General features: G+C 33.2%; 9 protein-coding genes and 6 long non-coding RNA genes across 24 annotated transcripts in view; 6 read left to right on the top strand and 9 right to left on the bottom strand.

Moving 5' to 3' along the window:
• The window catches only part of LOC122513297 (eye-specific diacylglycerol kinase), a 17,302-nt gene extending 1,386 nt beyond the window's left edge, over positions 1 to 15,916 (bottom strand). The window contains exons 1-9 of one of the 4 annotated variants that reach the window (XM_043629580.1): positions 15,768 to 15,916; positions 12,484 to 14,980; positions 6,236 to 6,377; positions 3,533 to 4,233; positions 2,283 to 2,677; positions 1,419 to 1,801; positions 918 to 1,233; positions 653 to 836; positions 1 to 360 (exon numbers count right to left, since the gene is read on the bottom strand). The exon at positions 1 to 360 is cut by the window's left edge and continues 81 nt beyond it. In XM_043629580.1, the coding sequence (XP_043485515.1) occupies positions 1 to 360; positions 653 to 836; positions 918 to 1,233; positions 1,419 to 1,801; positions 2,283 to 2,677; positions 3,533 to 4,233; positions 6,236 to 6,377; positions 12,484 to 13,850 (3,848 nt within the window). In that variant the 5' untranslated portion in view covers positions 13,851 to 14,980; positions 15,768 to 15,916. The other 3 variants (XM_043629581.1, XM_043629583.1, XM_043629584.1) reach the window with 3 other exon arrangements.
• Positions 15,917 to 32,496: 16,580 nt separating this feature from the next.
• On the top strand, positions 32,497 to 69,123 carry LOC122513358. The gene is made up of 2 exons (XR_006302733.1): positions 32,497 to 32,889; positions 69,039 to 69,123. It is a non-coding gene; the product is annotated as an uncharacterized LOC122513358 (long non-coding RNA).
• On the top strand, positions 45,365 to 46,880 carry LOC122513345. Its single transcript, XR_006302721.1, has 2 exons — positions 45,365 to 45,694; positions 46,556 to 46,880. It is a non-coding gene; the product is annotated as an uncharacterized LOC122513345 (long non-coding RNA).
• LOC122513325 (troponin T) lies at positions 50,131 to 59,637 on the bottom strand. Of its 3 annotated transcripts, none has more exons than XM_043629644.1 (11): positions 59,583 to 59,637; positions 56,737 to 56,754; positions 54,294 to 54,324; positions 54,122 to 54,226; positions 53,931 to 54,027; positions 53,595 to 53,737; positions 52,788 to 53,006; positions 52,268 to 52,360; positions 52,090 to 52,170; positions 51,709 to 51,787; positions 50,131 to 50,378 (listed from the first exon to the last, which is right to left on the bottom strand). In XM_043629644.1, exons 3-11 carry the CDS (start codon positions 54,297 to 54,299, stop codon positions 50,131 to 50,133), a joined length of 1,071 nt encoding a protein of 356 aa, XP_043485579.1. In that variant the 5' UTR covers positions 54,300 to 54,324; positions 56,737 to 56,754; positions 59,583 to 59,637. The 3 variants fall into 3 exon arrangements, with proteins under 3 accessions (XP_043485579.1, XP_043485578.1, XP_043485581.1); XM_043629643.1 differs by lacking the exon at positions 51,709 to 51,787 and adding an exon at positions 50,762 to 50,840 and having other exon boundaries at positions 59,583 to 59,636; XM_043629646.1 differs by lacking the exons at positions 51,709 to 51,787; positions 56,737 to 56,754 and adding an exon at positions 50,762 to 50,840 and having other exon boundaries at positions 59,583 to 59,636.
• On the bottom strand, positions 61,471 to 64,948 carry LOC122513341. Its single transcript, XR_006302716.1, has 3 exons — positions 64,911 to 64,948; positions 63,282 to 63,327; positions 61,471 to 61,495 (listed from the first exon to the last, which is right to left on the bottom strand). It is a non-coding gene; the product is annotated as an uncharacterized LOC122513341 (long non-coding RNA).
• On the bottom strand, positions 64,965 to 65,367 carry LOC122513340. The gene is made up of 2 exons (XR_006302715.1): positions 65,269 to 65,367; positions 64,965 to 65,061 (listed from the first exon to the last, which is right to left on the bottom strand). It is a non-coding gene; the product is annotated as an uncharacterized LOC122513340 (long non-coding RNA).
• Positions 67,150 to 68,170, bottom strand: LOC122513336 (U11/U12 small nuclear ribonucleoprotein 35 kDa protein-like). The gene is made up of 4 exons (XM_043629665.1): positions 68,074 to 68,170; positions 67,649 to 67,864; positions 67,369 to 67,582; positions 67,150 to 67,279 (listed from the first exon to the last, which is right to left on the bottom strand). The coding sequence occupies exons 1-4, from the start codon at positions 68,074 to 68,076 to the stop codon at positions 67,179 to 67,181; spliced, it is 534 nt and encodes a 177-aa protein (XP_043485600.1). The 5' UTR covers positions 68,077 to 68,170; the 3' UTR covers positions 67,150 to 67,178.
• A 3,918-nt stretch (positions 69,124 to 73,041) lies between the features above and the next one.
• LOC122513304 (CBL-interacting protein kinase 9-like) lies at positions 73,042 to 81,347 on the bottom strand. The gene is made up of 7 exons (XM_043629598.1): positions 81,123 to 81,347; positions 80,878 to 80,968; positions 76,467 to 76,670; positions 76,073 to 76,214; positions 75,791 to 75,990; positions 75,534 to 75,686; positions 73,042 to 74,405 (listed from the first exon to the last, which is right to left on the bottom strand). Exons 1-7 carry the CDS (start codon positions 81,154 to 81,156, stop codon positions 73,067 to 73,069), a joined length of 2,163 nt encoding a protein of 720 aa, XP_043485533.1. The 5' UTR covers positions 81,157 to 81,347; the 3' UTR covers positions 73,042 to 73,066.
• A 1,643-nt stretch (positions 81,348 to 82,990) lies between these two features.
• LOC122513303 (anaphase-promoting complex subunit 4) lies at positions 82,991 to 86,004 on the top strand. The gene is made up of 7 exons (XM_043629597.1): positions 82,991 to 83,311; positions 83,398 to 83,777; positions 83,990 to 84,190; positions 84,273 to 84,554; positions 84,626 to 84,849; positions 84,933 to 85,510; positions 85,594 to 86,004. The coding sequence occupies exons 1-7, from the start codon at positions 83,206 to 83,208 to the stop codon at positions 85,992 to 85,994; spliced, it is 2,172 nt and encodes a 723-aa protein (XP_043485532.1). The 5' UTR covers positions 82,991 to 83,205; the 3' UTR covers positions 85,995 to 86,004.
• Positions 86,005 to 86,166: 162 nt separating this feature from the next.
• On the bottom strand, positions 86,167 to 88,265 carry LOC122513328. 2 transcript variants are annotated; one of them, XM_043629653.1, is made up of 6 exons: positions 87,888 to 88,258; positions 87,184 to 87,435; positions 86,975 to 87,109; positions 86,782 to 86,887; positions 86,600 to 86,691; positions 86,167 to 86,498 (listed from the first exon to the last, which is right to left on the bottom strand). In XM_043629653.1, the coding sequence occupies exons 1-6, from the start codon at positions 87,888 to 87,890 to the stop codon at positions 86,406 to 86,408; spliced, it is 681 nt and encodes a 226-aa protein (XP_043485588.1). In that variant the 5' UTR covers positions 87,891 to 88,258; the 3' UTR covers positions 86,167 to 86,405. The 2 variants fall into 2 exon arrangements, with proteins under 2 accessions (XP_043485588.1, XP_043485587.1); XM_043629652.1 differs by having other exon boundaries at positions 86,445 to 86,691; positions 87,888 to 88,265.
• Positions 88,266 to 88,447: 182 nt separating this feature from the next.
• Positions 88,448 to 89,129, bottom strand: LOC122513353. Its single transcript, XR_006302729.1, has 3 exons — positions 88,977 to 89,129; positions 88,783 to 88,825; positions 88,448 to 88,541 (listed from the first exon to the last, which is right to left on the bottom strand). It is a non-coding gene; the product is annotated as an uncharacterized LOC122513353 (long non-coding RNA).
• Positions 89,130 to 89,488: 359 nt separating this feature from the next.
• On the top strand, positions 89,489 to 93,965 carry LOC122513326 (NADH-cytochrome b5 reductase 3). Of its 4 annotated transcripts, none has more exons than XM_043629650.1 (5): positions 90,254 to 90,547; positions 91,311 to 91,373; positions 91,932 to 92,270; positions 92,345 to 92,533; positions 92,617 to 93,965. In XM_043629650.1, exons 2-5 carry the CDS (start codon positions 91,353 to 91,355, stop codon positions 92,998 to 93,000), a joined length of 933 nt encoding a protein of 310 aa, XP_043485585.1. In that variant the 5' UTR covers positions 90,254 to 90,547; positions 91,311 to 91,352; the 3' UTR covers positions 93,001 to 93,965. The 4 variants fall into 4 exon arrangements, with proteins under 4 accessions (XP_043485583.1, XP_043485582.1, XP_043485585.1 ...); XM_043629649.1 differs by having other exon boundaries at positions 90,254 to 90,754; XM_043629648.1 differs by lacking the exons at positions 90,254 to 90,547; positions 91,311 to 91,373 and adding an exon at positions 89,489 to 89,718.
• Positions 93,966 to 103,265: 9,300 nt separating this feature from the next.
• On the top strand, positions 103,266 to 118,945 carry LOC122513217. Its single transcript, XM_043629481.1, has 5 exons — positions 103,266 to 103,811; positions 103,953 to 104,252; positions 104,334 to 104,721; positions 108,907 to 108,913; positions 118,855 to 118,945. Exons 1-5 carry the CDS (start codon positions 103,266 to 103,268, stop codon positions 118,943 to 118,945), a joined length of 1,332 nt encoding a protein of 443 aa, XP_043485416.1.
• A 3,994-nt stretch (positions 118,946 to 122,939) lies between these two features.
• On the bottom strand, positions 122,940 to 126,600 carry LOC122513393. Its single transcript, XR_006302744.1, has 2 exons — positions 126,402 to 126,600; positions 122,940 to 123,105 (listed from the first exon to the last, which is right to left on the bottom strand). It is a non-coding gene; the product is annotated as an uncharacterized LOC122513393 (long non-coding RNA).
• Positions 126,601 to 128,039: 1,439 nt separating this feature from the next.
• LOC122513392 (fork head domain transcription factor slp1-like) lies at positions 128,040 to 129,805 on the top strand. Its single transcript, XM_043629720.1, has one exon. The coding sequence runs from the start codon at positions 128,394 to 128,396 to the stop codon at positions 129,726 to 129,728; it is 1,335 nt and encodes a 444-aa protein (XP_043485655.1). The 5' UTR covers positions 128,040 to 128,393; the 3' UTR covers positions 129,729 to 129,805.
• Positions 129,806 to 144,179: the final 14,374 nt, after the last annotated feature.

The raw sequence follows: 144,179 nt of genomic DNA, 5'->3' as shown, positions 1-144,179 counted from the left end.
TTAGAAGTAGTTTGTTTCCTCTCGTCGTCATTTTCTTTCATTTCTTCCTTGGTCTTCTTACGCGTTCCTACATTAACAGATTTCTGCGATAGGTTGTCCACCTCTTTGCCCAAGTTAACACTCGCTGCTGGTGGCGGTGGTGGTGGTGACAGTTGTTCAGTTTCGGATCGAGAATTGGCTTCGGCATTGGTCGAAGATGCTTGTTGTTGTTGTTGTTGTTGCTGACCAGTCGGTTGTTCGTTCTCTCGTTGAGTCTTCGGCAGATGATTCGTTTCTTCTTGTTGCTTCGCCGAGGGCTGATCACTCGTTGGAGGGGGGCCTGCTTTTGTCATGGCTGGCTTTTCTCTTGGACGTTCTTCGCTATATCACACGTTCTTTCTATTAATCTAATGATAGGACATCATTACCATCGAATTGTCGTTAGATTATCGACGAGAACAACAACAAAAACAGATAATATAATACAATTTGAAGGGTGTATAATTATTGTCAGGCGTGCGTTTGCGATTGCATTGTTTCTTTTTTTTTTGATCTATATCAACGTAACATTTAACACAGCAACGCGATGCAACTGCGATATATTTCATGACATTTGAATAAATTCGATGAACGTTACGAAACCCAATGAAATTGACGAACATTTAGAATTTACCTAGGCGAAGGATGAGCCGTCTCGGGTTCCTGACAAGCCGTTGTTATTTCGGTCTCTACGGTTGGCACACCTTGACCAGGACTACTTTCTTCAAGAATGTAAACAACTTCGGCTGCGACGTCGGTAACGTAATGCAATTGTTCTTGGGCACGATCGATCCTGAAGAATCTTTCGGCTGTGCAGGCTGCACACAACGCAGTTTTATTAATTATTACATTTGTTCTCTCTTACCAGTGTTTCAAACAATTCGAAGAATATTACTTACAATCTAGGAAACAACACGTGTCCATGTTATAATTCTTCGCTAAAATATTTCTCAATGATACCAAATCAGTGGTAGCATCCAAATCCAATGGTTCGGGTATCAACAATTTTGCTGCTTTCTTCAATCTATCCTTGTCGTGATAATAAGTTTCGTAATCCGACATCTTGATCCTCATCACGGGCAAATTGAGTCTCTCCAATTTGGCCACGTCGGGTTGCGATTGGCCAGTGTTTCTTCTTTTAGCGAGCATCGTTGCTTTGTTTAACAAACTCATATTTATGATCGATGGTAACAATCTACAGGCTTCTCCGTCGACCTTGAGAAAGGAAAAAAAAAAAGCCGAAGCCAAGATTGATGATCAATTTTAAACGATCCGATAACTTAATCGTCCCTTTCGTATTATAATTTCGATAATTTAATCGCAAGATTTTTCTACCAATCGGTAGGTAGTTAATTAATAAACGAAAGGGTGTCGAAACGTGTGTTTTTAAAAAATTCTACCTGCATCGGAATGGTCCTCGTAGTAACGAGCTTGGCTTTGCTGCATTGTGCAATGCAAGTACCATGACCACCAGCTTGCAGTAATGGTAATTGATAAGTCGTTAGACCGACTATTTCGATCAAACCATCTTCGGTGGAAGGTTCCTTCGTTGTACTACCGGCACACCATGGATGCGTTCCACCACCGTAAGATGCGATATTCAAAAATACTATTGCGTGTACGCGGTGTTCCTTCAACTTTGACGTTAAATCTTGACCGTCGCATTCCAAGCTCACAAATTCCGACAAATCCTTCCATTTTCTTCTGACCAAATCCTTGCCACCCATTTGTCCGTAAAACATTTTGTTTCTCAATCTCGAATTGAATTTCTCCGGGTGTGCCTCTGTTGAGAGAGATTAACAGAGAGAAAGAGAGAGAGAGAGAGAGAGAGGTGAGGGTTTGCGGTTGACACACACACACACACACACACACACACACACACACACACACACACACACACACACACACACACCACACACACACACATACAGAGTAAGTTATTTCTCGTTGCTAAAGTTTACTACTATATATGCAACTGTGTACGCGTTTGCGGTTATTGCGGTTTATAACTTGAGGGTAAATGCATTTAGAGACGCGTTTAGACATTATTCCCAGATGTGACGGGATTAAAAACACCCGACAACTATTGCTAGAGAATCCTTTCATTCGTATCTCGCGATTAATATGATTATTAATTAACGATATTATTAAAAGGAATTAACGCGTGTCCCGTTAATGAATATATTATATTTATAAAATTTCAATTGGTACCGCGTACACACGTTGTCATCGTGAATAAATAATAAATAAATTAGAAAAATTACCTCGTGCCTCGTGAAATTCTAACGCAATGTGGGCGTCAACCCCGAGCGAGAAATAATTATTGACAACGTTCAATGGAAGATTTTCTTTCGCCTTTCCACTTTCATCGTCGTTTTGAATATCCGGATTCCTTTCTACCACCAATTGCCATCTGTCCAATAAAGTGGTTTCACTTTCCCCGATGCTGGTTAATATTTTGCCGATTGGTTCGTCCGTGTAACCACCGCCCCAACCGAGTGCCCGTGCCAAATCGTTTCCCGTACCAAGTGGAAGAACACCCACTGCAGGTGGCGAGGGTGCACCAATTTGATCCAATACCGAGAGAACCCAACCGACCGTACCGTCACCCCCGCAGGCTAATACTCGTAAATTTGGTACTCTCTTAAATAATTCCAATCTAAATAACAGATAATTCAGTTCAACTAAAGTATTCGTTTGCGAGAGGATAATAAAGTTCAAATTATTTTACAATCAAATCGAATCAAATCGAATCGAACGGTGACCGAGAATAAACAACACTTGCAAAGGGTTGTTAATACATTTCGATCGGAAACTTCGATAATTTTTTTATTGCAATACTAATAATATAAAAAATATTATACGGGTAATTTTTTGTTATTATTGCAATATCGTTTTAGCAAAAGTTGTTTATAATTCGATTACATTTTTGAGTTGCCTTCTCCTTGATAGTAGACCACAGGGTTATGCATACGTGTAACACGTGTTGCCTATCGTCAAGGGGCAGGCGAACACCATTTTCCCTATCTACGACGAAGTACGACGTGTTGCTAACCTCCAGGCACATTAATTAATATTCGTATGAATGAAATTACGCGAAATCACAAGAATTGGTTAAATATTAACTAAAATTCAAGCCATTTTGTTTATTAAATTAAATTACGCTCTCGAGTTACATATAGGGACGATATTAATTTTCATTTTTTGTTTCGTAGAACGTTTAATTATAAAGAAAAGAAAATAATTGTGTAAATGAATAAATAAAGGAGGATAGAAAAATGAGTGAGAAACGATAAAACAATGTTGCGTGTTACGATTCGTAAACAATATATCGTACTTTGTTTCGTTATATTTTGCAAATAATAATAATAATAATCGATCGAGCGCGTACGGGTAATTGTTATAGATAAAATTTAATTAACGTATAATTAATATTCGAAAAATCAGATACACGAGAATCGGGGAATGATAAATAAACGAATTGGAATTGTATTAAGAGAGAAAATATTCTTACCCCATTCTGGGTCCACCTTGAGTCAGATCAAAAACCTGTCGTGGATTTAATAACCATTGAAATTTCTGCAACAATTTGGCACCCTGATTTCCTCCGGATTTTGGATTGATGAAAACTAGAACTGGCCTAACGGTTGCCGTTGGAATCGGTTTGACTACCCAAAATTTGCTTTGATCTTCCTTCTGTTGTTGCTGTTGTTGTTGTTGTTGTTCCTTTTCCTTTTCCTTGTCTCTGGATTTTCTACGAGTCGTCGAAGAAGTAGACGGACCCGTACCACTTTTCCTTCTTTTCGGTGACTTTCTCAAACTACTTTTGAAACTTCCCCTTCGCGGTAATTTAACGATCCAAGATGGTGGGACGATGATAGACGAATGCGAACCCAATTCGCAATTCTCACCGATTTTGTCTACGTTGAAACACGCTTCCTTGTTGTGATAAGCGGCTTTGCACCAACTACAGTTAACCGCTACTATTTCCTTAGAGGTAAAACTCAGCTTAGATTGAAAGCTCTTACTGCAATTGGCGCATTTGCCTTTCTGCGAACGTCTGTGCACCCAATGATGATTCGTCGTAGTTTGTTCGCGATATTGTCTAACCCCAACGTCGCGAAAACTCGTCTTGCAGGCAAAATTTAAACTCGGGGCGCATACCGCGTGGACGACCACCCGACAGGCCGAACACTTCATCCGTTGTCCATGTTTCTGCAACAATTCAGTGCACTTTTTGTTTTTTTGTTTTTCTTAAGCTCACAATTTATCATAATTACAACGTTACGATATTTTTACCAGTGCATCGAGTCAAATCTTAATGGAAACGTTTCAATTTCCACGAGATAAGTTGTTTCAAATGAGAAAACTTTAATATGAGTAAATGAGTAAACTCCTAGTTACTATTTTTAATTATTTAAATATTTTTTTTTAGTATCACGTGATTCGCGAATAAATTATCGATAAATTAAACCCATCGAATAATAATACTTTTAACAAGAGAGATGATCCTTTTAATGAAAGTTTATTATGTTTCGTTTCTTTTTTTTTTTACAACCTATTAAAGAAAACAGGAGTGGAAGGAAGGGGGGTGTCGTTAAGGGGGATGAAATAGGCTGAAGTTTCGATCGTATCCTTGATATCGATTTTAAAGGAGACTCGTGTAATTAGTCGAGCCTGATTAGTCTCTCGAAATGACCTATTACTAGTCGTTTCATTATACATGGATGAAATGCTCCTTCCCCTCCCCCTCGTTCTCCTTCAATCCCCTTTGTTGATCACTCTAACGTAGAATAATTAAAAGCAATTGAAAGATAAATCATCTTAAATGTGATCTCTCTCTCTCTTAGTCTCGATTTTCTATTCCTTTTTTCTCTTTCTTCTTCTTCTTCTTCTTTTTATAAATAAAAGTGGTTGCATTCTGATGTCACGAGAACGATGCTAACAAAATTCTTGGAAAGATATTTCAAATATTCATACATATGTACATTATATATATATATATATATAATATATACATTGGACTTCAAAGGGGAAAGGATGCTACTCGAAAATTGTGACAATTTTAGTTGGAAATGCGGTCGAGTGGACAACCACCGGTTTTATCATTTTTTTTTTCTTCTTCTTCTTTTTCTTCAACCGGAGGGTCAAGGTTATCTCAAGAGAAGAAACGCCTGTATCGTCATCGTCGTAGAAATTTTACGTTACACCCTATATATTTCGAGCACATCAATTCTTCCCGAATTATGTTATCTTCGAATTTGTTCACCACTCTTTTATCTCTCTCTTCAAAGAAACCGTCTTTCGATAAAATCTTTCGATTAAAATCATTCGTTATATTATTCCGCGATGAAATGTGAAAAATTACGAGTCAGAGTTTGATTTTTTCTAATATTTTCACCATCGTTTAATTCATTTCATTTTTAATCTGATTTTGTAATCAATCATTTTCATCTTAAAATTTTTCAAAGGTTTTTTACGATATTTTACGATCTTTTTTCTTTTCCTTTTTTTCTATCTATCTCTCTCTCTCTCTCTTTCTCTTAGTCATCTATTCTCTAGATAGTTTATTGAAACGTGGCAGCAAGTTACGTGATGACATTACTCGATGAACAGAAACGACGATCGGGTAAAGAGAAGCGTACGACTTCAATTATGTTTTCCTAGCTGATTCATTAACGTTAGAACATCGAACGTGCAAACGAGTTTTTAATAGCTAAAGTCTTTCCCATATAACCTTTCCATATATATATATATATAAACTCGTGAAAGGAAAAGAAGATAATAAAAAATATGAAATTACTTATATTAATATAATAGATATTCCTATATAAAATATTAAAAGAAAAATTATTTAATTGATCATGAGTAACATGGACCGTTTATTTTGAAAGTGGTGTAAGTCAATTTTTGAAAAAAATGAGATATCACGTAATTCATCCTTAATTTAATGTAAATTTTGTACGTATAACTAGTCTGTGTTGAATTTTTTGAAAAATTTCCATGTTTTGTACAATTTAAAATTGTTCGGTAAATGAAATTAACAGACGACAGATATATTAATCTTTTATTTTCTCGAAACAAAAGAAAATGGACTTACACCACTTTCAAAATAAACGGTCCATATGATTATTCGAATAAAAATAAAATATATATGTGGTTTATTTCTAATATTGTATAATATTGAAAAATATTATTTATATGAAAAAAATCTTACCGAGCAATCATTGACGTAACAAAAGTCACCAGAGGCAGCAGTAGGTACCCAAAAATGTTCACCATTGAATGCACTACCACCCCAATCAGGGGTCGATCGTAGCTCACGTTGACCACCACTCGAGGCACCCTCTTCTCTTCCTCTGAAAACCACAATACACTTTGTTCCTGAGTGCTTCATATTCCTCTTCACCTTTACTTCATCCTCTACATCCTTTCGCATTTTCAGTCTCCACAAATATTTGTTTATTATCATCATCGTCATATCGATTCGTTAATTATAATTCAATGGCGTGAAAAGAATTTTCTTTTTTTCGTTCTATGATTTTTCCAAAAACATATTACGAATTTATTTCATCGACAAAAAGCTAATGTTTCGTGGACACCAAATAATCGTAGCAACATTGTAATTGGCATAATTGTTAATACAATCCTTCATCGCATTTCCACGCAAGGATATTAAAAAGATATCGCAAACGTTTAGATTTTATCGTAGAAATAAGCCAGTTAAAAGCGACGACGAGACAACGAGAAGTATGCGATTAGCTTTCGTATTAGAAAAAGAGATAGATAAAGATAGAGAGGGAGAATCAAGAAAATAAAATAAAATAAAATAAAATAAAATAAAAGAAAGAACGATATAAATCGTTTGTCCGATCAATCGTGCAAAAAAAACATTTCACAAAAGCCATAATATATATATATTATCCCATTCGTATAGTAATTTTAATCGAAAAGATATTTTCCTTGTTCTGATTTGATAAAATAATATCATTTTCATATGTTTTAATTGTAACAACATTAAAAATAGGAACACACGCACACGCACACAAGAAGCAACACGCGTAGAAAGAAAGGAAATGTTCGAGATAAATTATATCACTTTATTTCCTATTTTTGTTATTACTATTACTATTATTTCTATTATTTTTCTTTTGGTTTTTTTCCTCCCTCTCTCTCTCTCTCTATTTTTTCTCCTTTTCTTTTATTTTCTTTTCTCTAGTCCTGGGGGTAAGTTGACTCGTTGAAAGGATCCAATATCGGATTGCAGGATCTCCCCGTAGTACGGTAACATAAAGAATTTACGGATGCTTGAAATTTCCGAGCTTGGTTGTCGTGGTAACGCCATCATAGAGAAAAAGAGAGAGAGAGAGAGAGGATACGTTACGACTAATATGCAATTTTAATCATCAAACATTATTTATTTATATATTTTTTTCCTTAGTAGGAATTTGATGAACAATTTTATCTTGGTCACTCGTTACAATGATATTTTTAATAAGAACAATTTTCTATTAATATATTCTCGTGTTTTTTTGGTTGAATATGTTATTGGATATTTGTTTCAGTCGTCATTCTTCATTGATAATATTTTTATTAGATTTTTTAACGCGTACGAATTGGTTCATCAATGTGATTCGCGTCTCTATGATAGAATTTTATTTTTTGTTTCTTTCTCTCTCTTTTTTTTTAAATAATTTTATTCTCAATAATTGTTAACATTCGTCTCTCCTCTCTCTCTCTCTCTCTCTCTCTTTTTCTATTTATTTAGAAGACTTTTAGTTGAACAAATCGCGACAGTATTATTCTTTCAAATACTTTTAAAACGTTTTACTCTGTTTCCAAAACTTTAACAACGTTCCTTTTAAGAATGTATAAAAATCTTCTCTTAGAGAACACATACACTTTCTTACGAAAAGAAAAAGAAAAAGAAAAAGAGAAAGAGAGAGAAAGAGAAAGAAAGAGAGAGAGTTAACAAGCTGTGGTAACATCAACGACCATTGAATTTTTCCTACTTTTCTTCCACTTTACGTAAAGAGTTTTTGAAAGACTATGTTGCTGTGTGGTAAAACAGAGAGAAAAATAGGCTAAGGGAATAGGGATTTAGTTGGGTAGAGGAATTGAGAGAGTTAGAATAGGGTGGAAGAAGGGTGGAAGAAGGGTAAAGGGGTTTGAGGGTTTGGCAAAGGTGATAGAGTTGTGTGTTGTACCTGAAGCTTTTCGTGTTTCGTAAAAGTTTCAAATGAAATTCGGAATGGGTCGGTAAAGAGAAGAAGAGTCCTTCCTTCCCCCACCCCCGCGTCCCTCACCCTTTCCAACCCCCTTGTGCGTAGAATTGGATCTTTAATAATGGATGCCAAGCGAGCCTCTGAAAAATTCACGAGTTATACTACGGGGAGGAGGGGGATATACGGGGGGTGTATACGAAGGAATGCGTTGCGTGGTCCCCGTAACCCCATCCCCCAAACCCCCATGCTCCCCGCGTCGACCCAATGAATTTCATTCTCTTGATTGCTTTCCTAAGAATTCCTCCTCCTCTCTTCCCCCTTTCCTTCATTTTTTTATTATTTCCAGTATTTTATTAATTATCCTTACGATTATTCATTTTTTATTCGTAATTTTTTGTTTTTTCATTTCCTCCCCCCCACTACCATGTGTTGTTGTTACAGAAAGAGGGAAGGAACGTATATAGTTATATAATATATTTATAACGATTCTATTTCAAGAGAGATAAAAGTTTGGAATTTACGTTTCCGGTATTTCTTTTCGCAAGTTTTTATTTTTGTTCATCGATTCGGAAAAAGAGTTTTCTTGAAAAATGTCGGGTTCGGTAAATCGTTAGAAAAATGCAACAGAAAAGTGCAACGTTGAACGAAGTCAGATGTATATCGTATCCGGTCTCTTTACACTTTTTCGATACGGTTAAAGATTTTTCCGATAGTCGAGCGTACAGTTTGAAGAACGTATCGAAAGAAAAAGAAGGAATGATAGATAGATAGATAGATAGATAGATAAATAGATTAATGGGGATAAATGGATAAAAATTGGTGACGTGTAAAGGAAGAAAAATAAAAGGAAAGTATTTAGGAGAGGAAAGAGAAGAAAGAACAAAAAAAAGGTAGAAAAGTAACGCTTGTTTTTCTTCACCCGAATAAAAAAATAAAAAGAAGAGAACGGAGAGATAAGGAAGAAAGGATAGATAGATAAATAAAATAATACGAAAGAAATAATATGAAGAAATAAAGATGAAAGAAAGTATAAAAAGTTATAGGGGATTGTTGAATGGGGGTGGTGGGTGGCCTGTCTTTAACAGATTTAATCGAATCCTTTCGAAATGGGGGCATTCGAAGTTTCCTTTCAAAAGATTCCCCATATCTAAAATCGAATACTATAGTTTTTATCTTCCCATTGCATATGAAATTCTTTTTTCATAAATTTGGTTTACTTTCTTCGAACAAATTGCGATATATTTTGACGACACTTGCTAATGCAATTTCAATTGAAATTTATTCCTCGAGTTCATTTTATTCGTAATTTTATGATCATCATTTTTATCTACCCCGTACTATAAAACAAATTATTATTATTATTATTATTATTATTATTATTATTTATATCCATTTAAAGTTTGTCCGATAGAAATAATTACTTTTTTATGGGAGTCAACGAGGTGTCCCGAACAGAAAAGAATAGGTGAAGTGTAAGGGGGTGTAAGGGGGTGTAAGGGGGTGTTAGGGGATAGCGAATCGGATCGATAAAGCTCGTTAATTGAATGCCGATGAACAAGCGAGAAAAAAAAAATTAACGATATGCTTTTCGATCGGACGATCCAATTGTTAACTGTTATTTTCTCTCTCTCTCTCTTTCTTTACGTTCAACCCTTTACATATAAAAAAACAAAAAAAACAAAGAAAAATAAAGTATACATTATATTCCATAGAAATATTTTCAATAATATATTATACTTTGTCGCGTAACATTTTTCATGTATTTTCTTTTCTCAACGATACCCGAATTTAATTGACAAACCATAAGTCGTTGTTACTATTCCTATCGTAAAAATTTAATATATTGTATTTATATATGCAATTTAAAGAAAGAATATTAAAACGCGTTTCGCGATGAATTATTAAATATTCCAATTGGAATAAAGTATTTAAACAAAATTCATTACACGACGTACAGTTCCCTCGATGAACTTTAACGCGTGTACGTAATTTGTTTTACGAATTAATCGTAATTTACTTTTACGATCACTGAAATGGAAATTAACGCGATCTCTGCGAAGAGGTGAACGAAAAATTCGAATGTTCCGTTGTTGAATGAATGAAAATAATCAAAAGGGAAAAAATTCGTCCGAAGGAATGCAGGATGATTTTTAATGAAATTTATGCACGGTCAGAATCGAAATACGAATTTTTTACAACTATCCCATAAAAGTTTGTTGGAATAGGAGAGAGAGAGAGAGAGAGAGAAAAGAAAGAAGGTAAAAAAAATTCCGAAAGAAATAATACGCAAACGAACGCGATGATCTTTGCGAGATGAAAATAAATTCGAATATTCCGCGTTGGATAAAATAATCGAAAAAAAAGAAAAAAAAAAGAATTTAATCGAATGGAATACGTAAAATTTTGCGATGAAAATTTGTGCACGTCAGAACGAAATTACGAATTTTACAACTAAACCCGTAAGTTTGTATTACGATCATCGGTATAGAGAACAAAAAAACAAGAAGAAGAAGAAGAAAAAGAAGAAGGAAAAAAAAGATTCCAAAAGAAATAACACGCGAACGTGATCTTTCTTTCTCTCTCTCTCTCTCTTTCTCTAGGATATGAAAATATTCGAATTGGATAAAATAATCAAAAACTTGATCGGAAAAGGTAAAAATGAAAAAAAAACAAGAAAGTAAAATTTTCCACGAACTTTTTGCATGTCGGAAACGTATATGAAATTTTATAGGCAAACCGTGAGTTACCTTTTTACGATCGTACAAATTTAATAAAGAAACAAACAAAATACAAATATAATATAATAAAATAAAATCAAATAAAAAAGTAAAGAAGTTGTTTCGAGGTAAAAAATAAAATACGCGAGATGCGCGTTTACTGCGATCATTTAACGGTATCGTAGATTTTGATTGGATCTAATAAAACAAAAAGAACAAAAAATATAAAACAAGGGGTAGAAAATATCGATGAAGCAATACGTTTAGAAGCAATCGTATGGGTGACCATAAAGTTTCTCCTGTCACTCCGTTCGTTTCTTATGACCCTACCATATCCCTTTTTGCTATGTAATAAAATATGTAACAGATTTTTCTTCTCTCTCTCTCTCTCTCTCTATCACGCACACCCCCCCCCCATTCCACCCTTTCTCCTTCTCTTTCCATTTTCTCAAAAAATAAAAAAATAAAAAAGGGAGAAAGGGGCGCGACGAGTAATGCGACGTCGAGTGCGTCGAGAAAAGAAAAGAAGAAGAAAAAAAAAAGAAGAAGACACCAAGGGGTTGATAAGAGCCCTCGCGGTATGTCTCATTACTTTGAAAAGTCAAATCAATGAATGGAATGGAAAAGAAAAAAATGAAAAAAAGCAAAAAAAGAAAACAATCCTGCTCGCGTGACATTAATCATTTTCATTCCATAATTTTGAATACGTAATAATACTTAGACTCGTGTTTTAATCAAATGTCAATACACCATGCACGTTAGAGAATGCATTTAGAATCTTTTCAAATGATTATTATGCGTTAGATCAGAAATTTCGTTGTTTTGTTTTATTATTTAATTTATCGTTGACGTTTCGATTAGATATTCAAATCGAAAGATATAGAATTATTTGAATTGGTAATTGAAATAACGTTGGAATTTGTATGCATAATTAATATTAGGACACTTTATATATCAAATATTTTGTCGTCGAACAGAAAGTAATAATAAATTCGTTTTATATCAAATAAAACGCAAAATATTCATTCTCAAACGATCTAATTTTTTAAACGAATATTCGAATGTATTAATATTATTAAATATCATTATAGAACAAATTCCAACGTTATTCTCGTAGAGAGTATATACCAATAATTAATTAATTAAACAAAACAAAACAAAGGAATCAAAACTTTCAGATAGATGAGAAAAGAGTTAGAATAGCAAACAGCAATACCATCGCCATCAACAACAACAACACCTATATATAAAAAGAACAAAAAATGAAGAAAATAACAGAAACAACAAGGAAAAACACTATACGACAAAGATACGCACAGAGAGAACAAACTCCCATGAAAGAATAAACGAAAACAAAAATATATATATATCGAGTTAAAGGGAGAGAGAAAAGAAGAAAAAGTAGTAGAAGTAGAAAAGAAAAGAAAAGAAGAGAAAAGAAAAGAAGAGAAAGGAAAGGAAAGAAAAATCAACAACATCGAGATAGAAGGAAGAGACTTGTCCCATTCGGCAGACGTACCCACCCTCTTGTAGGTCTAGGCTCGTTTCCAGGTAGCAAAGCAGTGTACCGAGTTTGTACTTCGGTTGGTAGAACGATGTCAACGCTCTTCGACCTGATGTTTTGTTGGGGTACATCGAGCGAATGAGAATCCTCGGAGTTGTTATTTTTATTATTGTTAAAACAGGAATCGACCGATGCGGCGCGGTCTCTTTTAAGTTCCGGCACGGTCAGAAATATTTCTCTCACTACGAGTTTGTCTTTGGCGGCAGCCTTGCCAACCGATTTCTTCGCGCGGTCCTCGAGATTATCGCGATCCGATTCCTTGTCGACGTCGTCGTCATCTTTGTCGTCGTCCTCGCGAGAACCGGACGGGGAGGAGGGTAAATCGGGCGGGCAACAAGTCAATGCCTCTTGCCGGGACAATTTTGGAAACGCGATCGACCTTCTGCGAGGTAGCAAATCGGGACAAAGTTCGGGCTTCAGTTCGGAAATGCTGCTACTGCTGCTGGTGGTTATGCTGCTAGCAATGGTATTGCTCGCAGAAGGATTCGCGATAAACTCGTTGGTAATGATCGTGGACGGGGACGAAGAGGATGGCGGCGGAACCGAGTCAGGTTTGTCGGTCGTACAGGCGGTGAAAGTAACTCGGATCTCGGGACTGCCGTCCCTTTTCGATTCCAATTTGAAATCGAGTTCATCGTCGGTCGGGAGGTATCGTTCGTCCTGTTCCTCGTCCTCGACGTCGACGTCGTCGACGACGTCGTCGTCGTCGTCCCCGTAGTCGTCGTCGTCGTTGTCCTCGTCGTCGTTGTTCTCGTTGTCCGAGTAATCGTAATCGTCGTCCCTAGACGAGGAAGCCGTCGTCGTCCCGGTGGTAGTGGTCGTTTCATCGTCGTCTCTGCTAAGAAAGAGACTCTTGTATTCCTCGACGCAAGCACAATGATAACAACCGGAAACCTGTATCGTCGGGGGGGTGTTCACCCTTCGAATCGCACCCAGCGACCTTTGCGAAGGCGGCAACCCAACGTTCCTCTCGTAGACGTCGAAACTCTTGGACCGTTGACCGGTTTGCAACGGGGGCACCCTCAACGTGGAAAATCTTCTTCCCCTTCCCGAGGAATCCTGCGATCTCGCCGGGGAACAGGACGAGGAAGAGGACGAAGTGTTTCTCGGTGATCTCGATGCTTCCCCGTGGCCCGGGGAACAACCGCCAGCCCCGCCCCCGACCCCCCTCGAACAAGAAGAATCCTCCTGACGTTGAGCCTCCAATTGGATCTCGTCGAAGGACGCCGATCTCACCTGTTTCGGCACTTCCAGGCTCGATTGCGACTTCATTTCCGCGCCCGTAGGTGTGCGCGACCTTTTGAAGGTCGAACGAAATCTCTGCATTATCACTTGGCAGCTATCTCCCTAACGAGGATAATTCCCCCTCCAGTTTAGTTCTTAATTCGTAGGGCAACAATTTGATCGAATCCGACCAATAACTTTTTCCTTCTTCTTCTTCTTCTCGGTGTTCTTCCTTATGACGATGGTGGTGGTGGTGGTGGTGGTGGTGGTGGTGTTGGCGGTGTCGTCGTTCGCGTTCTTGGCTCGGTCTCGTCCTTGTCCTTTTCCCTTCCACCTCCTCCTGCCCTTCTTCTTCTTCTTCTTGTTCTTCTTCACTGGCACGCTTCTCGCCAAGCTGCCTCAGCAGCAGGCGTTTAGCCTGCTCGGTGTTGAAGAGGTCAATGACCTCGGTGCACCTCACCGACGACGAGGTCGTCGTCTCGAGCTGCCCTCGATCGCACCCTTCCTCCACCGTGAACTTAGCTGCCGATCTGCAGCCCATCCTAAGTCTCTTCCCTGATACCTACCCTCAGCTTCCTCTTCCACCACCACCTCCTCCTCCTCCTCCTCCCCCTCCCTCTCCTCCTCCTCTTCCTTTTCCTTTTCCTCCTCTTCTTCTTCTTCTTCTTCTTCTGCTACTTCCACCTCTTGTTTCCTCGCTTTCCGACCCTCCTCCTACCACCACTCCGAGATACACCAGCTGATCGTTACGATTTCAACCCTAATCGTCGTCCAGCAAACATCTCGCCGATAAATCCGTCAGCTTTTTTAACCTTCTTCGACGATTTTTCATACCGATGATCACTTTTGAAATTTCTTTTTTCTTTAAATCAAATACACCGAACAAATTTGATCGTTCAATTATAGTCAATTGAGATACGTTTCACCGTTGATATCTTATTTCACTCGGTATTCGTTTAATTCGATCGAACGCGGTTCGAGTTTTCGTTTTGTTTTATATAGATCTCACTTAACTTTGTCTTTGATACACTGACCCGAACTGTTTGTTCATCGCGATTGTCCACGAGGGTGTTTCTTTTTTTCTTTTCTTTTGTTTCGTTTCGCTCGTACTTTATTGTTAATTAAAAAGTACGGCCGTGTGTACTCCCGTGTTTCGTCAAATTAATTCGAAAATTCTTTTTCCTCTTCTTCTTCCTCCCGTTCCTCTTCTTCTTCTTCTTCATTAACAGGTTCTATTTTTATTTGATCAACACGTATTTTAGAAACGTAATACTATTAAAGTGAAAACGGTCATTGAGCGTTAACGATCAACGACGAGAATAAAGCAAACATTAAACTCGTGGTTCTTTAACACCGCATTGAGATAACCACTATCAACACGTTGATCACAAGGCTAGGAAAATATTTCTACGTGTGCGTGTGCGCGTGTATGTGTGTGTGTGTGTGTAAGATTATCAGAAATAACGTAGCGATTTAGCCTGTTATCGTCAGCGGTTCGGTTTTAGAACACGTGACAACTTTTCTCGCGAAACATTTTCAAACGTTAACAACTAACGCACGCACTCGATCAAATTATTTTCTAATCGTATTTCCTTATTGTTCATCCATATTTTTAATACCTCGTTTCAATCGACAACAAATTGGACACCCAGAAACCAATCATTTTTCACAACGATCATTGATCGATCTTAAACAAAAAGACAAAAAAATGAAAAAAAAAAGAACCTTCAAAGTATTCTCCGCAATAATATCCCTCGTTAAAATCAAACGCGAACGTATACGTTTATGGGAAAATAAAAATTGAATCCAATAAAAAGAAAAAACAAACGTGTTCTTTCATGGATCCAACGTGAAAAATTCCTCTATACACTGGCCGAACCAACCAACCAACCAACTGTCCAATCGAGTAAGCGAACTAATCACAATTGTCGGATACCATGCCGGTTAGGTACGTTTCAGTTAAGCGTGTGTATCGGTAGACACGTAGATGGAGAATGAGAGAATGAATAGACGACCGACCGACTGACAGACCGGCTGGATCTAATCGTTAACAGCACCAGCACCAGCACCAGCACCAGCACCAACAGCAGCAGCAGTATAGTGCTGCTGGTAGCTGTTTTAACCAACCACCCTCCTCAACCGGCCTAACGCGCGCGTGCGAAAAAGGAACTATTGGCTGCCGGTAGAAGATAGACAAATAGAAAGACAGGCGGACAGAGTGAGATAGATAGATAGATAGATAGATAGATAGATAGGATAAGGGTTAGGTAGTTGGGGGTAGAAAAAGGGAAGGTGTTGGGTAGATAAAAAAAAGAAAAAGAAAAGTAGAAAGAAGGAATAGATCCCTGAACTTATGTAGGTGTATCTATCTATCTATCCATCTATCTATCCATGTGTGTATAGGGTGTATGGTGTTGAATATTAGTATTAGTTAAAAGGGGAAATAGATAGAAGAAAACAGGAACGTGCCGTGACAGGGTAGAACTCTGTGCTCGGACTAGTGACCAGGGCTCAGCAATGCCGGTTGCTTCGAAACTTTCTCTCTCTCTCTCTCTCTCTATACTCTGTTAGGGGTGACTAGAGGGAGACAGAGAGATATAGGAGAGAAAGAGAGGGAGCAAGTGAGGTGAATGAGGATTGGGTGAGGAAAATACTTGGAGGGAGAGAGAAAGAGAAATAACGACAGTATACCTCTCACTCCCCCTACTTCTATTCCTCGGTCAGACATGCGCCCTTTTATCATTCCATCTACCCTCCCCCACTACCACCACCATCACCACCACTCTACCACACTCTCTCTCTGTCTCTTATTCGCTCGCTTTTACCTTTATCCTCTTTGTGTACGACATACGTGCATGGCCCCGTGTACGCTTGTACGTGTGCACTCTTTCATATTAACGTTGTATATGTATTCGATATACTAATACTCGCCAACTATTTTACCGAGTTTTCGTATGGGTGTTCTCTATGGGGTGTAGTATTCGTGTTATATATTATATTTGTTACTCTCTAAGTGTAGATACCTTCTATAGACTAATACAAGTATATTATCTTATTCTAACATAGGTATATATGTATCTCCTGCGTCTTTATATACGTGATTTCTATATTTGTGTGTGTGAGGTGATTTATGTTAGTGTGTATTTAATATACTAATACCTATATGCACTCGTAGTTGTCTCTCTGCGTGTATAGTTGGATATACCAATACTAATACCGTTTCTCTACACCTGTAATCACGCATCGGTGTGCGTTAAGAGTTCAGGGGGATCGAGAGTTTGGATGCTGAGGGTTTCGGAGTTCGAGGGCTGGTTTGGGAGAGGTTGGGTTGAAGGGGAGAGACCTCATGTGTACTTCGGGCTTTTTTCTTTCTTTTTTTTTTTTTTTGCTTATACGTGTACAAGTATGTATGTGTGTATTACATCGTCGTGTTAGGCAAGGGCAAACACGTGCGAATTTTTTCTTTCTTTCTTTCTTTCTTTCTTTCTTCTTCTTCCACCGATTTTATTATACAAAGCAAGCACCCTCTCTCCCTCAAACTTCTCTATCCCTTTCTTTTTCTTTTCTCCTATTTCTTGTTAGTTTTTTTATCTACCTGTCGTATCTTCGCTAAGGGATGTAGAAATCGTCCCAGATAAAAGATACCTCTCTCATTCATCTTATCTCTTTTCTTAAGATATTCTTTATCCCTAGTTTCCTATCTTCTTCTTCTTTCTTATAAATTCTTATATGTGCGTTTGCGTGCGTGTTTATTTTTTGCTTTTCTTTAATCTCTCTCGCTCTCATTAAGTATTAGATGAGTTAGAAATATTTGCGAAGAAAAAGAAAAAAGAGGAGTATGGAAAAAGGGGATGGTGGATTTAAAAGAGAAATGAATCGACGAAAAGACAAAGAAGGGGGTGGGGTGGGGTGGGATGGGCGAAGACAAGGGGTAAAAAGAGTAGGTGGAAAAATCGACGTTCCACGTTTTTCTTATTGAGAACGAGAAAGGAACTGGTGGAAAAGGAACTCTGGTAATATCGGTGTACTTCTGCTACTGCTGCTGCTGCTGCTACTGCAACTGGAGAGAGAAAGAAAGAGAGAGAAAACCTTTCAAGTGGGTTTAAAGTTCCCTTTTTTAATCTCCGACACGGGTGCATAGTGGATGATATCGTTTCTTGCGAATGATCCTCGGAAGTATAGAAAAATATAGGAAAATCATAGAAAATGTTAGAGAATGGGGCCACTGTGAATTTTCCAAAATAAAAAATAAAATAGAAAAAGGATAGTAATTTACTTTTTTTTTTCTTTTATACGTTACTCAAAGTTTCATTTCTTTTCTCTCTCTTTCTATATGTATATATATATTTATTTTATTTATTTTTTTAACTTTGTAAAAATATTGTTTTTAATCAAATTAAATTAACCGAATGAGATGCAACGCGTATAGCGAATCTTCAAAATTCACTGTGCACTCTTGATCAGATAATAAAAGAAAGTAAGAGAGAGAGAGAGAGAAAGATATAAAACGAGAAGATAAAATTAAACAAAAAAAAAAGAAACGGGAGAAAATACGAAGAAACTTATTTCCGTATGCACCACTCTAACTTTTATTTCTATCTATCTCTCTCTCTCTCTCTCTCTCTCTCTATTTTTCTCCATTTCTGCCGCGTTTATTTTTTAATATTTTTTCGACCACCTATATAATTTTTAATTATTTTTTATTTTGTCTTTAAAATATAAAAAAAGTTATCGTAAAAATTAACGAATACATTCGACGCGATAATCTTTCGCGTTTATTTATTATTATTTTTCGTGTATATTGTTTTTTAATCCATGGGTCATAGATTTTATGAAATTTTTTTGTTTTGTAAAAATATCGCGAAAATGGATTAATAATAATAATAATAATTCGTGTTATTATATAGGTGAACGATGCGCGATGAAAATCGTCCTTTGAAATTCGCGATGAATGGAAGAGAGATCAAAAAAAAAAAAATGTAAGAGAGAAAGGTAGAGGTGGATAGATAAATAGATTGAACGTGAAGATAAAATAGAAAGAGGGAAGCTTATTTTTATACGCCACTTAAAATCTTATCTTTTTTTTTTCTCTCTTTCTCTCTCTCTCTCGCATACACACAGACACATTCTTTCTATCTATTTTTTTGCAGCTTTATTTTCTTTTATCTCCCCATTCTTGTTTTCCTCTTTTCGCGCTCGAATTTGTGTATGTGCGTGTGTGTATGTGTATGTGTATAGAAAATATCCTAAAAACGGATTAATAATCTTTACCGAAACGACCCAGTGACGTTATCTTTCTCTCTCAATTTCTTTCAATTTGATTTACTTTATCTACCCCCCGTTAAAATGTTCTTCTATATAATTTGTTCGTTTTTTGTTTGTTTGTTTGTTTGTTTGTTTGTTGTAAAATATTGCAAAAGATAGAATTATAATTTAATTCTAATTACTCGCAATTTATCTCTCTCTTTCTCTTTCTCACTCTTGTAGAAAATTTCAATTTAATTATACAACGTTGTCTTTGTCATAAAGTTTCCATCAGTCCTTCCATATTCGTTCGTTATAGATCATACAATTTAGTTTCTTCGTTTAATCATTATTATATTTTACTTTTTTCTATCTTACCTATTCATTTGATTTCACATAATGTCATCGTAAAAAAAAAAAAGAAAAAACGAAACTATGGCAAAACTAAACAAGTATAACAAGTATGGAACGAACTGAGCAACCAACCAACAAACCAACCAACCAACCAACGAACAAACAAACAAACAACCGAGCAAACAAGTAGGTAAGAAATTTCAAGAAAAGACGAGGAAAAACCGTTCTTGCGAATATAAATTCAGCTTACTTTAGAAAGCTCTTTTCCTACGCGTTGCGTTACTCTCGATATCGATTACTATTTTGCTTGACTTTCACATAAACGACAACCCCCTAACAACCCCTTTCGTCTACCTCCCCCTCCAGTCCCTTCATCCATTTTCTCATCTACTTGCCCTTCCTTCTCTTCGTACGTATAATCATCCCACCCCATACCCCATACCCCATACCCCTTCTTTCTTCACGTACACATTTCTATTTATATATATATATATTCGTTTTCTTTACATATACATTCATACCCACACATATACACACACACATGTCTATTAGATCATTAAATATGAAACGTCTGATTACTGGGATTATTTTCACCTCGAAATCAGACGTTTCGTACTTAATAACCTAATACGTAAACTTCTTCTATCTTTGTCGCACTCTATTTCGGGTCCCTTCTTTATATCTTTATTTTCTTTCCAAACGGACAAATTTTTCTCTTTTATCTTCCTTATAGCAGCGTGCGTGTGCGCGTGTGTCTTTGTCCTTTGATAATTTAATAGGAATATTCAGTAGGCAACTAAAATCATTTATCATCTTATCTAAGATAATTAGACTTTCTAATATAGTCTAACATACTGACTGACATTATCGATTTCTTGTATATAAACCAACTCCCCTTTGTATACGGGGTGTCTTGCAAAAATTTCGACCAATGTTATATTACGCATTTGCAATAATTCGTGTTAAACATACGACACGGGAGAATATTTTTCTATTTAAAAAGATACAAATCATTCGTATAGATTCGCGAACAAAATTCGTATGTAAAACTTTGAAAATTTAAATCCAATTTTACATAGGGAACAATTCTTTCATATATTTGTTTATTTGAAATAATTTTCTCCGATATAAATTTATACGAACGTTCGTTGATTTATTTCAATTAGTCATGCAAGTAATACTCGAGTATAAGTTTGATTAGAAATTTTGCGAGCACCTTATATAATACTACCAATCTATCTATCTATCTATCCATTTATCTATCTATCTATCCATCTATCTGTGTGTATATACGTAGATATGCATTTATGTATATTTATGCGAAAATATACAAGAAGAACGGCACAGATGTTTGTTTTAAAGAACCAAAACGTTTTTCATGCTAGACAGTATTTTCCTCTTTATAAACAAGATTAAATCTTCTTCTTCTTCTTCTTCCTCTTCTTCTTCTTCTTCTTCTTCTTTTTGGTTTCCCTTGGCGAAACAAGTTGTTAGCTTTCTGAATGAACAACCTTCTTTGAAATTGAAAAAAAGATCGGGGTGTCCTTTCGATTATGAGCGAACCCTTCCTCCTATTTTTTTCTTTTTCTTTTTGTTTAAAAGCCATATCGTTTACGTAGATTATTCGTTAGACTATCATCTATCATCTTTCATTTAATCTCTCGTCGGGGGTTAAAAAAGCTGCCACGAACAGTAACGCGCAGTCACCGTTTTCCAAGATGAAACGAATCATTTTTATCTTGAAAGAGAGAGACTCGTTCGACCAATGATAACAAGAGATTAATTGGTAGAAGAGTAGAGAAGAATGCATTCAACGTTTTTGAAAAGAAAAAAAAAAGAAAAAGAAAGAAGAAAAGAACGAATAAAAATAATTCAAAATCGATGTAATCAATTTTTTTAAAGAAACATTTTCCAATGGAAAATAATGAACGCATTGAAAGTTTTAAAAATGTGTAATTTAAACGAACCATACGTCATTCTTTTTTTCTAAGCTCTATAATAAATAATGATTATTTCAATAATTTGTTATAACATTGATATAAAGAAAAGATACAACGTAACAAATAAAAAAATGAAATAAAGTAGTCGAAGATTTTATATTTCGCGGTTATCGGTCGGTGGCTTTTCAAATATTCCAAAAACTTTATCTACTATGTTATGATTATTTAAAAAAAAAAAGAAAATAGAAAAAAAAAGTAGCTCGAGTTCGTATCGAAAGTTTCGAAACTATTCGAATAGTAGAAAACTTTTATTTCGATATTAGGATTATTTTTATAACGGGAAATCACTTTTTCCTTTTTTTTTTTTTTTTAAGGAAAAGTTTTAGTCTTTTCTCTCTCTCTCTCATAGATACACTGCGTATAAAGGAGTTTTATTTAATGTCTATAGGGAAAGTAAGAAAAGTTGAAGGGTTTCGTCAAATGGTCTATTACATGATTGCTATCTTACGAGTTGTAGAATTCTAACAAGGTTCTACTAGTTCATAGAAACCAATTTGCAAATTACCAAGTTTAGTTTCAATAGGATCATTTTTCTTAGAGTTTTGTTCGAGAGAAATAGAGAAAGATATATAACGCGTATTATAGAATCAATCAAATTATAAATGTTAATATATATGTGTATTAATTCAATTAATAAAATAAATATAAATATAATTAAAAATATAATTAAATAAATATATATTATAATATATTATATAATTATTATATTATTTATTTATTTATATATTATAATATTATTTATTTATTATATATATTATATTATTATATAATTAATAAAATAAATATAAATATAATTAAAAATATAATTAAATAAATATATATATAGAAATATATATACATTAGTATAATGCTTGCAAATTCTAAAAAAATAATATAATATTATATATTTCGCTATAATTAATTAATTTTCATATAGAGAAAAATGATGTTTTCGTTGATACGAAAATTGCTGCAATAAAATTGTTATTAAAGAATATGTGAAAATGGAAAAAAAATACAGGTGTAATGGAAAATTTCTATAGATATCAGGAAACGTGAGAAATCGGTCTGTACGTTTGATAGAATCGATTAGCATTCTCAACTATGGTAGTTGATTGATAGCATTGGTTAATTGTTTCGAACGCTTTGTCATTCGTTAATTTTATTTTCTCGAAATCAATGCGCGTAAACGTTTCCCTCGGTGTATCGATAGAATCGTTCGAACCATTTTTTATTTCTCTCTTTTTCTTCTCTCAAAGATTTTATCTGTATAATATTTCTTCAGTCGTATCGAATTATATATTAAATCGATACCGCATACCCATTTTTCAGATTTCATCTTTTAATAATATACAATACAAATGATTTTATATTTTATTATTATCTATTCGCGATGAATTTAATTTTAACTTTATCCAACATATTCTATATTTCACTTATATATATATGTTACATCAATTAATCTACAATAAAAATACGCATATTAATTTTATATTTAAATTGAAAAAAAGAGTTATAGAAAAAAAAAAAAAATATAAAAAAAGATTTCATTTATAGAATATCGAGCACGGTGGTATAAAAAAAAAGAAAAAGAAGTGACGTGTTTTAAATAATTGACGAGAAAAAGAAGAAAAAAAAACGAAGAAATAAATAGAAAGAGAGAACGCTTTTAAGAAATTATCTTCCTCTCTCTCTCTCTCTCTATCTCTCTCTGTCGGTATATAAAAAAAAAAACCGTTCCCTTTTAAGAACGTATTTGAATATTTTCCTTCGACCATGTTAAAAACGATTTGACCCAGATCGTCTTTATCGCAAACACAAATGCAAACAGAAATACACACAGTGTAGGAAAGTTAGCTACGTGTAACGGATATGTCACACTGATTAATATTCCTCCTGGCAACGTATTCCCCCCCCACCCACCACCCTCATCTCCACCCCTTTCTGTCTTTCTTTTCTTTTCTTTTCTTTTTATCTCGCCAATTTACAATACAAATGCGGAACACACCAACCCTTTAAGAAAGTACACGAGAGAGAGAGAGAGAGAGAGAGTGTACCTTTCCTATACTTTCTGCATCCCTTCATTTGAATTTACTTTCTTATTTCTTTATTTGTAACATTTATACGTCCGTATACGCATAAAGATTAAGATAATACAAAAAAAAATATTGAACGTACTATATGTATAAATGAAATGCATAATAATCGTTGCATACAATTTTTTGATTAATATTCCTCCTGGCAACGTATTCCCCCTCCAATCCCTCCCACCTCCCCCTACCACCACCCTCATCTCCACCCCTTTCTGTCTTTCTTTTCTTTTCTTTTCTTTTCTTTTCTTTTCTTTTCTTTTCTTTTTATCTCGCCAATTTACAACAAATGCGGAACACACCAACCCTTTAAGAAGGTACACGAGAAAGAGGGAGAGAGAGTACCTTTCCTATACTTTCTGCATCCCTTCATTTGAATTTACTTTCTTATTTCTTTATTTGTAACATTTATACGTCCGTATCCGCATAAAGATTAGGATAATAAAAAAATATATTAAACGTACTATATGTATAAATGAAATGCTATGTAATCGTTGCATACAATTTTTTGCGATAACGCAATCTTCCGTTTATTTTCTAGGCAAATATTCGTAGGAGACACACGCACGCACGCACGTACACAGTTTAACATTATGAAAATGAATAAATAATGATTAAACCGTGAATATACGTGGAAATAATAATATAATAGTTTCAATGTATTAGGTAATGAATTATTAAACGTTTTATTTTCAATTTAAAAATCGGTCACCTTTTTATATTTAATAAATAAACACGTAAGGGTACACGTGTGTGTCTGTGCAAATGTATTCGTAGTGGGTGTATCTACGTTCTCTTGTAAAATATACTGATAAAATTTAGCAACGAAAGGGGGGTGTTAAGAGGAAGTTAAGGGGGTAAATATAAAAGTGAAATACATCGTGGTTGTGTCGTCGTCATAGTAATGTGTTACCTGTAATCCACAAATCACGGGGATCACGCGAGCTACACACATACACGTATACACACATACACGTATACACACCTCAGGTAAAAACACTCACGGAATATACTTTTAGTAAAAATGTCGAGGTTATGCTGTCCGAGACACGTGAGTTATGTGCATACGTAATTCATAACTTTTATACTTTGTTTTTTCTTCTCTTTTTCCTTTCTTTCTTTTTTTTTCTCTCTCTCATCTATTTTTTATAAGCCATATGCAAATAAATGTATAAATAATAAATACGTGCATTGCAGGGTGTTGTAGAGAATTGTTCTTACATATTTTTAATTTTAATGGAAAACATTAAAACGTATGATTTTTTGCATATGTATATTTTAAATACGTTCTCATATGTTTTAGATTAATCATTATATTTATTATTTTTTTTATTTATAAATACGTAATATATTTAAAAAACAAAAAGAAACATCGCGTATTAACATATTCGTATATGTTTTAGAAAAATAATCGAATTTAATATGGAATAATACCATAAGTCTCATATTTCAAATCGTAAAACCATCTCATCGTTCGAGATATCTAAATGCAACTCCTACTGTGTATAATAATTTTCAATAATTTATTAAAATTAAATTGTAACGAAAGAAAAAAACAAAAGATAAATTATCTGAAATTTAAACAATGCGATGAAATAAACGAAATCATTGTATTCATTGCATTGTTTCGCGAAGCAAAGATTTGATGAAATAATTTCAACAGGGGAGTTGCATAATTATTTTGAAACATCCTATACACAAAATGTGCATGCATATGCGAACGTATATGCATCCGTATGCGAGAATGTGTAGGTGAGTTACTAACGTCATTCGTATTTACATGTTGGCTTATTAATTCTCACACGATCTGCTGGATCAACGAGTTTTGCCATATTTAAATATGCATACTAAGAGTTTCTGTGCATATGTGTAGCTGTGTGTGTGCGTCTGTGTGTATGTTTGTGTCTGGTTATAAAGATAGAAAGAGAAAGAAAACATTTAAAGTCTAAATCCGATTGCTATTATTTTCGACGAATCGAATTACTCGTGCGAATGTGTGTGTGTGTGTGTGTGTGTGTTAGTAGTTTGGCAAGAGAACGCGGAAAACTTCTTAAACTGTTCCTCTAGGTGATATTTTATTTCAAACATTCTCTCTCTCACACACATTTATATTCTACTCTCTCGTTCTCTCATTCAACCGTTTCTCTAACGTTTTCGTTGCTCGATTTAATTCTATAAACAATTTCCTATTACGTATCGAGTTTATTAAGAAATTTCACCTAACGCGCGTGCACGTTGAATATTTTTTTTCTTTTTTTTAAGCAGTCAGATAAAGTTCTCGCTTAAAATTTTCCAGACGACGAATTAAAAAATATGATATGACAATGATTAAAAATATGTTTGAATGGTTTTAAATTCACAGTGATAAGAAACAAAAGCACTCTCACTCTCGTATATATATTCAAAAGTAATAATAAATTATTTTTCTTATAATATAATAGTCAGACATTATCTATAAATAAATATAAATGATTAAAAATAGAATGATATAAAGAATCTGAATTTCGTTTGAACGTAATATATCGGTTAACAAATATTTGATGAATTAATGTTGTTATTGTTATTGTTGTTGTTAACTTAATAGATAACTTTGTTTGTTCATTTTTATTTGATTGATTTTCATTTTGTTCGTTAATTTTGGATAATTGTGCCAACCTTTCATCGGTATCATCCGACGGTTTCGGATCTTCGCGGCACCGTAAGTTCGTGCCCTCCGCGAAATGCACCCTTTGTCCTAGATCCGGTGAGAATCCGAGCAACCTACAATAAACACGAGAACAACCATATGCTCGTATACAAAACGGTATCAATAACGGTTGTTTTAGTTTTTAAAACAACAATTGATTCTTGTTCTTAATTGTTCTTGTTGTTTTTTTATTTCTTTTTTTTTTTTTCTTGGGGAAGAAGGGAAAAAGGGTAGGGGGTGTTTACAACAAAACAAAAGATACATAAGGTATACAATTATTATACCCGTTATTAATTATTGTTACTTATTTTTATTACATATTAATTATACAGCGTATCGTTGTTATTATTAATTAAATATTATCCCACCTTTTGCCAGCATGATTATCATAATCGTTATATTAGATTATTATTATTATTACCTTCTTTTCTTTTTATTATTAGTACATTGTTAATATTAATATTATTATTATTAGAATAGTATTAGTATACTTATTAGGTATCACCTTCCACAGAACGTAATCAAATCTTTAAGCTGATTAAATGCAAATTGGATTAACGAGATAGAAAGAGGCAAAGAAGAAGGTAAAAGACAAAGAAAATGACAAAGAACTTAATGAGATTATTCATTAGAATAATAATAATAATAATAATGCATATTAAGAAGATTTTACTTATCCTAATAATTAATTGAATAATAATACAAGTATATAAAACTCGCATAAACGAATAGAAATAGGTTTTAATTAATTCATTCATTGATTATTATTATTATTATTATTATTATCATTTCTATTTTCCATTCATTAATATTACTTATCAAATAATATTTAATTTATATCCAATTTAAAATATATATATATGTGTGTGTGTAATATAATAATTTACATATTTATTATAAATTTGGAATACGTTAAAGATTATTTAAAATTAATATGTGATCAAGATACATACGCACGCACGCACGCACGCACATATATACACGCAATAATTAAATTCACGAGTTGAAATTATTAACTTAATTATTAGATCAATTTCATGATTAATTATTGGGGCTCGTATAAATTATGATAATACGATTATTAATGTTAATTATGAAGTACGACAAGTAGGGATTGGTTGATGTATAAACGAATATATTCTCAAAAATAAAATAAGTTTGCGAAGTGATCGTTGATTTAACAATTAAATCAATTTCATCAATCGCAAGCTCGTATTTTTCAAATTAATTCATATTTTATGTTAAATTGTCGTGAGAAAAAACATTTCTTGGGGTGTGTATGTGTGTGTGTGTGTTTGTATGCGCCTGATAATCAAATTTCATAAATTATTTTCTCGAGTATAAAAAAAGAAAAAATAAATTAAGACAAACATCGTACTCGTTAAAAGATTTCTTTTCGCGAGATAAATATAAAAAAAAGAAAAAGAAGAAGAAGAAGAATTCATTTTAGATCTCGTAGATTCATCACAATAGGAAAAAAAAAGGGGGAAGGGTCGGAGGTGGGGGGGGGTAGGGTGAAAATGAAAGGAAAGGATAGGACGACGGCTCATTGAGAAATTGAAAGGCAGATAAAAAGGTTTGACCCATTTTGAAAGATTTCTCGCCATTGATGTACCACAAACCAACCCCCCCCCCACCACCCTCCCACAACTTGCAACCTCACAATTTCGCGTATCTATTTTATTGTTTATTGGATTAGATATTTTTCACGCGTCGGAATGAAAAATATTGTTCATTATTATAATTATTTCAAAAACATATACGATTTTATTTGAAAAAATATTCAAGTGTTTTAGAATTTAGCGTGTTTGTTGTCAGTAATTCATATTAAATTTGATATTAATACCCTCTGCGAAATCTTTTTATTTAAATTTATTTCATTCCACTCAGGTGGACTCGTAATTTTAAGCAAATTTAAATCTCGAGTAGAAAAAGTAGGCTTCTTAATTTAGACTTTTGCATGTTTTCAAGAACGTACAAACGAACAAATGAACGCGTAGAAAAAGGGGTAAAGAAGGGAAGTAGGGAGGAGAGGAGAGGGGGTGGTAGTAAAAGAAAAATGTTATCCAATTGGCTCGTAGGGTTTTTCATTTTTTGTTGTTCTTTTTCTTAGTTGGTTTACGAGTTAATTAAAAATATTTTTTCATCTTTTCCCTCTTGCATTACCTATTTTTTACGCTTTATTGATTTTTCTTTCTTTTTTTTCGTTTCTTTCTTTTAATTTTCAAAGCAAAGAGCAAATGAAAGAAAGAAAGAAAGAAAAAAAAAAGAAAATAACGAATTACGTATTAAAAATGAATAAAATGTTGTTGACAATCATGAAAGCATTATTTTCATTGATGAATTCAACTCTCTGAATGATTATCACTTTAATGACGTATAGTCGATCGTGAATCATCGATTCTCTCGAATCCTCTTTCCACATATTCATATACGTATAGAACAAATACATAGACACGCGTACACAAATACAAGGATATGTATATATGCATACGTGTTCCTCGAGTGCAAACACATATTCTATCCATCTATCTTTCTCTATCTGAAGTATCACCGTATCACTGGTTAGAAGAGGTACACATACGTTTATGTACTTAAATATATATATATATATATATCCATTTATATACCGGGTGGGTTAATACGAACTATCAACAAACTCTCGTATCAAATTGAAACAATTGTTTCTAATGGATAATTAATTAACGTTAAATATCTATAATGATCGAATCAACGTTAAAATATTATTTATAAATTTGATTAAATCATTCGTGATCAACGTATAATAAATCGTAAATCAATATTTCATTACGTGTCACCCGGTATACACGTGGAACATGTTTACGTGTGTGTACGAAATCACCCGATTATTCGAAAAAAAGAGTGGGAGAGAAAGTTGGACAGGGGTGGGTTCGTGAAGTGTTCAAGGGTCGTTCGGGGGGGAGGAGGGGGGGGGAGGGTGTATAGGTTCGAGTATTGGCAACGAGAGCATTTATTGCAGAAACCAGCTACTCGATTGGATACTTTATCGGGTTGGATCACACGACCCTAATCTTTGAAAGCTCGAAATTTTATCGATGATAATGGACGACCACCCATTTGTTATACGAAAACAGAAAAAGAATTTAAACACAGAGAGAAAGAGAGAGAGTGGGAGAGAATAGTGAAATTGGAACAGAAATTGATCCCTTAAATTATGGAATTATTTATGAAACCACGATAAAAGGAATAAATGATGAATGCAAACATTTCGTCATTCGAATGAAATTTCGTAACCAGACCAATCGCAAAATAATCATACGTAAAAACAAAGTTTCCTTCCCACCCATGAAAAACTAATAATTCGAGATTGGTCTTGAAAAAAAAGAAGAAGAAAAAAATAAGTAAAAGGGGGGACGAAGATCGTTGAGAGATTTGAAATGTAAAAAGGGCTGTTTTAAAACTGGCACTCGCTTATTCTGCCTTACGTTCAATTTCTTTCGCAAAAATATAAGTGCATTTCACTTTACACGTGTGTCCTGCTGCGTGCGCGTGGATAAAGGTGCTACGAGTGGTGTGGGTGTATGCAAAGGTACATCATGCTTTCACGGAAAAAAGAAAAAAAAGAAAGATAGGAGTGCAAACATAGACGACTTGGCCCAAATTCGAGAAGGCCTTTACACACACACACACACACACAGGTACACATACGTTCCCGTTTTACTCTGATGCATTGGAAATAGCTTTCGGCCGATTGTCCTCGAAAGATATGCAAAGAAACGAATTCAAAGAGGTAATCCTTCCCCTCAACCCCACCCCCCCACCCCCATTTCTTTTCCATATACGGGTATACAACGATCTGTTACTTAATAATTCGTATTACATTAATAATTGCAATACAAATGTTATACTAACAAGTTTTGTTGCTTTATGTATTTGTTTGATTTCATTCATTTGAAATGTATTTTTGCGAAGTATAATATGAAGTTTATTTTTTATTCGGGTAAAAAAAACATACTGCAATAATTTAATTAGTAAATTTGAATGGCATAATGACTGGACAATATGAATGTTCATAACAACTCGACCGTATACCCGTAACCGTGTTGTTCCATATTTATTTCTTCCCATAAAATTCGTATTACAAACTGCATTTCGGAGTTTGCATTCGAGTTTATCTTTTTTCCCCTTTTCTATACGTAAAATACGATTTAACATTATTATTACCATTGTCAAATGTTTATTTGACAAATTTGCATTACGCGTTATTATTACTGGTTTAATCGTATCGTTTTATAGGTTGCCATTTGAAATATGTTCAAAGTGTTTAATCTAGATTTATTTTCTTCTATACGAAATAACACTTTGAACATTATCGGTCTTAAATATTTAACAAATTTGCAATCCCCTACCCCCCCTCCCTTTAATAAAAATAGATCGTGTTTAAAACTGTTCAACTGAATTTAACGTTTTTACGATTCATAAAAATGTTCGAAGTTTAATACAAGTTTGTATTTTTATTCTTCTTCTTCTTACGGTGAATGTAATTAATTCGTATTATATTATACTATCTTACAAACTCATATTACAAATTTTAGCATAATTTAATAAGACTCATAATAATAATAATAATAATAACGATAAACCGCGATGATTTATTGCAACACGTTTCACGACGATGCGTTAAAACTTGATCTAATTTCGAAGAAAGATCGTATACATTGAAAATATGCTCTATACACTTTAATAATACAAATTAGGTGATACATTATACCGAACGTCATACTTAAGAGAAAGTATGTGTGCTTAGTTTTGCTCGTTAAACCAAGTCAACAATCTTTAAAACGAGATATAATTACGGTGGATCGATTAATAAAACTCTCATTGAATAAACTCAAACGTTTTTCTTTTATATTTTTTCTTCTTATAAAGTATATCAATCATTTTAAAATGCGAATTCACAAATTGCGAATTAGGCGTTGGTTGGTTGGTTGGTTGGTTCACTTTTCGATCAAATTTTAATTACTTTTTCCGAAAATAAAAAAAAGAAAAAGAAAAAGTAACGTTCGATGATCTTCTTATTGGATTTGTTTGATAATTAAATCCGAATTTGTTTCTTTTTTGTTCTTCTTTAAATAATTCATATTTCAATAGATTAATTTTACAAATGGATTTTAATATAAAAAAAAGGAAAAGAAACAACAGCAACAAATTTCATACCTGTCGCGTTGTAAAATAAAATTCAATCGAAAATAAATTGAATGCATCGATAAGATAAATAAATTCTATTTTAAACGAATTTTCTACGACCTATTTATCTTGATCAAATAAATATTATAAAATTCGATAAAAAAAAACAATAATAAAACAATTATTATTTAACGAATAGAACTTTTGTATAGAAAAAGTAATATAATAAATTTGTAATAAATTAATATATTAAACGTATTAGAAATCGATACGAAAGTGTCGTTTCGTTAGGTGGGAAAAAAATGTAATAAATAAAAGATAGAAGAAAATATGAAAGCATATTGAAAAAATAAAATTTAAAAAAGGAAGACAAAGCGATATTAAACAAAATGAATATAAAATAAAATCGTCTAGAGGAGTTCATCAAAATGTCGTGGAATAAAAAAAAGAAAAGAAAGAAAAACTAGAAAAGAAGAAATAAATAGAATAAAATAAAGAAGAAAAAGAAAAATCGTAGGAATATTAATATGGAACAGAAATGAACGGGGTCAACTCTCGGGATTAAAAAAAAAGAAGAAAAAAGAAAAAAAGGACAAATTTGAAATGTTAATACGAAAAAGTCTCGTTTAAATTGACCCCATATAGATAGAACGAAACAATACTTATAATACCTAGCCTTAACCCTTTAACCCCAACATTTAAATCACTTTATTCTTTTTATCATTTATTTCTACTATAAAAATATAAAAATATATTTTAATACGCGTGTATGTGTATGTATATAATGTATTTATATAAGATTTATATATATATATATAATAACATTTTCAATTAAGCGGATAAAATACATTTTAAAATGATTCAAATATTTTTCAATACAACGTTTACTTATAAATTTTGCATATAAATCAAAAAAAGTATAGCCTTTCAAAATGATTCCTTTTTTTTTGTTATAAATAAATATATTATTACATATTCATTTAAAATATACCTTTATATATATATTAACGTTTATTATAAATTTACTATTATAATATAATTTACTATTATATATAATTTATTATTATAAATTTACGTTACTTATAAATTTGCATATAAATCAAAAAAAGTATAGCCTTTGAAAATGATTCCTTTTTTTGTTATAAATAAATATATTATATTACATATTCATTTAAAATATACCTTTATATATATTAACTATATATATAAAAGAACACTATGCCAAAATGTAGTTAAATATAATCTCAACGAATCGTAACTGTTCCTTGTACACACCACACATACACACACACACACACACACACATACATACATAAACGTATTCAGAAAGAATGAGTAAGATACCTATAAGAAGATAATATAAAAAAAAAAGGTAAACATATCTGGAGTAAAATTCTTTGCAATAGAAAATACATAAATAGTAACAGTACAAAGATAAGAAAACATAAACAAGGTCAGAATGAATTGTCTCACGTCAGACATACGCATAGATATAATCTAGGTTTATATAACTTTCATGTTAGTAGTACGTGTCTAGCAGTGGTGTGAAATGCTGATGTAAAATATTCGTCCGACGATTAGTATCTTTGCCAAGGATTTTATTACGAATAAAATTATACGTATGTGTAATAGTAAGCATATCATTTTCATATACTAACGGTATACTTAATAGAAATTTTATTGAAACTGTTTCATTTTGTTGTTTTTTTTTTTTTATAGACAATCAAATGTATTCACTCAAACGTTATTATAGTTTTACATAATTTTTTAATTTTTTTTTTATATAGTTATACAATAATAATAAAAGGTTACATTTTATATAATACAATTACAATGTAAAAATTCTATCGCCAAGAGTTTAATTATTAATATTATTTTTGCAATGAAAAGTGACATCGTTGTTATTTAATAACCGATCGAGTGAAAATAAAATGATAGACCCGTTATTTTCGATGAATGTATTTTTCGGTTACGTTACTTTTCGCATAATCATCTATCGTTACGTATACACTACCCTTTATTTTTCTTCGAATCGATCATTATTTAATACTCGTGATCTAAGTGAAAGTTCGCGATAACGAAGTTGCATTTTCCTGTCGCTGTTTAATTATCGTATTTTTTCTTTTCTTTTTTTATGTTCGTGCCTTTAATTATCATTATTTGTTATAACGTAAGATTGTATTAGATACTCGCTAATACAAAGATAATACAATATATTTATTGATTGTAAAAAATAAAATTAGAAATAATGAAGAAAAATGATAGAAATGTATTTTCGTTGAACACAATCGAAACGAATTAATTATATAAAAAAATAATAATGATCGTATTAGAGATTTTCCATTAGAAGGATATTATAATTTATGCATGTAACGTACGTTTGAACATACCGTCAAAATCCGATTTGATTAGAAACCGATTTACCCCAGAGGCAAACCCATTTTCCATGTAACCTCTGACATTAGTACGTATTAATGATTCTCGACATGTTGCTGATTGGAACATAATGCAAATACTACCTTTATTCTCGATCTGATTTATCATCGATAATGTAAATCAATTTTCTTATTTTTCTTTTTGTTTTTCTTTTTTTTTGAGAAATTTTACCTTCCTTAATTTATTTCTATAGAAAATGTCTTTAAATTACATATCATAATGTAATAATAATACTTAAAATAATAAAAATAATAATAATATTAATAATAAATATAATAAAATATATAATATTAATAATAAAAATAAAATACATGTCATAAAATACATATAATTAATCTCTTTAAATTACATTGATATTTAATCGAATAACATTTCGATATAATTAGATGATCATTTGCACGAACGTGAATTATTTTTAGAATGGACAGAAAAATCACATCACCAAAATATTTCAATAAATAGAAACTAATCTCGCGTGTGGGATGTTTCGTAACGAGTACAATACGAACGTTTATGATAATAAGTTAGAAAAAAAAAAAATGATTAGTATAGTTTTATCTTCCCCCAAGTGTGTCCCCCTTCTAGTTCCTTTAATCTAATGTTTCCATCATACCTATTTGGTCGTTCAGTCGAACATCCTCTTTGCATTGGTTTAGTTACACCTACATTTAGTTAACTGATCTCACGATCAGAACCATTATTAGTTAGGATGCAAGGGTGGTAATTGGCGGATACGCCACTAATTGAGACTTTAACTGACAATGAGAGTTATTAACACTCATTTTAGAATTATTCTATTCTTCGGAGAAACTTTATACTAATTTATTATCAACGTAAGAATCGCTAAAACGATATATATATATGATTTTATACAAATTTTTTTTATATTTTTCAATGAGAAGATAAAACAATATTTTCTTTATTTCTTTTCTTTTTTTCTTGATCAGTCAAATGCATTTCTACTGAAATAATTAATGAAATGTAAAAATTTAATTTCAAAAAAAAAAATAATCGAATTAGAAAATGAATGAAATTAATTATCGAATAGAACTTTGTACTAACGAATAATGTTTAAAGGGAATTAATAGAAGTAGCAAACTATCCTAGAACAAAATGCTTCCACGAATCTAATTTATTATCCTAATTAACTATTCGTCTAACGTATCTCTCGAGTACAAGCATTATTATTATTATTATTATTATTATTATTATTATTATTATTATTATTCTAGTTAAATTTACATTTATTATGGATGCTACGTATACGTTAAAGTATACTTCGTTTCATCGTTCATGCCACGTACGTTATTATATATAGAAGAATTTTCAAATAATTTTATATATCGTATTAAAGTAACCTAATTGATTCTCGTTATAGAGAATTTTTCATATACAATTTTCAATAAATATATATTTTTTCGAATTTCTTTTATCAAAGATTTCAAAAGAAATTCTTATTAACATAATTATGAGAACAATCGTCGTGGTATCAATCTGAACACGTACATACCAATCTAATAATAATAATAATAATGTTTGTGTATGTGTAAGATATAATAATACAATAGTTATGTTAAAGACAATAGAAAATAAGGTCTAGATGAATAACAATAGAATATTTCTAAGAGAAATATCATTAACGTGAATGAGAATAGGAAAGAGAAGGAAAATTAAATGAGATAATGAGAGAGAGAGAGAGAGAGAATGAATATGTTGAGAAGATATGTTTAACCACGAGAAGAAACAACGTATGTATCATGTTTCTATAACTTGGCCTAAGTCAACTTCTCGCATTACCTTTCATGAATATATACGAATATTTATGCATACGAGTATGTATATATATATATGTGTGTATGTGACGTATGATATATGCACGTGAATAACTATGTATGTATAAGTGTGTAGATAAAACAGAAGAGACAGTGCAAGAACTGTAATCGAAACTAAATGAATTCGTTTGACACGTGTAATTTAACGTTCCAACACTTTAAAAACAAAAATAGAACAAAAATAGAACAAGAAATAATAGCAAATGACAAATTATAAAGAAGAAATAATTAGAAAAAAAAAGAGTACGTATTGATACCTCAAACACACGCGTGTACGCAATCACTAAACGAATAGAAACTAAAATTACTAATCATTTAAATTTTATTATTTTTTTTCTTTTTTTATAATTAGCAAAGCAAAGAGTTTCATCATTCGATTAATTAATTCGTTCGGTCAATCACTATATTTATATTTCGTTAAATATATATTCGTGACAAATGGAATAATTTGAGTCAACTTTTTAAACTTTGAAGTGACATCAATTTTATATATATACAACATTTATATTATTCATCGTTTATATGCATATTTAAACGCGTTAAATAAATATTCGTAAAAAGAAATGAGAAATCAAATTTGCGGTTTAAAATTACACGTGGTAAATAATTGAAAAATTTAAAAATAAAAAGCTAACAAATGAAATATTCGTATGTAAATTTGTTAAATAAATAGTTAAATATTACAAGTAAATATTAATAGTTAAATATTAAATATTATGAGGAAAACCATAGTCGTAAATGAATTTCGTAAATATCGTATTCATAGACGGTTTATTTCAAGATAATGCTTAATAATGTCGTCTTGCAAAATGACTAAATATTTTCTCATATATTTTTACATCTGTGCATACATATACGTGTTACGTGTGTATATATGTATATATATAAATGTGTATGGATATAAAGTTTAGAAAAAATGAATATCAGATAAAGAAAATGCATGGAATTGTTTATAAAAATGATTTTTGAATTATTATCGATTAACTAATATAATAATATTAGTCAGACCCCAAAACCATTATTACGAAAACTTTGATTTAACGTTAAATATTTATACCACCAAATTTAACCGATTCCAAAAGAAGCAAAATAAAAAAAAAATAAAAAAAATAAAAAAAACCACCCACAAAACATAAAAGAAAGAAAAGAAAGAAAAACTTACTTGATATTCTTCGAATCAATATTCCAAGGTATATTATTGCTAGGTATTTTTTTCTTGAAAGGATATATACACTTCGAACAGTGTTGACAATTGAAAAACATATCTCAACGATAAATAATTAATAAAACAGGTTAAATAACTTCGGATGGAAATCGCGACGACACGTGCACGCGCGCACGTTCTCCTCTTTTTATTTATTATTAATTTCAACACACGAGTCCTTGATTTATTTTTCCTCCTTAATTTTTTGTCTTTTCTTTTTTTATCGTCGATAAATTATCGAAATCAACAAAAAAAAACAGCACAAATGTTAAAACAAAAAAATATCGTCGTATCGAGAATCGCGAAGAAATAATATTTTTTCTTTTCGATCGTATTTTATAAACCGATACATTTATTTCTTCTTTTTTTTATATCTTTCGTTACGATTGAACGCTGAAAAGGAAGAATGGTAAAAAATAAAAGAAACTTCGAGCGACACACGTGCACGCACAACAAACAACTAAGATTATGTCATTAACGTTACCGTGTATATCAAATTAAATGTTTATGCAACCGAACGATAATAATTATACTACGTTTCAACTTTTTTCTTTCTAATTTTGTCCCCTTTTTTCTTATTTTATTAATTCGATTTTATCACACTTCGGACGTTTCTATCTCGCTCATTATTTACGGTTGTCGCATATTACATTATATACATATGCACGCACCTATTATATAATTACACGTAACTTTGTATCGGAATGTAGTAGAACAAAAAAATAAACGAGAAAAAGAAAAAAAATTGAGAAAAAAAAAAAACAAGGTAAGAGGCACGAATTAACCATGAGATGGAAAAAAAAAAGAAACGAGATTGATAAGTGTATTTGTAAACCGATTTTATACGCATTTTCCACGATCACTTTTTAACTACTTTGATTATCGGAAGGACGGAAACGTTTTACTTGCAAAACATACTTCAATTAACAAATACATCGAGAGAGAGAGAGAGAGGGAGAGAAAGAAACAGGGGGAGGATGGGGAAAATCCGTAGTTGTATTTTAAACGTTCCAAATAAAACTTTATTACGTAATAATAAAAAGTTCGATTAAATTCGACGATATTTTTGTTCTTTTTTTTCTCGTAATTATAATTTTCCCTGCAAAATATATATATATATATATTTTTATTTGACGGAAAAAGTTTCAATGATTTTAAAAACTTAACATCGCGTAATATAACTCGACAGTTGTGATACTAATTAATTTTTCTCCCCACCCACACCCCACCACCTTACCTACAGTTAAATTATTTTATATGTTTAATTACAGTATTTTGTTTATTAGACCGAGTATTTCATTCTTTCTCTTTCTCCTCTTCTTCTCCTTCTTTTTTTTTTTTTTTTTTTTATAAAATATACAAAATTTAGTATTGAAAAATTGTAGATTACGTTTGAGTAATAATTTTTAATCTCGCTAAAATAATTCTTACGATTTGATAGAATGATTTTTCGTTAGGAAAATGATCAATTACGAAATGAGAATGAGAAAGAGAAAGATGGAGAGATAGGTTGGTATAATTGACGAGATGATATTAATTAACAATTAATAAAAGATTAAAGTGATCGATAGAAAAGCGTTAAAATATTATTTATTTGAAATGACTGTACGAAACGATCTCGATATTACAAACGAATATAAATATTTGCAATCTTGATTAACGCGTTCCTATAAATTATTATTATTAATTATTTGATTCCAATTGAAATTTCGCTCGATCTCTCTCTCGTCCTATTTAATTATCTTTTTTAAATATTTTTTCTTTGTATTTTCTAAATAATATTATCAAACGAATATTGATACTTACGACCTTGATAATCACAATATATTATTTATTATCCTTACTATTATAGGAATACTCTCAAATTTCAATTTTACTTTCTCTCTCTCTCTCTCGCTCTCTCTCTCTTTCATATTTATCCATTTATTTATATTTTGTTAATAATATTAGACAAGTAAATGAATAATTGTGTGACTTCGTTAAACGCGTTCCGTCCGTACCGTTATTTTAATTAATAAATTATACTAATTATTAATAATAACACTATAATTCTGAATTTACCTTCCCGTATATATATATTTATTTATTGTAATATTTGTTAAGTTATTATTTAATAAGCGTTATAACCGCGGATACATGTAATACGAACAACTGACTGAACACTTTTACTGCCTTTGGTAAAGTTTAGTATGAAACATACTGGCTCTTTCCCCTTCCCCTCAATCTCATTTACACACTTCTACATATAACTATATTTAAACGCACACACATACACATACGCTCGTACAAGGTATTAAGAAAGAGAGAGAGAGAGAGAGAGAGAAACGTATTCTTAATGAGTACACGTAAGCAAGACAAAGCATATAAGAAAAAAATGTAATAATATCTGTCAGTTTCTTCTGTTTTTTTTTTGTAATTTTTATTATCCATCAGATTGATTTGATTTGATTTGATTTGATTTCATATAAATTTGATCGTAAATATTATTTTTTACGCGTAGAAGAGGCGCCCCTGAATTTTACTATTTTTCTTTTTTTCTTTTTTCTATAGAAATATTAAAAATTAACAAAATTAAAAAATATTAAAAATTAATTATTATATTAATATTAATATTAAAAATAAATAATATTTATATTAATATTAAAAATAAATAATATTTATATTAATATTAAAAATTTCGAAATATGGTAAAACTTGAACCGAAAACATATAAAACCGAGTATATTAAATTGAACGTTATGATCTTGCAAGGACGTTACTTTTACTTTCATGAAGAATACCACTTATGCGAAGGAAAACGTGTATTATGTGATATAATCACATCGGTTGGATTGTATAATTTATTTGACAATTAAATAAATATGCGTAGATAATTACGTTGTATGACGGTGTATCTGATTAAATAATTTTGGTATTAAACACACACGCGCGCACGCGCGCGCACATACACACGTGTAAATACGTTTATTACGAGAATAACGTTTTAATAATAAAATCAAATTAGAAAGAAAGAATGAAAGAGAGAGAGAGAGAGAGAAAGATATAAAGAATTATGAAATAAAAATGTTATTAGGATCATTTTCAGACCACTGTTTGAAGCAGTCACTTTATATTAACTTAGTTGCAACGAGACGAGTGGTTCTTTGTAATTGTATTTTTGTATTTTTCAATAAACTACTGCAACTGAGGTCTCGCTGTTTCGGGATAAAAAATAAAAAAAAAGAAAGAAAAGGAATATAAGAAAAAATAAAATCACGCTTTAAACGTAATAAAACGTAATTATTACGGGAAGTAACGTGTTGCCAATAATTAAATCGTTTTTTTTAATTATTTGGCTTTACTTTTTTGCTCGTTGCATCGTTTTTAATATCAGACTAGAAAAATCTAGAGAGAATTGTCGTGGGATAAGTGTAACGTTTTATTTTTAAACATTTTTTTATGTAACAAATAAATAACGCACCGTACCGTAGTAAATTATATATAATAAAGTATCGGTATCATTTTAGTATAGTTTTGTAAACAAATTTTGTAATAGACACACGCAAATTACTTAATATATATACGGTACTATAATATATATATAATGAATTATATAATATATAAATAATTGTTCTCTCATAAATGAATTAATTTAATAATCAAAATTTGACACATCACGTACCGTCCAATCTAATCAAAATTTCAATTTAAAAAAAAAACGAAGAAACAAATTCAACTAATTCTTACCCTTCTGTATCCTTTTCATTATCGGTATCCTCTCGATTATTTTCCTCCGTCATTTCGATGATCGAAATTTATTTTTTTCAACTTCTTTTATTTATAAATCAAATAAATTAAATTTTTATTAATTTTCTTTTCTTTTTTCTTTCTTTTTTATCACACCGTGACACGTTTTTAAACAAGATGCGTTGCGTGTTATTATTGATATTAATTAATTTTGTATAATTAAAATGAAATGAAATTAATATTGTATAACGAAGAAAGATGAGATCAATTCGATTGGATGGGAGAGATAAAAATAAAAGGGAGGGGAGAAATAGAAAGGATAAGACGAATTTTAATTGGTTGAATATGAAACGACGAAATCTATGGAATAAAATGAAAGTTCTGATGAAATTTGTCGAGAGAAGACAGGGAAGGGGGGAGGATGAGTGAGAGGTAGAGAAAAATAATACAAAATGTAAATAAAAATGTAAAGAATTGTATAATTTGTAATAGCACGCGAATAGAATAATCTCACTGTCGTTTATTTTTTTTTTTTTTTACATCACACTGAACCAACTGAAGAGAGATGGTAAACTAATTTCGAAAGCACGACTAACGGAGGCAACTTTGTGAAAGTCCAAATCCTATGGCTTCTTCGTTCTTCTTGGGAAGCCTGCAAATTCTCTATTCTATTTTCTATAATTCCATAATACCATTACGTTGGGTTAACTATGACATTCTGCGTAAAAGAATATACGAAAGTATTCCAAACGAAACTTCAAAAAGAAAAGGAAAAGAAAAAAATGTTATTCGAATTATTATCGATTTGATATAATAAAAAAAAAAAGGAAGGATAGAAAAATTGAAGAAATAAAAATAAAAGCATAAAATGAATTGTATAAAATCGTATAAGACGATTCGTTGAAATATGTAAATTGTGGGCTTCTTTTAAGAACACCTGCTATGTATTTTAATCTTCCTCTGATAGGATTTTACATTTTTAAAAATGTTGAACAGATAATGCATTATCCTAATAATATATTTATTTACTTATCTTGTTATGTGTGTGTGTGTGTGTGTTTAAAATACTACGTGAAATCAAATCAAATGAAAATGTTTATATTAAACATATTTCGAAACTTAATACTTCGACTGATCAAACCAGAAGAGAATTTGCAGAAAAAAAGAAAAAAAAAATAAAAAAGAAAGGAAAGTAATAGGATACAGTCGAAACCAAAAAGTAAAGTTGACACATTTCTTTCTTTTTTGTCAATCCTACTCCAGTAGAATCCCTCCTTCTTCATCTTTTGGCATTTGAATGTAAAAAGAAATATATGATGCAAAAAGATAAACACTAACTCGTTGGTATACTCGACACTGAAGAAGAACGTACGACGAACGACACCTTATGTGAATGGGGGGAACAAAAAATACAAAAAGAAATACAAAAAACTCTACAAACCGGTGTTTGCATCACTCGGGACGGTGCTAAATTCTAAAGCATCTCTCTCTCTCTCTCTCTCTCTCACACTAACTCTTTTTGACTTTTTTTACTTTTTCTCGTCTTTCAAATGCATTCCTGCGTTTATAAATACGTTTGAAAGAAAAGCAGACTGAAAAAACGTCTCCTTTTAATACCCCCTTTTCATCAAACAGTTTCTCAAAGCCACAGTAGACAACAACAACAAAATATAAGAAAGAAAGAAAGATAGAAGAAATAAATGTAATTAATTGCTGCATGCATCTTATTTAATATCGCATTGAAATACCCCACTGATGGAAATAATTGAATTAACAATATTTAAAAAGATAAAAAGATTATTATACGAAAGGAAAAGAAAGAAAATATTTCAAATGGAAAAACTAAATATGTACTAACGGTGAACTATTCTTCTTTATCCTATTTTCTATTTGTATTTTTTTATTTTTATTAAAAACGATAACGGTACACGCTCGAGGTGTATCGAAAAATAAATTTTGCCTTTCGTATATATATATCACTGTCTAAAGTATCAACACAAAGAGATCATATAGGTGTGCAAGATGAGTCACAGACAGAGAAAGAGAGAGAAAGAGAAAATACATCACACACAGTTTCCGCATTACGCTTGAATAAATGTGCATTCTGTCAGAAATGGGTGCACTAGTTAACACGTTTCCATCTTTTTCCTTCTTTCTTTCACTTTCTTTCATTCTTTTTGTCTTGTTTTAAAGCTATTGAACTTACGTGTTCCATCATACCAACGGTATACTAATTGCGAGAACAATTTCAACTGTATTATATATATTTTCTTATTCACACGCACACGCACACACACACACACAGACCTTGTTCATTTCTGTTTTAAGGTATTTTTCAATTGTTCATTTTAATCAGCAGCTTCTTAAACATTTGTTTGGTTCGCGACCCCCTTTTGAAATTTTTCTTTACAATCCCTTTACCAAGGGTTGGTGGGGACACCAGCCCTGTTTTTAAGAATCACTGCTCCAAATAACTGCTTCCCTTTTGTTTCTTTCGTATCTCTTGTTGAATTTGTGTTTGTATTTGGCTTTGGAATTGTTGTTTTTTTTTTTCTTAACATACACTGTGTGTGTGTGCAAGTGTGCATGCAACGTAGTAATTGTGTGTTTCTCACTTTCAGCAAAATTGCAAATGCATTCAGTCTCTTAGTAGCACTCGTTCAATTTCCTATGTACTTGACAATGCATGTTTGAGAAACCAATATGAATGGGTACCCGTTCTTGGATATGCATTATGAACATTTCTACGCGCGTGTATGTATATGTCTTACACGTAGGTGTAATAATGGAAACTTCGTTCTAAATATTCACCTGTGATTTATGTATGTTCAAATATATACTGACAATGAATAGTTTTAAAATATTGATGCACGTCTACTTGGTATAATTAATAAATGCATTATTAATTTTAATCTTTTCTTTTTTTTTTCTTTTTTTTTTTTAAATCGAGCATACGTCACATTGTTTTTATTAATTATTACTACCAACACACATACTTTATATTATTTCGTATAATAATTTAGACAAATGAACGTAAACATCTCTGAGTTATCAATTTATAAATGAAAAAGATAAAAAAACATGATTTTAAAAGAAACCCTAAATGGATTTCATCTATTTTAAGTATCAGATTATCTTAAGATTATCTCCAATAACTCGGAGATACTTCAGTAAAACACGGTAGATCGAAATAATGGTATAATAAGTTACCGAGAAGTAGGAAAAGTATTTAGTAAGAGAAGGGGGAGAGTAAAAAAAAAATAAGGGTGGAGGAGAAAGAGGGAAAAGGTCTACTCTGTCACGTTCCGTTCTCATTTCACTTTTCCGTGCTTAATCATCAAATATCTCTCTCTTTCTAAAACACGCAGACACACACACACGCACATACACACACGTACATACATAAGTGCTAACATAAAGAAACGAAATACGACGCCCTTATGATCGATCGATCCTTCTTATGTAACATATTACGTGTTAAAAAGAAAAAATAAGAAAAATGTTACCCCCTAACATTATAACATCACACATATATATATTAACGTGATCATAATTTTAGATATTTTAACAATTTTTGTGTTCCCTGAGGAACGTATGGTTCGAAATAAATTTATAAAAAAATATCCCCCAAGTTTCAAGTAAATCGTAGAATTAAAATTATAAAAATCAAATCCTACGTAGAGATTGCATTGAAATTTGTATACCTGTAACAAAAATGTTAATCGATTAAATATTTTATCTATTAACTATTATATACAACTCGCTTCATAAATTATTCGAATAATTGCAATTTTCTATTCTCTTTCTCTCTTTCTTTCTTTCTCTTTTTAAATGCTTCATTCTAAAGAAGAAAAACGTGTTACACTGATGGCGTTTTTTAATAAACGTGCCTCAGGGTCTCCAGCAGCAATTTCAAATAACTTTGCCTCGTGATGCTTTCTGCGTTAAGGTATTTGAGAATTACCGTGGAAATTGAATACACGTTAAATGGTGTACAGAGTCGAAGGAGGAGGGTAAAGAAAGGGTTTGAGAATCGAAGGGTGGAAAGGGGACGCAAAAGGGACGAGGAGGGAAAGGGGTGGACAATTTATAACAACGAAAGATTTACAACGAACATCAAGGTGATATGAAACTTATTGAACCGGTTGACATACATTGTACACGTATACACACTTACACACATCCGTACACATTCAATGCAATTCTCCATAAAACTCTTCCTTTTATATATTTTTTTTTTCATGTGTAACGTCGATAATATTTGTAACTCTATGGTCAGGAATGAAACGAGGTAACGTTTATTATTAATTGCGTTTTAGATCCAATAAAACTGTCTAACCAATTTATTTGAAACGTTTTATGCAACGCGTGTATGTGTGTGTTTTTTAATGTACAGTATTTTTTGAGTAGATCTTTTGTATTAACAGGGGTTGGTAGGATAATAATAATTGGAGTATTTTCATTTCGAACAAACGTTTGAATCATTTGCAACGAGTACTTATGCAATCTTTTATGTTGTTACAAGCCAGATGATTTATTTTTATTACAATAGTTTTACACCACGTAACTAAGAAAATAATCAACTGAAAAAAACGATGGTAGATATTTAAATCTATTATAATTTACAATGGTTTTTTTTTTCTTTTGGTTTATCGATCAATCGAATACACAGTTTTAATAATTATTTTAACAAATAACAAATAATAAAATATAAATTACTTACCAATAAATATGAGGAAAACTTTGTATTCCCAAGTACGGACTTCTCGGAACAATTGTAACAAAATTGTACTTAAATAAGAGAAAAAAAAAAGAAAAATACAATGACGATTAAACTGAAGAATTGAAAAAATCGTAAGGGAAGTAACGAAGATTATTCTAAATCTAATACCGAGGTTGATTCTAATTCGCGTTTGTGAACGCAACTGGAGGGACCGAATTAGACGGCTGAAATTTCGCGGTTAATACGAAAATATACGAAAATATACGAACTTGACCGAACGTTGACGCGAGCTGACGTACGCGTGCTCGTGCGCGCGCCACCGTTCGTAAACATTCGGTTATGTTCGTGGGGAATGCGCAAATACGGGCGAATAGGAATTACGAGAAGTGGGGGTGAAAAGCGGCGCTGTCGAATTTCGCGCATGTTCCCCACTCATACAGATACCGGTCGCAGCGCTGGAAACACGTATAGAGAGAGTGACACCATGCCGCTTCGTTAAAAAGGTAGAAGAAGAAGAAATATAATAGTAACGATAATAGTAGTAGTAGGAGTATTAAGTAAGTAGTAGTATAGCAATAAAGGACAGTCGTTGACAACGTCAGAGACTGTTGTATTATATACACTTTCTGTCATATATTTTCTATTTCTCGAGAAATAAAATAAAATTTAGGGAAAGTAAAAGACGACAAAATATAAAAGAAAAAAGGGAAGGAGATGAAATATTGTCACTGAAAAGAAATAACTTACCTCATCGATTGGGAGGGCTTTCTCGTATGCAAGCCTCGTCTTAGTCAGCTCCTCATTCTACCTCTCTTTCGTTCCTTGGTAGCAAGCACGGTAGCCATGTCAACAACGCAAACGTATCTCTCGTCGTCCTCTTGTATGATCACCGCCATGACAAACGTATAATCCTCTTCCTCTTCCTGATGTTTCAAATAAAAATGTTACAACAAACCTTTTTCTCTAACCATTCACATTGTTGTTAATATTAATTTTTCTTATTTCTTTTCTTATCAGACGCGCGTACACACACACACATATACACACATGCGGGAGCTCTTTAAAAAGATAACCCACGGACACACAACGAAATTGATAATACCTCGTACGCTCGACTCTGTCGGTAAATTAGATTGGACTATTAGAAAAGTGGTTAAAAAAATGGCAACAGGTCGCGTTAGGGTACGCGCGCGCGCGCACGTGCCTACCATCGAATGACGTTACACATAGTCAAGATTTATATATACTTCTTTACTTAACACATACATATTATAGGTGTATGCATATACTTACATACTAAATACACCCGTTTTCTTAGTAGAAAATCGTGTTGGGGTTTAATATTTGGTGCTGTTTGTTTACAGAGGGTTGGTCAAACTGATGCTCAATGGCGCTTACTGACAAGTTACCAGTTTTTTTAGCAACAAAGGCGTCTCTCTCTCTCTCTCTCTCTTTCCCTCCCTCTCAACCAACAACATTTGACAATCTATTTTCGGCACTTTAATCTATAACTCAGGTGAGCTAATATTAAATCGAATCATTGCCAATGAATTATTTAGGGAAAATTTCAATGTACTACTTTTTTAAGTATTCTTGAACGATAAATGTGAATGTACTAACACGGGACACTATTTAAACGAAGGCTACTATCGAACCGGTCTTACTACGGAAATCACGGAGAAGGAGATGTAAGAGAGAGAGAAAGAAATACTCGAGCATGGTCCTACTTGAGCCGGCCGCCATTATTAATAGTTACTGGAAATCTCTCCATCTCTTTCTCTTTTATTCGTTCACTCTCTCATTCATATTCAATTTTTCATTACCCTTTGTGAGTCATGGGTGTGTGTATGTGTAATGCATTTCAATTAATTTATACAGTTTTCTTTATATGGACGAAATATTTATATGTCACATGTTGCGTACACGTTTGTGTGGGTAAGAAGAAACTAACCTGTCGGTAAAACAAGATTTGCAGTAAAATAGAAAACGCAAGGAGAGAGAGAAATGTTTAATTATCGTATTATTTATTTATCAATATATTCTTAATAAATATTTAATTATTTGATCATTAATTATAGTAAAGGAAATAATTATAACTTGATATTGTTCCCTTTTTCTCTCTTTCTGTAAGAGGAGTTGTACGCATGCGCAAAAATTCTTTCAATAGAAGCGCTAAACATTAATTCCAGTAATAAAACAATAATTATGACTTAAATTAATGAACAATTTGATAAATTTAATCATGTTATTCGATGAATTTATTTGTCAAACGAATAATAATTCATATGTAATATTTAATTAATCATTGAAACATTTATATATAAATATAATTTTCAATCGAATTAAAATCGTGCATGCGCGGAACACGATGCGCAAAAGAAGCCTAGTAACTTAAAATTTTCTTTCAATTTAGAGGTTAGGCCTTCCACTTATGAGACTAATACACAAACATATATATATATATACATATATATATGTAAAGAAGTAATACTTGGTATGTTTAAGAAATGTAACCGGCTGGTTCTGTCGGTAAAATGAGGAATACAATGAAGTATAAAGAGAATGAGAAAGATAGAATGAGAAATGTCTAACTATTATACCGACGCAGGAAAACTTGAATGGAATATTGATGCCGACTGAATCCTCTTCTTACTATTTTCATCCTGCCGTCGTTCCTTTTACGTATAAACCAGACTATACATATATAAATATGTATAAATTTGTATGGATTTGTATATTACTTTATATACTTATCCATACGTAAGCAGACTCCTGTTTTATCCAACGAAATGTGATAGGTTCCTCTGTATTCTTGATTCAGTTCGATGTCACGTCATTTGTATCTCTCTCTTTCTCTTTCTCTCACACACACAACATACAAGTATACCCATACTAATATACATTTAAAATTATTACTTTCTCTTGTATAGTGGTAAAGACATATTTAGAATCTTTAGTTACCATTTATAGACGACCAGACAGTTCAATATTCCCACCATTGCAACGAGCATATATATCAAGAAAATATATATTTGATTAGGTATCTTTGGAATCCTTATATAGATTAATAATTAAATTGAATCCATTAGAAATAGGATACCAGTATATATATATATATATATGATCAATTTATTATTATGTTTTTTCTTTCCCTTCCCTTTCTTTTTTATTTTTTAATTCCAACAAACGTATATACCTCGTTCTTTTTATTTTTACTATCCAATGTATTATCATATTGTATTTGATTTACTTTTGCAATAATATATAAAAATTGTACGAGAGATAGAATGAGAATAAACGGTGGATATCGATCGTAGGAATAAAAGGATACAAAAGAAAAAGAAAAAGGAAGATAGAGAAAGAAGAGAGAGAGAGAGAGAGAGAGAGGAGGAGAAAAATCGTTATAAAGGAGCGGTTGCTGTGGCTCGCTCGGTTATTTTCGAGCTACAACATCGGAGCACACTCGTAATAGAAGAGAGAATACTCGAGTAAAAGGTCGGGGTCAAGTGAGCCTGTTTAGAAACCTCTGGGGCCGCACATTGAAATAAAAAAAGAAAAAAAAAGAGGAGAGAGAGTGAGGGAGTTGGAAAAAAAAGGGAGGAAAGAAAAGTGCTACCGTTATGATTTTTTTTCCCTTCGTCATGAAATACTCATGTATGACCTCTCACTGGTTTTTTCTCTCTCTCTCTCTGTCTCTCTCCCACTACTTCTCGTATTTCCTCAAATATACACGAACGAAAAATCCGGATTAGACAGAATTTTTGTCGATGCAACCTGTTCCGACGTTTCCATCAAACTTTTGTCTCATCAAGATTCGTATTTGTAATTATTTTCTTTTTATATTATTATTATTTATATCATATCTTTTTTTCGAGATAATTATATTGTTATTTTTATTTTAATCTTAGGTATATATATTACATTTTACATTTTTTGTTTTGTATTTTTTGTTGGGTCTCAAAATGAATATTTAAAAGTGACGTCAGTTTTGTATTCTTATTTTTTTTTTCTTTTTCTTTTATCATGATGGAATTTCGTGGAACGAAATAGGCCTTACCTTTCGAAGATTAATTCGAAAAGATTTGTTTCGTTTTGTATTCCTTTCGTTCGAAATAAATTGAATAAATATAATACAGCCGTTTTTTACGAGAGAAGAAATAAATATCGTCAATTTATCAAAATACAATAGGAAATAAATTGATAGATGATATGAATCATTTTCCTTGCGTTTCTTTCTTTAACACCCAAGAAGAAAATTACTTTATCGATCGTTATTGAAAGTATAGTTATTTGCGTGAAATCGAAGAACCCGCGTTGTTCTACTCGTATGACTAAAAAGCTTTAGGGTAGTTTTGTACGTGCACTGAAAAAAAGTATTCGTACCATACTTGTAAATGGACCTGTGTACGTGTTTATTAATATATAGGATCTCTCAATCAAAAATTAATTCCTATAAGGGTATTGAACTTATGTTAAATATAATTTGGTAAACTTTTCAAGGCTTGCAGCAGTTTTAATTTCAATGTTAAATAATAAATTGTTCATATACGAGCGCGTATGTGAAAATTATTAACATACACACCACACACACACACTCTCTTCAAGGCCTCTTTTTTTCATCACGCGTGTATACGCAAATTACATACACGCGTATGTAGTACATAGATATTTTTATTTTTATCTTCTTTAGTTACTCTTTTCATTTATTTACTTTATTTTATTTTATTTTATTTAAGTTCTTCTTCCTTCTCTTCTTTTTCTCTTTTTTTTTGTTTTTTCTTTTCTCTTTTTAAGATTAGGTCCTCGTGGTCAATAATAATAATTAATAGTAATCGTAATTATATTAATAATAATAATTATAATAATTAAAATAATAATTAATAATAATTAATAATAATTAATAATAATAATAATAATGATAGCTCCCGAGCAGCAATTTTTATTCTTCTTCCTCTTCCTCCTCCTCTTCTTCCTCTTCTTCCTCCTCTTCCTCTTCTTCCTCTTCCTCTTCCTCGCCTTCTTCCTTCTCCTCACCCTCCTCCTCTTCCTCCTCTTCTTCTTCTTCATCGAATTGTGGTTCCTCCAGGTCGTCATCAGCCGCAGCTTTGACGTCTTCTTCACCTTCTGGTGATTCTGGATCGCCAGCTTTCTTTCCGGGCCTCTCGCCGAACCATTTCGGCAATTTCGCTATAGTATTTATATATTATTTTATTTCCTGTATGCTTTCATTTTGTTTTTCATATTTTTTTCTTCGAAAAATAATTAATTTCACTACTTTGAAAAAGTAATTGGTCATCTAGGGAAATAAACCAATATGGCCGACTGGTCCGCCATTTTTGGACTAAGAAAAACAATCAAAATGGCTGACCGGTCAGTCATTTTTTCTTCCTTGAAATCTTCCAAATAAATGCTTCACAATACATTCAATTGAATCGAATTAACTTAAATAATCAATCATGTAAAATCGATCCTATACAAAATGGTATTTGTAAAGTAATTAAAAATTTAATATAGATAAAGAAAGTATGGAATATATTGGAAGAGTTTAAGGATAATTATTGAATACATACTCTTTTGACGACCAAGGAACTGTTCTTTTTGTTGGGCCCATTGTTTTTCCATGATTTCCTTTTGCTGTTCGGTCAGACCCTGTAACATTAACGGACACAAATGGCATGCAGGGATACAGTTTTACGGACACACATCTAAACGAGAACAACGCCTGGACCATTATACTCAGAGATAGAAATATAATATTCTCTGGGTTTCTTTTTTCTGTTCTTCTTGGCGTTGAGGGGTAGTTCATGGTGACAAAAAGGGGGTTGGGGCGTTTTTAGAAATAAGGCAAATGTTCCTTTGCCTATTACAAAAAGTTAAGACACTGATTACCAAGTAAAATACGTATACCAACTTAATTTACAATAAAACCCAACAAAATCTTCAAACTATATACTCAATTAAACGAACAGGGACAATTCCAACCATAGACTCTCTTGTGTTGGTATTTGCAATAACGTTTGATCAAAATTATTCCTTACAAGTCCTCGGAATTATGTAGAGCCTGTTAAACACGAACAGTGTTTCGTGCCAAATACGTGGATGGATTCTTAGTTTCAAATTTGTCTTCATTAAACATTACAAAATAATCATTCGACATTTTTTAATCGTGCTCTTTAGTGTTTTCCAAAAAGAAAAGAAAAAGAAAAAAATACGACATTTAAATTAATCATAAGTGTACAACAATAATAATAATAATGATCATGATAATTTATCAGAAATTCAATCAAACTTACGAGAGAACAAAAAAACTGTGGCGGAGAGGGGTCAAGATTGTCAACGAGTCGTAGAAGGGTTTACGAAGTGCATTCAAAAAATTCAAGCGACAAAATTGTAGGGCTAGAACATCTGGAGTGAGGTGGGGGGCTAGGGCTAGGGTTAGGGCTAGGGCTAAGGGTGGTGGCTAAGTGGATATAGAACTGATACACTTATACAGAAGAGACTATCGAATCCAACTCACTTTTGTTGCGCTTCATGAACAGTTCTGTTTTCTGTTTCCACAGTTTCTCGTTGTACTCCGCTAAAAGCGTGTCATAGCCCTGCGATTACAATTCCAACAATTCTCACTGACAAAAAACATTCTCTTTTTTTGTTTCCAATTGGACATGTGTTTTTATTTTCTATTGGGTTTCATGTATTAGGTTTCTTTTCTTTATTTTTCGTATCTAAACTTTTACGCAACACCTTCCATTTTTATTTCCCCCTTTTATATTTTTCTACTCTTTCAAAACCCCCATCCTATATATTTTTGTTTTTTATCGCACCGTTCGAAAAATCTGTTTTTACTTTAGCAACCCCGTGAAAGGTTAAAGGTAAAGATAAATGAAAGAGTAATACTTACACCCTCGAAAAGTTTCTTTTTGTCATCGTAGGACCTGGTATCAACGCGACGTTCGTATTTCGATGCAACTTGGATCTTCGGCTAAGAATTTCAATTGTTATTTCGTTAATAAATTAATCCTGCATTTTGAATAATAATCTGGGGAGCGTGTACTAAAATATTTTATTTTTTTACTTACAGGATACTTGCCAGTGAGAGCTTCAGGATCGAGTCCTTTCTTCAAAGCCTTGTGCCTCAACTGTTGTTTCTGACGTTCCTTCAACTCTTTGAGCTGCAAAGGAAAATTTCAAAATAAGGACTTTAATTAAGTATTGTTTTTAATACAAGGAGCTAAATTGATACACATTGTTCATTCATTTAATTGATCTTTTACAGATTGATCCAGAATAGTTACTCAACAATTTCTAAACCTAATTTTATATCGAAATTTTTATTTTATTTTATTTCATGGAAATTAACGTGAACTTTTCTCATTTTGATTAAACGCGATTCTACTTTAGAATCGATGTTTTATTTTTCTACAGGATGACGAGGAAAAAGTTTCAAGATAATTAAAAATCGATTACTTTTTTCCCTCCGGGTGATCAGGCTAATTTTTGATATAGTTCGAATCGTTAAGATGAAAGTAGATCGAGTATTGACTAATGTAATAAAAAATATGCAGATAACGACAAATGTCATTAAGGTAGAAAACTCACATCGTAATCCTGACGTTTTTGTCTCTCCTCGAGATCGTACTTCTCGGTTTCTAGTTTAACGATAGCATCCCATAGTTCGGTGGCCTTGAAACGTAATTTATCGATCGACAAACCCTCAATTTCTAATGGTTTGATACGAATACTCAAAGATATCTTTTTCTCTTCCTCGAGTTGCTCCTTCGTCTTGTTGCGTTCCAATTGGGCGGATGAAAGATTACCCTAATTCGCAAAAAAGAAACAAAATTACAATAAAAAATCAAAACCTATTAAATAATTCACGAAGGTGTCCTAAGTAAATCAATCTATGATAAAACACAAATTCATTTTACTATTTTATTAATTTAGCCAATAAATCTATGCAGTTTTCAAAGTATAGTATACAAAATTGTAAACCATTCGTTTCTTGCAATTCAGAAGAGATCCCTTCCTCCATTACTGGTCACCATCTTGAAAATTATTTAATATGTAGCATTTGATTGGCTGAATACTCGAACGCTCAGAGGGTTATGGTTATTGGTCAGACGCGTCATCTCGCGTGACGATAAAAAGTAGTGGGGATAATAGGAAAAGCTTGAACTGGAGTGGGGGGAGAAAAGAAAAATTGCCAGAACCGAGGAGGCGCTTGCATTTAACAATGTTTTAAAATGATGCGACTACTTTGTTTCAGTTGGAGAAAGGGAAGGAACTCGTACCTAATTTATTGGCCAATCTAATAAAATGATTATTTGTATGTTTTGTATATTTTTCTTGTTAGAAAATAAAAAAAGAAAAAAGAAGTAAATGGTAAAGGATCGAGAACCTACTTACCGCGAGGTCCTTCTTGGTAATGGTAAAGTTAGGTCCTTTCTTGCTTGCTTGATCCTTCATCGCTTGCATCATAGCCTGACGTTTCTTTTCAGACTCCTCGAGGCGTCGTCTCTTTTCTTCTATGTCCCGCTGTTTCTTTTCCTCTGTGCAATTTTTTTTACAAAAGAAAAGATAAAAAGAGGAAAAAGAGATTGACAAAGATGGAAAATAAAAATAGCCAGAAGTAACGTTGAAATAATTGCTACTTCTTTTTTCTTTTAGAAAGTCTCGTATCATGGTCGAATAATATTATTATTATTATCTTTGAATTTGTTTAATAGATAAATAAATGAATACCGATTTCACGTTGACGACGTTCCTCCTCTTCCTTCTTCTTCTGAGCCAATCTCTTCTCCTCATCGGCGCGAGTGATCTTGCGCTTAGCTTGTTTTTCCTAACGAAAATAAAACAAAAGAAACATTAATATAACATGGGTAAGAAAAATCTGAACAAAAAAAAGTTGAATTAGTTTAATCGAAAGAAGAAACCTTGAGCCGTTTGAGCTCCTCCTCTTCCTTGGCTCTTTGTTTTCTCCATTCCGCGATGTATTCCTTGAGTTGTTCATCGAGATCGCTTCTCTTCTGTTCTTGCCTCTAAAAAACCAAGGTAATTTTATTGGTATTAACCAGAAAAAAAATGAGACAAGTGATTAACACTCACCTTCATAAACTCAGGATTCTCCCCGGAGTCCCTGGACCGTGCCGGAACGAAAACAAAATATAAGAAGACTCGTTTGTTTTAATAGTCCTTTCGAAGAATGGGGGAAATAAAGCTCGTTGCTCCGAAGTGTGAAAAAACAGTTGGTCAGACTGTCTTTTCCTTTTGCAAAAAGCTTTGACAATTTTTTTGATGTCCTTCCGTAGCAATATCTTTCCTTTTTTTTTTTTTATTCTTTTATTATTTTCGTCTCATCATCATCATCATCATCATCATCACCATGATGATTATCATCGTCATCATCGTCATCGTAATCGTAATCATTATCGTAATTATAGTATAATCATTCATTCTCGCGCATCGACATCAAGTTAATTGTTATGTCGTGTAATTTGTTTTTGTTTTTTTTTTTTTTTGTTTTTTTATTTGCGCACACATACATTCAAACGATAAACCAACTCACACGCACACAGACACGCACACACACGTACAGGCGGACGGACACGTTTGACAATGACAAATAAACAAACATAAATTAAAAGAGAGACAGAAAGACAGAGAGAGAGAGAGAGAGAGAAAGAGAGAAAAATTAACGAAATTTAATTTAATTTAAAAAAAAAAAAAAAGAAAAAAAAAATATATAAACGGACGGACAAATAGACAGAAACGGACGGACAATTTTGATAAAAGACAGAAAAATGTGTGAATAGATAAAAAATAGGGAAAGAATATAAATAGAAGAGAAAAAAGTCAACGAAAAAAAAAGAGATAGAAGAAAAAAAAATGATTAACGTGCAAAGCACGTTTTTTTTATATATCTTATTAATATCTCATTTATGAAATATTATGTTGGTGAAATTATGCGAAAAAAATCACTGGGGAGGCAGGGAAGGTGAGAACGCGCCACCCTCCGCGCGTTAAAAATCGGCACGAATTATTTCGTTTGAGGGTGTGGGGGGGGGAAGGAAAGGGTTGATCGGATAGGCGGCGTTTCATGGAACGAACAATGCAACAACACCGGGATATTTTGTTCTCGTAAAAAAGAAAAATAAGAAATAAAAACGCGAATGAATACACCTGTGAGCAGAACGTGAGGCACAACGTGAACGTAAGAAAAAATTGTTCATAGCATATTTACAATTATTTGAAACGATGGTAAAAGAGGCTAGGGTGGTATGGGGTTGTTTGGGGAAGGAGGGGGGGGTTGTAAATGGTGTACATAAATACATAATACGTTGAAACACACGTTGAAATTATGTACAAGAATTTGTTCTCACTCCGTTAATATACAATAATTATTATTAATCAGAGATAAAAACATATAATAAATAGATAGTAAGACAGAAAGATAGACAGATAGATAGATAGATAGATAGATAGATGGAAAGATTAAAAAGAACACGAAAATAAAATATGGCGGGGGGGGTGCCGGGGGTTGTGTATTGAATTGAAGTATAGTGAGAGAAAAAAAGTACGCGCAAAAATTCGGGGCTGTAGAAAATTATGGTCAAAAAGGGGTGAGATGGTTGATTGGTTGGTTGGTCGGTCGGTTCATAGGGTGGACTAATTTTGGTTTCTTTTCATTTCATTTTACAACGTTCTCGGCAGGATTCAATTTCTTTTCCGAATTTTTATATAAACGCGACCATTTTTCAAAGTGTAAGAATAAACTTATTACGCGTGTACGGTATATAGTACTAACAATAAGTATTAATACATAGAAAAAGAAAACACATATGCAACCATGTAACATCGAAGCGTTGGCAGGTGTCCAGCCGACGCAACTTAAATTAGTTACATATGCCTGTTATGCAATTGCACTTGACCAATCAGAGCGAAGAAGAGTACTACTCTACTTGCTCGTGCCAGGTTTCAACGTGAGACGAACAACAAAAAAGAAAAAAAAGAAAAAAAAAAATATAAAGTAACTCTCCTCTACTATTTTTTTTTTAACTTTGTCCACGAAAACAATGTCATAGTCGTACGTAACGTTTATCTCGTCAAACAAAATTTCCTGTCCCGAGAATTAGATGGGTGGGTGGGCGAGGGGTGGTGTTTAAAAAATAATGGAAAAAAAAAAAAGCAAAGGAATGCTTTCCCGTCGTTTGTTTTCCTCCCGAGCGTTCTTCTCGTTGGAGAATTTGCTGCCCCTTTTATATTTTTTTTCATTTTCTTTTCTTTTGCAAAGTAATTCTTTTTGCAATTGAAAAAAAAAAAACAAAAAAAAAAACAAAAAATCGTATCGGTTTGTTGCTGTGGTTTTTGGTCAGAGCGAACGAAAAGAAGAAGAAAAAACACAGAGAGACAAATAGATAGAAAGATAGACAGTAGAAGAGGGTGGTTGGTTGTTGAGGGGGGGTGGTGGTTGAAGAGGGGTTGGGTTTGAAGAAAGATTATTGACGTATATATATAAGAATAAAACAACCTTCGAGCGATTTCAACTTACTTTTGGGACGCCCTACCCCTATAAAAAAGAGAAAGTACAGAATGATTAATATTTCACTACTACTAAGAAGAACAAAAAGAAACAATAGGTAAAAGTGTGATGTATGTGTGTGTGAGTATGCGTGAAAAAAAAAAACTAACGAAGATCGTATAAACATCGCGTATTATTTTGAATATCGTCATAATTGTACGCGTGTTCGTAATTCATATTTGCTTTGTGTGTAGTAACACGTGTACGAGACAAATTTTTGTTCGTATTATATAATATTTATTTATTTTTTTTTTGTATGCGCAAAAGCACGCGTGAAATAAATAATAAAAGGCGGGGTAATGTGATATTTGTGCTCAGGCATAATTACTTATTTTGTGCTTTTTTTTTACTTGCAAATAATTTTTACGTATATATATATCCAATGGTCATTTAGATATTGTATATATGATTAATTAATTAATTAATTAATCAATCATTTAATTAATTAATTATTATTGTTTTTTTCGATTTTAAATTTTGCGTTGAGATTTTCGAACGGACCAGGGTATTTCCAAGGAAACGTTTATCTTTTTTTCCTTATTTTATTAGGATTTGCTCGAGCATTCGAAGTATAAATATAAATCGTTCGAAAATATAAAATGACATAATACGTGATAAATAGGAAAAAAAATGTAGAATGATAAACAAGATCATTTGTAAACTGCCGTTATATTATAGTGATTGCGTAAGATATTCTTTGTCGAGAGAGTAGGTATTATTATTATATTATTTGTTTAGGCATTGAGCCAATCCATAGTCCGTTCGTTTGTACGTTCAAGTGTATTTTATTTATCGTGTGTCTTGCTTTTTTTTTTTATATTGTCACACACAACTATTTTATATATATATATTAAGCATTTTTATTACAAAAAAATGCTATATTATTATTCTGTTTTTTATTTATATTCGTCGGCACGATCGATAATGCGAGAAGACGGACACGAAATCAAATCCATATGCGACATATAAACGAATGCGCACGTTCAACAAATAATAACAAATGCACGAGGACGACAATATATTTATTAATTAATAATAATAATAATAATTAAAGGAAGAAAAAAATATTCAAATAAAATATTACAGAAAGTAACAAAGAGAGAGAGAGAGAGAGAGAGAGAAAGAAAGAGAAAGAGAAAGAGAAAGAGAGACAGACAGATACTTTTGTTGGTTTTTTTTGTGTTGTTTTTTAAGGTAGGAATATGTGTAAGTACGAATACTTGTATATGTATGTAGGTATGTGTGTAAGAAAAAGCGTGACTTGTAGTTTGAAAGTGGTTTCTTTTTCTTTTTCTTCTTTTTTTTTTTATTATTCCACCGTGGTTTTATTTCGTACGTAAGAATTTGTTTAAGGTATTGTTGGTGGGTGTACTTTTTATAGATTTTTATTCGTTTGACTCTGTGTTCGTGAATGTGAGACACGTGTGTGTGTGTGTGTGTTGCACAGGGTTAGGGGGTGTTTTATTTTCGAACGAAAAAGTTGTTTGGCTTTTGTTTTGTTTTTCAAGGAAGGAATTGTAAAAAAGGATGGTGAAATGTAATCTCGTGTAAACCATCGACACAGCAGCGACACAGCTTGAAAAAATTGAAAACATAATGAAGAGAGACAACAGACGGACCAACGTATGATGAATTAATGGGGTGGGGGGGGGGTGGTGGTGGTTGAATGATTGTTTTTTTATATTTTTCTTTGTTTTTCTGACGTATGAAAACAAGAGAGGAAAGAAAGATACGTAAAAGTGTTGGCAAAATTCTCTACACGTGTGTTAAAAATTGAAAGAAAATATATATACAAAAGTTGAAGAAAAATATTACAAAATATTACGAGAAGAAATAATAAAATATAAAAGAGAACATACAAAAATTCACACATTCGTTCGTTAAATCTGTGAATCATCTTTTTCTGTTATATTTGAAAAACAATAAAAATAAAAAAATAATAAGCACGTTTCGTTTAAGGGATGATGGTGGCGTGGGCGAGTGGTTGAAGAGGGCTATTGGAATAGGTGAGTTAATGTAAAAGAAAAATATATTTGTATGATACAAATATGAGAAAGAGAAAGAGAAAGAGAAAGAGAAAGAGATAGATAGAAAGAAAGATATTCAATGAAGACATGATTGATATGAGAAATAATAATGATATAATAATAATAATAATAAAAAATAATTTAAATATAAATAATTGCTAATCAAATACAAAAATGGACACAAGAAACAACGAAAGAGATAAATTAAAAAAAAAATTGATATATATATATATATAGAAAATAAATACGAAACAAATAATTGCAGCGGCGTAATGGCGGCGTAATGGCGGCGTAATGGCGGCATTTATATTGTGCGTCAGCGTTTATCATTATTATTAATATTATTATTAAAATACTAAACATTATAACAAATAGAAAAAGAGCGTAAAAAAGATAGAGAAAGATAGAGAAAGAAAGAAAGAAAGAAAGAAAGATTCAGCGGACACTAACAAAAAATAGATAGAAAGAGAGACAGAAATAGAAATTAGAGAAAAATAGAAAAAGATAGTAAAGTAATAATACTGGCGAATCCGACAATAGACAAATACAAAATTTGTTAGGTAACAGGAAAAAAAAGAGAAAAAACACGACAACGTATATGAACAATTAAAATAGCCAATAGCTGCCAAAAAGAAATTAAAAAAACAATATATGTATATACATATATATACATAAGTATATACATATATATATAGACATATACAATTAAAAAAAGAAAAAGAAAATAGTATAGAATTAGAAAAAAATGGCAATTATATATATACGCTTGTCTATTAATTAGAAACTTACTCGATCTTCTTCTCCGGCTGCCTTTGATTTTTCAATTTTCATAGTCAATGACACGCGGATTGGTCGCGTGGGTCGATCGGTCGACGATGATGATGGTAGTAGTGGTAATTGGTAGTTGGTTGGTTGGTTGGTGGTTCATTTTATTCGTTTTTGGTTCATTTAGGTTGGTTGGTTGGTTGGTTGGTTCATTTGGTTCATTGGTTTTGTGTGTTGTATGTGGAGAAACGGGCGGAGAAGTGAAAGAGAGAGAGAGAGAGTGAGAGAAAGAGATACACAGAGAGATAGAAATGAGTGATTCGGGTTTAAACAGATTTTTTGGTTTTTGTTTAATTAAGATTAAATAGATAGATTAGATAGATTGAGAGATAGAGAATTGATTAGAAACAAAATATTTAACAAAATGAAAGAGAAACGAAAAGAATTATTCCTGTTAATATATATATATATATATATATACCGAATTAAGATAAATAAAAAAGAATATTTCTATCTAGAAGAAAAATGGTGTCCGTTTCTTCCAGGGACACCCCAGTTGAATAATTTTATCGCGTGTTTTTGCATCTAACGTCAATCTAATTTCTCTAATATCATCATGCTTTGATTTTTTCTTGGAAATATTTTCTTATCAAGACGAAAGTAGGGCTGAACGAAACGGAGTTCATTTTGTTTTCGAATATAATCATGGAAATCCGGGTTCTCGGTCGGTAAAACAGATTTTTATCAAAATGGAGTATGTATTTTTGTTGTTGTTGTTGTGTTGTCGGATACGATTTGAAGTTTTTTGGATTGTTGGATCGTAATGAAAGAAAAAAAAAAGAAGAAAAAGAAAATGTGATATACGAACTATACCTAAATCTGTTTTTAGAAACGAATTATATGCTTAGAGGCAGGAATAGTAACTACGCGCCATCCGGTCGCCCTATTTTCGTGATGATGGGAGCTGGTCTGCTCTAATTTTAAACGCCATTTCAAGAATGATCGTTCAACTGTGTATCATACTAAACGCGTTTTATTCGCGCTAGCAAAAGTTTCCATAGTTTTCTCGACATTTTTATTACAACAATAACAACGCGTGTGTTCGGTCTTACTCCAAAGAAAGAGAATAAAGAAAATATTTGTATATCAAAAAAAATATGTTCGTATTAACGAAATTTGACACTTTTGTTTCTCAATTATAATAATTTTATTCTTGGGCTAATTGATTGGTCGGACAAATCTAAAGTTGAATTATTTGCACCACCAACGCCATTTTAATTTGGACTCTAACCTCGAATCCTAGACGGATGATTCATCGCGATCTCTCTTAGCATCATTCTAATTAAATAATAGACCGATCTATTGTTAACTATTTTCTTTAACTATATGTTTGTTTTTTAACAAACATATTGTTTAACGATTATTATTATTAGATCAATGTATTTTTATCTAACCGTTTGTAATATTAATTCGATGAATAATAAATAGAGTTAAACCGAACGAATAATATATAATTAAATAAATAACGATAATGTATTATCGCGTAATCAAATTCTTGAAATTGTTTAAAATTATTGACGGACCAGACGTTCCTAAAAAAAAAAAAAAAAAAGAAAAACCTATTCCTTCAAATCAGTTTTTTTCTATCGCAGTAAATGGCACACCGTTATGGTGTATCCTCAAATAAAGTAGAACCCATGACTGGAACTTACTTCCTGTAAAAGAGAAAAATGAAAGAACGTGCGTGTTAATATTCTTTTTGGAATTTATTTATAATACGTAAAAATGATTTTAAGAGAAAACGATTGTTAAAAAGAGAGAGAATAGAGAGAGAGAAATTTATATATATAAATAAACAATGAATAGAATTAATTAACAATAAGAACAAATTAAAACAATGGGAAAAAACTTACACTTCCTCGACCTCCTCCTCGCTGCTGTGAAACAGAAAAAAAGGAAAACAATTGTTGTTAGTCGTTGGTACAAGGGGTGGCCGGGTGGCGGGGGTGGGGGGCGGGGGGATCGGTTCGTTTTTATTGAAAAAAGGGGTTGACTTGAACAAACTGAACTATAGTATTTTACACAATCAAGGGCTTCGGGGTTGGGGTTGTGCTTGGGGTTGGTTGGAGTAGATGCTATTTGTACGATACGACACGATTTTTCAAGCTTTTATCTCGATTCGTTTAAAACGATAACACAAGGGTTCTTCTTTCCTTTTTTTTTCTTTTTTTTTACATTTTACTCGTTGAAAATAATAATAATAATAATAACGGGAATAACAAGAAGATCTTTTCTTTTTGATTTCTTTCCAATTGCCAAGTAGAAATTCAATTTTTGTGATGCACGATTTGATATTCTTTTGTATTACACCATTTAATTATAAATTTATGTTTGTTCATTCGATCCTACACGTTACAATTGTATTGAATTATATTTTTCTAAAAGTTTATTTTAACGATCGCATGAAATATGATTTTATTCTAGAAGAATTTCTTTAGGACAAAACCTATCGTAAAATCTTTCTATAAAATGAATAGTAAATCGAAATATAATGGAAAAAAAAGGGGTGCATTATCGTAATTCCTTGAAGAAAATTGCATTGTAAATAAGTTACAACACACTCGACGACCACCACAATGTAAACGTCCAACGAAAGTCTAATGGAAACTGATAGTTCGTTTTAAAAGTTTTAACCCGTAATAAAAGGGATAAGATATAGAAATAAATAAATAAAATCTATGCAAGACTTTTGTTCCTCTCGTTAAAAATTCAAAAAGGAATCGTGCGAACAAAAATACCAAACAAGAAAAAAACATATACGAATCGGGTAACAAATAAAAGGGTTCGGGGGATTAAAATATTTCTCTCTCGTTAACGAATAAACGTATTAATTAAAATTCTTCTAAGGGAAACAATACGAAAAATGTAATCGTACAAAAGGAATTGTTGTTCGCTCTTCGATAAATGTGTAGAAATTAAAAGAAAAAGTAAAACAAGAAAGAGAGGACACAGAAAAAAATTGGAAACATACGTTGATTCGGTTTGACGATAACAAACGAGATGATACTTTTTTCTTTTTCACGAAACGACGAGATGACGATAGATGATAAAAAGTAAAGAGATAACAAAAGGGGGAAGGGGGAAGGTGGAAGGGGGATGAGTTCAATCTTACGTGAGAGATGTGTGGTTTTTTTTCCCTTTATCTGTTTTTTTTTTTTTTTCTTAACGTGTGACAACGACATCAAAATTCCGATCCCGATTATCGTCGAGAGATAGGCTCGTAAAGACACTTATAATCTTCGAGGGGTTCTTCCTCGAACAACCCTCGGAATATTTTTCAATAGGGGCTATTTGTATAAGAAAAGTAGGGTTATATATTATATGTATAGAGAGAATAAAGATATTAGATCGGTTTTGACGCGAGATATCATGCCAAAATGTTTTCCCCCTTTTAAAACGAGAATTATTCACTTTAACGACCTATTTCAAATTCCTGTGATCCACCTTAATACGTTTTTTCTTTTCTTTACTTTGCTTTCATCTTTACCAACGCCATTTTGTAAGATCATCGACGCTCGCTTATTATTATTGGCTTATCCTATTAACCAATGGTAATACTTCTTTTATTTTTTTCTTTTCTTTTTTAAAATGGCTTTTGAAGATTACTTTTTAATTATTCTTTTCTTTTTGTTTTCGTTAATTTGATGTTTTATTTTTACTTACGAGTATTGTTCCTCATCGTCGGACATGTTTGCGGTTGGTTAAGGAACTGCAACAGGAAAATTAATAAAACATAAATATTATATCTATTAAAAGTATATAATATTTTTCACATCATATTAACGATCAAATATTTTATTAATTCCTATGCAATATTGTATTACTTTAAAACGAATATCGATTTCCCCACAATTAAATCACTGTCTACTGATAAATTTAACGTAAAAATACACCAACAAAATATCAATATCTACTTTTTATTGAACTTGGAATAAAAATAATTTAAAAAAAAGCATTGAAAATGTAATAAATAAATAAATATAGGGAAAAAGTGAGTGAAATATCGCGAAAAAGTAATCGAAATGGGGTCAACGATGCACCGACCTAAACGTAATTTGATATTCCGAAAGAAGAGAGTGCGAAAGAGAGACAGAAAGAGAGACAGAGAGCGAGAGAGAGAGAGAGGAAGAGAGAGAGAGAAACAGAAAGAGAAAGAGTAAGAAAGAAAGAGATAGACATATACTAACAGTTTGCTAACCCTGGCCGCAAGCTCATCGTCGCAAGCTCTCTATAAGGAGCCGGGTCCCTTCTCTTCCTCGTGGTTCTAATTTTAGAAATTCACTCTCTCTCTTTCTCTCTCTCTTTCTATCTCCCCTAATACTATTTCTTCTTGTTCTACTCTAATCCAATATGGCGTCCATTTGACACCACCCCTTCTTCCTATCCCAAATTTTTTTCCAACGAAATCTTTTTTCGCGTTGCAACAAGTATTTCTTGCAAAATTATTAAAAATCCGTATTTACTACGAAATCATGTCGTCAAAATTGAATTCGAATTTAGGCTAGCGCGTTAACCCCATAATTATATTTAGATTTTTAATAAAAGTAAAGAAAAAGAAATGCATAGAAATGGATTACAAACAAAACACCCCCATTGCGCGTATTGTCAGAAGAAAAAATTGTTAAAATATAGAAATTTGCGGGGGTGGGAATTGAGGGGAGGGTTAAATGATTATTTTTTAACCATACGTTCGAGTTACCAACGAATTCGATTTAAGTGTCATTTACGTAACCGTTGCAAAAAGTAATAAAAAAAAAAACAACCAATGATTTTCCGTTGCACCATTTTGTACGCCCTACGCGTAAATGATTTTTTTATAAATCACAATGCACGGTTTTGAATAGATTTCATTTTGGATCATTCCTTTATAGAAGTGTATGGCGAGTAATGCATTTTTCATTGACGAATTTCAAACGTAAAACACGATACGCTTATTTTACAACAAGATGGAATTTATTCTAGTCTATTTTTATACATATATATATATCACTCTCTCTTGTTCTTTTTTTTATATCAATGATCCTATTTTTCTTCAAACTTTACAGTGTACAAGCTGTTAAATATTAATGAATTATTTAATAATTAAATAAGATAGAGAGATACATATATATATATATATGTAAAAATTAGAAATAATACAAACTACGATAAACACATACACAAGGTGTCTAAAATCAAGAAAAAAAAATTAGGTCATTCCGTAGCATGTACCAACACCTTGTATATAAATAGATCAACAAAAAAAAGGAAGAAGAATAAAACGAAAGAAAAAAAATATTGAATGTAACTTACATTAGATCGATGTGAATGTAAAAAATATGTACTTTTTTTGGTTTTTTTTTTAAATGTATGACGGATAGTGGCGTGTGTTGGTTGGTTGGTTGGTTGGTGGGTGTGTGTGTACGTGCACAAAAACGGGGTTGACTGCTTGAAGTCCCAGTAGCTGAAGTAATGAAGATGGAGCTTTTATAAACGAAATATACACACACACACGCACACAAGAAAAATCAAAAGATAGAGAAGTGACTCGAATGTGTGAGAAAACGAAAGGAAAAAAAAAAACAGAGAAAAAAAGAAAAAAAAAAAGAAAACAAGGAAAAGAAAATGAAAAGAAAAAAACAGAGATAAAAAGAGATGATGAGCTTTTAACCGATGGAATGTCGAGTCCGCACAACAGCTCGAGCGGCTCTGAACTCAACTCCGGACTGTTCGGTCTGAGAACGGTCTCTGAGTACGGATGAGTTTCAGCAGTTACCTCGGAACCTGCAACTTCTTCTTCTTCTTTATTTCTTTCTTTCTTCTTCTTCTTCTTCTTCTTCTTGTATGTGTTCTTGTTCCTCTTCTTGTTCCTCTTCTTCTTCTTCTGATTCTGTTTCTGTTTCTGTTCTTTGGATCCTTACTTCTCTCGTTCGTTACTATTAATAGAAAGGAGATCTACGTTCGTGGGGTTCGAGCGTGATACGATCCTGGCCGACGATACCTATTTTCGTCTAATGGTAGTTACACGTTCTTTTCTTTACCAACGAATAAACTGGACTCTCTCTCTCTCTTTCTGATTCTCTTATCTTATTTTCTTTTTTTTTCTTTTCTCTATTGGGTTGTACCCTCTGATTTACACTTCTCTGTGCGTGTATGTGTTCGTGTGATGTTTTATTCTCTTTCTGTTCTGGTAACATCTCGCCCCCGCATTTGTTCGAAAAGAAATTTGTTGTTTAAATCGATCAATCCGATTCTAATATTCCATTTATTTAGTTGACTTTTCATTTCGTTCGGTTGGATTATTTTTAATTGTCTTCGTAATAGGATGTCATTTTGTATTTCAAATTTGTCATAGTATTTGGTTACTGTCTTCTGATACACCCCTGTTTTTTTTTAATTTATTTTCACTTTTGATTACGGTATATTGTAATATAGTTTATATCGAAATAATTATTGTTACAGTATACTCTTATATTATTAATTATCCAACCGAATAAAAGAGAATCAAATTATTTGGAATTAATAAACTATCACAATTCGATACTTCCTCTATCAAAAATGAACTTCCACGATAATAAGAAAAGAATATTTTTCGATTCGCGATAATAATACCTTCTCAATTTTAACTTTCTTTTTTTTCTATTTATTTTCTCTTACATAATTTAATTCGAACAAACTCCACCGCAATTTTCTCTCGAATATTTAAAAAAAAAAGAAAGAAAAAAAGAACTTCTCTCTTTATCGCGCGCATTTTTTCTAATTCCGCGAGACGAAATATAAATTTAGTATCTTCCCACGTGTTACTAAATTTACATAATAATTCAATCCCTGATCATTTGTCAATACTTATTGTTCAATTAAATTAATATCAAAGTTAAGATATATAAAAGAATAATAGTTTGAAATGTGGGATTAGAATCGATAAGAATTTGCTTGAAATAAAAAGGTGTATGCAAAGTAATGTAGGAGGGTGCAAATTTAATATGTTTTCTAATAATCGTAGAGGGGATAAATATCTACAAATTTTTGATAAGACGAAGATATTTTAAATACAGTCTGGAAACATGAAATCGTTGAACGTGTTGATGAACGTTCAAGTCCACGACGAGTGCCTCCTTATATGGTGGGACCTACGAACGAGAGAGGGCGCACTGATGTACGTGTACAGAAATATAAAGTTTCGTGTAAGCTTCGAAGAAAGATCAGACAACGTTGAGAAACCAACTCAAACGTTTCTTTCCATATAATACTTCATATCAACTTCACAAACTACTACACTACTTATTTAGTTAATATTAAATTACATATTTAACATAATTTCAATCAGGATTTCTTCTCAGTATAGGTTTGCAATAATCCCCATAAAGGGTTGAAGAAGTTAACAATTGCTGTAATATTATAGTATATATATTTAACGTTAGGTTGTAATATATTAATTATAAAATATATTTATATTTCTTAAACTACTAGTAAACGCGTAGATTTATAAATTTTTAATTTATTATATAAATACATATATATAATTATATTACATTTTTTATTTCTAGTTTAATTGCGAAAGATGTTCATATAAAATCTAACTCACTGTTTAATAATATTAGGTATTATCAATTTTCTAAAAGGCCTGTCTTTTCCACCAAATCGAAGCTGACCGGATTCTTTTCTACCACCAAAACCACCACCTAAAATGATACGCAAATATTTCAAAAAACTTGTTAAACGTTTTACCAGTAAGAAAATTATTATAGAAACCATTTGAAAATGTCTATACCTAATCTTCTTGGTTTCCAACCCTTCATAGTACGACTGCATTCGAAGTCTACAAAAATATGATGTCCTTTAATCGTAGCATCCGTACTACGTCTCACAGCTCTTCGTGCTTCATCGACGCTTCTCATTTCTACAAAACCGTAACCTTGAGAAAGACCTGTTACTATATCGACTATAATTTTAGTCGATAAAACCTCACCGTACCTAGAAAAATACTGCGATACATTATTATAGCAACTTACATTTTTAATATCGTTGATACAATTCTATTAAATGTTTACCTCCTTTAAATCTTGTTCCATTATCTTTGGGCCAAATCTTGCAACGAACAGCGTTCTTTCAGGCTTTGATTTTAAACCATGAGGTGGTTCATAATGCGCTTGCATTGCACGACTAACAGCTTTGTCGTGTGGTTCGGTATCAGTTCCATCGATACTTCCAGCTTTTAAAGGATCATAATCTTTCGCATAAGGTGACCACTTTTGCAGAGACTGTTCCTATAAATAATCATTCATATTTAATATGTATTTATATTTTTTTTATCACTTTGTACTTATAATTCCTAACCAAAAAAATATGGTAGATTATAAAAAACAGAGGAGTAGAAATATTTCATATTTAAAACACGATCTTCATTACATATTAAATAAAGTTAACTTGACGATATTTTACAATTTTTAATAAAAAGAAAACAGAAACAACTGACCATTATTATTTTTTAATTAACTTCGTAAACACTTTTGGAATGTCTCTCTTTAAAAAACTGCATCGCGCTGCCATCTATGGGCAACAATCGAAATTATTTCTCGAGATGTGAGCCAAAAGAAATATAACTTCAAAAATTAGAATATACTTTTTTAATAATAATTCAAACATTTTCCAATGCATGTATATGATCGGACAAAAATCTATTAAACGATTTCATTTAATTTTAAAACAATACAAATCTTTATACTTTATAAAATAATTGCAAAACGTGTTTCATTATTTGAATAAATTGTTTCTCGTAGTCGTTTCGAAACCGCGGCAAAATTTAAATACGAAATACGTGAAATAATTTCAAAATAGATAAGAATAAAATGATATATATATATAAATAATATATTTAATATCGATCATGACAATAGTTGCAAGAAGCTAGCAGAGTGTTCATTTTCATTTTTGCATACACGGACACACACATACACACACGCACATTAACTGTACAGTAGTAAAATAATATTTATTTAAAGACACAACAGGTGCATTCTACACATATAAATATATTTACATAATCATACAAACTTCTAACTCGTCCACGAAAATTCATAAATCAATCGTAAAACATAAACCTTCCTTTTACCTTGTCCTCCTACCACAACACCCCTCTTAATGACTGTTTTCCTGTGCCAATATCGTTTTAACAAACTACAACTGCGACATAAATCACAAAACTTAAATAATCAACTATAACGAAATTGATTTAAATGGTACATTAAAACCATTTGAAATATATACAATTTGATTTCTTAATTATTAATATAAATTGTTAAAATTTCAAATGGTTCTTCTCGACACCTTCTCCCAAAAACAAAATCAAAAGTATCCTAATCAACTAATCAATTATTTCATAATATTAAATGAAAATTATTTCTTCTCGTTTGCTAATCTTTCTATATTTTTCTCTTTTAGGTAAAAAGCTAATAAAACTGACAAAGATTATTCCTGGCATAAAAAGAAGAAGAAAACTAAGAATAAAAAGATAAGGAAACACAGAGAAATTTAGTTTCGTAATATGGGACCCATTTCTATCTTCTTTCCTACGGTTTCCTGATACTAGGAGGATAATCATAAGACATTCAATGGATCAACACGCACAATGGATCAACAACATCAGTTTAAGAACAACGTACAACGTTTTTTTAATTAATTATTATATATTATATCTTATTTATCTTAAAAATCAAATCTACATTAAAGAAATGTAAAAGAAACTTTCTGTACACGATTGAAATTTATAAAATATACTTAAATTAAATCAAATAATTTGTTGAATTATTTATATTACCAAAAACCAATTCCTAATTCCTTTATTCTAAAAAATGAAGATATTTAAAGAACTGAAAAGTATGATTTAAAAAACATAAAAAAAGAATGGCGCGTGCCACTTCCTCACACATCATGTGATCCTGTTAACAATCTCAATTTTCGAGAAAACTTTAAAATTTTGTCAAAAATTAAATTTTGTAACAGGATCACATGATGTGCGAGGAGGTATCTCGATTTCGGACTTTTCCAAGAAATGACGTCATTTCCAAGAATTTCAGATTTTTCCAAGAAATGACGTCATTTCCAAGAATTTCAGATTTTTCCAAGAAATGACGTCATTTCCAAGAATTTCAGATTTTTCCAAGAAATGACGTCATTTCCAAGAATTTCTGATGACGTCATTTCTTGGAAAAGTCCGAAATCGAGATACCTCCTCGCACATCATGTGATCCTGTTAACAATCTCAATTTTCGAGAAAACTTTGAAATTTTGTCGAGAAAACTTTGAAATTTTGTCGAAAATTTAATTTTGTAACAGGATCACATGATGTACGAGGAGGTATCTCAATTTCGGACTTTTCCAAGAAATGACGTCATTTCCAAGAATTTCAGAAATTCCAAGAAATGACGTCATTTCCAAGAATTTCAGATTTTTCCAAGAAATGACGTCATTTCCAAGAATTTCAGATTTTTCCAAGAAATGACGTCATTTCCAAGAATTTCAGATGACGTCATTTCTCGGAAAAGTCCGAAATCGAGATACCTCCTCGCACATCATGTGATCCTGTTAACAATCTCAATTTTCGAGAATACTTTGAAATTTTGTCGAGAAAATTTTGAAATTTTGTCGAAAATTAAATTTTGTAACAGGATCACATGATGTACGAGGAGGTATCTTAATTCCGGACTTTTCCAAGAAATGACGTCATCTGAAATTCTTGGAAATGACGTCATTTCTTGGAAAAATCTGAAATTCTTGGAAATGACGTCATTTCTTAGAATTTCTGATGACGTCATTTCTCGGAAAAGTCCGAAATCGAGATACCTCTTCGCACATCATGTGATCCTGTTAACAATCTCAATTTTCGAGAAAACTTTGAAATTTTGTCGAGAAAATTTTGAAATTTTGTCGAAAATTAAATTTTGTAACAGGATCACATGATGTACGAGGAGGTATCTCAATTCCGGACTTTTCCAAGAAATGACGTCATCTGAAATTCTTGGAAATGACGTCATTTCTTGGAAAAATCTGAAATTCTTGGAAATGACGTCATTTCTTAGAATTTCTGATGACGTCATTTCTCGGAAAAGTCCGAAATCGAGATACCTCCTCGCACATCATGTGATCCTGTTAACAATCTCAATTTTCGAGAAAACTTTGAAATTTTGTCGAGAAAATTTTGAAATTTTGTCGAAAATTAAATTTTGTAACAGGATCACATGATGTACGAGGAGGTATCTCAATTCCGGACTTTTCCAAGAAATGACGTCATCTGAAATTCTTGGAAATGACGTCATTTCTTGGAAAAATCTGAAATTCTTGGAAATGACGTCATTTCTTAGAATTTCTGATGACGTCATTTCTTGGAATTTCTGGTGACATCATTTCTTGGAAAAGTCCGAAATTCTTGGAAATGAGATACCGATTCTTAATTTGTTAGTTTTGGAACTCGTATTTATGTTTAAAATTTAGTAATTAAAAAATAACTTACCTTAACGTTGCATTATTCTATATCTTTTTTTTCTGTTCACCTGTTAGGATTTTTGGTTTAGGAATTGTTTTTTCGTAATATAAATAATTCAACAAATTATTTGATTTAATTTAAGTATATTCTATAAATTTCAATCGTGTACAGAAAGTTTCTTTTACATTTCTTTAATGTAGATCTGATTTTTAATATAAATAAGATATAATTTATAATAATTAATTAAAAAAACGTTGTACGTTGTTCTTAAACTGATGTTGTTGATCCATTGTGTGTGTTGATCCATTGAATGTCTTATGATTATCCTCCTAGTATCAGGAAACCTTAGGAAGAAGATAGAAATGGGTCCCATATTACGAAACTAAATTTCTCTGTGTTTCCTTATCTTCTTATTCTCAGTTTTCTTCTTCTTCTTATGCCAGGAGTAATCTAAAAATTATAAATTTTATTAAGAAAAAATTATTGTTTTTCTTTTATTCAAGCGTCGTCGACTTACCCTTAGATCAATTTCCTCCTCCCTACCCCCAATTTAGGGTGTCTGGCCCTATTTCAGTGGACTATTTAGACAAGATCTAAGTCTAAATTTGCACCCATTCTTTTTAACGCTAATATCGTATTAACGGCCTTGATCCAACGTTTTTTAATAACATATCGTTTCAATCGTTTTTTACAAATCGGATTTTCCAATGCAACTTCGAGCCAACGGTGTTCTATAAGTTGTCCTGCTGTTGGTCTTCGTCTGTAGAATTGAAAAAAATAAAAAGAGCAAATTAATTAAACGAATTTGTCATACTTAACACAAATTTCATTTATAAATTGATAATAAATATTAAGAAGACAAGACAAATAGTTTAATTTGTTGCACTTTTTGTTATATATTTTAATATTTTAATTATTGAAAAGAAATTATTGCATATAACAAATATTACGTTGCATTCTTTTTCTCAGCTCTCTTACAATATTCTCCATCTCTCTTTAATCATTTTCATAATCACTGGCTTATCGCAAAAACATTTATCATGAACATTTACATATAATACACGACGACATACAATCAACTTCACAATAATTATTGTTTCACATAATTATTATTTACACATGCATCATTCGTGACTTTTCATTTATTTATGGATTATTTATTGATCATTTTTTCGCAGCGAACTTATGTTAATTTTATAATTCATTATATTTCATTATGTGCATACATAAATACAATGACTAGATCACTATCATAATATTTATAATTACAATACAACAACTCTTAATAATTATCAAAGAAGAAAAATTATAAATAATAGTCAAGTGTACGAAACGTACGATAATTAATAAAATATCATCAAGTAATCAAAGTAATACTTGATGAATTGTCTTTTAAACAATAATTCGATGCTGTTAGTATATCTCTCGTTATTTTAAATAATACAAATACAAAATAATAACCAGAAAAGAGGAACTTTAATCCAATTCTATTATGTGTCACATTTTATAAAAATATATTTTTCAATATTACAAATACCCCAAGAGAAAATTCGTGCAGATTTTGATATAAAATACATGTTAACAAATTGGCAAGAATTCGTACAGGCTATACGAATCAGATTGTAAAGTTAAAACAAAATGATTATCACTTGTTTCGTGTTAGGTGTATCGATAATTGATTAATTTAATAATCAAAAAACGAACAGAATTCGCGCGGAATTATTTGGAATAATTAATAAAGAAAATAAAAAATATATCCTGTACCGTAATCATTAAATTTCAATCGAAACCACGCTTTTTTCGTAGGGCCATACTTTAAAAACCTTTAGCTATTAGGCTTCACCTAAAACAAAAGCCCCCCCCCAGACAAAAAATGCGTAAGAATTAAATGAATTCAATGTAAAATCGTTCTGTCGCGATTTCACAAATGGAGAGGTCCATCAAAAGTATTAATACGAGTGATGAAAATCTAAATTAGATTTTATTCTTAACGATAAATAGGTGGCGGTGAATCGTCGGAAACATTACTAGCAGTAGACTTTTGTTGTTTAGATTGAAAATATTCTGCCAAGGAGTTCATGGTTTTCCTAGCAACTGATTCCTCACCGCACCAATCGATGCTAACAGATTTCCTACCTAACGTCGAAGTTTTGTTACCAATTTCCTCCCATTCGCCTAACAGATGTAACAACAAATCTTTCGTATTGGCTGGCTCATCTAAGTTCAAACTTTTATGTAAATCACGTAAATTCGATATCCTAGGTACATCTCTGCTAGTCTCACCGAAGGAATGTTTAACCCTGTTACGTCTCCACGGTGGTGTTAAATCAATATCATTATTTTTATCGGATTTCATAGATTTCGTTTGATCGTTTTGTACCCTAATCGAACTGCTGGTCGTACTCGAACTATCGTCATTTAAACTGTTATCTTCGGAATCGTTTTTGTTGAAAGAAAACATTTTATCCTCGATAGCTTTTTTTCTTCTGAACGAGGCAAACATATTCATCGAATGATTTTCAATCGAATTATTGTAACGATCCAAATTACGATTACTGTGAAAAGTAGTCCCATTGAGTTTCCTCTGTCTAGTTAAACTTGACAATTTTTCCGTAATCTCGTTAGCCTCCAACGTCGTCTGTTTCAAATGATTAGTTTTCGATTGCTTGCCGGATCTTCCAGACGATTTATCCTTATCTACGATAATACTCGTAGCAGCACCAAAATTAGAATCGGTATTACCACGAGCAAGAACGTTATTGTCATCATTTCCTTGACCAGTTTCGATACCACCAGCAATGGTACGCAAATGTTCCGACAATTTAATGATCTCTTCAGCCAATACTATTTGACTAGCCTGATCGCGTGATTTATTTCTTGCAGTACCTTCCGAAGCCCTTCTTTCTAAAGCCAACCCAATACTGGGGACGTTCAAAAACGATGGGGAATTACTGAACTCGGTTTCAGATGATCCCATACTACAAATACTTTCCCTAGGTGACGGACTTTGCGCACGCAACGATACAGCTTCTTCTAAATCGTTCCAAGTATTGAATTTAGATACATTTTGCATCGTGTCTATGATGTATGGACTATCAGGATGCTCTCTCCAACGTTCGACGAACAGTCTCAAATTGTCCTTGGTTAAATCTAGATTTTCTTCTTCCCTCGACGATGTTAATATTTCATCATCGTTCGATCGTTCTTTCTCTAATTTTGTTGGCATAGTCAACGTGGCTTTTTTTTCTTCCAGGATCAAAGGATTATTATTATCCCTTTTGACCAACCAACGATGTTCACGACATTCGGATGCCGTTGCACGTTTTCTGAAAATATTCAACAGGACTCTTCGTGAATTATGCTTTTGCTTTTTTTAATTATAACTCTTACATTCTCTCTCTCTCTCTCTCTCTCTCTCTTTCTTTCTCTCTTTCTCTTTCAAGTTTACGAGCTCTAGTCGTTTTTCTTTTTTTCTCTTTTTCTTCGAGATAATTTATCACTTCGGATGTGTGACGACGAAGAGAGACTGTTCGTTCAAAACGTGGAGAAAAGCAACGGCGACAATTTATCAACCGGCGTCAGAATTCAATTTCTTATTGAAATTAAATGATGTACAGGGTGTAATATTCATTGAGAAACGTTTTAATAGGTTTTTTTTGTATTAATTATGATCTGACGTTGAAACTTTCAGACCCCTTTTTTAAACTGTTACTCGTTCACTTTCTACAACTCTTTCCAAAGTGTTAGATTTATTTCTACTATAATTCTAATGCAAATTATTTTCTAAACTAAACAAGCTTGATTTCTATTATTAGCATAAGCAAAATGAATGATTAGCTTATTGGTATTTTTATTACAACAACGACAAGATTACTTGGACAAACTTTATCTTGCTATTACATCAACAACCATAAGTGGGCCATAAATAAGTGGCTCACCTTGTATATTTTTTCTTATTATATCAGATTCTCTTATGCGAATAACAAATGAGATTGAAGAAAGTGAACGACAGGCAATAAATGAGCTTTTCCAAACGTTCCAATACGACAACATGTTTTTGTTCAAAGAGAAAAAGAAAAAATAAGAGAAAGAGAGAGAGAGAGAGAAAAAGAGAGACAAAAAAATTTCTCAACAGAAGTTATTATTAAAATAACTAAAATTAAAGTTTTCTAAATATTTCTAGAGAATCCGAATTCATTTGTTAACAATAAAATACACGAGACGTGGGTCAAAAGTTATTAAGTGATTTTCAAAATGTAATTACATTACATAATTATTTCCAACCAATTGAGAGAGAAGTGGAACAAAATTTCCAAAGCTTAACTCGTTGTAATAATAAATATTTGTAGAGATATAAGAATTGATTGATATTGAAAATCACGTAAAAATGTTGTGACCCTAATCCTGTATATTTGTAATTGTATTTTTATATATAGATATACACGTATACCTACTCTTTATCTTTGATTAATAGACACCTGATAAAGTCTTTTGCATCTTCCGATATGTCAGTAAATGCTTCGTGATCGAAATCGTATTTAGCTATGGTGACATTAGCCATGGTTTCGATATCCGTGTCACCCATGAATGGTGACAATCCTGATAATCTGTAAACACAAGTATATTTTATAATTTATATTTATATTTATAAATCTTATTCTTTCATATACCCAAATAATTGTCAAATGTAAAATGAATTCCGCATGCTCACAGTACATAACAAATGACACCAATGCTCCACATATCAGTTCCAAAACCAATCTGATCGAAATTAACGACTTCAGGTGCTACGAATTCCGGTGTACCAAACAATACTTGAAGTTTTTTGTTAGGATCATAATCCCTGGCCAATCCAAAGTCAATGATTTTGATTCTGTTACCTTCTTTCGTCAAGCATAGAATATTTTCCGGCTAGAAAAATGAACGATCATTATTAATTGTAACAATGCAACTATCATTAAACTATTTCAAATTAGTATCTAAATGAAATTACCTTTAAATCAAGATGTAAAATTTTCTGAGCATGGATGAATTCAATCCCCTCGCAAATTTGTCTCATGAAAACGGCGCAACTACGTTCGGTTAATAAAAAATCATCGTCGATAACCCTTTCGAAAAGTTCACCTCCTTCGATTCTGCAAATTTGATAACACATCCGTTTTTGGGATCCCTTGCAATTACTTGAATAAATTTGAACACACGTTTATGGGACGTGTTTTAATAGTAATCTCATTGAATGTTTTTCTCAAACATTTATCAATTGGGATTAAACGTGTTACGTTTGTGAATGTATTGTAATGTGTGTGTATGTGTGTTGTAGATGTATTTATGTGTATCGATTGATAATTGTATGACTCGTTGATCACGTTCGAAGAAGAAAAACGTACAGTTCCAAAATAACATAAATTTGTTTGCCAGTGTCGATAGCATCATAAAGTTGAATCAATCTTGGATGTTGAAGTCTTCTCATAATATCGACTTCCCTCTCGACAGATCTACGATCTTCCTTCTTGGATACGTTAACCACTTTAGCAGCCAAAGATAAGCCGGTCTTCTTTTCCTTGCATCGATAAACCGTGCCAAATTTTCCTCTGTAACAAAATATCTTTTCTCGTATTTTTATCTAACGAATCAATCAACAATTACATTGTCATTTTGATCCAATCATTAACATTAACAAACATTTGATCAATCTTGCTAATTACATTCTTCAAAATTTCTAAATTCAAGTATTTCAATTTTACAATTTAATTTTGCGTTCCTCGTTGTATTTTGTTTTAAGTGCGCGTGTATATATAACGAAGATAAATTCATTTTGCAATATGTATTTGCTTATTGATTTATTATTTATTATTCGACAGATTTTATGAAAAATATAATAATGTAATAATTTAATCTAGATTATATTATATATAATGGCAACCCCCCGAATTGTAATTTGTTTCGCATGGATGATTCTAACAGCAGACATAGCATAAATTCGACGAGAGAGAGAGAGAATGCATGTTATTTTGCATAGAATGCAGAAAATTTTCGATACTTCCTGTCATCGTTGTCGTGCCAAAGCTTCTCCTCAGGGACGTCTTCTAATACATGACGCGTATCAACACGAGTATAAAGGGGGATCGTTTAAGACATTAATCAAAATACAAATATTTCAAATAATTTTACATTTTTCATTTCATTCTTTTTTTTTTCCTCTTTCATATTGCTTCTTACATTTCATCTAATTTAATAGCAAATTGTTCAACAATTGCCAACAATTAATGACATTGTTTGAATATAATTTCAAAGACATTTATAATAACAATAATTAATATCTATACATATTCATTTATTAATAACTTTGAACCCATCCAGTTGGATTCTTTCAACTAAATATTTGTTATTTTTCTTTTTCGCAAAAGCTTCCAATAAGTTTCAAAATTGATTCCGTTCTATTTTAATGGTTATAATAAGTAAAAAGCAAAAGAAAAAAGAAAAAAAGAAATAATAATAATAAAAAGAATTGTGCGTAGCAAATGGGGATGGGGATGGGGTCTAAAGGAAGTGCCAAAACTCCTCCTCCTCCTCCTCCTCCTCCCCAGTGGCGTAGGTAAAAGGTATTTTGACGTTAACAAGAGAGAGAAAGAGAAAGAGAAAAAGGAAAGAGACAAAGAATGATGGTGTAATATCTAGAAGACGGTTTCTCCTTGTCACGAAGCCAAGTTAGTGAGTCAGTGAGTTAGTAGAGCATATCTGAGGCGCCAGGGTCGGCTCAAGGAATCATCTAGCATGTGTTCCCTGACATGCTTTGCCAATGCACGCAACACAACTAGGCCTAAGGAAATACTGAATGAACCCACTTCTCGTTACATCTCTTTCCACGAATAAAAACTTTAATTCTTTAACCGAATTTTGCAATGCATTCAAACAAATTTCATTTAACAATGCAATGTGTTGTATTATTTATTATAAAAGTTGGACTAACATTTGGCCTCAGTTATAGGATATGTATATTAATTATAAGTATTGTTTAATAAGTTTAACAATATGTATGCTGCAAGAAATTATTCAATGGAATATTGTCTTGTCGTGGTGTTAGTTATATGTATATTCAAATATTGTTTATTCTATAATACTGTGATACTAGTAGATCCAACCCAATACAGTGCTATTATAATATTATATAATTAGATCGCATTCTTGTTAATATAGATTGAAAATAATGTTAATAAATTCCAAGATTATTTATTGGACAACCCAATAGTAATAGATGACCCCATATTAGATCATACTCCTGTACATTTAAATATGTATCACTGTATTACACTAATAACATTAGAACCTAATAGAATACTATTCCCATACTAGACTGCAATCTTGCACATTTGACTTGCTAAATACTATTTCAACAAATTCCATATCGAAACATATTGCAACAATAATTCTTTCGTTATTGATATTCCTTCAAAATGAATAACACAAAACAATGGCAAATAAAATAGATGACTAATAATAGAAAAAACAAATTGATATATTTAAAGAGTTTTCTAAAAGATAGGAGGAACCTTCAGACTAAATCTCTAGCCCTAACAAAAACCCTTTTTATATTTAGGTCTTTGAAGAAAACCGCGTGTCAGGAATGACGCTTCCGAACAACGCCGGTTGTTGGGAGTTGACGCACGACCTATGTAAATATATATATATACATATACACGTCACTAACTCGTGTACGAAAAACGCATTATTTATAGGACAGCAAGGAGAGAGACCTTGATTACCGAACAAGAGGAAGTGGTGGTGAAGCGAAGAGAGGAGAGAAAAGAAGAAAACCTCCAATCACCAGAGTTTTGTGCTTACCATTTTGTCGTTATCGTTTCAAATCCAACATTCCAAACCTCCCACCATTTTTTACTCCCCCTCAACCCCTCAACCCTAACTCCTGACTTCATGTTATTCTCTTTCTCTCTTATATATATGTATGTGTGTATGTTTATATGCGTGTTTCTCTTTTTGGTTTTATTTTATTTTCATTCCATATTTTCAATTTTATTTGTATTTTATATATTGATCGATATTGTTAGTTTTTTTCAAAGAATGCAACGGTGTTATTTTTTTGTTCGTCGAGAGAGATTACTCGCGTTTCGTTTAGGTTTATATTAATTTTTTGTAATTTAGTTTAGATAAGATTCGCGATAAACGTCCACAAATTGATTTCACATTTAATATATTGTTATTTTTGATTTAATTTATTATTTTCTTTTTGTTAGTATAAAAGACAGATATAATAATATGTGATATTCTTCGTCACGATCTATGGATCCTCGCCAAAGTACGATCTCGCGTGTGTGTGTGTGCGTGAAAAACACACGACGAAAAGCATTAGTCTTCAAATTCATTTATTTTCGACTCACATCGTAGCAATTACATAATAATTAATGTCGTTGAACCGAATCAACCCTTTTTCCTTTTACCAAAATTAAATTCGAAATGAAAATTAATAAAGAAATGATCTCGAAGATAAACCGATCTATTGAAATCTATGAACAAACAAAAATAAAAAACAATTCCTTAAACAAAATTACTTTGCTTTGTATTACTCGTATGCATGTGATATTTATATCTGTGGGTGTATACGTGCGCGTAGATGTTTTTTTTAAACCTTTCGATAATAGTTCGTCATTGACATTCAAAATCTTTGGCAATGATCCATAGATCATTGAAGATCGATTTTTTTCCAATCAATTTTATTCCCAATTGTATTTTAATTAACTATCCGATATATTAGAATTATATTTTTCATTCTAATTCGATCATAAATTCTATTTATTATGATAAATTAACACACGCGAATATTTGATATTTAAATTATGTTGATTATTGGATCATAAAAAGAAATAATTGTTAATATGCGAGAAAATAGATTTTCTTATTGAACTCGAGCAGGCTGTTAAGACATGATCGTAAACGAACACTTCCGGTTCTTGTATAACTTTCCTATGTATACATATAAACGTAAAGACTCTTCCCTTTCTCTCTCTCTCTCTTTCTTTCACATCTGTATAATATTCTTGCATGATGCATCACGCCAAAAATTTCCCCCAAAAAATGTCGATAAAACTTTGTCCACCTCGTGCTTATGCTATCTTATGTTATTTTAAAAATAATTCAATAAAACAGTTGTAGAAAGACTCGGTACGAAGAAAGCACGCACTGTGAATACAAATACGGATTGATTGCACAAATGTTACTTTGGTATGCATGTATACTAAGTGTATCTTCGTGTATGTGCGTATACACATATACCATCACTGTGTCTGTCTCTCTATATTTTTTTTCAAGTCCCATCTGTCTATACAAAAGCATGCCATGAATTTTCTGCAACGTTAAATCATTTTAAATTTAGTTGTAATAATAAATTTATCCTCGTATATATAATTTACGTTTTGCATAAAACCGTATATGCACTTTGCGCGTATATACGAAAACAATGTTGGAAATAATTAATATTAATAATTTATATTTTGTCTTGCAAATTATTTTTCAAAATAAAACGATATATATTATATATTTTTTCAGTTTAATTTAATATCGGATTAATTATTTGAAGAATGTGTGTTGTGTTTACAAATTATTTAGAGCACTGTATGTGTGTGTGTGCGCGCACGCTCGCACACACGCTAGTTCAATGATCATCTCCGTGGTGATTAAAAATGAATTCAAGTATCAAAATTGATCCTTGGCATAATATTTTCTTGACAAGCTAAATAATGATTATGATTATAACTGTGATGAAATTTATTTGATTAAACTTACCGACCAATTTCTGATTGGATGTCATATTGTTCATTAAATTCAACTCCTCGACGTACTCTAACGTCCCTGTACGGGAAACTGGGTTCCAATTCTGAAAATATTTCACATTTTTCTTAATTACAGACTTGTGTCTGTGTCCTGTGTGCGTAGAATCGAAGAGTTCTTTTCTTTCCCGCCTTTTTTAAATTGTTATATAATATTTGAAATTCATTAACAAGATAAAGAGAAAAAAACAATGATCTTACCGCCAACAGGATCGGTTTCATCGACTCGTATCATCCTTCCTTGGATTCAATTAAATTCTATTTGAAAAAATCCTCGATCCAACGAGAACGACCACCAATCAACAACAAAACCACCCCCAAAAATGTAACAGTTCTTCACATACACGCACGGAAAAGAACAAAATCAAAGCAGGGTAAGGAATAGGGGAATAAAAAAAAAGAGGAAAAAATTAAATAATATCCGATCTTCCTCCTAGCTTCTTCTTCTTCTTCTTCTTCTTCTTCTTTATCGGATATAGAAAATATAAAAAATGAAGAACTTGGCCGCGTGCAAAATGATGGGAGACACGTGAGAGAGATCTGGTTCACCCTAAGGACGATTATCGACTAAGTTCCTTCTCTCTCTCTCTCTATCTTTCACATACACACACACACTCTCTCTCTCTCACTCTCACTCTGAATGTTCCTTAGAATCTGTGTATGCGTATGTATGAATGTAATTTTGTTAATGTTAGTTGTCCATGGGTACTGAGACCCGGTGAGGAGACGGTTCTTCTTGTTGTTCCTCTTCTTCTTCTTCTTCTTCTTCTCGGCTCAGACGAATTTAGATTTTCGGCGGACGCCGCGGATTCTGCTGATGATCGGGTGGGTCACGTGGTTCTTCTTGCCTTTTTGCCCCCACCATCATTTTATATCTATCTTTCTCCTTTCCTCTTTATCATTTTGCATATACCTGTTGCAACAAGCCAAATATTATTATTAGTTATTGTTATTATTATTATTGTTGTTCTAACATACAATCGTTACATACGATCAGTCGCAAAAATATTCGTGTATTTTTATTATTACTTTTTAAACAATCTATATTTTATTCTAATACTATAATCATTGTAATTTCTTCTTTTTTATTCCATTTGTACCTGCTGGAATGGGCAGCCATTTTGGTTTCCAATAACTTTCATTACAAACCATTCTATCCGTTCCTCTTTCTCTTTTTTTCTTACTATTCTGTAATATAAACATACACGTATGTAATACATAATATTTTTTTTAATGAAATAATATTAAATAGTATTAAATAATATACTTATAAAATTATGATAGCATTGAAAGTTCACAATGGAGGAATCTTTATGACAAGATCTAATGCTGAAAGTATTTGCTCCAATTACGACTACACTCCTGATGACCTACTTTACAATGTTCTATTCCGGTTACACTTATGTTAGTATCGATATTCAAACAGTTTTTCCTATTCGGTTCTAAAAACACATATAACAGCAGATGATGATGATGATGATGATGATGTACTACAAAATTTTAATTAAAATCTTTCATTAAGTTTTTATCATTATTATCATTATAATTCTTATGATTATTTCTTCAATTTAAACGTATATAATTCACATGTAATCTTTGTCAAGGATATTATATCTCTTTTAATGTTTCCCTCAAAATTCAATATGAATTTATATTTCAAATTTCAAACACCACACTCTCTTCCGCATTTCGTTGTTGACATTCATTACGAATTACTTTTGGCAAGAATATTTGTTACTTGTTTCTTTATTGCGCGCATTCCTTTCTTTCAAATATATATATATATAAATTCGAATTGTAACTAATTTACATAAACTCACTTAACTAATGTAATACAATTTTCTTTTTATATAACCTATCAAACATTTTTATATTCAATTATTTCTAATAATATATAATATATAATATATAATATAAAAATACATATATATCAATATACGTATATATCAATTTTGACTCGTTTTCATATCTTTTATTACAATATTAATTAAACATAACTTTAATACTTAAATATTAAAGTTTTTTCTATTTAAATAAATATAAACAACTAATCGCCATTTAAATTGATTTCAGAATCGTTCCACCAATCACGTATCGATCAGTGTTACCAACTTACTTTAAAAAATTATTTTTTAGAATTACAATTTACGTTGGCAGCACTACCAAAACAATAACACAAGCTCTCATGTGTGCTTCTCATGTATGAAACATTATTGAAACTTAATTATTATGATTAATTAATATATAAATTTTAGAATTATTATTGTTAGAAATTAATAACAAAATGTCCGGAGCAATGAGACAATTGGAAGAACGTCAACTTCCAACAGAAATTACTATAATGAAATGGTCACCTAAAATGGATTTGTTAGCAGTTGCCAATGTTAAAGGTGAACAATTTAACTTCATTACAATGAATTATTTTATAAAACAATAAACAATACAATGGATAGATTATGTGTAAAGATTGTTTCAGGTGAAGTTGCATTGCACAGATTAACTTGGCAAAGGGTATGGTTGTTGAGTCCGCAAAATGAGTCTGACACATCTGTAAACTTAACGTGGAGACCGGATGGCAAATTACTGGCTGTTTGTTACGAATGTTCCAAACTTTTCTGTCTCGTTGATATCGAGAATAAGAATATTATATACAAAGTACAATTGTCAATACAAAATTCTATTACAAGTATAACGTGGCTGCCATTGATGAATACAGAGTGCGATAACTTTGTCAGTAATAAAAGTAACGTTTCCTCTACTGGTAATTATCTTCCTTCATTGCCTAGTTTAAATCGTAACATTGGTCAAGAGTCGGAACGCAAGGAACTTCTTTCGCAAACTTTAGATATTTTATTCGTAAGTTTAATATTCGTTTCTGTACAAACCATTTGAGTCCCAGACAAATCGATTGAAAACAAACGTTATTGAAATGCAATTCTTAGTCACTTCACTTGGTATTGATCGACACGATTTTTTTAAAGACACCTGTAACTCAAATGGTTAATATTATTTATTAACAGTTTTAATAGAAGGAAGATTTTGTATATACAAATTTTTTAATTAATTAGCTCGGTAGAGACAATGGAACAGCAATGATGTACGTCTTTGGAATGTTTTACTGTGGAAATATATTTGTGGGAAACGGTACGATTATTGAAATCAGCGGAGGATCTGGTAAACCTATTTGGATTACTTGGAAAGATAACAACAGCATTGTCGTTAACAGATATTCCTGTCCATTACTTGAAAAAAGTTCTGCATTTCTAAAGGTCATGATTTTAAAAGATTTATTTATCTTGTATCATTTACGATTAGAAAACGCATTACTTTTATTTATTTATCTATTATTAGGTAGCTCAAGCGCAAGCGAACATAGAATGTTTGATGGATTATCTCTCGCGTACGTTAATGGCTATTTCTGAAGCTTGGGAGACGATTATTTCAGAGATGGACGATAAACTTGCTCGATATGCTGAAAGCAATCCGCCTGGTGCAGTCGCAGCAGATTTTTTAGAATTATTGATGATTGGCATACCGACACAAAATTTAGAAAACTTTCTATTGCGTGATCTAACCGAGAAAGGTTTGAAAAAGTTAGGTCACAGTATCGAGATGTGCTACAGCAATATACAGGTTTACAAATATTAATAAAATAAAATGTAATTAAAATGAACTTAGATGATATAATTGTTCATTTTGTACAGAAATTAGTAGTGAAAAATTTGAACAGTGTCGGAATGGCATTGGTCTATCAATTGGCTGAAATTCGTGGTATGGTGAGATTAGGTGGACCTTATGAGTCTCTCGGTCTCAAAAATGAAAGTCTCATAACGAAGGCCCTTCACGCATCTGAAGCTTTCTTAGCCAAGGCTTCTGAAATGAAACAAGTAATCGATCATAGCATGCGGGATTATAAAGCATTTTTTAGGTAAACCTTCTTATCGTTTTTTTCTTTCACAATTAACATTTCTCATTATATTTAAACTCATTTAATTTGTTGTATTATTTAAGATGGTTGTACGTCGAGATCCAAAGATTAACTGATGAAAGAATATCATCAGAAGTAAGTCGTATGAGTCAACAGGAGTTAACGTTCATCGCTGAATTTCTTAAAGGATTTGATAAAATTGAACCAAGCACTGGTAGTAGGAAAGGTGTGAATTTAGAAAAGTTAGGACAATATTTAAGACACGAGCCTTTACAAGCTTGCTTAACACCTGAAGGAAGCGAATGGGCATCCATGTTAAACGAGAATCATTGTCTTCGTGATCATCCGCTTATAATGAAACAAGATTTAAATTTTTCTTTATTACAATCTCATGAAAAACTAGTCAATGCTATACACGACGTATTCGCAGTTGCCTACGAAGATTTGGTTAATCATTTCACAGTATTACAAACATCTTTGGTTCCTACGACAAGCGCATTATCTTCTCAAATAGTTACGAACGATGGTAATTTATTAATAGCAAGTTCCGACGTCGAACGTAAATGTTTACGACTATATCAAATCGAATCGTTGTTCACAAATGCGTCATCCGTTTCTCTATCATTCAAATCCGCTATGATTGATGTTGATAACAAACAAGGTTTGTTAAAAATACTTGTAGTAATATTTAAATACTTTGTTTTTTAACTTAACGATGATTAAAACATTCTTTTTTCTTTATAGGATCTTTCACAACAAAAAGTCCCATTGACAATGCCATAGCTGATTTACAGTTCTACTCTCAAGATTTTCTTAGTCTCCTTTTACTGAACAAACAAAATTATACTTCAACTCTTCTACAGTTACCAACGAGTCATGTAAAATTGTTAGATCATCAAAGCCAATCTATGGTATGTTTAACCGATCTTATGGGTGCCATTTGGCCAAAATCATTTCAAGGTATTTCTGCAAGACGATTGGCTGTTAGCGGTGCTCGAAAAGTAGCAGCAATTCTTAACGAGAATAATAGAAAAATAAGATTACTTGAAACGGAAGTAGAACCAGAAGACGAAGACGACGAAGATGAGGATGGAATTGATGATAATATGATGGATACAACGCCGAGTCTAAATACAACTACTTAATATCCAAAAATATTCGTTTATATTCGTGTTCATACGCTTCATTAACAAAATTCATCATTCTTTTTTCTTTTATAATGAATAATATTGAAAATATTTGTATAGACAAATAATATATGTATATATAGAAATATAATTGATGATTGAAGATATTCTCTAAGAAGAATTTAAAATCTAAAATTAATAAAAAGATTTATTTTTTGTATATACAATAACACGGGTTGCATTGCAAAATTCTATTACAATCTATATATAAATTATTACTTTCTCTTAAGATTTTACAACAGTATAAATTTAATACTGTGCGATTGTTTAACGCGTTTCTCTTTAATTTATTTCGTTCCTCTCTTTTTTTTGTATCTTTGATGTTAACTTATAATAATTTAAAAAATACAATTGAGTTAGATCAATTTATTAAGGTAATCCTTGATCTTTCTGCATTTGATTAAATACCTTAGGAAAATCTATGTCGAGAGTAGGATTTTCTATTCCTCCATCTGCGCTTATGTTTACCATTAAGGTAATCCTTGATCTTTCTGCATTTGATTAAATACCTTAGGAAAATCTATGTCGAGAGTAGGATTTTCTATTCCTCCATCTGCGCTTATGTTTACCATTCCTTGTGCCGGTATAGCTGCAGAAGTGTTTATAATATTTCCTCTAAATCTTTCTGGCGAATTATCTCTCGATTCATTTAAATCTAGAAAAATCTTTGATATCAAATCATTTGTATAAAATAAAAACGTTAACGAAGAACGTAGAGTATTAATTTATGAGACAGGAATATTACCAAAAAATCCTTGATTCCTCTTTCGTTTGACTATTACAATTAAAAGGATAACAGCGACAGCTACGACCACTACCATCACCGCAGCCATTCCTCTCAACAAATTTGTCTATAATAATTAAACAAAAAAAACAAGAAATATACAATAACGAAAATCATAATCGGGTCCTACGTTAAAGATGTATTTGAAAATTACCTCAAAATCATTTTCCCAAACGTCTTCCCAATTTTTCTTAACTATTAATTCAACGACATGAACATTAACGGAAGAATGATCGTTCAAACCTCTGGAAACACATTTATAAAAACCAGCTTCGGCAGTTGATACTCCCTATCAATAAATTAATATTTTCTTTAAGTTAATTAAATATTTAATATGAAGCAAAATCAAATGATAACAATTACCCTGATATAAAGTGTGCCGGTTAACACTTCATAATTATATTTATTGACATCGATAGGATTTCCTGGACCGATAATACGACTGTCATCGGTAAGCTGCCAAAACATAAATCGATGTTGATCGTCGTTACTTTGACATGGAAGTTGAGCTAAATGACCAACTGCAACTTCTTCGACTGTAACCACTGCATTGGCTACACCTTTTCTATGTAAAACCATGGATAAATAGAAAAGTAAAAGTATTTGCATTGCCACCTACAAGAAAAATAATACATCAAACAATTATTTAAAATAGTTGTAGCGTAAAAGAACAACAGGAACGAAATCTAACAAATTGTTAGATTCAATAAAACAGCACTTAATAATTCTATATTACAAGTAACAATAAAAAAGACAGAAGTAAGACAGCACCACGATGATATTACATTACACGTTATAACTGCACTGACATTACAAGAATATCTATGCTATGATATTAATAGATCTTCCATGGCAATGGAGCAATTACATTCTAATTACATTGATCACCTTCATTGCCAGAACTTTCAGACAGTAAAACCAGTTTGCATAATTCAGATAAGTAGGAGAATAATTAATCCGTGTGTAACACTAAGCAAAATACTTTTTTATCAATAAAACTATATTACGTAACAACTCAAGGATTATTTTCCTTATTTTTGTTTCTTTTTAAGTATAGAATTTCTCACCATTTTTTAAATATATAACACAATGAAGTCTTTCTTTGAAAATGTTAGGAGAGTATCTTAAATATTTAAACGAATGGATTACTTTGAAAGAATGATTATGTTCTAACTTGATAACTTTCAAAGTTTCTACTATGAAGATTGCCACCAAGTTACTTATTTATAACTGCGTTATAGCTATCCTTGTGTAATAGAGAGAGTATTTATAGGATACCAGATGGCATCTTGTGATCACAACATTTCAACGCTCTCTCTCTCTTGCTATATATATATATATATTTTTTATATTATCGTATTAAATTTTATAACATTAGAGTTCAAGTTTGACGTCTGAAGTTCACATTAACGTAAACATACAATTTCATGAAGAAAACAACGATAGTCCAAAAATATTTTTTCAAGATAAATTATCCTATACGTATCAACGTAACTTACATTTTATGAAACAGCCATGAAACCCAAGTTAAAGTCCGGTTATTGTCAGTATCTACAGTGTTTAATTAAATGAATGAAAACATCCACCGCAAGAATTGGTAAAAGCAACCAAACAGGTGCTAAGAATATTTTGGCTGCGAAATTGAAACTGATAAATTCTAACTTTCCACAAATTAATAATTGTGCGACTACTTTCAAAAGTATTGCGATCATATAACAAACCTGAAACAACATAACAAAATTATAATCAAAAAATATTAATTACTATGTTCTTGATATAATATTGTAATTAAATGTACAATAATATAGACATTTTTAATATAAATCAAAAAAGAAAGAAAATGGACATACTTTTCTACGCAAACTACTATTTCTTCCATTTTTGCAATAGGAGATCAAATTAAAAATGAGATAAATAAATATTATAACATCATATAACCACATAGGTATAAACACTATATACCAATTCCATTGTATTCTTTGATCGAGTCTTAAAACGAGTAATACTAGAAATATTAACAAAATAAACCATGTAAATAATGCACGGTGTATCAGCGGCATTTAAACAATTTTTTTTATTTCAACTATCTTCTAAATATATTGAACCACGTATATATATATACATATATATACATAACAGAAACTTAAATTATTCACATTATTCGAATTCCATTAGACGTAAATTAGAAAAACCATTAGATAAAGAAACCAACATTATTTTAATTTATCCTTTCCTTTAATTTTCGACGATCGAAGCGCGATCTATCGACAAATTTGAATGATTCATTAAAAATCTACTAGATGTCGCTACTTTCCCATAAAAAATGGCGCGAATTTTGAATAACGAAAAAATAAAATAATTTCATATACAAATTCTTAATTAATATTATAAAACTTACTTACAATTCTATTTTTATATGAATACAATACTTATTCATATATAATTCATATATAATTCATATATTTTTCATAAATATATAATTCATATATTTTTTAAATCTAAAATGTACTTTTTTTATCGTTTTTTGTTTTTAAATATAATCTAATAATAAAAATTACAAATCACAGAATTATGTAAATTTACAAATCAAATGTTTATTAAATTTTTATTGATAAATCTATTATGAATTGATCATAGAAAAATTAATATAAAAAGGACACCCGTTAGATGAGCCTTCAGTATGTGACTAATCGAAAATTTTATTCTTTCTTTTCAATCAGTTATTTAATGGACTGTCCAGCGGATGCTGCTACGTTTCACTCACTGGAACTCTCCACAAATATATTTTCTTTTCTATTATTAAAAATTAATTTAAATAAATAACTACAAATTTTCGTATTCTTTTTTATACTGGAGAAAATGGATACAGACAAAGGAATAGAAGAAGAATCGGAAGAGGTATAAATCATTGTAAAATAAGTTATTGAATATACATGTGCATACAATTAGTAAATTGATGTCGCAATTAATTGTGCCATTAGTATCCGAAAATAAAATAAAAGATATATGCGTGCGCGTAAATACACGAGTGCACGTGAAATTTAATAATAAATACATATAACAAATAAATATATAGAGATCGACGTGTCACAAATTGTTGCGATGATATTTGTAAAGATAAAAAACAAGTATATGCATAAATGTGCATATAAATATAAGTGACGTGAGTTTTACAAAAAAAGATAGAATGTTTTAAGATCAAAGTGATTAAAAATAACAAAAAATATTAGGTAATACATAAATTTTCATAAATTAACATAAATAAATTAACATAACCTGTTGCTAATAAAATCCCCATAAATCAACTGTATTTAAATACAATTAAAGTACAATAATGAATTACTAAATAAATTAATTCTCGTCATGTTATTGTATGCTAATATATCATAAATGTTAAATCGATATCGTGATATCGATCAATTAATTTAAATATAATATCATTACCAATTCAAAAAAGAAAATTCGCGCCATTTTTACATAACACCATCTATCCAACATGGCGTCAACGAGACGCGTAATACTTTGACCTCCTATAATAAATAACTCCCATGTTACTTTCGTAATCTAAAATCTTATGTCATACAATTATTGCGTAATTAAGATTAATAGTATAAAGTTAATATAAGAATATCATTTAATTTAGTTAATCTGCAAATAACAAGTTGCTTTAACAATCATGACGATCGAAGAGACCCAAAAAACTCTTACCGCGCCTAACTGGATTCAGGTGTGTAGTTTAAGATCAAGAAATAGTACAAGAAATAGTACAAGAAAAAAGAAAGAAAAAAAAGAGAGAGAAAAAGAGAGAAAAAGAAAATAATACAATGAACGAATCATTTAAAACTCGCGCGTGCACAGACTAATCTAATCTATAAATAATGGCTGGCATAGACAACTGTTCTTAAATCGAGGCTAACGGATTCTATTTTAAAGGGTTAGCGCCCCGTTCTGACCCTTCGTGTCGACTATTCATGTATTAGAAATTTCTACTTGTCTTTCTACACCTCTCTTTCTCACTCATTCACTCACACTATCTCCCTTTCTCTCTCTCTCTCATTTACTTGCATTATCTCTCTTTCACTTACACACACACACTCTCTCTTTTTCTCTCATACTATCTTACTAACTTACTTATATATATATATGTTCTATTCACTTACTACATAGTGGGTATTACACTGTCTGTCTTCGTTTATCTCATGACGTATATAATACTTAGCACTAAAATTTAGAATTCCTTCTATTCTCTATTCTTTACCTGACGAGATAGACGTTTAACTATTTTATCCTAATAATATATATTTTCTTTTATCTCCACCTCTCATATATATATATCATATATATCATATACGTACATATATATATATATATATATATATGTATTTCTCTCTCTTCACCATTTGAAAATCTTTCGTTTAACGAGACACATTCTCTTCTATCGTGACCTTAGTCTCGATCGTTACGATTTTATTACATACTTCGTTGTCTAGCTTTTTAACAAGTGCATTTACCACGTGCAACGGTGAATCACTATGTCGGCATTGCGTACGTTGGTAAGTTATACAACTGTAGAATATTTATTCTCATTTTTATAACTTCTTTTTACAATGATTTACATAAGATTGTTGTCCAATTGATACTTCAATGTTGGATTTAAATATTGATTGGGATTTTGGATACATTTTTTATTTTAAGAATCATTTTTTTTAGATTAGAAAGTGGAAATGATAATGAGGTTGTGCCTAACGCGGAAATCAATGATGGCACAGTAGTTTTTTTATATCTTATTTTATATATAGATAGATAGATATATATAGTTTGTAGATTTATTAAATATTTGCTAACACAATTCTAATAAGTATTTGAATAAAATAAAATATCTATGTGTAATAGAGAAGAAATTGCTACATAGATTAATACTTGTAATTAAATACTTATATATTTTTAGTATCAATGCATAACTCTGACGTAATCCTGAAATTATTATAATTTTATCGATCATCTATTTAAAATATTAATTAATTAGTTGTAACGAATAATATGTTTTTATACGTATTTTAATTAATTTATGGGACAAATATTTCATCACTGGTTCTTTCTTTTAATTTCAGATTTTACCGGTATTGGCTACGGTGGGAACTATACTTGCTGTCACTTTTGCTATTAAATATTATTATACATCTAGAATTGAACAATCAAAGAAGAAAAAACCTCCAGTACTATTACAAGATTCAGTCGTTAAATACAGCGTACCATTGATAAGGAAAGAAATTTTAAGTCACGATACTAGGAAGTTTAGATTTGGTTTGCCTACAGAAAATCATGTTCTCGGTCTTCCCATTGGTCAACATATACATCTGACTACTAAGATCGATGATCAAATAGTCATACGTTCCTACACTCCTGTTTCCAGCGATGATGATCGTGGATACTTCGATCTTGTCATTAAGGTAATTTCATCATTTTTGTAAATCATGTATTACTTAGAAAATATTTCTCTTATCGTAAAGATTTTATTTTATAGGTCTACTTTAAAAACGTGCATCCCAAATTCCCAGAAGGTGGTAAAATGTCTCAGTATTTGGAAGATATGAAGATCGGTGATACCATAGACGTCAGGGGTCCCTCTGGTCGACTCATTTACAAAGGATTGGGGAAATTCTCTATCAAACTTCTCAGGAAGGATCCACCAATTGATTACGACGTCAAGAAGGTTTTTATTTAATCTTTTCATTTTCTCTTACCCTGATACAATATAGAACAATAATTTAATATAATTATATTTTTTTTTTCTAGATTGTTATGTTAGCCGGTGGAACTGGTATAACGCCGATGTTGCAGTTAATCACAGCTATACTAAAAGAGCCGATGGATGGTACCCAAATATCTTTACTGTTCGCGAACCAAACGGAGAAAGATATATTGTTGAAAGATGAATTGGACGACTTAGCCAGAGATTATCAGAATCAATTTAATGTATGGTATACGGTAGATACAGCCAGTGAAAATTGGTATTTCAGTACGGGACATATTAATGCAGATATGATCAAAGAACACATGTACCCACCATCACCCGATACTATTGTATTAATGTGCGGTCCTGTACCAATGATAAACATAGCTTGCAATCCTAATCTTGACAAGTTAGGATACGATAGCAAATTGCGATTCGCTTATTAAAGATGTTTAACGTTTTATTTTATTGCATCAAGTAGATCGTACCTTTAGTACTTTTTATGCTTGTAGCATATTCCTCAAAGTTGATGATACTTTTAAATCAGTTTATATTTTTAAACAGAAATAATATCTCGTACAAGGTGTATCCTAATACGTGTGTAATTTATTTCCAGAGTGTATGTAAAAAATAAAACAAAAAGACAAACCGTAAGCAAAGAAAGTAAGTCGAAGTAAATACGTGTACTAAATTTGATTTGCGTTAAAAAGTTATGGTTATTGTTTGTTTTGAAATATTTCAACAAAGTTTCTTGGTATATGCAATTGGCTTGGAAATAACATCCAAGATATTACGATACACTTTGTACATTGTCATCATTTAGCTGCACAGTTTGTTGGTGTCACCCTTTATTACTAACATTTGTTGTTTAAAACTTTAAGAAATATTTTCTTCTTTTATATATATATATATATTTAAGGGCTTTTGGTAATATCACAGGCATGTCCAAAGACAGTATTTATTTAAGTACATTTTTAAAGCATTTATAATTGTTAATGCTACGACCAATTCATTTGTTAATATAATATAATATTCTTTATTATTAAGTTATTTTGAGGTATGGTGATGCATACACAGCTTACTATTATTCACTTGGATCTGTGCAGCTAAACAAAAAAATAGAAAAAAAAACATTTACGTAAATTAAAATTTATCGTTTAATGGTTACAAAAAAAAAGGGTGCATTTTCTAATAATAATTTTATACATATTTTTTATATATTATACATTTAATACTGCTACTTAATAATCCGTTTTGGGTAAAGAATTTATTTTGATATTACATCGATGATCTTTAAGATAGATAATGCCAAATGTAAAGAAAGTTTTAATAGAGAAATGAAATGTTACACTTTTGTATTGTTAGAAAAAAATGATTCTATTAATTGAATGTTAATCGAATTATTCGAAAATGTATTAGAGTATAAATTATTTCACTATTATCTTTTATTATTATTATTATTATTATTATTATTGTTAAATGATTAATATTATATCGTGTACCCGTATACACGTACATACATATTAGGGTGGTTCTTATTTTGGGTATTTTTGAATTTTTATGCTCCCAGAGACTAATAATATCGTTCGAAATAAATAAGAGAAAATATCCTGCAAGTTTTAAATCTCTATCTTAATTTGTACCTTTGCAATTCAGCAATGCAAGTTTCTTATTTTAAATAACACGAGGTTTTTGACATTGAATAATCAATTTTGTATTCCAATCAAAGTAATTGTTCAACAAATTTGAAACTCTGTAGAATTTATCCTCATAACAGTAGCTATACCTCCGAATTTTTACAAACTTTTAGCTATTATAATTTTGGAGTTGCAGTTAGATGCAAAAAGAAAAACTTCTTTTCTCGTATCATCAAAACTGTAAAAAAAAACATTGAAAATTAAGGTGCAATGAAACACGCGCAAAAAGAAAAAAATAAAAGACAGGAACGGAAATGGTTTCTTAAGAGAGGGAAAAGAAAAATAAAACAAATAAAATACAACCCTTGGAAGGATTAGAAGGGAAAGTAAGCTCGAATTAAATCGAATTATATTTGAGGAAAAGAAAAAAAGAAAGAAAGAAAGAAAGAAAGAATTGTAATACAATACCAGGTGGTGAAAAATTCTGTGCTTCTAACGTGAAACGAAGAATCGCGGTATTACTTTGAGAAATCGGTAATCGGGGGGTGGGGGTTGGGGGGAGGGTTTAGAAGGGTGGAGTGGGGTTTCTTTTGGAATCGAATACGACACTACACTATTAGGTGGAGCCATCCGCATCCGGGTGGGTCATTAAGAAACTCTGAATTTTTCTCTTATGTTAGAGAGAGAGAGAGAGAAGAAACCCTTTGTGAAATTTCTTACCGCCGCCACAATGGAAATAAAATCGGTATAATCTACTCTATTTACAAATTAAAATATCCGATTTCAAAATATTCCACCGCCTTATTTTATCAATATTGGCCCGGGTCCATATACTCAAGAGACCCGTCGTCGTTGGCTCCTATTTTTCTTCTTTCTTTCTTTCTTTCTTTTTCTTTTTTTTTCTTGTTTGCTCGCTTGATTAGATGCTTCCTGAGCTTTGTTTTTTTTTCTTCTTCTTTTTCCTTTAGAGGGTTGCTGTTTTATTGGGCTTGGGATTTTTTTCTTTTAGAAATGTTGGGGGACAGTGTGTTCTAAATAATTATGATTAAATAATATTTGATATAAGGGGATTGTATTTAAAGTGATTTTGTTGTCGTTCGAGAATGGCTACTGTTTATTGGTACAAAAATATTTGTAGAACTATGTTGAGATAGTGTTATAAATAATTCATTACTAGGATTGTAACTTTCTATTTTATTCTATCTGTTATACGTTTATTAATGTTTCTTTCTTTTCGGGGAAGTGTTGTTTAATTGATTTGCAAAAATTCTGCGATAATTCTCATACAATTCTTCTTTTTTTATAAATATCGATCAAAAGTGCGTCGAAAAATATTCAATTTAAAACTAACATTCCAAACACGAATAAAATATATCGATAGAAGTTTTTGGAATCGTTGAATGGTTAGTATTTTTAAGAATTTGAGAATTCGTTTCAATATGCAGTCACGAAACGAAAGGAGAGGAGAGGAAACCAAAAAAATAAAGGGTTGACGAATGTATCGGTTGATTGAGACGATTTGTGAAAAAGGAAACGTTACTTTTTAACCCTTTCCGTCTTTTTTCGTTGCTAAAAAAAAAAAAAAAGAAAAAAAATACAAGGAAAGAAAAGAAAATAAAAGAAAAGTCTGTCCAGCGTGGATGCAACACGAAATTTGAGGAAGAGAACGTCGTAAGTCAACTTTTTTTATTTCTACCAAAAACTAACAAACAATGGTTGCACGTTTTATATTGCACGTAATATATCTTTATAAAGAATTTTGTTAACAACAAAAAAATGTATTCTATATGATACGCATGCCACAATTAAAACGCGCATGCACTCAAGGGGTGTCCTTTTTAACGGATTTAAAAATGTTCCATAAAAAGGGCTGTTACTTTCGAGCTTTTCCGTCATCCTTTTGCTTTTTATTTGTCCCTGACACTGACCGAATAAAAAAAAAGAAAAAAAGTATCAACGACAAAGAAAAAGAGAGGGCGGATTAGTGAAATTTGTAACAAAAGGATGAAATGACTTTTTAACGGTGATATGAAAAATAAAAAAGGAGCACGCTGTCTTTTTTCTTTCTAAAATGATCAAAATAAATAATGTTGTCCAAGCGATTGGAGAAGAAAAGGAAACGGAGAAGAAAAAAACAAATTGATCCTTGAACTCTTTGACTTTGATTTGTTGCCGTAAATTTTATTTTTTTCTTGTTATTAAAAAAAGGGGTAAATAAAAGGTAACAGAGGATAAGGAAGAGGAAGAAAGAAAACAAACTAGAATGGTTAGAATAGTAAAGAAAAGGGTTGTATTTTTTTAAGAAAAATATATATTGGTTGCAACAATTCCAGTAATAGCAGTAAAAATGTTCTTTTCAATCCTTTAACCCTTTTCCTCTTAGCATTCTCTACTAGCAGGGATATGGATTAGGAGAAAAGAAAGTTAATGGGAATAAAAAAGGAAAAAATATGTATGTATACAAGTTTTCTAACCCTTTCCTATTATTCTTAAAAAAGAGTTAGAAAAATGTGTAAAGAATGAAATCAAAGATGAATCAGATGAAAGAAGCTCAACGAAAGTATGTTCAAACTTAGTCCTTAGAAAAAAAACAGGAAGTAGAAAGGAGAAAAAAAAATTGTATTAAAAAACTAGAACAAAAAATATCACGGAAGAGAAAGTAAAAGAAGAAGAAGAAGAAGAAGAAGAAAGGGTCGACTAAGGGGACGAAGGGGGAGAGGGAGAGTCAAAAGTTTGAGATAATAAATTTTCACTTATTAAGAACAAAAAGATTGTTAAAATTTTCGCGTAAATGATAGCAATCGTCTCTCTCTCTCACACTCCCGCAAAAATTCTTCTCATCTTCTTCTTCTCGTGGTTCCCATCATCTTCTTCTACAATTTACTCGTCATTCCGTAGGAATAAAGGCGAGGAAAATAAATCCGAGACGAAACAACGACGTTGCAGAAATACTAGAATGAAAAGGGACAGAGACAGAGAGAGAGAGAGACAGAGAGAGAGAGAGAGACAGGGTTCTCGTTAAGAGGGGCCCCGAAGGCTCTAATTAAAATAACAAACGGAAAATCCGCGAGACGAGTTTCCACCAGCAGTAGCAACACCACCACCACCACCACCACCACCACCACCACCTCCAACAGAACCAGTACCAGCACCAGCACCAGCAACACACCAATAATAACACAGGAACCCACCACTGGGTAGAGAAATTTGCTGACTTTATATAACTATGGTTGAACCCTTTCTATCTTTCTCTAACCAACACCTACACATACACAGATTTATACATATATATATATATATATAGAGAGAGAGAGAGAAACAACTTTGTACCTTTCTCGAGGGAGGATTACGCAAACCGGCAACAACATTTCTCAGCATTATGCTTCTGTGTATAAATGTTTCCATATTATATCGCAACGTTGCTGCGTTGTGCACCCAACGCCAGCCATATTGTCAGGGAAGTGAGAGAGATAGATCGTCTATCTATGTGTGTGTGTATCTATGCGTGAATATTTCTAATAGGACAAAGATAGATAGATAATATCGCAACTTGCTGGTGCATCCGCACCCAATGCCACATTACCAGGCTGAAATATTATCTTTGCGAGAGTAAACGTATATCGTATGTATCTGTGTGGGTGTTTGCAATTTAACAAAAAGATAGATACAGATAGATAGATAATATCGCAACTTGCCGCTGCTTCGTACTCAATGCAGCATTAACAGGGTGAGCTATTATTTATGTGTGTGTGTGTGATAGATAGATAGATAGATAAATATAGGATGGAAAATACGCGCGCCTGTGCAAAAGTGAGAAAGACGTAAACCGCAAAGAGGGGCTTGGCGTTTCCATCGAAAAGGGAGGGAGGGGGGTGGTTGGTTCAGGATTCTCGTTACACCGGTTGGCTGCTGGAATCGTGTTAGATGTTGGAGTGGGCTGAGTTTTACGCTTGGAATAAATTCCCCTCCCAATACCCCTCGCCCTATAATTCACCTACGCAACACATTTACACATACATATATAGAATCGAGCTCACAGTCAACCAAACTCGACTCGACTCCGACTCGACGCCGTGTTTTTCGCCGATTGAATCAATTAAAGTGGAAAAAGTCCTGGGGTAAAATATTCGAGACGTGTCCTTCTCATCGTACACCACACCACTCCAACACATTCAACATACGTGTACGTGTATTCCCTACTCGAATTCGTCCTCTCCTTTCCTACCCCCTTAATCCTCGCCACCACCACCACCACCACCACCACCACCACTACCAGCATCGCCACCCACCCCAGACTCAACCCCCACTTTCCTTCCATCGATATACCACGATCTAGTTTTGTGTTCTTTTTTTCAGTTTTTTTTCAGGGTGGGTTGGTACTTTTATAACTGATCGTCGAACAATTTTTTCTCTCTCTCTCTCTCTTTCTCTTCAATTTATCGATGAGAACCAAGCATGGGTTGTACTTATCAAAAAAAATCTTCCTCGTTTGTTAGCTTTCCTTTTTTTTTTCTTTTCCATATGCAGTTTTAGTGCTTTTTTCTTTTTTCCGTCACTGCAATAGTTTCACTATCGAGTGGTAGGATTTGTCCGAAATACTTTGTTAAGAATTTATTAAATGTAATCAATGAATGCACGGACGAATTATTTGCATTGAAATGAATTGAAATTAATTGAGTTTAACCTTCTCATTGATATTACAAGAAGAGTAAGAGAATGTTAGTATTAAAGAAGATTACAAAAAAGAAGAAAAAAATGGCTTCCTCGAGTCACGAGAGAACCACGAACGATATCGTATGAACGGCAAGTGGGGTATCCTATGGTATACTATGGTGTGCTTGTGCAAGGAAGAAACGTTTCGAGTTTACACGGTTAATGCGATTCGGTTAATAACGGGGGAAAATAAAATACAAAATATTCATAATGAGAAGTAGGAAGGAAGGAAGAAGAAAAGGGTTGGGTAGGGGAATGGAAAGTAGTGGGGGTAAAGTAAAGGTAAAAGTATGGAAACTGTGTACGAACGGCATGTCTTAGATTCGAAAAGAACAGCACAAGTGTCAGGCAACAGGATTTAATCTCTTAATTACCAGAGGATACGCTTGCTTACTTGTTTGGTTGGTCGGTTGGTTGCATTTTGCATTCGTGGTGGGTGAAGTAAAGTCGAACGCAAGGATTAGTTGTAACACTACTCTATTAAGCTCGCCATCCGGCTTGTTTGTTAAATAATATCATCGCTACCCGGATAAAGTTTAGCAGAAGTAACTACCAGTAATAATCGTCTCTCTTATAATAACTCTGTGTTCCACTATACAACACGTTGAAGGATTCGCGATCATATTTCGCATATCAAGTTATTTTATTATTTTCTTTCTCTATGGTAGATTACATTTCTATAGTTTATTTATAACGTATAAATTATGGATGAAATTTTTCGTTTGTATATTCATCGAATTATGATAAAACTTGTTGGAATATTTGTATTAGATTGGAAAGTGTCAGGGTTTAAAGAAATTCGAAAAGAGATTGACGTGTAACTCCTTGTCGTTAAAATTGTTCTATGTTGCAATTAGCTGACACATTTTGCGAACGAGTACTACGGAAAGACCGATTCAGCGGATATCGGGAAACGAACGAGGAATTCCTAATTGACAGGTTTCCTCGTATCTCATACAATTCAGTGGATTCCTAACAGTTCCGAGAACGATCGACCCAAAACTGAACGAATTAATATAATTGGGGACACCTGGAAGGATTGTTTTCTAATCCTTTTTGGTATTCGAACAAAATTCATTTTTCATTTTATTCGACGAGACAAACGCAACGCGTTGTACAAATAATATAATATGTTTCCTAATTAGAAAAGAAAAAAAACACAGTTATTAATTATAATAAGATTATTATATGTAGAGAAAATAAGATTTACTTTTGTGTTTTTTATTGATCAGATCTAGAAAAAAATCATTCTTTTATACTTTTGTTCCGAATAAACGCGTTCCCAACGATTAAACCCACCACTAGTTTCGTATTTATTTGCACGGGAAATATCGCGGCGGGTGCAACAACGCACAAACATGCATACACATGGACATACGTGAGTAGTATCCATTGAATATCGCGCTGCGTGCATGCTGAGCTATTCAATTTCCTTGATTATTGTCACGAGAGTTTGACTATGTTTATTATGCGATGCGTGTACTTGCCCTCATGTATCGACGAGAGATGACGCGAAAAAAAGGGAGAAAAGGGAGGAAAAAAAAAAAGAAAAAGGGGGATTTGATAAAGAAAAAAAAAACACGACAACAACTTTTCTTATACTGGGTGCTCTCGTGTACGAGAACAAATATTATTTTCCAAATTGTTTAAGGTTTTGCATTTTGTAATTAAAGCTTATTCGCGTTCGTTGTTTTATCAGGGGGGAGGGGGAAGAAAAAACGAACGAGTTCTATTTTGCTAAGAATTTCAAAAGTGTCACAACGGGTTAAAAAGAAAAGAAAAGAAAAAGAAAAAGAAAAATGACTTACATTTTGACAACTATACACAGGCAAGATTTTACACGAGGATCACACTCGGGGAACAACGAAACATTTCTTTTCTTCTCTTTGGAATATCTCTCACTGGGTCATCCAATTTTATTATAGAACATTGACAAAAGGTGATCATAGTTCTCGAAAATAAACGCAAGAAAAATATACGACGACTCCATGGTTTTACAATTTTGTTGTTGCCACAATAGTGTTGGCTTCTTTCAAACGATTTGCTCTTCCTGTTCTCCTCGTGATTTATCAAATTTATAGTAGAGAATTCTAGGATTGGTTTAAAAGTGAAAGTATGCCTAAACTTTCGTATTTTCTTTTCTAGTCCGTGGGAAAATGTTGGAAGCTTTTGATACGACGAATCTATAAACGACAATTATCATCTATTCATACGAATTTAAATATTTGGGTTAACCATTATTATTATACATATTGTTACGTAAAAGGATACCAATGCGAATTTATGCATAATCGTCAAATTTTTCATTTTATTTATCAATTCGACTAGGAATAATCAAAGATGGTGGTGGTACCTTACGAATCTATTTAAAAGGAAGCCACTGTTATGACGTAGAACGGATAAGAAAAGGGTTAACTTCCTGTTCTCGAGAACGTAGACGATCTTTTATGGTATCTTTGATATTCCACTATGGGATCTATGCATATGTAAAGAATTTCTTCTGAAAGGCTTCCCCCATTCTCCGCCATTGTTAAACGGGGGTGGTGGCGAGGGTGGTCGGTGTCTTAAGAGGTTGCGACCAATTGTGGGAGGGAATCTAACGCAGGGGGAACGGGTTAATAACGAATAAAAAGGGCTTCACCTTAGTCTAGTATGTCTGTTTTATGTAACTGAGTTTTATGCCAACTCGCACCTCCCCCCCTCCCCCGTTGGCATCATTCAAGATCATCCTCTCTCTGTTTTATATAAATTCTTAACTTGATTAAATACGCGTGGCACATGTGAGGTATCCTGCCTAAAACTATTAGGCCAATTCGCGACGTTTAATCCAAGTCCTTGAATATAATTTAGATATTTGTATTCGCGTTTAAGAAAATTTTCTAAGACGATTGATACGATATTTCTAATCTAACGATCAATAATCTATCATAAATGCGTAATATTGTAATATTTGTAGTCAGGTAAAAATGTAAGAAGAAAATAATATATTTAAAGCACGCGCCTGAATTTTTCTAACAAGTTGGACAATGTATAGAAAAGATGAAACCACGGGAGATGTTTGGATCGTTTTTCTTAAAAGGACACCCTCCGCCATTTTTCAAGCCAGCGGGGCTCGAGACTCGTCGACGCGAGGACGACGAAGGAAGAGAAACTTTGTTAGTCTCGTGAAAGAAGAATCGACGAAGGTTGGAAACATATTTGCTTGCATGTTCGTTTGATCCATGACGTTTTACTGTTGCTGGTGCTGTTTAGTTGATCAACCCTGGGATCAACCCTGGGATCAACAGGGGGTGTTCTGGACACACGCGCGATAGTACTCCTGGCGCGAGCCCTACAACCCCTCATCATACTTAGACCCTTTTAGTATAATAAAACCTTCTTTATAGAGTTTACCCTTTACACTGTTGCACAACATACCAGTCCGATCTTTTCTCGGTTTTTTAGTCATCCATAGTCCATTTTATTTTTACACTGCTTGTATTACTGTTGCTTGAAAATAAGAGGGGGCTCGTATATTTGTCAAAGTGTTTTGGAATATTAAATCATACTTTTTTTTCCAGGCCATGATTTTTTTTTAAGACTAAATTTGACGATTATTAATCTCGGTATATTTGAATCGTTCTGCAACTTTGAAACAATTTCAACAATTTATTTCGATTATTTTTGTAGGATCGGAATCAGGATTTGAACCTAGAAACGTTGGGACGAAATTTTAAAAGCTAAAGTTTGACGTTCAAAATATTGTTAAAATCTGGTAAAGACAGCCCTTGGCCAATGATTTACGAGATTGGAACAAACCAAACATACGATTTCTACGACAAAAAATCTTATGGAAAGTTCTATGGAAACTCCTGGTGTTACTTCTATTCTATTATTTTTTTTTCTTTTTTATTTTCTCTCTCTCTCTCTCTCTCTCTCTTGAACATTTGATTCCTAAGTTTCTTTTCCACCATGCATTTTACGAGTCGTTTAAAACTGACACGATTTTTTCGGTGAGAACGAATTCTCGCTTACCTTCCCGATATATTTCTTAATCTTTCACATTTGAGAACAACGAACGATTTATTTATTTCGATATTACGATTTGGATTATTAGATTAAATTAATGTGTGTTATTTAAGAATTCCTCCTAGGATTGCGAATTGTTTATTTACTGTATTTAATATCGAAGAAGGTTGTAGAAATGATCGAACAATGTCGAAACTGTGTTTAACCGAACGGTTTAAATATTAATCGATATTCCATAATATTTATCGAGTTCGTATTAGTCGAGTTCGTATTAGTCGAGTTCGCGACACAGTCAGACCCTAACGTATCTCACGTTATAGAAAGCAGTTTTAAAAAAAAAAAAGATCTCAAAAATGGAGTCCACCGAGTTATCGACAATTTCAAAGACGATTTTCAAGAAACATTCGTTTCAAATAGAAGCAAATTATATCTTACACGTTTTGTGTCGAGTTTTAGGGGACAACGCGATTAGATTATTGAATTACAGATACAAACAATGCAACATAGAATATTCAACGTTGAGTAATCTTTATCTATGTACTTTTAAATTTGATAACAAACGTTGGGGAAGCTACGAATACCATGGCGAATTTATCGTTAAAGCCGAACCAAGTGGCAGACCAATGGCGTTGCAAATTTATAAACAGGAAAAATTATTCGAAACCGAAATGTTCATGTATTTGATAGCATTGGAAAAGATTTATCGTTTGACTCATATAAGATTCGGACCGAAATTGATTTATTGTTCTAACAATACCAAAACATTGATAATGGATAGTTTAAATTTTCACGGGTATCGTATGATGGATCGTCGGAAAGCTTTGCCCAAGGATTATTGCAATTTAGTTATAAGGAAATTAGCCATTTTTCACGCCGCATCCGTGGCCGTTTGCGAAAAGGTAATTCGAGTTATTATCGAACTGTTGTATTATTAACTCGTATGAATTCATTTGATATTTGGCGTAAGCACTTGTCCTTAACGTTCGATGTAAACATCGATTACTAATCTCGATACACGCTTCGTCGAATTTATTTTCTAGAATCCGGAATGGCCTACCATGTTGCACGGTGGAATACTCGCCAATGCTTCGGACAGTTTTTTAAGATTATGCGAAAACAGCATATACAATATAAGTCGTGAGATACGTACATGGGGTCAAGAATATTCCGTTACGGCTGATAAAATAGAAAAATTTGTCGGTCAAATAAGAACGAAAGGGAAGCAAATTTTCGATTACGATTTCGACGAATTTTGCGTTATCAATCATGGCGATTTGTGTACGAATAATATCATGTTCTATCATGGCTTCAGAGAAGATCTACCCTGCGACGTTTTATTCGTATGACTCTTTTTTTCTCTTTTTCTTTTTTCCAAAGATTCTTTCTTTCATCGATATTAATTTTGGATTATTCGATTGTAGGTAGATTTTCAAAGATCCTGTTACACCTCACCGGTCATAGATTTGATTCACTTTTTCAACACCTCTCTGGAAATAAATTTCAAGTACAAGAGGGAGTATCATTTTTTGTCGCAGTATTTAAACGTACTTACATACGCCATGGCGGCTTTTCGTTGCAATACCAGACCACCGACATTGGCCGAAATAGAAAAGGCTATGAAAAAAAGGCGACTTTACATAATTATAGTTGGATTGGTGTTGTATCCGCGTATGGTGGTCAGGCGTAAGAATCGTGAGAGTTTGGAACACGTGTTGGGTACTTTAAATGGTGATACCGAATTGGACGTTTTCAAAGAACCACTCGCAGTCGAATCTATTCGTACGTTTATCAAATTTATGGAACTTAAAGGTATTTTTGATTGATTCGTTATCATCATAATTCATCCGAGAAATCAGGTAATTCGTTCGTACCGAGAGAATTATATAAATATAGATTTTTTTGAATGCAACTAAAGCACGGATATGATCTATACGAATTCTTAAATATATTTAAACGAAAAGAAAATCGTTTAAGACATTTTACGATCGTAACTGTCTCTCCCATTAATTATTATCTTTAACAATAAAACAGAACATTACTGTGCGATATTTTGATATTTGAAAAGTCGAACAAGAAGGTATATTCATTCACGTGACAATACGAGTTTAGGACAGAGTAGAGAAAGGAAAACACGAGATGACATTTTTACGAGAAAACCAAGATCATTGGGGGAATCATTTAAAGATCTAACAAAGATAAAGGTTGGCAGAAAAAGAAGAAGAAGAAGAAGAAGAGGAACATGGTCGAAATGGTAAAAGACGCGTAAACGAAGGCGCATACAATTACGTTAACCGACCGGTAGCAATTGATTTATTATAGAGAGAGAGAGATCGCTGGTCAAAATGTATTTCTCTTCTACGAAAAACTAGATTTTGTAACCTAGATCTGCGTAGAATGAAATTGTTGTGGCAAGTGACTCCTCGGTAGGAGGGTTACCCATCCCCATATACCCTAAACGTCAAAAAATACCTAACGGATGAAGTTAACTTTTTAACCGATGGAAAAACGACACTGAAACCCAAACGTAAGATCTTAGATTTCGATCTTTCGAGGGAAAAACTTACCATTCGTTCTACGACCATTAAATTCTTCTTCTTCATTTCTTTTCTTTTCTCTTTTCACCATCGACCAACAGGATGACGCCAAGAAGAAGAGGAAGAAGCCGGGGGAGGGTGGGGTGGGGTGGTGGTGGTGGTTGGTTTTCCCCCATACCATTTCACGTTTCTTCCATTGACTATTTTATTTCTTTTTATACGCACGATCATCTGTTTTCTCGAACGTGAACGTTAAAGGAGTTAGCCAATGGGACGACTGGCTACTACCGGTGTCAGAAAATATTCACTAAATCACGTTAATGCAACACAATAGGTGAATCTGCTTCTCTGCACGAGATTACTGTCTAAATAACGAAATGGTAAAGGAACGGGGGTGGGAATGAGAACGAACACTTCGTGAGGAAGAGAGAGAGGGGGGGGGTGGGAACGGTGCGACGGTAGACTCGAACAATCGAATAACAATCGAATACTAATCGAATGCTATTGCGACCTATTGCCATAAGCGTGCACCTAAACTGATCGAACGAGCGAATAAAAAAAAGGAAAGGAAAGAAAAGGTCAAATGAATTCGCTCGTTCGTGTGGACAATTGTGGAACGGAATGGGTAGTATTGTTAAGAATATTTAGGTCATCGAGTTGCTCTCGTCATTGTGTTGAAAATTCCGGTAGCTCCTAGACCCATTTGTCACGAATGAAGTGCACCAGAATGGGACAACCAAAAAGTAGCGAGTTAGGCGAGGGTGGGTGAAAGAGGAGAAGAAGAAGGAACGACGGGAGAGGGTTTGTTCTTTCCATATTTTATCCCACCTTTCAAATATTTCCCTTTTCCTTCTTCTTCTCTTATTCTTTTTTTTCCTTTCTTGATATTCGATAATATATTAGGCTTTTAAATGCATAATCGCGTGTTGGTTTGGTTAAATCGTTTTTGACTCGGATTTATTTTCTTCGTTAATTGGATATTTTTCTCGTTGTTTTATTAATTTATTTTATTATATTTTTTTGTTTTGTGAAAAATATCGTGGTATTTATTGTACCTCGGTATTTAATTTTAGATAATTATTTTACGGTATGTACGAGTCATTTTTCTTTTATATGTATTATAAAAAGAAAGAAAATCTTTGATAACAGTATATCAAGGAAAACATTGAATTTGAATAATTATAAATATATTAACAAATCTTGTATATATATATGCATTTTCGTTGTTAGATACTGCATAAACGTATTTTTATGCAGCAAAGGGGATAAAAAAGGGACAACTTTTGAAGAGAAAGAGAAAAAGGAAAAAAGAAAAAAGATTTCTCAAGATTGTTATTCTCAAGATTGTTAAGGGGGGTGTTACGAGGTAAAAAATTAATCCTACGATTTTTCATATCTTAGAAACTTTGAATATTTCCGACTAAACTTATCCGTCAACGTCCTACGCGACGAATGACGTTCTTTTGTGGTTCAAATTCAAAAGACGATGGATAAATTTGGAAGTACAGAATTTTCTTAAATGATTCGTATATACATGTATATATATATGTGTGTTGATTAATATGCTTAACTAATCGTTTCGAAGATGTGTTGAATATCACACACACATATATATATATATATACGTTTATATTTCATTTCCTTTCCTTTCTCTCCTTTCTTTTTTCTTCTTCTCCTTTTTATTCTTCTTTTCAAAAGAAAAGGTTCTTAACGTCAGGATGGTCAAAATGGTTTGACATTATTGGAGTACGAGTTGCGAGGTTTAGGGTTAAAAGGAAAAATAAATAAATGCGATCGAGAAAATACTTTTAAAGATTAAATACATTGTTACTATATGCTGTAAGACGTTTTAAAAAATTCGTAGAAAACATTTATGTGTTATTATTATTAATAATATTGGTTTTAAATTATAACGTTACAATTTTTGTATTTTTTTGAATGTTTATGCAACTGCGACAGCGATGATTTCGAGGATAAAATTTTCCTGTAATATAAGTAAAGTGCATTAGGGTATGAAAAAGAAATGGTTAATCGATCGATGCAAGTGTCTAATGTCGTTTAAAAGTTCGAAGAATATAATCTACGAATCGTCTTCCTCGAAATCTAGCGTTGAACTGTGTCATTGTTCTCTATCAAAATTCTTTTATTAAATATTGTTTATATTATGCCCTTCCGAACGTTGCGCACGTGTACGAAGGAAATAATTCATCCGATCGATTAAATTTTCAATGTTTTTTTGTTGTAATAAAGCGTTGTCATTGTATTCCAATTGAAAGATTAATTATTATTATCATTTGTAGAATTTGTAATACGTTTTTTAATATAACATTTAATGTTTCAAATACCATCCGCGAAATATTAAAGTTTATTTAAATTGAATACATATCCATTTAATCAAATTCTACGTTTGAAAATCCTGTCAGAGATAACGAATCCTCAATCGAAATTATATTATATCGAAGGGTGATTTTTGGGGAAGGAATAATAAATGGTATTTAAGATCAATGAGGTAAAGGTAAAGAGGTGTTTATAGTGATTTGCGTTTATGGTGTTTGGAATTCAGTAGCTTCGGGGTAGAGTTTTCGATAGTAGGGATCCCACGACCACCCGAACGAAGACCCGCATCTTGACATCCGCCGGTAGCTATTTAGCAATAATTTACTCCTGTCTATACACACATACGTTACACCAATACACGCACAAATATATATATATATATATACCGAGATATAGTATATACAAAAGAGTGAATGTAAGCCGATGAAATTCAACGTCAAAATGAAAGAACCATAGAGTCAGTGATATTTAAACGTGGAATCTTTCTCAATCCCACGGGTATATTGTTATTTAATGATAATATTCACACACACACATATATATATATATATATATATAGACGCGCGCGCACGAGTAAGTTAGGGTTGTAATAAAAGAAAAAAAATAAAAGGAAAAAAAGAAATCGCGGAGAGAAAATTCCCTCAGTTGACGTAAATATACCCGTATGTTTCACCATGGGAATTATTCATTATTCGAAAAGAGTGGGGATAATACTACCACGAGTACTATATACCTCCTTCGTTTCCCCCTTCCCCGGCTTTCTTTTTTGGAATGATTTTCATTCGCTTTTTATTATTCTATACAAAAATAAGATTAATATTATTTCTTATTACGTAATACAAATTTGAATTGAAATTTGTCCATTTCGTTGAATTGCTAAGAAAAAAAATGTTTCCACAAACGAATATATTTAATTTAACGCGAATTTATTTATAAATCATTATTATATTGCATAAGAAAATGATTTGAAAGAGGAGGAAATAAAATCAAATGAAATATCGCAAAGGTATACACACGTAGGAATGAATTCGTAAGAGTTTATGAAGATTGTATTATATATGAGAGATCATGGAAGCCAAACGCGATTATAATCGACAATACGATACAAAGACTGGTGTTATAGGGTTCATGTAAACGTATTGAATCAGGCACGTGTCCTGTCGTTCGTTCGATAACTGATATAGTTGTATCATTGCACGCCACGTGACGTTGCACGTTAACAAACTCGTATTATATATCTTCCCTTTCCCTTCCCTGCCCTGCCCTGCCCTTCTTCTCTTTCAAAACCCAAAGCCAACTATTTTCATTGATATCTATTTATCTATCAGTACTAACTCCGATGAAGATAGTTTCCAATATATTTTGTTCTAATCTCTCCGAAGAATTTCATTTTTTGTGAAATATTTTCTCTTTATTATTAACAAACGTTTATCATTAGTTTCATTGGTATTGGAAATGATCGAATTATTAATCGTGTTAGGTATATTTGTTATTCGATAATTGGATCGCGAGTTAGAAATTGAAGAAAAAGAAAAGAAAAGAAAATGTCGATACCCCCATTTAAAGACAGTCTGGTGATTCAAGATCGTCCAGCAATCGAATATTCCATTAGAAGTTGTCAAAGTTGATCAATGTTGGACAAGTTTCTATACTTTCTCACGAATAAATCCCTTGGGAATATATTTCACGCGGTATACTTTTTCAACGTTTCCAGTTTCCGCGTTACCGAGAAAACGGTTCAAAGAAAAGATAGGATAAAGGTAAAGGGGAAGAAAAAACACGGTAGAAAATAAGAAACAGAAACAGAAGTAGAGGTAGAAGTAGAAGTAGAAGTAGATGAAGGAAATGAAAAAGCGTAGAGAGAGAGATAGAGAAAATATCAAATAAAATAAAACATAGATGGAAACTGGTCATCCGAGATCTACTACAACGAACGAGAGTGTCCAACGTGTACCATAATAGTGTCAATTTATTTTCTTTTCTCATTTTATTTCACTCCCCGTTCCCTGTTTGTTTCTCGGGAAGAGCTTTTATTTGCAGCACACGCAAGTAACAGCGCACCGGTAAGATAAAGGGATGTTGGATACAAAAGTGGATGGATGGACCGTTTGCACACGTACACGTATACTTGGGAATATATAAAACGATGTGTTTTTGATGTCAGCCTTCTTCTTCTTCTTCTTCTCTTTTAGTTGGAAGAAAAATAACGTAAAAAGAATTTTTACCGAGAAGAAGAAGGAGAAGGAGAAGAACGGTAACAAGCAGGAAAGAAAAAAGAAAAGGAGAGAAAAAACAAAGGGAAAAGAAGAAAACGAAGGGTCGAAATCGAAATACTCGGTCGTCTGCTACCGGTCTTTTTTTTTTTAACCAATAAATTATCCTACATACTCGTTTGAACTGTTTCAACCATTTTGTTTTAGTCGGAATAATGGAACGAAGGAGAACAAAATAAAATGGAAAGTAAAATAAGTCGAAAGGTTGCGTTGAACAATAGAAAGAAGAATGACGAATAACGATCTCATTCGGAAGTAAAGAAGTGTTTCATGTATATGTGTGCATGCGTGTGTGCGTGCGTGTAACAGAGTAGAAATAGTAGTTTCGGATGCCGCAAAGAGACAAATCATTTGGTACAGCAATCTCTGCAAACGCACACTAACTCCCTCGTGTCAAAAAGATGGAAAAAGATAGATGGCGGTGGGAAGGGAAGGGAAGGAAGGGTCCTAGGTCCTGTACGCGACATTTCACGCACGTGCGTAAAGTTACATGTGTATCGAGTGCAATCGGAGCCTCTCGAATCCCACCGCCAGCACCGCCACCCCCCGAAACCCCTACAAACAAGGGTGAGAACACGGCAAACTTAGGAAACGTGACATCCGGGCGGCTTTCGACTCGACGATTTTTCTCCGCTAACTTTTTTTCTTTTTTTTATCTTCACCTTCGCCTCGATATATATATAACTATCCTTTATTTTATTTTTTCTTTTGGAATATTAATACGTCATTTATTTATCCTAATAATTGGTAGAAAAGTATGGGCGGTATTATATTTGTTTTTTGTTCGTTAACCCTTTCGAAGCGTGGATCGAAGAAGAAAAAAATGAGGAACACTGGTAGGGAATAAATCAAAATAAAAGGAAGGAAGAAGGATAGATAGATAGATAGATGGGTTAGCGTTGGACGTGTCCACATGTCCGACGTGGACGTCGACGATGTCATTAAACTCCTCGTTAAACTCCTGGACCAGAGAGTCCCGGACTCCGAACCAACTCGAAACGTCTGCCACTAAAATGAGAGAAACAACGGAGATAGAGAAAGCTAGAGAAGTCTCCGTCTATGGGGGTCTCCGAGTTAGGGGGATGACGCGGGTGGATTTGGGAAAGGAACTTGGGCGAGGAATCGAGGTGGGGCTTGGGGGCAGGGAGGAGGGAGGAAAACGGGACGATACTACTACAGGTACAGGTATAACGTATACTAACTACTGGACTCTATACCGAGACCTTATATACGGGTTCGGGTTCGTGATTGGTTACATTACCGATATGCGCGTCTCTCCTGTCAACCCCGGGGGTTGCTGGTGCTGTTACAGCAATCGTGGTGAAACCTGGATACCTCCGTCATCTCCCTCAACTGACGAAAACAACCGGTGAATTGTCCCTGGGGACAGGGGCCAGGGGGGCCGCTAGTACTATAGTTTTTTTCTTTTTTTTCTTTTTTTCTTTTAGATTGGAAAAGAAACATCTACGTTAATATTTCTAAAATAAATTTTTGAACAAGAATACATTATGGCAATTTTATAAGACGATTTGTACGCATCATTTGTAACATTGCAAACGTTCCGATTGGAGATCTACGCTCGATCGAAATCCGTCATTCGTACCATTCGCACGTTTACCCAGGGATGACGTAAGGGATGACACGAGACCATCCCGTTGGTTGATGAAGGTTTTAGCGAACGTGCAAATCGTGAAGGAGGATAGCACGACACGTGACCCGCCACCGGTATCCCGCAGTTAAAACAGTACAAAAAAAAAACATTGGAAGAAGCAACGAAAAGGGGGCGAGGGAGGGGGTGGCTCTTGAGGGTTGGGGGTTGGGGTTACAGAACAGAGACACGCGACTGTTTCTACGGTCTCTCTTACAAATAGGTGGATACTAGTCGAGTGACGCGATGAGAAACACGTGTATTCGCTACACGTATACTTTCACACACACACACACAGACACTTTTACATACAGACACATATGAATGTAGATAGAGTGAGAATCAATGATGCATGTGTATATCCCCGTCGAAGTCGTTAGCATCAACCAAAGGAGCCCGTTATTTTTGCATTAAATTTACCCCCTCCAATCCCTTGCCCTTCCCCTTTCCCCAATTCTAACACCCTCCTCGTAATTCATTTCTCATTTGTTTTGTACTTTTTCTTTTCGTTACGGTTAAACGAGCAAACTGTTAATCGTTCGCGTTAATTGTTCCGTAAAAAAATGTTTCGAGTTGGTCGTCTCTCGCGAGAGTCGTTTTTATTTCATTTTTATATTTCTAAGAAAGAATTATTACGTTTTGATAAATTACGTTTATCTTTTTATTTCATTTTTACGATCATTTTTACTCGCGCGAGTTGTTCTACAAAGTTACAAGTTGTTTTAACGAGGGGGGCGGAGTCATCGTTTTTTAATTTGTAATTTAATCTCCGATTAATTGGATTTTCTTGTTATTTTCCGTATGCGGGAGCGCGGGTCTTAAGAAGGGCGACCAGTAAACGCGTTTTTTAATTTTCGTATTGCCCGAATGTAATAATTCCGACACTGCTAAAAAAAAAAGGAAAATATGAAATCCGTCGAAGAAGGAGGAATAAAAAAACAGAAAATATTGGAAGTGGTCATCGTCCAACGAACGACGTGTTAATCTCAACAAAATTTTACGACCTATTTTCAAACGAGAAGCTCTAACTTTTTATCGTAGAAGTAGAAGTAGAAGAAGAAGGAATTTTTTTGTTTGAAAATAAAAATAAAAGTCGAGGATATAGAATTACTCGTGTGAGAAGGAAGGAAGGAAGGAAGGAAGGATCGTGCACGAACGTTTCTTTCCTCGTTATCGTTATCCCCCGAAAAAACAGGAAATCGATAGTAAAAATTTGATCCGTCGATGATCTTTACTCATATTTTCTTCAAAGGTTCGGGCTAATGAAGCCCGCATATTTCTCAATAATAATAAAATAAGAGGGGAAAAAAAACGCATCCGTTAAAAAATATCGGAATATAAGTATTGATTCCCCGTTTAAACGTAATAATGGTGTAGAAATCGCAGGTGTAGACAATTTAATTGGGTTTTTCCTCTTTAAAAAGGGATCTGAAACGAGATGAACGTTGTAATAAATAATAGTCATCAAAAGGAGGGGGCGTATTTGTATGGAAGGTGCGAACTAGTATTACAATGATCGAGAAGAGGAAAAATAATAAAACGAAAAAATAAAATGAAAAAGGAAAGGCATGGTAGGTGGACCGAGAAAGAAAAAAAAAAAAATCAAATAACGTAGGTTTTGGTAAAAGCGATATCATTGTACCGGTTATAAAAACTTGCTTAGGGTCTTTCAACGAGATTCATAATAAGTAACACGACGGATCTTTTACATCCTGGCTTCTCCTTCTTCTTTTTCTTTTTCTTCGCGTTCACCTGCCCGCGGCAATAACAAGGACCCTCATCGGGAAAATGCTGGATCCTTTAACAAACTTTTCATCGTACAATCCTGTACAAATTTATACCAGATCGAAGAATAAAACGCGGCTTTTCGGGATTTTCGATCTTTTCGGCGTTTCGGAAGATATTATTATTCGTACGTGACTTTGCAATAACACCTCACCCCCCTATAGATCTGTATTTTTTATTCGTCGATTTGTCGTTCCCTATGACTCGCGAAAACAATTGTTATTTTTATTTTGTACGATATGAAATATTCTTGAAAAGTTCCGAACCATTGGGTAGAAAATTTGTCTTGCCAATCTTACACAATTGGTCAAATATTCGTGAATTTGCTAATAAAAAAATGCGTGCACGAGGATCGATAGATTTCCGGTGTTAAAACCTAGCGAATTCGGGAGAGAACGTAGGAAATGTATTTTTATTTCTTTTTCATCTGTTTTTCTTTTTTTAGAAAGGCTACAGGGGGTCTTAGGTATTTGGTAGATTGGTTCACGCGTATATATATATTCGTTTATACTTTGTGAAAACGTCCACACGGTGTTAGGCGTCGTCTGGGACACGCGACGAGGCTTACAACACCCTCGCACAATGCGAAAGTTTCGACCTCGTTAAGGGGATCAGCTGCGACCTATTGTACCCGCTAACAAGCACTAAATAGACCAAACGATACAGATAAAGAAACTTATGTTGAAGGAAAAACGCAAGGAAGGACTGACAACAACAACAACAAGGAGAAGAAGAAGAAGAAGAAAGAGAGAGAGAGAAAGAAAAAGCAAATAAAAAAATCAAATATCCGAAAAGTGTATCAACAAATGAAAGACTCGTGCCGCAAAAAGAGAAAGAAAACAGAAAGGAAAGAAAGAAACGAGCAAAAGCCCAAAAGCAAAACTCGATTGTGTCGTAGGTGCGCGCACTCTTCTCGATGCAACCTATCCTTCGAATACGAGATAAAGAAACCACGAGAGAGAGAGAGAGAGAGAGAGGGATGGAGACAAAAAAAAAAGATATATTCTGTCAGTCGAAGAAAAAAGCTACGGGGTGTCTTCGTAACGGGGTATACAACGTGAACGCGTTGAACTACGACTGCAGGGTAGAGAAAACAGGGCCTAGAATTGTTGGTAATAGAACGTTAACGTTAACAGGGCGGTTTCCAGTAGGAGTAACGAGCTAAAGAATAAGGTGAAATAGTATTTGAGGGTTGCAAACGGGGGGGAGAGTGTTATTAACTCGTCCAACAGATGTCTCACCGCGTGAATCTGGATTTATAAATACCTAATGGGGTAGAGGAGGCGAGGGGAAACCCCTTTTCTCTATCTTCGATACTTTTACTTATTCTAGCAATCCAATTGCCGAACAAACCCTCCCTTTCCTCCCACCCTTTCCGTAGAATACACAAACGATATTTATTCGATGCACGCGTAATTATGTCCAAGCATTTTCCAAGGCTTGGTGTTTATCACACCGATCCTGGAATATTCCAACGATACGTACCATTTTCCCCGATAATGATCGCATCCAACAAACGACCGAGAGAGGGTGGGTGGGGTCCACCCTCTCTCTCTCTCTCTCGGTAATTGACCCCTGTGGGCTCGGAGTGGATCGTTCAATTTCTCTCTCTATCTCTCACTCGAATTTGATTTCCTTTTTTTCCTCTTGTTTTTTTTGCGTTGATTATTGTAACGAGAATTGTTATCGGTTCGATTACAATTTTCGGTAGAATATTATTTCGAAATTCTATATACGAATATATATTTGAAAAATATATAGTTTCACGCGGTTAAAATTTTAAGAATTAGTTTTTAATTAGTTCTTTGTGGTTGTTGTTGTTGTTGTTGTATTTTTTTTCTTTTTTGATTGGACACCAGCCGTGAATGTGAACGATTCCTTATGGCAATTACGTAGGCCTCGGAAGAATGATGTGCTTTTGCCAAAAAGTTTGGTTTCGTGTTTTAACGTCGTCTCCGACGTTTCACTGACATTGTATAAACTAATTAGCAGGGCACGCGGTTATTTTCGGAAAGGTTTACGATCAATGGTATGCTTGGACCATTTCAAATAACGTTAATAGTTATTAATAGGTATTTAAGATAATGATTTAGGATTCCTTTTACAATGATCTTTGTTTCTCTAAATATGTTGATTTCTTTGTTCAACTAATTGTTTGACCATTTGTCTATGACAGATGCACGCGTCCACGTTGTCCGGTTGTAGAAAAAACAATAAAGGAAAACTATTGAAATAAAACAAAAGATTTTGAACAATCGGAGGACACCGAAATATATCAATCCTATTTTTTGGTCCTATTTTTTGGTCTTATTTTTTAAGAAAATTCAACAAATCTATGAAGAGTCCAATGGGAAGAAAAAAGTATTTTTCTTCGATTTGGATAACGGAACAGGAAAGTATAAGAATAAAGAAAGTAGAGAAATGGGAGAAAGAAAAGGAAAAAGAATGGAAAAAGAAAAAAAACCTTCGGTTAGCGGTTCATTGCCAAGGACTAAGGTTGACAACTGTCTTGTAAAAAATACGTTTTGTAATTTATGGTATCCTGTTGCGAGGTACGCTCATATACCTCGAAATTTCGCGTAAGTATTTGTTCCTTGAACTAGCGTGACTATTTTCCAAGGAAAATCCCTTTTTTTACAAATGACCAATAATACTTTAACTCATATTCATCCTCGTAGAGTATTGTCGGTTTCTTTCGGAATCCTCTGCGGGATAGAAATAGGATATAAACGATTATAAATGCTTTTTCAAACGCTCGTGTTATACTATTTTATTGTCAACCTAATCGATTATCAAACGCCTATCATCTCTGCGTGCTTTTACATCTAACTTTGCTCTGATTCATTTTATATATAAGTATACAAAATTACGTTATAGAATAAACTAATGATAAGAAAAAAAGAAAAATATATAAAATGATTAAACCCGTTCCTTTCTAATCCTTTTTTAACAACCGGAACCCATATATATATATATAACTATAGTCTTCCTACCACGTCTTAGATTTCGTCTGACGACAAATCCTAGTAGTTAGGAAACGAAACTAGGTTCGTGCGTTAGCTGTTACAGTTTTAAAATTTTCTATTGCATCCCTAGGGTCGTGACACGAGCCACCTTGCACTGGTGTTGAATAGTTAGACTTCTCAAAAGACAGATAGAGAAAGCAGAGGGGGGAAGGGACTGGGGGGGTGGAGGTGGAGGAGAAAGAGGAGGCTTATTTACAACTAACATCCTCCTGGTAACGTTAGAATCGTACATCAAGTGGGATCATAGTATAGGAAATGAAATCTTTTCGTTTGAAAATAGAGAGAGAGAGAGAGAGAGAGAGGGGAGGGAGAGGAGGAGAGGAGGAAAAAAGAAATGCAATGCCATTGACAAATGGTATCGTTGAAAGTTATTCTCCAAAAGGGATTGCATTAACTGTACGAAAGTTGATTCCTAAAAATAAATCAATAAACACAATTTATATATATATATGTATAATATATTTTTTTTTCTAGTAATTTGACCGCACGTATGAGTAGTTTTTTATTTTTTGTTTCTTCAAATAATTTACAATAACTTCGCGAAAATTTGTATTCGTATTGGATGTTAAAAATAATATTAAAAAAAAGAAAAATGTATCTTTTATCGTAAACTAAAATCCGCATGGTTTGCAAATATAATTTTTATTGGAAGACATATAAAATGAATCAAGATCTCATTGGAGTGTACTTTTTATCAATGAATTAAAGTTTAAAATGGCGAAGGGATAAGTTAGCGTGTAATACCGGACACGGGTAGCATGCGACTAACAACGTACCAATATCAATTCTAACTTGAAAACCTCCTAGAAACTTGAATAGGAGTCTCGAGACAGTACTGCGACGCGTCAGTTTCTTTTTCTTCCTTACATGTATTTTTTTTTCATTTTTTTTTGCCCTCTGTCGCTGCATGATGTCGTTGATCTTTTTTTTACGATAACCGATCCGAAACGTGAACAAGCAAGGCTCGTGCTACCTTAGAACCTTATATAAATATAACATAACACGACACAACCATAACTGCGACCGACCGACCGACCGATCCTACGAGAACCATTCCCAATACCGTTCGGAATAGAATAATAAAAGGCCAAGCAGAAAACTAGAAAAGATGAAGAAGAAGAAGAGGAAGGATGGAATAGGAGAATAAGGGAAACGAAGAGGGGGGAGGGAAGGTAGCAAAATTCCTCCCCTTGGATCATTTCTTTTCTTTTAATCGTTTGAAAAAACACCGCCAAAAATCTCAATCTTTCTATTACCTGTTTTTTTTTCTATAAAGTAAAGTTTGCCAATTTTAGGAAATGTATTATTCTAAATGAAAAAAAATAATTCAAATGAAATTATGTCACGGATTACCTGTACGCATGCTCTCGCTCTTATAAATATAACAATAAATAAAATGAAATAATTCTCTTAACATAAACTAAATCTTTTTTTGAATAATCCTTTTCTCGTTTTCTATCGTCGGAGATTAAAGGGATATAATGATAAAGAAAAAAAGCAAGAAAAGTTTATTGAGAAACGAGAAGAGTAAAGGCTGGTACTCGTCAGAGACGTTAGAACTGGCCGATTAGAAATGCAAGAAGATTCCAAGAAGAACAAGAAGAAGAAGAAGAAGAAGAAGAGGAAGAAGAGGAACGGATGAATTTTCGTCGGCACAAATAAGAAAGAAAGAAAGATAGAAGGATAGAAGTTAAGTGAAGAGTAGAGACTCGTGTAATACGAATGTACGTGTCTTCTTGCTATACCCCAAAGATCCGAGGAGATAAACAAACTCCTTCAGGGGGCAGCTTTCGGGTCTTTGATGGCCCAGCTCGTTGATTAATTCCAGTACGCGTGAAGATTTGCTGGTAGTCGCCGATAACCGGCTGGGAAACAGCCGGGATACCAAATAAATTCTCCGAGATATACTAAAACTCAACTTTACTTTATTCTACGCGTTCGAAAAGTTAACGCTTATTTGAATAATTACGAATATCGATTGATCGATCGATCATTCGATTCGATAATCGATCGAGTAATTTTAAATCATTTCTTTCAGTAAAAATGCTTATTAATTCTCAAGCAAATAGAATTAATTATTATTTTTACATTTAAATGAATTAAAATTTTAGATCGATTGGAATGAAATTAAAATGAAAATATACTAAATATATATATATATAAAAAAAGGATGAATTTAGATGATGAAAAAAGAGAGAGAGAGAGAGAGAGGTGGGCAAAAAACAGAACAAGCAGAGCTTCCTCTTAGTCTCGCCACTGAGTAAACACCGAGTGGACGTTTAGTTAGTTTACACTTTGTTTTAGAGATGTTAGCCAAACACGCGGATTCCTCTTTGAAGATCACCGCCACCACCATCGCCACCACCACCACCACCACAACCACAACCAGTACCAGTACCATCGGAACGGCAACAGCAACAGCAACAGTAGCCAAGAACCATGAACGTAAACCTTCCTTGTGAACGTTTTTTTCCTTTTTACCCATAGTCCCAACCATATTCCTATATCTGTCTCTTTCTAACTTCTGCGTAAAGTATCAAAGAGGGACTTTCTTCTTCTTCTTCTTCTTCTTCTAACTTCGAGTTCTTCTACTCGTGTGCCAGATGAAAGAAGAGGGGTATCGCGTAAAGTAAACAAAATACTAAAGAAGACGTTTAGTTTTTCGGCTTATCTAATCCAACGAGAAAAAAAAAAAGAAAAAAAGAAAATAAGACGATTTATTTAATAGGAGTGATAATAAGCATAGGTGTTCTTCCCGATCAATTTATTCTTTTATAATTTATTTCTCGGAATTTTATTTTCATACGGATTTTCATACGGGTTTCCAAGATTCGGAATTGCAATAATTTGGGGGAGGGGATACGATTATTAATAATTTTGGAAATACTTCGAATGATTTTAAACTCGAATCCGAATGGGAAATATATTTGCGAAATAGTTAAAAATCCTGTACGAGAGGGAGAAAGAGATGGATGGGGAATCTGTTAACTGGACAAGCTTCCTAATAAACCAACGAAGCATCGAGTTTATTTACACGTCGTAACTTTAACTTATGAACGGACGAAACACTCGTCGCCGATTGCTACTTGAGCCGAGACTTCGAGGAACCAACGAGAGACCGAATGGACGTAAATCCTATTTAACGAGATTAGAACTTTGCTTATATGAGAAAACATTGCCAGCTTTAACATCCATTTCATTATTATTTTACCGAAAGAAATTAACAAAACCAATAATGATATCGTGTAATAATTAATCGATGCTTCTTATGAAAAAAAAAAAACAATATCTAAAAAAATGTACGATAAAAAAAAAATAGTTACATTACAGAAACGTATAAAAAATATTATTTAATTAACGTTACACTTTAAATCAAAGAAAACGTGCAAATCCATTAGCATAAATGCAAAAGATTATATAAAATAATACCAGAAAGAGACGAATAAATAATTATAATAATAATAATAAAATCAATCGGGCTACCATTTCTAGGTTTACAAAAGAGAATGTAACAGGAATGGAAGTAGTAGAAGTAGAAGAAGAAGAAGAAGAAGAAGTAGAAGAAGCGTGGCAAGTTTCTTCTAACCACAGGTTTCTCGTTTCACGTTATAAAAAAGAAAGAAAGAAAGAAATAAAGAAAGAAAGAAAGAGAAAGATAGAACCGTCATTCGTTTCTCCTTCGTAGAATCGGAGTTCGGTAGTATAACGATGAAAGAAGTCGGAATATCATCCGGTGGTTTTTCTTTCCCCTTCGAGCAACTTTTTCGTTCGGCGACGAGTTTATTTGCAAAAGGAGGAAGAAAAAAAGAAAAAAGAGAAAGAGGAAAGCAAGGAGTACGAGAGAAAGAAAGAAAGAAAGAAAGAAAGAGAGGGAGCGAGGAAGAAGAAATAGAAGGAGGGGGGGGGATCTATATTTTTCTTCCACATCTCTTTCTATCCGTGTGGCGGCAAAACCCCTAGAAAGGACATTTTACGGGATCGTAGGAATAGGACAAAAGGTAGTCCAAACTTTGAAAAATATATCCTCTTTATCCAATCATCTCAGCATTCACGCCTCTCCTTCCTTCTTCATGAACACTAGATGTCCCCCCCCCGTCAGCCCACCCCTCCTTCCCACCTCTCTCTCTCTCTCTCTCTTTTTCTAACTTATTTTCCGTTTCACACGTATACGCTTACACGTACACGTTGACAGATAGACACTCGGGGTGCGGTTTCCAACAGATACCCATCGCTCCACTTCTCTAAGGGATAATAATTGATGCATCAATGCAAAGTGCCCGGTTTCTTGATGAAACTGTATACCCACTGTGCTTATTCAAGTATATATACACACGCCCCAAATTCAAAAGTCAAAGAAACAGTTGAGAATATTCAAAGAGTATATATGTAAGCGAGAGATCTCACAAATTCACTCCCCCCCAAACTTCCTTCGACAATTTTTCCAGATGTTCCAGGTGTCTGCGGTGTCCGTCCCTTCCGTCATATCTCAATCCATTTTACTTGAATTTAATACGAAGAATTATCGTGCTCGTACTTGAGGTATAGGGTGTCGTCCCATGGATCACAGTGGTTCTTATAATATTTTTTTTCTTTTTTTTATAGTATACGACTATATTTCATATTTATCAATTTGCAACAACCCCCATCATTCGAATGTTACATCGAATTCTCAATATAATATTGTATAACGTTTCAATTTGTTTAGACTCGTGTAACTAATTGATAATGGAAATAATTGAAAAATTGAATAAAATAGATTGAAAAGTAAACGATTAAATTGCAACGATATCATCGCGATAGAAAATTTAGAAGAAAAATATATATGTTAAGTTTCTTACCACCCTTTCAGGAATCCAAATTTATATTTTAAGAACCACTGGTCATACGTTGGAATATATAATCCGATAGATTATTGGACGCCACCCCGAATCTTTTTGTTTTCCTACGCGACGGAATAACGTGAATGAATTTTGATTTGAAACGAACGATTGTATTGCTACCGGTTATAATATACTGTTACCAGTTTGTTCATCAAATTTTTTTGTATGTCTCTTCTTTCGCTAGCTAAACCCCTAATAATAATAATAATAATTGTGGGATTATATGTAGGTGAAAAGGGTATGGGGAGGATTTACTGACAAGGAGAGTCCTTGTGTCGTCAAAAAATGTTTGAAGAAAAGCAGAGAACGCTTCTTTTCTATCTTCTCATTCTGATGATGATGATGATGATGATGATACGTATGTATATCGTTTACTATGCATACATTTGAAATGTATGTTAACATATGCATATATTGAATTACAAGATCGTCTGGACCTTTACTGGCATTACAAAAACAAGCGAAACTCTGCCACTCTCCCATTCGAGACTTTTACGATCGGATCTTACTAAACCTTTTTTCTTCGAGAGAGAGAGAGAGAGAGAGAGAGGTTATTCGATAAAATATATTACAAATTTTTACTCGACGAGAACCTAAAACGTTAGTTTTCAAATAATTAACGATTATTCATTCGTACAAAATTTGCATACGCGTTCCGAGAACATTGTTGGCGCGAAGATGTTTGTATTTATTGAAAAAAGAAAAAAGAAAATGGGGAAGAAAAAGGAGAAGAAAGTGAAACGGGGAGGAGAGAATGGGGAAAAAAAGAGATAAAAATCTAAATTGAATCTCGTTAGACGGTAAAAAGCGTTCACCTTTCTAAGGATAACATCTCTGATATCCGAAACCGATCTATCCTGGGGAATTAACGAGGTGCTATAAATATTGATACGGTTTTGCGAATGCCCATCTATGTAACATAGGAATAAACTTGGCGAAGAACAGAAAGGAAAGAAGAAGAAATAGAAGAAGAAGAAGAAGGAGGAGAAGGGCAGAAGGAAAATGACGAAAAATATATATACATGTATATATAAGGCGTGTCAGAAGTATCCCTTTATCGACGTAACCGAATGCCAATTATCGGGAAGGCGTTGGAGGAACGCGAAACGAAAGAGGAAACCTTATAGACTACTGCAGTAATATACAGTAAGTATACAGTAACTTCGATTGATCCAAAAAAATTCTAACTAGAGTGTGTCAGAATTTTCTACGATTAAAATATACACTTCCCTATATATAATACAATATTTTTTCCTTTTTGTGCAATATCGTTTCTCAATATAACAAAAAGAACGCAAAGAAATCATAAACAATAACAACGGTACTATATTTCGTTTTATCGAATAAATCTGACAATAAGAAATAAGTAGGGGAGGGAGGGAGGGGTTGAAAGAAATATCGTAATTGTGGCCTAATATTTCCCTACCTTTCTTTTTATCTTTTCGTTTTGTGAAATCTTCCAAGATCGTTAAAACTATTATAGCTTCTAATAATAATAAAAAAAAAAAAAAAAAAAAAAAAAAAAAAAAAATAAAACAAAATACCATAAAAGAATTTTCCATCGTTCGTTTGGAAGTCCCTGCACCCTTTTTGCATTCCTCCCTCGCACGGTCATATATCTCCGATGAATCCTTCTTCCTTCTCCTCTGTGGTTTTCCATATGGTTGCCACGTAAATCGCCATCTCGATACTACCGGTTCAGTTTCTTCTCTAAAATAAAATAACCCTAACTTTTATGGCACTTTATCCCTTCGCGTTGAAGGGTTTAAAAAGAAAGAAAAAAAGAAAAAGGGAAGCAGAAATTTTATAATCCTCCACCCTGCAATCAAGTTTACAACAGGACCTTTTTCACGATGGAAGAAAATAGAATAAATTCCAGATGGATTTTTGGTTTCTCGGTTTGTTATATTTGCGGTCGTCAGAATTTCATGCTACTCCGATTCTTTTCTTTGCTAAGGCAATATTTTTGTTCCTTATTTTATTTATTTTTATTGCCACTAAAAGGTAAAATAAAATATAAAAGAAGGAAACCCAAATGTATCACCACCACCACCACCACCACCACCATCATCGTACACCTGTATCATATTGTTTTCACGAATTTGATTTAATGAAATAAATATTATTAAAATGGTTAGATTACTTATTGACCAAGCTAACGATTTGGATGGAAAAAGATTATGCGCAACAGCATCCTGCAACGATGTTTGAAACGTCAGACGTTATTTTTCCTTTTTGTTTTATTCGCTTGTTCCTCGGCGGACGTTGAGCGAATTGAATGAGTTAGTCGGACGACATTCTATGATCCATCTTTTGTGCGTGCAAATATTGGCTTTTTTTGTTAAGGCGCTGTTCGGTATATTAGAATCAATCGCTTTACGACTTTAACGAGCCTTCTTTTCACCAACCTTTGTCCACCAATGTAACTCTATCAAGGCTAAGTGTCTAGTGTGGCCCACAGTATTGGACTCGTTGTTATCAACTGCGTTGCTTCGCGAATGATCAAACCAATGAAAAATAACATTTACGTTTATTTATTTATATATATATTATTGTGAAAGATCGAAATTGGAGAATGTCAAGATTTGCATGGTAAATGTCAGCCCATAATATTATTCAATTTAATAATTCAATATTATTATTCCTTTTGATTTTAAAATAAACAACATTTAAAAATATAATATTTCCTGAATGACCCAATTATAACGCAGTCCAAATACGAATGACACGTTGTTACGATGAATTTCAAACCTAATGGTCTTAGAGTGACTTGCATTTGAATAACCAATGAACGAAAATTGTTAGAAATCTTTCACCCAAATTCAATATCCTCTCTATTTTCTTTTTAAACCTTTTTTTTTATTTTTCTATGAGGAAGAATTTAAATCCCGTTCATGGCAGATAGGATTAGCTTTTGCCGTACTATGGAAAATCAAGATTAAACGTTTGTTGTATTCCGCAGATGACTTGTTTCTTTTTCTCTTACGCATCATTGGTCTCAAAGAATTTCCGACAGCCTGACGTTTCAAGATTTCTACGATATTTCCTGTAAGATTCTTAAATATACTTTGATTTATTTTATTCGATTTCTTTGTCAAATTTTTCCGTCGTTTCTTTGCGGATCATCCGACGAATTTTTGACTTTCCAGCTTAGAATACTAAAAATCTAGCGTTGATCTTGTTTAAAAAGAAAATGAAAGAAATCCTTAACCCTTTTCATAAATATTTCGCAACTCGAACAAATTTTTTCTTTTTTCGATATAAGAAGAAAAAATATTTGAAGGGAAAAATTGGTAGATTTTTCCTTTTTCTTTTTTTTTTTTTCGGGAGAAAAGAATCGCATTGTCCGAGTAAATAAAACTCGTTTGTTGGTCCACTTGTGTATTTTCATTTCTACCTGACACAATCGAGAAAGGGAAGTGGCCCTACGCTTCTGGAAACTAGCTCCTGTACGACCCGAGGGTTGAAAATATAATCACGAAGTTAGGGACGTAGAAAGATTTTCACGTGTGTGGTGATATTCCAGCGAATAATTCGTGGTTCGATTATGTGTGCGCGTGTGTGTTTGTTAAAGTTTAGCCGAGTTTCCGCACAAACGTATTGATTTAAAAGTGTATTGTTGGACGTTCAAACGAGTTCTTCCATAAATCCGTTGATTTTTAAATGTGTTAGAGTATAGTCGAGTCGAGGTATAAGTGTGTTAGAGGTTTAGGTTTGTTGGTGTTTAGGTATCCTAAACTTTAGGTGACTTGGTGTGCGTAAGGGATGAGGGACGAGGTAAAATGATGTCTTCTTCTTTCTTTGGTGTATAAGTTTCTACGAGTGTGGTTTTTCTTTTGAAGAAAATCCATGACTAATTGTTGGGTCAATGCATGACGAATCGAGATTAACGAGCATACTCTACATCTTTTCTTTCTAGACCATTTCGAATTGTTCGCGCATTTTTCTAATTTTGTTTTTTTTCATTTTTCGTTTAGTAATAATTTCGAAAACATTTTCAAACACACTTACGAAAATTATCTTAATATTAATTTATCAAATATTAACAAACATTGTCATCGATAAACGAAGTAAACATATTTACACGATGCATTAAATTCTAATCAAGACACCATTTTCGAATACCAAACAATTATGCAATTTTTAAAAACACTAATCTCATTTATGATAAATATTGGAAACAATCCAAGTGAAAATTGAGCGCGTGGCAGGTTTAACGAGAAATTAATAAGCTATACGCGATCAAATCAATCTCAGTAAATGCATCACCAACTTCTATTCCAAATGGCATCTAATTTGTTATGAACTCCAATGTTTTACGTATCACGCAGAGAGATATACTATGGAAAGGACATCCTATTGTCGATATTAATAGCTGATCCTTAATAGCTTATAATTTGTTTCTTCTATTATCATTACGTGCATGGAGATAATGAACGATGGGAAAAAAAGAAATTGTCATTCAATTGAAAGATCAGAACAACGGAAACGATAATAATGGTATAAGTATTTCTAATTCAACTATTGGATACGCCTGTTTAAACTAACAACAGAGATTTCTTCTTCCCTTACTATTTTTTTGTCCACAGCGGGGGAGGATGCGGGGGCGGAGGTCGTACGGCATGGTAAAAAGATTCTATCGGGACTTTTTTCCCATTGGATTTTTTTGTTTTTTCAAACTTTTATTCGAAATTCCATTAACACCTCGAGATGTCTGATATGTTGGAAAAATAAATGCGCGAGTAAAGGAATAAAGAAAAGAAAGTAGGAAAATAATTAAAAAATCTCTCAATTGGGAATGGGTAAAATGAACGGGAAAGATTAAGGAAAAAGTAAAAAAAATCTATGGGGAGAAAAGGGGATGTAAGGGGATCGCAGAGGATGTAACTAAATCTAAGGTTCGCCATGGGGCGACGACACTTTTACCGTAGGGGGTCTTAGGCTTAAGAAAAAAAAATAATTCATAAAGATATGCGGCATAATACCGAAAGAGAAGTTCTTTTTACCTTTTGCCGACATTCATGGAAGAAACAAATCTTGGAAAGATCTTGAAACCTCGTGCACTACCTTCCTACCAAAGCATCCCCTAATTTCGTTTCTTCGACACCATAGCTTACACTTTTTTTTAAGAACCCGTAAATCTTTGAGAAAAAAAATCTTGCTCTCCAACCGACGACCTAGGCAATCATCGTTGAGTCAGTTAAATATTTCAATTATCCACACCTGATCTTATTCGATATTTGAAAGTAACTCTTACGAGTTTGTGGTAACGATTCGAATTATTTATTACAGATATCAATGGACAACGTTGAATAATTTTGTTGTCAAGATCAAGATAACGATCAATATAGATGTATATATGTTTTTCTAAATTGTTAACAGAATTTGGACCACCCAGGAGAGTAAGTTGTTCGTAGATCGAATCGAAAGATACAAATTTTGAAATGAAGATGTGGACGAGGGTTGGGAGGGGTTGTTGATCGTCGAGTCGTTAGGTCCAGTGGAAGACCTTTTAACGTTTTCTTCTTTTCTTTTCTTTACTTTTCTTTTCCGAGTCACATTTTTTGTTGTTCCTTAATTCATCCTGGGAGTTTTGATCTTTCGGTAGGCACAACAGGGACATAGCGAAATGACACATGGTCGGGGATCAAACGGGACCGACGATTTAAACTCTAACGCGAGAAGTGATCTAACTGTGGATATTATAACCCCGCGGGTGATCATTATCTCGTTCTGACGATGATTCAATTGAGTTAGAATGGACCACGTATGACGGTTAACGTGTCCCGTATAGTTCACTCCTAATCCCAAATAAATATCAAATTGTTCGGAAATTTGAATCGCGATTCTGAACGTTATCCAAATTTCAATTGTATATCGAAGAAAAATTAAGTTAACGATTGGATAATCCAAATCTATAGAATACGATATGTATACTCGATCGAAAATCGATCACAAAGGATACTCGTAATTAAATACAACTCGAATGAATATTTCTAGAGTGATCGCAAAAATGATACGCGTGTTCGTTAAATCGAAACTTATTTGTCCAGTTTGGTAAACCCACGATGACCCCCCCCCCTTCGAACGAAGAAGAAAATAAAATAAAGATGACATTCGGATGAATGTAACTAAACCCAGAAGGTAACCAGACGGTGCACCCCTTCTCCGAGGCAAGCGAGCAAGCCCGCCATCCTCGAGGGAGGGCGTAGTAGTGCGGATTGCAGGGATTTGTTTGCACACGCGGCGTTATATGCGTCTTCTTGCGGCTGCGCTCCCCACCAAAGGAAAGAAAATACATTCGGTTATTACTACCACAAGTATGAATCTAACATAACCGAAAGACGAAGCGCGAACCATTGACTCGATATCAAAAGGCTAGGCCTTGCTCTAACCCTAAAACCCTCCAACTACCCCCCACTCGAGTATGTATTCGTCGATCCTATGCGCTGTTTGCATTGTTTGCTATCAAACATTGGACGCAAAAGAGCCTATTGGTGGGGGAATCGAAGCGTTTTGTACCTTCTTCGGCAGGGATAGGAATATCCCCATTGGTCCAACCCTCCTCTTTTCACTGAACTTGGTCACGGAGTAGGCGTGACTTAAACCATAAGAACCTAGACTTGGTGGGGAAGTTGCCAGAATCGCGCAGATGCTCCGACGGAGCGCCTCGGTCATTCGTTCTTTACAATGTTGCATTTGTTCAACATTTCATTTTTCTTGATTTTATTTCTTCTATAACGCGTTTAACGATAAAACGTTTCTTATTCTACTTGGAAATAATAAGTGCACGAACCTTGATCTCCACCATTACGTTTGCAAACAGGATAATAATTAACGAGTGTTTGTTTGTTTGCAGTGATGTGCGCGCACTAGAGAAATAATAATTAGGTGAAAAATAATTTTTTGGGAACTATCGCATATGCGGGTGCTCGCCGATAAATCGAAAAGTGTAGCAAACGTAAATTTGCGAATTGGGATTAAAGGAATACCAACAAATGATGGTTAACATGGAGGCTTCTAGCGAACAACACACGGTGACGGCGGCATCGCCCCCACCACCACCACGAACTACGCTTAAAAGCAGTTTTAGTATTCGTAGTATATTACCGGAAGCTTGTTCTGGAACAGCTTCCTCGGTACCGTCGGTCAGTCAATCGATTTCCTCCGATGCATCGCACCCCGAGGACGATAGCGACGAGTCCTGTGATTTGGACGTAACAGGTGACGGCACGGAAACCCCGCCCCCCTTGGATTGCTCGAGAAATTCACATTCGACCAATCCGTCGGATCAAACGACAAATCATCACAATGAAAATCATTCGCGAGACAACGGCAACGAGGATCAAACGAGCGACGTTAAAAAAAAACCTGAAAAACCGCCATACAGTTATAACGCGTTGATAATGATGGCCATTCGCGAGAGTCCGGAAAAACGATTGACCCTCAACGGCATCTACGAATACATCATGAAAAATTTCCCATACTACGAGAACAACAAACAAGGTTGGCAAAATTCGATAAGGCACAACTTGTCGTTGAACAAGTGTTTCGTCAAAGTACCGCGACACTACGACGATCCCGGTAAAGGTAATTATTGGATGTTGGATCCAAGCTCGGACGACGTTTTTATCGGTGGTACTACGGGAAAATTGAGAAGAAGATCGTCCGCGGTATCGCGGTCGAGAATGGCCGCGTACAAAAGAAGTATGTCCTTGGGTGGTTTGTATCCGAATCCGTATGCACCAGCGGCTTGGCCAACTACCCTCTACTCTTTCCCTTATCTACATCGTGCCGTATATCCAGCCGCAACTGCAGCATATTCCAACCCACCGGGTGGTTATCCAACGAGCCTTTTACCTGGCACGGCTTCGACGACCACCGCCACCGGTCTACCTTGCAAACCTCAAGCAGTTCCAGCGACCGCTGCACCACCGGCGCACGGTTCTTTTTCCATGGAAAGGTTACTGCAAAACTCCACCGGTTATCCGACGAACATCGCTGCGATATCGAATATCCAGGCTACCCCTCCTTACGATTTTTACAGTACTCTGAGAAATATAGCGCAACAACATCATCAACATCACACCCATGCTATTTTTAATCAACAACAACAAAGGTATCATGTCAATCAACCCTCCGCGTTGAGTCAACCACCTTCCAATACGGCATCACCGGATAGTAGTCCCGAACCAATGTCCCCCCACTCGCCACCGGTTTCAATCTGTTCTGGTAACACGATGGTACAACAAACAAACAGGCAAATTATTCCTCACTCTCCTCCTCAACTTTTACTCAAACCCATCACCGTTCTAACCGGTAGGCAAAGTTGAATTTATAATCTTTTTCTCGTTTCCTTCTTCTTCGTATTTTTCATTCTAAATAATTATTACGATTCAATTATTTCCCTTAAATAACCATCCTATGCTATGCTGATGACGCTCTATTAGTGGCCGAAAATGAGGATGATCTACAACGTCTACTACACCGATTTAACTGCATAGCCAAATCATTCGATATGAAAACTAAATGCATGACAACATCAAAGACACCGTTAAGGTGTAAACTGGAAATTGAAGGGAAGGTTATTCAGCAGGAAATGAGATTTAAGTACCTAGGAATAGAAATCTCAGGGTATGGTGATGTTGAAGCAGAGCTAAGAGAACAGACAATGAAGGCATCCAGAATAGCGGGTTGTTTGAATGATACAATATGGCGAAACAAAAACATGGACATAGAGACCAAAGCAAGAATCTACAAGGCAACGGTAAGACCTATTTATGTCATATACCGCAGAAACTCGATCAGATACAGCGAAAACGAAATAGTTACTAAAGACAACCGAAATGAGAATTCTTCGCAGAATAGTTGGAAAAACACTACTGGACCGAGAGAGAAGTGAAGATATAAGAAGAACATGCAAATTGGAGCACATTAACGAATGGATACTAAAAAAAAAAAAGAATGGAACGAACATATCAATAGAATGGACAACAGAAGAATTGTCAGAATTGCACGGGATAAGTCACTGGTTGGCCGCAGAAGCACGAAAACGATGGTGCGACAATTTAACAGTGCAATAGGCAAAAAAAACGTCCTTACGAAACATGTAAATTGCCTAAACTAAAGAATGAAGAAGAAGAAGAATTATTTCCCTTTTAATTGTACTTTTCGACGAGTCATCGATTTCATTGACGACGAAATTCTCACCGAAAAGTCATCCGCGAAAAGTTAAAGAAAAAATACTAAAAAATACAAAATGGACCGATTCATTTATTTGAATTTCAATCCAGTGATATGTACGGAACGATTACTGTCTTGTTAGAGTCAAACTCTGCGCAGTCTATCTACTGTGTATAAATATATTTTCTATTTAATTCTATATTCCAAATTTTAATTTATATTTTATTTAATAGTATATTATTTAAAGTCCTAATAAAAAAAAAAAAAAAAAGGGACGCTTGTACATACGAATTGTAAAATATAACGAATAGATAAATGCGCGTAGATTAAATTGTTGTTAAGAAAATTATTGCGATCGATTGTATGGTATAAGTTAAAATATGATGAGATTATTTTCTATTAATAATGCTTTAATCATTCAAAGTGATAAGCCATGTGAGATCCAATATCTTCATGCCAAATATTATTAAATACTAAGTATTCGTTAATAATTTTACTTTGGGATTTGGATAATATAACGATTAGAGTAGTAGCATAAAAAATGTAAATTCGAGTCTCGCATTTCGTTCGATCAGTCTACTGGCCCAATTTTTTCACAAATTCTGCAGTCACGAACACTTGAACATATTATTTGTTCAAGGGGTTATATCCAGTTAGAATTTTCAAAAAATCTATTCTTTTTTTGCATTTCCGGAATGTACATATATTTAAATATATTCTCTGAAAATTTCAAATTGAAACTCTCTGAAACTTTAAACGCGTTTTTCTCAAAATGGTATTTTCAAAGTCAGTGGCATCGATTTCTCGAAAATAGCTCAACCGATCGGTTTCGAATTTTTACGCAATCTTCTTCGATATATTCCTCAGGTATTGAACGAAGGAATAGGATTTTAAAAAATTATTGCTATTTTTTTTTAGCAATTTAGAGCGAAAATTTCACTCAATGATCACTTGTAATTGATAAATAAAAACTGTTTCTATACAAAATTCATAAAAAGACGTATTTTTTGAGCCTAGCAACTGCGTATAACCCCTTAAATTCATCCTTAGAAAATGTATTAGCGAAGTAATATAATAAATTTGTAAATAAATATACATATTACATGCATATATATATATATATATATGTATATTATTATTATTATTAATAATAAAAAATCTTGTAAACAATGGATTTAACGAATGAAGATGATGAGACTGATATGGGAATGATATTAGTCAATATTGTTATAAACATTTATAAATGTATCGATATATATGTGTGTATGTGTGCATGTGTATATATGTACATAGTTATTGCATTGTATATATATATGTATATATATTATATTATAATATAAATATTTAAATATTTAAATATTATATATATATTATATAATATAAATATTTAAATATTATATTATTATAAATATAATTATATATACAATATATATATGTACATTGTGTACAAAACAACAAAAGATGATTCAAATTAATAAGAAATGATTATTGTTATTTCTAAAAATGTCTTATCGATAATTATATATACATAAATATATATATATATATATGTATATATTAACTATGTGTACAATCGCATGGTTAAAAATGGCAAATTTGTTATATGCCTTAAATACTGACCATGTGTATGTATGTACGTAAATAAATGTTCAAAAAATCTTTTATAAAAAAAATTTCTAGTCTGATCTATTATACATCCATTAAATTATATCATTTTAATCTTAATTTTGAATATACTCAAACCGAAAAGATCATTCTTCAGCTTATAAAATGCAATTAAAATTGTTATTTAAATATAATCATTGATTGGAAATAGTGTAATTCGTTAATTGAAATCAATCAGAATTTTATTTGAGTATCGTCAATTGATTTGGATTTATTTAAATATTATATTTGAAAGCTTTAACATGATCTTTTCAGTATCATATCGTTTCAATCCAAATCCAGAGCAACTACTAATCCTAAAAACCATCAAACATTACAGATGTAAATGTACTAATACTCTGTTTCTTACAAATTTTATTTCAATAGATTTTCCAACGATATGTCAACAATTTGGATCCTCCCAATCTCTGAATTTTATTTGATGTTTAACAAAAATCTAACACGTGTTTAATAAATTAAAAACAACTTGTAAAATCTAGTCAAATATTTGAGTTTTAATATGAAATCGAAAAAAAAAAAATAGCAGTAAAAATCCTAACTATTTATTTCCTAACTATTCTTACTATATTTATTCTATAATTTTTGTTGTTTGTATAAACCATAGAAGAATAACAAAAGATGAATGTAGAGAAACGCTGCTGAGCTTTATGAAAGTTCTTCACCAAAATCTAATAAACAGAATATTCGATTAAGTTTCAAAAAAAGATAGAACTCTAACGGTAGGAACACTTTCTTTTTCTATTTTCTCAACAACAATGTTTAAGGATCAACAAACGAAAAATTCCATTTATTATTTTACTGCACTATTGAGATCATAAAAGTGAAAAAAGATCCAACATGTGGGATCACAAAAATAAAATCCTTTAGAATCTTAGTATTTATTCTAGGATTCCTTGAAAGAAGTTCCACAAAAGTATTCTACTCGTATTCTTCTACCTTAACCCTTTCTCAAACTATTTTTCTTTCCTTTCTCTTTTATTCGAATACAAAAAAACAAAACAAAAATGAAGGATGAATCATCCGATATTTATCTAAAAACATTTTCTAATTATTATTATTATTATTCCCCGACTTTCTAATTAAATTGCAAATTCAACTAACTCGTTTCTATTAAATTATTAAATAAATAAAAAGAAAAAAAGAGGAAAGAAAAAATATAAAACAATCGAGCGATTCAATGTGATCTAATTACAAAACAAAATTCATTTGCCGTTGATTCTTAACCCAGTGGTCATCTTTCTATTTCTCTTTCTCTCGATCTGGTTTTATCTATCCATCGACCACCGACCGACCATCCCAACCATCGAAGTAACGTGGTGGCAACGGTAACGTGAACCTTTTTCCTTCCCAACCGTTGGTGTTTCTTTATCCCTGTGTGTCTTTCGTTCATTCTTGCAGTCATTTATTGGGGAGACCCTTAAAAGGAACACTTAAACTCACACTCCTGTTTGAGAAGTAGTCGCGCGTTTCTTGCTTAACGTGTGCGCGCGCGCGCGCGCGCTCGCTCATGCGAATGACAGAGAGAGAGAGAGAGAGAGAGAGCATACGACGCACCATTATCTTATTTACGCCTCATTGTCTCAATGTATCATACCAATATCGTGAGCGTTCCTTCAACACGAGAAACAACACGCTCTTGTATTGTCTGATATTCTCTTTCTCTCTCTCGACATGAATTTCTATCCCTATTTCTATCTCGTTCTTTCTTTCTTTCATCTTTTATCATCGTACACCCCCGCAGCTAAGAAGAATTACGCATACACACGCTTATCCAACGTTAAGTTAAGTGTTATTCGCGTTAGTATTAAACAGTTACGTGCCCCGTAAGAATAAGCCTAAACGAAATGATGAAACACTTTTTAACTTCTCATTCTTATTATATCTTCTATTTCATTTTATCACAACCGAACGATTTTCTAACTGATATTTAAATACGATTTTTCTCTTCTCATTCTAATCTCTAACGAATTTATGAATAATATTCATTGCTCTGGAAAATATTTCGATATTCTAATTGTAAATAATTATAGGATAACACGGACAGACCATCGAATATTATCATTCTAATCGACAGCATATTAGAGAACCTAAACATCATCAAAGTTCATAAATTGAGATCAACGATTGGGGGGCTGGGGGATTAGGTGCATATATATATATTTATTGATGTGAGAAAATGATTTAACGAAGATACATAGTAGTAGATGCACATGGCTGCTGCTGTTGGATATCTGCATAGTCTAAATCATCAACAGCATCAAACAATCGACAGTCCAAATGAATGTCGCATAGCATCACGTATGTAGTCGAGCAAATGGGGGGACCAGTAAACACTCTCTCTCTTGCTGCTTGATCAATTGCTCCAAGTACCAGAGAGAGGAGTGTTCGCGGCCTATAACTTATGTTCCAGAGATTCCTAACAACATTTTCCTACTCCTCGAACCTTCATTCTAAACAAATTCTATTTCTAATCATTTTCTTCTCACCTTCTTGGTTTTGCTATACAATTCGATGTTCGACTTTTATGTCAGTATTTCAAAAATTTACTTAAATTTACGTTCACCAATCACCACCTATTAAATTATCCATTGTGTATCCTGCAATTTTGTTGATCGTGCGTTAAATGAAAGAGTACCGTATTCCGATAACGCAACAGTTAACGTTGGTTCGATTGATTTGCGTTTGCAACCTTTACCTATTTTTCAACTAATCGAGCGATTAATAATTTATACAAAAATAACGATATTCGAATAATCTGACTTAGAAATACAAAAAAAAAGCAACGTTCATTTTACCCGACGGACGATAAACGGGCGCCAGGGATAACGAATCCGGAAAGGGATTAATTCACTTACAAATGGAACTGATGTAACTTCGCGAGGATTACACGTGTAAAAAGTGTAAAGTTCGTAAATGTTCCTATCTCTCTCTCTCTCTCTCTCTCTAGGCATTTTAGTAAGTAGCCAGTAACTCGCTGAATTACTTTGCGCTATTACATTATTGTCGATGTCGTCAGCGTTATTCGCAGAGTCGCTTCACGGGACTAGGGTCGACGAAGGCGAGGTCTTTTAGAACCCTCTTCGAAACGTGACCGCTTTATCTTTCATTTGAATGCGCCTACGATCGATGCGAGACGTGTGTTTCTTCGACTCGAAATTTTATTCGATAATTCTCTCCCCCGCCCCCCCCCACAGCCCCCCACAGACCCCCCCAACGCAACGCGACGCGACCAGAATCTTACGTATTTTAAATAATTGTTTTCGCGGAATGATCCCCATCGTCGTTGATTCATTCGATCGGAAAAGATTTCTCCTAAACGATTATAGAATTATTAGAGCTTGTTTGAGAATGATTTTTTTCTTCGGAAATATTATTCGGATCGTTTGGTAAAACTTCTTTGACAATTTTCAACGAGGACTATTATTATTCTCTTACGATTAAATCATTCTATTTCAATTGATTTGAAAAATAACGAAAAGTATTATTAATTTCTATTAATTGGACAATTAAGAGAAAAATAATTGAACTTGTACGACGATCTATCGAAAATAATAAAAAATAATAAAGATTTAAAAAATTGCAACGTTTCGTCTTTCTAGTCGTTCTGTTTACAGAAACGAGGGGTTGGTTGGTTGCTGAACGGCCACCTATGATGAAAGAATCACACAAACGTTAGTAAAGAGAATATGTTTCTACACCTATACGTATATACAATCTATACATTTGCAGAGGTGTGCCCGTGTGTGTGTCGCGTCAATAGATTTGGGTGTGCGGTGCGTTACATTATTTTCATTCGTGCGCTTATCGAAGGGTAGAAAGTTTACGGGTTCGGTTTGGTCCACGAAGCTGCTGTTCGTAGGGCTGGCTGCCCGAGGGTGGTTGGAGGCTTTAGAAAAAAGGGAAGGGGAAGAGGAAAGAAACACATCAGGGCTGATTTCGGTTCTACGATTCAAAGGGAAAGATATAGTGCGAGAGGAAGAGGGGAGGTCTGGAAATAAGAGGTAGGGGTAGGGCCCTTCTTCTTTCCTACAAACCAGACCAGATTTCTAGCCTATGGGGTTGCATCCGACAACCCAATGGTGGTCGATTTTGCGGTCGTACACTTACGCGTTTCGTTTATATTCTTTTTCCAACAGTATGCCGCATCTTATTCTAAACTCGACGTGTTTCTTTCTTTTTATCGGAAATTGTTGATTAAATTTACTCTTACGAATTATTTCAGGAGTGGTTCTTTACAACGAAATTGAATTTTCATTATTTTAATCGATTAGAATTTATTAATCGTGCAACAGGAGTGAGGAAGGATTTAGAATACTTTACAGAAATTTTGTCCAACGTCGGTGAATGCTCTTTTTATTTTTTTGTTCTCTCGAATCGTGACACATTTTGGCTGAACTAGATGATTTCGTGCGAGATTAAAGACGCGAATGACGTAAGATGGTGAGACTAGAGATTGTCATACGTATTATGTATTTTTCCTTTGTACGCGTGCATGTAGATCATTAAGTTGTCTAGCAAGATCTAACAACGTTACAAGCGTAAAGTCTTTGAATTTCGTTGGAATTTACTATCCTCTTTTTAAACGAACCGACTAATTTGTCTCGACGTAATCCAAATTTTACATTTCAATTACAAGTTTTCCGAGCTTAGAATTTCTAATAATTTACGATCAAACGCGATGACGATTATTCTAATTATTATAATACAAAAAAAAAAGAGAGAAAAAGTGATCTAATTCTTTTCAATGTTCCGTTATTTATGCGTTATTGTCGATTGAAAGAATGAAGAAACAGAAAGGGGGATAGAGAACTTGAATGGGAGAAGAACAGAAATGAATGCTGAAGGAGAAAAAAAGTGGGAGGACTTTAAGGAGGTGCTGGGATATCGAATGGTGGCGACCGGAAGTGCAACGAGTCGTCAACTTACCACGTTCTCCCTGTCTTTTAACTTTGTACTACTTCAATAAGTATTACACGGTACAAATACATATCCTTCTTCTTATTGGATTATATATATATTTTTTCTATCATCTCTCATTTGTTCTAATCGCAAAATAAATGCTAGAACCCGTGACAACCTAAATAGGATTACTCGAAAAATTCATCTCCATGAAAATTTGTAAATGCGCAAACAAATCTATGTAAATTGAATATATATTCGATCGTTCGCGCAAAGTAATTTCATATTTTCCGCACAATATTCAATCTAAACGATCGATCAAATTAGAAATAATGATTAGAAGTGTTTGATAAACGTACGACCAATTGTAAAAATATTTGGTAAAATAAAAGTTCGGGGTTTACTTGAGTGTTGTTCGCGTCCAAAGAGGGTGCTGACATTTAAACGTTTATACGAGATTGAAGTAGCTGGGCCACTGGTTTAAATGGTCATTTGTCTGGTCCAGAATAAGAGAGACAGAGAGAGAGAGAAAGGGGAAAGGGGGGGGGCAGAAGAAATGGAGACGAATTACAAAGATACGAGAGTCTTGATTGTAGTTTAATTCACCTTCCCTTTCTCTCATTCCTAAGTGTCGCATCTTCTCTCCTATTCTATCGTTCACAGAACGAAGAAGAGTTGGTCCTTTAAGCAGGAAATACGACAAACCCATCGAAGGGAATGATGGTCTCTACTTGCTGCTGAAATCATTACCGAAAACATTTCTTTTTATCCAACCACTTCATTTCATTTCAAACCGTTAAATGGTTAGCGTGCGGTAACCAAAAATATTCATCGGAAAATAATAATATTTCTTTAAAAATCAATCAAACAATTCTTTTTTCATTAGCATCGAATCATCGTATTCCATTATTCGATCCAAAAGTTAGACGAGAATTCATTTTTATTAAACATTCTCCGTCGATGCAACAAACGTCAAGTTCTCGGTGAAACCTTTCACACGTAGGAGAGACCCTTTCAGAAAGTAATTAACTTTCGTTATTAGTACAGTTGTATTTTTAGGGTTAGTGAACCCATGGAGAAGCCGTAACAGAGAGTTCTGTCTAATTCGAGCTGACTTTGACGATCCTGTGATTAGAAAAAGGGTACGAAACAAATGGGTCCAAATTTTTCGTCTTACGTTTGCGAGTTAACGAAAAATATACACACACGCGCGCACACATACAAAATATAAGAAAGAGAGAGAGAGAGAGAGAAAGAGTTTCAGAAGAAGAATTTACGAGAAACAATTGCTCTTCTAAACGAACGTTAATTGAAGCCATTCAAGATCATGGCGAGTCCGTAGTGTACGCTAACATCAACTCGAAACACCATCATCATCATCATCATCATCATCAGTAACATGATCAACATGATCAACATTATCAGCACAGCAGCCAGGAACAATTTGTTTCTGTCCAAATTATTTGCATACGTTGCACATTGTTTTACACCTTTGCATTTGTGGTTTAATTTTAGTCGACGGGTTGTTATAAAGAAAAAAAAAAAAAAAAAAAAAATAAGAAAAAACTAGATATTATATTTCTGTCTCTGTTTAATAATCTTCTTTCCTCATTTGAAGTTGGTCGTAATAAACAGTAGCGTCGCTTTCTCGTCTCGCTTCTTGGTCGCCAAGTAAATTGTCGGCAACGATAAACTTCCGCGGTAAAATCTTTTAAAGGGAAAGACCAAGATAAAGAGAAAATGAGAAAGATACAGAGAGAGAGAGAGAGAGAGATGGAGGATTCAATTGTTGAGAAAGAAACATAAGTTTGCTTATAATTTCCAACTAAGAAATTCAAACGATTAATGTAACAACCCGTTCGTGTAACTTTTTAAGTAATTAAACTTACAATTTAGAAAAAATGAATACAATTTAACAATCAGAACGAATGATCAGTCCTAAGCAGTCTCGAATTACAATCTTATATTTTTTAAAATCACCCCCCTGTCACCCTTTTATATTTTTTTCTCTCGACAATTTGTCGCACTAACTTCCCGTTCACCGAAATAAAACTATAGAAGATAATGATATTCCTTGAATATCGATACTAAACGAACATTATAATCATTCTAGACGTATTATACGATAATCCTAACGTAACTTTAAATCAACCCCGATAGGAAAATCCAACGGTACGCCCCCGAGAGTTGCTTTCTTCCAAATTTTTCGATACAAATTCGTACGAAATGAATTATAGGGAGTAAAAATAAGGAAAAAACAAAAAAGTAAGATTGCGAGATGTGGTGTTCGCTGATGCTGTTTGTCGTGCTTGCTTGCTTGCGCGCGTGCGTCCACGTACGCGCACACGCACGCACTTGTGATCGAGAAACGAAATGAGTGTGGAGCTGCCTGAATGAGTGAGTGACACTCGGTGCCGACGTCCCTTCCGGTATGTCTCGTGTTACACCAGGACAGAGAAAGAGAGAGAGTGAAAGAGAGAGAAAGAGAGAGAGAGAGAGAGAGAGAGAACCCGAGTTAACCATTTATATTAAAGTTACTGGCATCGGGCGCGTGCCACCCACCGCACTTCGTGATATCGTTCCCCTTCTCTCTCCCCATTTTTCTTCTTTTTTTTTTTTCATCTTCTTCTTCCTCTTCTTCTTTATCATACTCGTTATACTTAATTTATACTTTGGTTCGCGTGTATTTACTCGTTAGATCTCTACAAATTTTGGGAGGAAACTTTCTTTTTGGGTGGATCCCAAAAAGTTCAAGATATTATATCATAGAAAATAGCGCGGTTGATTCGAATAATGAAAAATAATAATTAAGATAGTTAATTACAATGCGTATAATTTCAAACGTTTCTTATACGATATAAATGAAATTTAATGAAACTCGAACGAAAGAAAATCTGTAGGAATATTAAAAGCAACCCTTAAATACTTCATAGATTCGAATCGATGGTTATCCAACAACGATTACCAATACTCCTACTTGTAGATGGTCTCCGATCAAAGCCTACAAATAAGAAAGAAATAAAGGAAGAAAAAGAGAGAGAGAGAGAGAGAAATAGAAGAAGTGTTCTATCAATAATGGCAGTATTATTTCGCGCAGCTGTGCCACTTGCAAATCGGCACTCATGAAAAACGAGGATCGGTGTGTGTTAAACCTCGATAAAACTCCTTCGTGTATTTTCTCTCTCTCTCTCTCTCTCCGTCTTTCTTTCTCTTTCTTTTTCTCGTTCTCTTTACCAGAGCACTCGCTCGCTCATTCTACGAATCTTTGTTCGCGGGGCGACGCGCTGTTTGTTTTAAAGGGTCACGAGAGCTGCTCAAATGGGCAGCGGGTTTACACGTCAGGCAGACAGGCCACGTTTCCGCGACAAAAGGGGAGAGAAACCCTGGGCGCCCTTTTCATCCGATATTTGAGCGCGCGCGCGCGCGTTCACGCAAACGCGCATCACAACCCAGACCCTCCTCCTACTACCCTAAAGCTTGAAATTACTCGTTAATATACCGGCGGATCCTCGTTTAAAAGGAAATCTACTTTTGTCCTTTTATCGGGGGCCTAATTATAATTCATCCTCATTTTTCTTCTCATCTGGAATTAGATATTTTGTTGTTTTAAGTATTCGATCGAACTTATCAAAGATCCGATGGTTATCGAGCAAAACTATCCGCGATCGAATTGCGTATTTTAGATTTTGAGTGAAAAATAAAAGGTATCGTATATATATATGAGAAAAACCTAATTCTTTTGACATTATATCGTGATTTCTTTTACTCCATTTCTTTCTCTCTTTCTGATCAATGGAAAGAGATGCAAGAGAGTCCGTAGCCTTGACACGGTTTAAGGTAATAAGCAGGCAGCAGCAGCAGCAGCATCGTTTAGTCAGCAGCATTCGCGAGTGACATAGCGACATGAGTAATACTGATAGATGCCAAGCCTCGAGAAGTAGACGTAAAAAGAGAGAATAAACGAACGCGAGTAAATCGTGAAACGAAACCATCTGGTTGATCCTAACTCTTACATTCATTCCGAACACATTCTTACATAGAGTAGATATATACGCGCATACAGACACATGTCGCGTGGACATCGAAATGATATGTTTCGTAACTCAAAGTCAATTGATTACGTCTGATTAAAATTCTTGTGTGTCTTGTTTATCTTTTAATTTTTATATTATACATCACAAAATTTTTGCAAGCACGTTTGCACAAACGCGTCGAAGATTTTGAAAGATGAGGTACAGACGCAAAATTTGGAGATGGTAGAAAAAGTATAGCAAAAGTTTCAATTGTAGTTCTAGGATATTATGAGACATCAATTAAAAATGATTTGTCATAGATTAGAATGTTCTATAGCGACTTTTTACAATCCACGCGTATCTTTCTTTAACATTCTAGGGAATCGTCGAATGAGGAAGAAGAAAAAATGATGAATGAATCGTGAGTAAAATTATGAATGAACATTGAAGATACTACTACGAACTACGACTGCTACTTGGTAAAAGAAGAAGAAGAAGAAGAAGAAGAAGAAATTGTCTAGGGGGCAGCTGGTCGTGGTCGCGAGTCAAAGAGTTTGACCCGCGGCCTTATCCATCAATGAAGCTTAGAGGCCTCGAAGAAACGAAAGACCCAGGATACGAGGTCGTCCAGTTGACCCAACGGCGCACGCCGGATGCCACCATTTTTCTCCGCGAATTGACGTATCCTATTGCCATCTTTATCTCTCTCTTTCCCTCTCTGCTCGTTCCCCCTTCAATCGCGGAAATTTTTTTAACCGTATTTTGTCTTTTTTTTTTCTTCTCTAATATATAATCCGTGTTACGCTTGTGGGTGTCTTCCAGGGTATTCGATTTTTTTTAACGAATCGTTTATATTCCGTTGAAGTAAATATTGAAAATATAGGTACGCGTTTGCCATAAGTTGATGATGGTTGTCGTAGAATGAGAATAACGCATGATGGTGGAATGATTGAAGCAAATTTAGGGAAGGGATTTATTGGAAGTTAGGAGGAGTTCTCGAACGATTTAGGAGCAGATCGAGAGTGGTCGAGTAGACGACGACAATGACGATAGAGGGATAATAACAAATGGCCAACAACGCGGCAAAGAGAACAATGGCTGGAATTAAAGTCGTCATGGGAAAGCTCTAACCTCTTACGGTCCACCGCACTCGGAGTTCTCTCTTCATTATTCCCCTGTATCGTTGATGCGTATACTACTTCTAGGTACACACATACATATATATATGTACAATACTTGTACATGCAACCCCCTACCAATGTGTCACACGAGCCCCTAAACACTAAACCATTTAGCAAGAAGCATCCGTGCCTACAAATTGTAATACAAATTTTCTCTTAACAGTGGTTTACACAAATAGTACAAGTAGTACGAGTCTAACAGTGGTCAAACTAATTTCTTTTCATTAACAATTGCTTGGACGCATTACAATCAAATCATTTTATATCTTTTACATTATTTAAGATAATTTAAGTTCTACGGAAATTATCTTTCGGTACTTCTTACTTCAGATTTTATTATGATCAAATTCTCAACCACCTGACCCTACCCGAAGACCTAGACCTAGGTTTGTTTTAAAAAAAAAGTTCTCGTGCCGAATTAGAAGCAAACGGTGAACATAATTGATCGTCAAGAATATTCTAAACAGTTTAATTGAATATATGCGCATGTACGAGTATAAGTTAAGCTGTTTAAGCATGAAAGCACGCGTTTTATCGCTACCAGTGACGTAGTCGGCGCGTGCGTGCGTCTTTGCGTTTCCTGCGTTCATCCTTTCTCTCTCTCTCTCTTTCTCGTACTCTCTTTTATTCTTATTTCTTATGTTAGCAGCAGCAGCAGCAGCAGCAGCGAGTGGGCGCCCCTTCTTTCATTTCTGCGTACAAACAAAGGCAAGAGTCGGTCGGTAAAGTGCGTCCGTCTTGTCTTTTAACGATTCCTTCACGAATAATACTAAGCTGCGGGAGGATTTTAAGAAGGAAATTTAAATGACCTTGATGAGAAGCAAAATCCTCCCTTCTTCTTCTTCAACTTCTTCTTTAATCATATTTCTTCGAGAGAAATAAATATCATTTTTTGAGAGAAGGGGGCTGCAATTGTTCGTTCGACTTAATCGCGAAAACAAATATTTAAACAAAAATTTGTCAAGTATACGAACGCGTTCGCGTTGATACGATAATATACGTATGCATCGTATATTTTTTAGTACCCTGTTAAATCCGGATATTACGTTACAACTTCCGCCAGTGAAGTTTCGGTTAATATCATCGACTGGGCAACCTTTAATCTTACACGAACGATGATCGCGAGTTATTTTTAGAAAGATTCTATAAAGATGGATAAAGATAAACGATACACCCACGAGATTTAACGTTTAATTCGATTCGCTTATGCATCCCGACCTTGACAAATTTTTTTATTTTCTACTTTATCGTATAAAAATAAAACGAAAAAAAGAACAACCAACTAAATATAAATCATTATTCGATTTTGATAAAGTTCCGATTTAAAGTGTGCGTCTTTAACAAATTTCTCATTAAACGGATTATTTCGAAATCGTTAGACGCGTTGAAGTTGGGTGAATCATCCCGTATATGTGCATTTATATTACACGCGTGTGGAAGAGAGAGAGAGAGAGAGAGAAGGAGAGGGTAGGGGGGAAAGGGAGGATTTATTTTATGGCGTGTAATCCCCCGTGTCGAGGTGCGAAAGGCCTTTAACTCTTTTGTTGGCACCACGGGGTGTCGAGGATTCCAAAGCAACCGCGCTAATTCCTCCGGATGCACGGCCAATACCTTTCTTCCATCTTCCTTTCGCGTTTCGTTTCGTGTTATATCCTTCCTTTTCGTCGTCATCTTCATCACCTCAACCCCTTCCTATTCGCATTTTAAAATCTTCTTTTTAACTTTCATCATCAAGCCTATCCTTCATTTTGCCGATTTTCGTCACGCTTTTTTCTCAACTTCTTACGTGTGCAAACGGGATATTTGTTTTGGAAACGTTGGTCTCATTTAATGCAACGTTATA

Source organism: Polistes fuscatus, unplaced genomic scaffold, assembly GCF_010416935.1.
Source record: "Polistes fuscatus isolate 324 unplaced genomic scaffold, CU_Pfus_HIC Scaffold12, whole genome shotgun sequence".
NCBI classification, from domain to species: Eukaryota; Metazoa; Arthropoda; class Insecta; order Hymenoptera; family Vespidae; genus Polistes; species Polistes fuscatus.
This window is presented reverse-complemented; position numbering and strand designations above follow the sequence as displayed.

What these genes read in the sequence shown, in the direction of transcription:
- LOC122513328 (XM_043629652.1), bottom strand. An exon ending in TTTGGGAAAATGATTTTGAG is followed by an intron (nt 86,888 to 86,974) that starts GTAATTTTCAAA and finishes TAATTATTATAG; the next exon opens with ACAAATTTGTTGAGAGGAAT. An exon ending in GAGGAATCAAGGATTTTTTG is followed by an intron (nt 86,692 to 86,781) that starts GTAATATTCCTG and finishes AGATTTTTCTAG; the next exon opens with ATTTAAATGAATCGAGAGAT.
- LOC122513303 (XM_043629597.1), top strand. Translation starts at nt 83,206, where the DNA reads ATGTCCGGAGCAATGAGACAATTGGAAGAACGTCAACTTCCAACAGAA. An exon ending in AGCAGTTGCCAATGTTAAAG is followed by an intron (nt 83,312 to 83,397) that starts GTGAACAATTTA and finishes AGATTGTTTCAG; the next exon opens with GTGAAGTTGCATTGCACAGA. An exon ending in GATTATAAAGCATTTTTTAG is followed by an intron (nt 84,850 to 84,932) that starts GTAAACCTTCTT and finishes GTATTATTTAAG; the next exon opens with ATGGTTGTACGTCGAGATCC.
- LOC122513217 (XM_043629481.1), top strand. Translation starts at nt 103,266, where the DNA reads ATGGAGTCCACCGAGTTATCGACAATTTCAAAGACGATTTTCAAGAAA. An exon ending in CCGTGGCCGTTTGCGAAAAG is followed by an intron (nt 103,812 to 103,952) that starts GTAATTCGAGTT and finishes TTTATTTTCTAG; the next exon opens with AATCCGGAATGGCCTACCAT. An exon ending in TACCCTGCGACGTTTTATTC is followed by an intron (nt 104,253 to 104,333) that starts GTATGACTCTTT and finishes ATTCGATTGTAG; the next exon opens with GTAGATTTTCAAAGATCCTG.
- LOC122513325 (XM_043629644.1), bottom strand. An exon ending in TTACCAAGAAGGACCTCGCG is followed by an intron (nt 53,007 to 53,594) that starts GTAAGTAGGTTC and finishes TTTGCGAATTAG; the next exon opens with GGTAATCTTTCATCCGCCCA. An exon ending in AAAAACGTCAGGATTACGAT is followed by an intron (nt 52,361 to 52,787) that starts GTGAGTTTTCTA and finishes TTTCCTTTGCAG; the next exon opens with CTCAAAGAGTTGAAGGAACG.
- LOC122513392 (XM_043629720.1), top strand. Translation starts at nt 128,394, where the DNA reads ATGATGGTTAACATGGAGGCTTCTAGCGAACAACACACGGTGACGGCG.
- LOC122513304 (XM_043629598.1), bottom strand. Translation starts at nt 81,156, where the DNA reads ATGATACGAGTCGATGAAACCGATCCTGTTGGCG. An exon ending in ATCCAATCAGAAATTGGTCG is followed by an intron (nt 76,671 to 80,877) that starts GTAAGTTTAATC and finishes ATTTTGTTACAG; the next exon opens with AGGAAAATTTGGCACGGTTT. An exon ending in TTTTACATCTTGATTTAAAG is followed by an intron (nt 75,991 to 76,072) that starts GTAATTTCATTT and finishes TCATTTTTCTAG; the next exon opens with CCGGAAAATATTCTATGCTT.
- LOC122513326 (XM_043629647.1), top strand. Translation starts at nt 90,497, where the DNA reads ATGACGATCGAAGAGACCCAAAAAACTCTTACCGCGCCTAACTGGATT. An exon ending in CCGCGCCTAACTGGATTCAG is followed by an intron (nt 90,548 to 91,931) that starts GTGTGTAGTTTA and finishes TTTTAATTTCAG; the next exon opens with ATTTTACCGGTATTGGCTAC. An exon ending in TTGATTACGACGTCAAGAAG is followed by an intron (nt 92,534 to 92,616) that starts GTTTTTATTTAA and finishes TTTTTTTTCTAG; the next exon opens with ATTGTTATGTTAGCCGGTGG.
- LOC122513336 (XM_043629665.1), bottom strand. An exon ending in TGGAACAAGATTTAAAGGAG is followed by an intron (nt 67,583 to 67,648) that starts GTAAACATTTAA and finishes AATGTATCGCAG; the next exon opens with TATTTTTCTAGGTACGGTGA. An exon ending in TTGGAAACCAAGAAGATTAG is followed by an intron (nt 67,280 to 67,368) that starts GTATAGACATTT and finishes GTATCATTTTAG; the next exon opens with GTGGTGGTTTTGGTGGTAGA.